The sequence below is a fragment of the Pimephales promelas genome, chromosome 21 (assembly GCF_988280905.1).
Source record: "Pimephales promelas chromosome 21, fPimPro1.hap1.1, whole genome shotgun sequence".
Classification (NCBI taxonomy): Eukaryota; Metazoa; Chordata; class Actinopteri; order Cypriniformes; family Leuciscidae; genus Pimephales; species Pimephales promelas.
In genome coordinates this window covers 17,926,538-18,043,639 of record NC_142789.1, presented here as the reverse complement: position 1 = coordinate 18,043,639, position 117,102 = coordinate 17,926,538, and the positions used below count along the sequence as shown (strand labels likewise).

The following is a 117,102-nucleotide window of genomic DNA, read 5'->3' as shown; positions in this document are numbered from 1 at the left end:
GTTTGGCCTTCTTCTTCTTGTTTTATTTTATTTTATTTTTTAACATTTACTTACAGAATACAAAAAAAAAGCCAGGGGTTCAGGGATATTACATCACATTTGAATTTTCTAATTATATCTATATCTATAGCTATCTATCTATCTATCTATCTATCTATCTATCTATCTATCTATCTATCTATCTATCTATCTATCTATCTATCTATCTATCTCTCTCTCTCTCTCTCTCTCTATATATATATATATATATATATATATATATATATATATAATTAAAAAATGAAGAACGTTGGAAAAATATATTCAAATAAATTTTAGGATTGTTGTATCTATGTGATCTGTTTAATCAATATTTCAATATTCCCACATGTATTACACATTAAAATAGCTTGTTCCACTCCCAAATGGCGCGAATGGTGTAGTGAGTTCAGGTCATAGAGGTTCAGGTATAGACCATTTCAAAAGATGTAAACAACACTGGCCCAGAAACACTTCCTGTTTCAGTTTGTAACTGTTTTCTTTATTTCACATGTAAAGAAAAGATCTTAAAGATGTTTGTTTAACTTTTTGATTCAATTTTAAATGTTCTGTTGGTTGTATTTTATCCCAGCTTTTATGTAGTGTTAAAAAACTGAAACAGGAAGTGCTTCTGGACCAGTGTTGTTTACATCTTTTGAAATGGTCTATAGGCATTTTCTCGTCCTGGTTCATCGGCCACAAGGGAGGCGCTCCTAAACACCTTTCTGAAAACCCAATGAAGTCCCCATGAAATCAAAATTGAAGTCATGTTAGCCTATATGTTTTCCTTTAATATTATTATCTACTTATCTATAAGCCAGTGTACTCCAAAACAAAAATTTGAAGATATAAACTAAACTCTATTGGCTATTTTTAAAAGGGGGAGGAGCTGTTCGATATGTCCTGCCCAGTCTTCCTGTTTCAGTGGAAATTACAACACATTAAATAATGCGCAGCACAGCATTTTAAGGTACTTCATTTGGCCTTTAACAAGAAACACAAGGCATGTCATATGTGAAAAGGAAATATTAGTATCACATTGATGCTAGAAGGCCAATAGGATGGACACTCTTTCTTATGTGATTCCCTCAAATGGACAATAGTAGCTATTGCTTCCATCTTCCATCATTCACAGTTACAAATAAGAGGATGGCTGGCCATTTTGCTTAAAACACAGTATCAGGAATTAGTTAATTAATTCATGAAGAATATTTAATTAAAACTAAATTTGGGCACTGTTTTATAGGCAAATTAATCAATACAGTCAAATTTAGAAAAATAATTTATAATAAATACTGCTATTTTTTTTTTTTTTAAAGAAAGAAAGAAAGAAAGAAAGAAAGAAAGAAAGAAAGAAAGAAAGAAAGAAAGAAAGAAAGAAAATCCTGCTTTTTCTCAGATATTCATAAGGTATTTCAATGCCTTTTGAGTTAACACTTGAGTCACACCTATAGTCAAGTGAGCTCTAAATACTGCACTATACAAGACATATTTTGACCTTTTATTGACATTCTTGATCTCCCTTTGGACAACACTCATTCAAAATCAGTCCTTTCTCACAAATACTGACAGACCTTTTCGGGTCCCCTATTCTTATGATGACTCTTCACTCTGAGACATTCTTAAAGATTGACAGCCCCTGTCAGTGACTGCAAACCAACCCCCACTTTCACATACTATGAAATTATTTAGCAGGTATTCTGATGGAATAGCCAACATATTCAGATGACGGGTCTATGCCTGAATGATATTATCTATGATTGCTGAATCTCTACTTGCATGTTTGAACAAATATATATAGGATATAGGCCAATGTTTTTTTGTTTTTGTAAGTTTGATCAGGAATACCTTGAGCTGTCTTTGGCAGGCCTCATCGTTGTTGCGCAATTGTAGATCTCATCTTTAATGGGGATTAATCATTTTGCGAAATGTGAAAATACTTTTGGTGAATACTTTTAGCCAACCACAGCCTACTGTTACACACACTCGCTGTTTATCCAGCACCGGCTTTGGAATGAACGACGTCCACAGACAAGGTAGAGTATGTTACATGATTTCATGAAAGTATGATGTATTCCTACATCAGAAACAAAGACAAACTAAATAATGACAATTGTAACGCTTGACGTAAAGCACGTCAAATTTGTAGTTTTCTTATGTCTCATTAGAACTACAGAAACGCGACCCGATCGGCAATCTTAAAGGAGCAATGTGTGATTTTTAGCGACATCTAGTGGTTCGGTTGCGAGTTTGCACCAAGGGCTCCGCCCACTGCTCACCCCTCCCTTTCGAAGAAGCTACGGTTGCTAAAACGGGACAAACATCTCGTCGGCTGAGACAGCAGAGAATAGCCAGAGTAAGCCAAGAGTGTGTAACATTGTCACTGTTTCTGTACCACAGTCCATTATAAACCACATCATGGATACTGTTTACAAAGCCAGTCAGGTGAGGATCAAGGGTTTTAATATATAATTTAATATAATAATATTAATCAGCTGATTGTCTCACAAACGTAACCAGCAGCACATTTCTCCACACATACTGTAGCAAACCCATAATACAGCGAGGGAGCAGCTATATATTTTTTCTAACAGGGTAGTAATAGTTTAGCTGGCTAATATGAGCTGTTACTGTGGCTGAGCTGGGACGCGTCTGCATGAGTCCGAAGGTCGGAAGTGCGCGCGCTGTTACAATCATGTCATCTCCGCATCCCATAGATACTATTTACTACACACAATAGGCTTTTTTCTCTGATTTTGAAAACTCTTCGCGATCGACTTTAGTGATAAAAGACTTTAGTAAAAGTCTCTATCGACAGGTTAGTGATTCCTGTAACGTACTGTTTTACGGTCAATGACATGAATACTAATCATCAGCTGTCTCACGAACGTAACACAGCACATCTATCCCCAACATAACAAACCCATAACACAGCGAGGGAGAACTAAGTTACATGAAACAATCCTAACTACATATTTTACACCACTCACAAGGGAAAAAACACTACTCACGGAGTGTAAGGCTAGCTTCCAGCTTTCCGCTACTTCTCTTTCAAGGTAGTGATGAAACGCGTTCTGTAGCGCTGTTTGTTCGCGTTCGGCTACGGTAGGAATATGACGTCACAACATGGCGACCTTCATAGAAGGGGATTCCCTCGGTTATGGAGCTATTAATGTCTCATTCTAAGGTAATATAAACATTACGGTTAATTAAGTAAGTTCTTTATACACCACTGAAAACATAGTTATGGATGTCATATTGCATTTCTGTTAATAGATAATAAACTTATTTACACATTGCACCTTTAAATAGCATGGTTATAGGAGATATTGGACGTAAAGCGAATCCAGAAGTGCCTTTCAATCTGTTACGAATTAATGAACCACTGAAACGATTTTGAAAACATTATTTTAAAGTTGGCATTTAGATGTATTTATTTATTTTGAGGAATACTGAATGTTTTCTTGCAAGTGAGATGAGTAAATGCATGCTCACAGTTAGTCTAGACAGAACTACAATACAAAGCACACGATGCTCGCCACCTTCTCTCAACATGGGCACAGGAGAGGTGTCAATCAACAAATGTGAAAAAGTAACGTGTAACGTGTTCAATGTGTTCAGGCTGAAGGCAAACATTTAGGACCATTGAAGATTGTTAAAGGTGTTCCTCAAGGATCTGTGTTGTGGCCTCTTTTATTTATTTACAGAAATAGTCTTGATTATGATATTCAAGATGTTAATTTTCACTTATATCCAAATGTTTTGTGGTGCTCCCTCTAAACAGCAAGCCTTGCTTAAGCTTCAAGTGGCTTCATACACTAAAACTCATTCTGAATGTTGATAAAACAAAAATTATGTTATTTTCAGGCTCGAAAAAGGTAGACAATCTTATTCCTCTCCAGACTTTACGAGGTAATGTGATTGAGTTAGTGTATAAATATCTTGGCATCATTATTGATGATACATTATCTTTTGGCTCTCATATAACTCATTTGAAAAAAGTTTTTTGAAAAAGTAACTTATTCAAAAGGTATTTTAATGTAATTTTAAAAGTAATGCTTTACTTTACTAGTTACTTGAAAAAAAAAAACCATTAAAAGATACCCCAAACACTGCTCACCGCTGACACGGGAATTCATTTGGCGTGACTGTCACAGTGCATTATGGGTATTCTCTAGCTGTTGAGCACATATCGGCATAGATAGGCATATCGGCCCTTCCAACAAGTCTGTTAGTGAAGGGAACGTCACTTCAAGGAAGTAATTTAATAATTTATGGTCATGTTCTGGCATGGAGATGCTCACTTACAACTGGAATTTGCCCATCTTGTTATTGCGGTGCAATGTGGGATTCAATGGGTGCACTTGAAAATATCCTCAATGGCTGAAGCCCACACTTTTGCACCCTCCACACAAGTAACCTACCCAAGAATCAATGCAAACACCCAATCAAATAAATAAGAGGAGGAGTTTTATGGCTGTTGGACTTTTGGTGGCATGATGTCATCAAGCCTGTCCCAACACTCTAAACACACAGTTTCTGGTCTCATTGACTTCCATAGTATATATATTTTTTCCTACTATGGAAGTCAGTGAGACCAGAAACTGTCTGGTTACTGATATTCTTCTATATCAGAAAATCGGCTGAATGGATTCGAAAACGGTAAAACTCAACTCTTGGTTGAGTTTTCCAAAAAAAAAAGTGGAGTATCCCTTTAAGTGTATAAGGGGTGATTTCAGAGAGCCATTGTGTTGGACACTATACAGCAAAGTTTCATTTATTGTAGTGTGTTGCCTCCACTGAAATGTTTAATTCACAGTAAATTCAGCACACAAGCCAGTATTGTGTTTGACAGCATGTGATTTTAACCATTAAGAGGTGAATGCGGCAGGACAAAACATTTTGTGTGGCATCATAATGTCGCTCAATATATTATTTCAAAATATTAACATCAATGCTCTCAATTGGGTTTGTCAGGAGATGGGTTTGTTGCTCTAGAAAGAGCAGTTGGATTAGGGATTTTTGACAGATGAATTAGCATTTTGCAGTTGAATTACTGAGGTGTGGAGGTGTGATTATAAAGACAAAGGCTGATTTGTTAGATGGGCCTCAAATACTGAAAAGTGTTGTTCAGGCGCAGATATATATATATCCAAACAGTTATTATCTATCACAGCCATTAAGTCAGCATTTTTCCAGAGAAAAATTAGTTTATTCGCAAGTGGAAAATGACTTAAATGAGGGCCGTGGTTGTGGGTCGCTGAAATAGTTTGCGTTTGATTCTAAGAATCATTAAAAGACAGTCCCACATCTTCCTTTTATGGGCAATCATATTTGCTCATTTAAGAGCATGGATTTTAGCCTGGTATGCTGGGATACAAATCAAATATGTCAATGTTTCAAAAACATAAAACCAATATGATGTTTACACTCTTTACGAAAACTAACGCCACCTTTTATTTTTGTTGCATTTATTTGTTTTTAAACCTTTAGATTTGATGGAGAATGTCTGTGAACTGCAATGTGAACTTTATCTCATGCTGTGAACTTCATCTCATACAGGTTTTTATTTGGATTAAAATCTGGGTCATTCCAGCCTTGTTTATTCAAATGATTTTTTTTTCATAGTTGATGCTTTGTGTCATAGTTCTGCTGGGAATTTAATCATTGTCCTGCATGCACATCTGTGGTTTAATGTTAATGTTCTCCTCCATAATTTGACTGTTTTGCTACCATCTGTATCCTTCATGGCAAAAAAATGTCCCAGTTCTTTCAGCTGCAAAACCAAGACCATGATAAAGGTGTTCTCTGAATGCTCAGATGTATTTTGTTGCCTTCTCTGGATGAGTAAATTGTGGGTGTTACTAGGCTTTTCCTTCTCCTGTCTGGTGCACTTTCACAGAGTTGAAAAATATTGAAGAGATTGCTTCAAAGTTTATGCTATTTCAATAAAATAGTTCTGCATGTGTGTCAGCACTGTAGTGTTTTTGCACTTCTCTGACAATTGCTTTTCTTGTCTGGTTGCCCAGTTGGTTGGGACAGGGTGTTCCTTGAGCACCAAAGGAACATTTTGCTTTTTAAAGGATCATGTGACACTGAAGACTGGAGCAATGATGCTGTATATATATATATATATATCCATATTCATTTTTTTTTAATTTTCAAATATCTTTCACATTTTAATATAAGAAACAGATTTAAATTGTAATCATATTTCACAATATTACAATATTTATCCTCAAATAAACCGCCTAGTGAGCATAAGAGACTTTAACCCCCAAACTTTAGTTTTTAAATCGGTGTTTTGATCTGACGTGCAATGGACAAATACTCATGACAGTTTTGAACTTTGGTGAATCAAGGAAATACACAGGTATCCACATTAAAAAGTTTAATATCAAGACATTCAGCATACAAAACAGCCCAAAGTTTAACCCAACAACATATTGTCAATGCAGATCAAAAGTATACAAACATTTTTTTTCTTTTCTCATCCTCAAACGGCACAAATTAAATCATGTCAGTATAAATACAGTATATCGGTATAGTCTGTTAATAAATACATTCAAAACATCGATAACTTAAAGTCAAATAAATCCTCTGTTAATAATAAGTTAAAAAAAACAAAACATATTTTTTCATCATTTCATTTTGGTCATAAATGCATACTAAAGATCGCTTCAAGGCATAAAAGAGCCAACCCCTAAAAATGCTACACCTGAAAGCTATCACAATAGTGGTTGTTTATTCATTTAGCTGAAATGCAACCTTCAATACAACATGACATAAAATGTTGCACTAAGACGTTTACAGTGGGCATATTAGCCTTCATATTGGACTGGAAAATCTGTATTATTACACAGTGAAATGGTAAAAAGGATTGTGAAATAACTGCTACTGAATGACAACATGCCAAAACAAATGGAAGAGGATGCTAAATTGCTGTTATCTCCATGGGGGAACAAATCAGGAAGCTTAAAATAATTTGTCTAGTATGTCACACAGTGTCATACAGAATTTTGTCAACAATTATTAAGCAAAGATTTTTTTTTTCTGTCACTTCTCATGATTGCCCTAGTGATAAACAATGAAACATAAGTACAGAAAGTACAGATTTTGAACTAATAAAAAAAAATACTAATCATGAAATTGAAAATGAAACCGCATAAATTGAAACCAGTGTGCCAAGCAAAGTACCATAGTATGCCATAAAAATGACATTTGCTAAAATGCCAAATGTCACTGAGCTGAAAACTATCAACTACTTAAAGCTGCCAAGTCATTTTGTGCCACTTCAATTTAAATGTCAAAGCTGTGTAAATAAAAAAAAAATAAAAAAATCTTCAATAAAATAATTACATGAAAGACAGTACTATGCAGGGATGACCCTTGTTTAGAATAAATATACCAATTACGCCAACTGATATCCATCTTGAGGTGACTATATGTGAAATTCAACTCAAATGTTAAACCATTAAAACATGGTAAATGTCAGTCAATTTCTTCCTATCTATCTATCTATCTATCTATCTATCTATCTATCTATCTATCTATCTATCTATCTATCTATCTATCTATCTATCTATCTATCTATCTATCTATCTATCTATCTATCTATCTATCTATCTATCTATCTATCTAGTTTTAGTTGCCACCCAACAATCTGCAATAGCAACACCAGTATTAACACCTCAAGTAATACTGCTGCAAATCTGTTTAAACCGTCTGAAAAATATGTGAATTCTCTATAAAGACACAAGGCTAACATCATAAATCTTAAAGTCCAGTCATCACGTACTGTGCTACTGTGACCATAAAGCAAAGAAAACAGAAACATGTTTCTTTGGTAGTGGCACGTTGAAATACTCAAACTAATCTTAGAAGAGATGCTAAAAGAAAATAGCAAAAGAATGCATATGAATCAAGCTATGATAAAGAGCTTTTTGAACTTTTGCCTTTTCCCAGTCAGCTAAAGACAAGACAATGTGCTTTAAACGGAGATCTGTGCGAGTGAAAGCAAAGTAGTTCGCTACCGTCAGAGTCTACTTCCTTTGGCCATGTGCGTTTCTATCTGAGGTACTCTTCTTCTGAGAAACTCTCCAGGCTCTCATCGTCGCTGTCCTCCAGTTCTGGTAGATCACCCCACAGCAGAAGGTTCTGCCCTGTGAAAGAAACAGACGCATTTATTAACATTATGTCTAAAATATGTTCTTTACACTACCGTTCATATGCCTGGGGTCTGTAAGCCTTTGAGCCAGATTTAATAACAGTTTACACCAGCGCAAACCCTCTTTTAACGTTACATGAAAATTTTGCTCTGAAAAGGCTTGGATAAGGTTTGCGGCTGACCTTATTATTATGCATTTGTAGGAATTTCCCTTTCACATGCTAAATTTATGGGAGGATATTTCAATGAATCATGCAAGGTGATTTAATAAGGTTTGCGTAGTCAATTTACAGCTATTTGCACCATTATTTACTGCCCGAAAAAAACATGATACAAATCTGCGCTGCCCTTGGTAGATTGCGTTGGTCATTATGGAATTGATCCGGCTGCGTCTGTGTTTTTTAATTTGTGCGTCGTCAGTAGATCACGCGCAGAACTTTTCACTCCCATCAGCACTTTTTTTGGAATTGGACTCTCATGCTAATTTGCCCCGTTAAGTCAATCTGGTAAGCATAAGCGACTTTTAAAAACATAAATTTATTTGATCAAAACTAAAGAATAAAATTGTGAAATATTATAACTATTTAAAATAACGGTTGATATATTTTAAATATGCAATTAATTCTTGTGATGAAATTCTGAATATTCACCGTTGTCAGTGTCACATGATCATTCAGAAAGTATTTTAATACAATAATTTCTTATTATCAATTTTGAAAACAGTAAAATATGTTTGTGGAAACGTTTAAAAGAATCGCAATTAACACTATAAATGTGACATTATAAATGTATTTACTGTCACTTTTGATCAATTTAATGCATCCTTGCTGAATAAAAGTATTAATTACTTCATTTAAAAAAAACACGTTGGTGTGTACGTGCAGTTAAGCTTAATTTCATCTTAAGTGCTCATGAAATGAACCATAGCAACTTTTTATCTTGCCTAATAGTGATGCACAGGTCAGCTCACACTCGCTGCCTAACTTAAACCACAGGATAATTGAAAGTTTATTTGAAATATCGGTTGGCAGCATTTTTTTTTTTTTGTAAAAAAACAAAAAACAGAAGGTGCTTCAATCAGTTATGATAACATTATAGTACAAGTCACATCTTCTGAAACAAAGTCAAAAGACTAGCCTGGCACACTATTTAAGACTTCCTCAAAGGGTGCAATGAAGGGGAAAGGCTCAGCATCAATTACTAAAATTCATTATTGTGCCATTCTAGATTTATAACTCTTAAAATTACCTTTTGTTGCATACCAAAAAAAAACCTTTCAACATTTTGTATCAGAAGATTTGGCTTGAACAAATTTTTAGGATTTATTTGACAACCATTTATACAATTTTTTCATTGGGTAATATTTCAACCCACATCCTGTTATACATGCTTCACCTGCATATAAAAATCTTAGCCAGTGTGAGTCAATCCATGTATAATCATCACTGTCTATTATTGAGTGTTAAAGCAGAACTAAGTAACTTTTTTTACCTTAACTGAACAGCTTTGGAGTCATTGTAATGTTAATATTACTGATTTCGTGTTGAATGGTGATCGTCTCGCACCCCCCTGGTGCCTGTGAGCCGCAAAACCACCCTTGCAACTTTGGGCCGGCGGCTCGCCGGCCTCAGTGTTAGGAAGTATCGTGAGATTTCAGGTCTCGCGAGGTAACGAATTGCTTTACGGCACTATACGCGCACACGCATGCGTACACGCCCCCGGCCATCCAGGAGCCGACTAGCTATAAGAAAAAGGTAACGCTAGATATTGAATTCTTCAAGTTTTCGTGATGGCTGATGTAAAAGAAGAAGAAGACAGCTCGGAAGTGTTTATCAGAGAAACAAAGAAGAGAAAACGGACCGGCTTTTTCAGAATAGAGAGAACCGAAAGAAAGCGAAGCCTGCAAAACCGATGCTGACCTGGACTTCTTGCTGTTGCACTTGTAAGTATCTTTATAATAAACTGTGTTTAATGTTTGTATTTCTTGTAATTGTGACCTCGGGAGTCGGGATGTTTGCTATTGTCTGTTTTTTTTTTATTATATTATGCTCGCTGTCTGTTACCGGCTTACTAGTACGTTAGATAGCCAGCTACTGTAACTTAGATGTTAGCATTTTCATTAGCAAACAAACTTGCTTGTTTTCTGTAAGTAAGTGTTTTGTCCGTTCCTCTATCAGGGTTTATTTGTGTTTCTCAGATCGCCTATAAATCGATATGAAATACTACAAATTATGCATTAGTTTAGCTTGTCGTCAGCCTCAGAATTAGTAACGTTATACTGTGCTGCTGACTTGATAATGCATAAACCGACACGAGAGCTGCTAGCTAATAATGCAACTTTTTTATATTTATTTACCCACATTTACACAAACAGAACTATAAGTAAACGATAAATTGCATTGCAACTTCACACATGCAACTCCATCTGTGCTATTTTGACCTTGTCTATAAATGATATGTTGATAAAAGATTGATACATTTTCTTTTTCCTTTTTAGCTACAAGCGTTGGCAAGTGTTATCAACTCCGAGGCACCCCAGACCACCAGTACCACCGGTCTCAAGCTTCAATAATAAAATAAACAAACTTGTAATAAACAAATTAAACGTGTTTGACTTTCTTTGGTCAATCGTTACGATAGACAACTCGGATCACCAGAAAAATGATGAATGTAACGTAACATGTATTTTGATAATGCATAATCAAAGTAGCTATAGCTGTAGGCTAAACTAAAAATAAATAAATAGCGGAAATATTTCTTATAGTATTATTGATTTTTAACCATAATGTTACTGATAACGTTCGGTAACACAATAAAAATATACACTATCTCAACATTTGAATAATATTGTTCTGAGAATCATACCGCAGTGGATATGGCTCGGGCGTCAGTTTGGTTTGAAATGTGCTAGGGACAGAGACGCATTCGGAAGGGCATTTTCAAAAGTGCTGGGTAACGCATTCATTCTTTTTTTCTCTTTCGAGTAGGTAATGTTTTGAACGACGATGTCCATAGCTTCCTGATGCACATAAATAAAAATGAGCACAATACAGTGATGGTCCGGCCAGAGGTTCCGCACTCGAATAGTTTTTATTTCCCCCTCATCAAAACCAATAATGTTTATCAGTGGTTGAATTGATATAATGTTTATCAGTGGTTTTATATGTTTTGATGAGTGGGGGAAAATATACGAGACAGGAATTAGAACCCATGAGAAAAAGGGACACGTTTGTGTGCATTTTTATTTGTGATTTCACCGGAAAGAATCTCCGCAACGGATTGAAGCGCGTTTCTGAGAGAAGCCAACACATTTCAGTGCTAGATCGCCTGTTATTTAACAAACAAATGAAACGACTGCTGTTAACTGGAGATGTTTTATTTGCATTGGTACATCTGTGCCGCGAGATGTTTCAAAGGTGGTGGGGAAAAAATCCGTTTGTTCGCCGGCTTCTCTGAAAACAAATTCACATGGCCTGTCTGAACGAGATGGGAGGGGGAGTTGACAACGAGTTTACGACAGTTTTCTCATATATATATACTCCGAAACTGTAGGGGGAGCTCGAGAGAGAAACCTGCGAGAAAACAGCAAAGAAGTTTCCAGTCTTACTGAGCGCTGCTTTAAACAGCCGAATCACAAGCAACCAGGCAAGTGAGAAGCAAGAACATAGTTCTTTCATAGTTGAATGTTCTTCAAGTGTACTTTTCAATAATAATAATAACAATTTTATTTATAATGTGCTTTTCTAAAACCTTTTTCTAAAAAAAGTACAGGAGTAATACAAAATAATCACTACAGTACAACACAGTAGAATACTAATCATTACAGTCAATTGTGTAAGCAATTTTAAAAAGATGTGTTAACAACTTCTTGAAAATATCTCTAACAGTAAGAAGAAGTGCATTCCATAACCTGAGTGCTGCGACAGAGAAAGCTCTCTCCCCCATCCATTTTAATCTACAGGGAGGTTGCTGAAGAGTAAGAGAATCCGTAGACCGAAGGGAAAGACTGACTAACTAACAGATATAAGAAGGAGCAACTTTGTGCACAGCTTTACATGTTAGTGTGAGTTTTAAAAGCAATGCGTGACTGGACAGGTAGCCAATGCAAACTATAAAGCACACCTGCTGATGTGGTAAAGTGCATGTCAGCACGCGTGCTGCTGAATTCTGGATGTACTGCAGGGGTTTTATAGATTTATCAGGTATACCAACAAAACATGCATTATACACTAATCAATCCTAAAAGTAACAAATGCATGAATAAGCCTTTCAGCGTCAGTTAGAGTAAGATAGGGCCTAATTCTTGCAATGTTTCGTAAATGATGGAATGCAGATTTCATAATACTCTTTATGTGAGAGTCTAGTTTTAGGTGGGCGTCAAAGGTTGACGCCAAGGTTACGAGCACAAGAAGATAAAACACTATCATCCATGATCAAATTAAAATGTCTCCCTTTGAGAGTAGCCGCACATTGAAAAAAACTTCAATGTTTGAAGTTTGTCAAAGTCTGTTACAAACCTTTTTTTGCATTTACATAGGATCTTTGATGGATATGAGTAGATAATCAATGGTAGGCAAAATCTGTCTGACCATAAGCAGAGAGCAAATACAGTGTTTTTGCACCAGATGTCTCAAACCTGTTGCATCCAGTCTATTGATGGTGGACACAGCTTCACTGTTGAACATCCAGAAGTGACCATTGTTGCAGGAGAGCAAACAGGGCTTGCATGGGGCCACCACATGATATCCCACAACATTCCCACTGAATGTGCAGAAAGAGCCAGAGAGACAGACAAAAACACCAGATTCAAATGCTTTGTGAGACACAATGAAACAGAACAGCAAATGGCTCCGTGTAAACAAAGGACTAGCCTAAATGTTAAAGCTAAAAGAGCAAAACAACATGTTTGAAGCCAAATGGCGAATCAATAAATATTAGGCTTGTAATATTACGAACAGTGTAAATAAATATTAGGCAAATATACTTCTGTTCAAAGGTTTAGGCTTGGTAATATTTTTATAACGCTTGAAAGAAGTCTCACCAAGGCCTCATTTATTTAATCAGACAATACAGAAAGAAAGAAAAAAAAACAGTAATATTGTGAAAATAATAATTTTCTATTTTAATGTTTTTAAATGCTTAATTTTCAGCAGCCATTACTTCAGTCTTCAGTGTCACATGGTGCTTCAGAATTCATTCTAATATTGATTTGGTTCTCAAGAAACATTTATAATTATAATCACCAATGTTGACGAAACAACTTGGGCTAATATTTTTGTGGAAATTCTGAAACATTTTTCAGAATTCTATGAGTATAGAAAAAGTTCAAAAGCATTTATTTGAATATAAATCTTTAATAAAAGTAAACACGCATTTGCTGTAACTTCGTCAATTTAATACATCCTTAATAACAGAATAAAGAAAAATCTTACTGACCTCAAACGTTTCAATGATATAGAACCAAATTTGTTATTAATAAACATCATGATTTCAAACACTAGTTATGCTAAACACTATTAGACACTTTATAAATAAAAACAAAGTGATAGTTATAAAGACCTCTTTACCATTTCAAGCAAGCAATGTCTCTTAACTTGCATTTGCAGCTTTCAGTGGAATAGCAGCTTGCCACAAAATCAACAGTCCTAAATGAGGAAAACAACACAGACTTGTTTATAATAAGCATTAAACAAACAGAATATGATTATCATGTTTATATATGTTCTGACAGGTTTATGTGATGGGAAGCCTTACCTATTTGGGGGTATGTCGGTTGAGAATAACTCTATTTCCGTATCAGCCAAAAGTACTGCTTTCATGCCCCTCATACACAGCAGACTGTCACAGTATACACAGTTGACTTGCGTAACACACTTATTCTTGAAATTTGAAGTAGACATCGTTGAGTTGAGATATTCTCAAGAAATGCTCCAAACCAAACGAGGGTCCTGTTGATTTAAAATGATAACAGGGAGTCAGCACCTAAACTGAAGTCTACAGTAGATGTTTTAACAGTCTGACTGAGACAACCTGCACCTGTTTAGCCAGCTAGCTAGCCCGTTTTCCTTGTATCACGTTACCATGTCTCCAAGTCAGTCTTTTGATCACAAAAACGAAGCCCTTCAAATTAACGTTACGGGTGAAAATCACATTGGTCATTTATCGCTTCTGTTAGAATACAGAGAAGCTGTACCAACCTCTCTTGTTATTAAAGAGCTAACTTAGCTTGCTAAGTTAACTAAAATATGAATTTGTTTTTTAAGAAGCATGCCATAAAACCAGTCTTACCTGTTATCGGATATCAGATCGTTCTAGATCTAGGCGGCAGAGAAATACATTGTACTACTGTACAATCTCTTCGTCGTTACAACAGTGAATAGATTGTCAAGCTACGTTTGTTTACGTCCGCGTCAAAGCGGATATTCACTTCCTGAACCATTTTCAAACAGCCTGATTTCTAACGCTGATTGGTTCTAAATTACCATATCTAACAGATGATTGGTGGGCTCAAATTCCTTAGGTGATTGGTTGCAGTGCCTTTCCGCAAACCACAAATCCGCTTGTGAGGGGAAGTCCGACTCATTTCCGCAAATAAGTTCTTTTGAGCCAGTTGGTAAAGAATTGGTTCAAAAACGAGTCGGTGAATCTTTTATCATCACGTGGCTCCATTAAAGGCATATGTGGGCACATATATTGCTGTTTATTACATTTATTTCGATTCAGTCTTATTAAGGATGTTTATTGTTCTAGTTTCCAGTGTTGTTCAGACTGGTTTTGTGAATCGAAGATTCATTGAAAAGATCCGACTCAGAAGAAGGATTTGTTCACGAATCAGACATCGCTACAAATAGATAAATGTAAAAAAACAAAAAACAAAAAAACAAAAAACAAATGTGAGTGTGAGGCATCGACCAAAATAAATTCTGATATATATATATATATATATATATATATATATATATATTTACTATGAACTCAAGGACGACATAGGCTAAATTAACGAAAATAAAATAAACCAATAGTAAAAAAATAAGAAAAAAATAAGAAGGACTTAAGTAAACTTTTTTTAATTATATCATTCACTCAAACCTTTTTATTATGTGGCATGTAAGATGGATGAAAGAGATAAAACAATATTAACGCCGCAGAAATGTGTACTTTGGCAAACGGATAGGTTATGTCGTGTTCTTTTGTTGTAACCAATGACAATAGAGGGGGGTTGTTCTTTCGCTTCCATGAAAAGAGGCGGGGTTTGAGTTTGGGAAAATTCAGAGAACAGCGTAACAGTTAGTCTTAAGGGAGAAATCTGGTGAATGAAACTCGAATTTAGACATGGAAATCGCCGTTTAAGGTAAGTGGTTTAACTAATCAATTCAGCAGTATATGATGCGAGCGCTTCAGGCGCGAGAAAACTCCGCAATTCTCCGGATGAAATGCAGGGATCTCCTTAAGGAAAGCCCAGAACTATTCAGAGTCACTAGGGGCCTCTGCTTTTCACATCACGTTACTCCCTCTTGTTGCACATGGCCTCTTTCATTTTTAAGGACTAAATCATTTAAAGTCATTTACACTCCTGGAGTCTTCACGATTGTCAGCCTCTATTAAGTATCGAATGACCTGAGCATGTTAAACTTTCAAAACTTGCAGTATACTGGACAGATTGGTTTTAGGGTTTCCTATGACATCAGTATGATGTTGTCAGGATTGGTCATTTGCATTGTATTTGATCATGTTGGATTTAAATTCCTGAATGGCAGATGCATGTTAGAATGATTCCCCACACCTATGACACTGGGTGAAAATGATGTTATGTCAAATATTTTTTGCACATTTACCTTTGGAGAATGTTACTGATGAAATGTGAACAAAAAAAGAAAAAGAATTTGCTCAGATTTATTTACTTCTTACTCAAGCAAATTACAAATAATTATTACAAAAGACTGGGCTATTTTTTATTTATTTTTTATTATTATTATTTTTTTATCATGCAGGAAAATAAACAGTCATATATCAGAATAATATTTAATTTCAAGTTCGCATTTAGCTATTTAATGCGTCAGTTTACATTTTTCATAATAGCTTGTTTGTAAACTGAGGAGCTTTGATGAGGGCGTCTGTTTTTAAACAAAATGAAACAAAGCGAAATTATTTTGAGGAAGTTTACTGGAAGGAACTAGTTTTAGAAATCTGATCCAGTGAACTTTTCTCTGCCCTGTGTGTATACAGTGTGATGCTGGGAAATCTAATCCATGCCTTCATCCTGCTTTGAGAAGACTGTATCGCCTCACTCACACGTCTGACCGCTGGAGGAAGAAGGCTGAAACTTTTGAAGGCTCTGCGTCAAGTCGCGCGGATCCAGTGGGATGAAATTCTTCTGTTTTTTTTTTCTTCATTCCTCGCGTGCACATTCACGGACACATTCCACCTTGGAAACCAACGGCAGCTTCAACTAATAATGCGGCGTGATTGATCATCGACAGGAGACAATACCCATCCACTGCTTTCCATTCCTACATACTCCCTGGATATCTGTAGACGAAGTGCGGGAGACGAGGCTTTTGTTCTGCGGTGTTGCTCGCTTTTGTGACAGGACTTATTCATTTTATCTCAATATGACGTCTCCGGCTAAATTCCGAAAGGACAAGGAAATTATAGCCGAATATGAAACGCAAGTTAAAGGTAAGTGAATGTCTCAGAAAAATGTTCAGGCTTACAAAGCTGCGTTACCATTGTGCTTCGAATGCTGTTTGTTACATTGTATGATCACAATTGTCGTGAATGGGAACAATACGCAGTCGTATTACCGCATAAATATGCTTTTTGTTTGACTTTGAGAAACAATGCTAGCTTTTCTCCACATGTGTCAATGTGTCCAAACGGAATGATAGATGTGCGAGTCTGTCAGTCGTTCACTGCGTGCGAAGAGAAAATTTTCTATAAGATAACTCTAACCTTTTTAACAGGGTTTTTACTATTCAAAGGGATGTTATGTTATTTATTTTTTTTGGCGTTTGTGCTGTTCTGTATTGTTTTCCTCAGTCAGCTTGTGTAGGTTGTACGTAGCCTATATGACAAGGCAGGGCGTTTTCTTTTGCCCTGCGACTCTCTATGTGAGCTGGTGTGGAGCTGTTCAACATTGATTTTTTAAATATGCTAGTGTGGCTGTCATTGATGTTTTACAGTAGATAAGTGAATAAGCAACACGTTTAAAAGCCGTTTTGAGTTTTATCGGGCAGAAAACACAGTTGTATCTTGGCAGCATTGAGCGCGAATGAAGCAAAGGTGTGATGCGTGGTGACAGTTCAGTTATTATGGTTTATGGTACTGTTATTCATTAATGTTAACGCTGTAGTGACAGTTTAAAGTGTTAGTTTGAATGCAGAGGGATTTTTTTGTTGTTGTTTTTGATAAGTAATGTAGTATTTCGTAAATTTATTGTAACAATTAACCGCGCATATTTCTTCAGGTACGCACAGGTAGCCTACGCGTCGCGTGTTTTGTCTCAGGCCGCAGGCGAGGGGTTCCGTTCCCATAGAAACAACTGTCTCGTGAAGTAAAACGAAGCTGTTTTTAATTGAAAGACGAATTGAATGATTCACTTCATAAGCTCCCTATCATGTTATTCACGCTGTTATGTGTGCCTGTTCTTTTGTGTATTGGCCCGGTTTGAATAGAGCAATTGAGCAGCCCTGCCTGTTGCTGCTGAGTGTGGGGAAAATCTCCTTTAATGAGAGTCAGTGAGTTTCTCATCCTAAAAAGTTTTATTCAAGTAGGTCATTGCGACATAAATATCGCTAAACAGAACATGAGCCTGGTTAAGGGTGTCTAAATGCTAGTTTTGCATGGACCTTTAGGCTTTTATTCACATTTAAATATTTCATCAACTCACATCAGCTGTAGTAAAAGGTTTGTTCTAGCACACCAAGCAGGTTTATTGAGCTTCTGTTTGTTCGCTTAACGATGGCTGAATCAAAAATCGTCCCCTACCCTCAAATGGGGTGTTTGTAGTGGTGTCCGAAGCCATAGTGGATGTTGAGTGTATTATTCAAACCCACATTGGACTGCAATAACAAGTGAACAAGTGAAACTCAGCATAGGCTACTTGCTTCGCAGACATGAGAAATATATAGAACGCTTGAAAAATGTCTACTTTTAAACAAACCAATTCAAACTGTAATATGTATGAAAGGTCTATTTCTCTCTATAGACGCGCTTGCCCAGTGCTTTGCGGCAAGCTATGTGTGCTCTTGAGTAGTGCTCCCAGTAACTAAATTAAAATAAACTTGCGATTAGTCAATTAATGGCTTAAATGAACGTCTAGGCTACTAGTTGACTAAAGTCGGGGGCAGCCTGACAATATGTGAATAAAAGCCTAAATTCAATCTGTTCATCATTTAAGTGATTGAATCTCTTCAGAAAATTTGTAAAACCCCTTAATTCATATGGATTAGTTTTACGATCTCTTTATGAACTTTTTAAAGCGTCAAAGTGGGTAGCAGATGAACTGCATTTTAAAGTTTCATTCTCATCCTCAAGAAGCATTATGTCCAACACATTGATCTGTTCTCATGCAAGAAGAGAATGTGTTTCAGTTTATAAAAATAAATGTGAATCTATAAACCTGCCTGAAATTAATTTGACACTTTTGTTCCTCCTCCAGCTCCTCTCTCTGGATGCTGTGTCATATCACTTTCACATGCCAATTTCAACCCACCAGCAAATCCCCATTAGTCTACCATGCCAGTAGATCTTTTTGCTCAATAATCTTGAGCTGACAGGATCTGGAAAGAAACAATAATAAGCATGATTTCTTCTCTCAGGAATTGCATGGGCTCTCGCTGAAAAATGGCCTAGATTTTCAAAGGCAACCATCTAGTAAAACATTGCTGATTTGGCTAAATAATCTGTCATGAATTAGCGGCAGAAAGAGGAAGCGGTAATTGCTTGGTGATCCATTTCTGTACTGAGACAACCAGATATGAGGAGAAAAACTGAAACTGGATCAAAACGGTGTACAGTTCTAACTGGATTATCATTGATTAACATCAGCTTGATGCGAAACATACAGTTTTTCCATCAAAATCGTGTTCTTATTCCCAAAGCTTTGGAGTTGGTGCTTGTTTCTTAAAGGGACAGTTCACCCACAAATGAAAATTCTGTCATCATTTAACTACTCACCATCAAGTTGTGCCAAACCTGTCTGAATTTCTTTCTTTGGACACAAAAGAAGACAAAAGAAGATTCTTCAAAATATCTTATTTTGTGTTCTGCAGAAGAAATAAATTCATACAGGTTTGGAACACCTTGAAGGTGAGTAAATGGTGACAGAATATTCATTTTGGTTGAACTATCCCTTTAAGCTAAAATCCATAGGCTACAGGCAAGCAGAATTTCAACAGTCTGACGCTAGTCTGCAAATCTCAATATCTTTGGTTCTCCATTCAAATGTTTTAAAAAGAAAGAAATGAAAGTTAACTCAAAGACTCACTGATGGCTCAGGTATAAGCTCCTCTTACTGAAAGGGATGGATTCACTGGGCTTGAATTCCCGAGGACTGGCAGGAAATGTACAGCTGTGCTTTTTCACCGCAGCTGGATGGAAGGATTGGATAATGTAGCTATAATCCCTCAGACATAGGGATTGAGCTCTCCGAAGCTGTGGGAAACAACATGATTGTCTGCTCTAATTAGCATTGGTAATAAAAAAGAAAACCCTGGAAGATGCTTTACCCCTCTTTACACTCTGTGCCTGATGCATTTTTAACCATAAACAACTAGAAGCGTTTGAGATATTGTTATAATGATGATATTAGACATTTCTTTTGTTCATATGGCGTTAGTTCCTGTAATTTATCTTGTTTGCGCAAGAGAAACCATATTGTGTAAAACGTTGATTGATTTTAATAGTGACTTGATGCGCATATATGTAGGTCACTGTTGAATTCTGTTTGAAGTGCTGATGTTGGTGTTTTGGGGGAGGGTGTGAAAGCCTGCTAAAATTTTCCCTCTCAATGCATTTCCTCACGTTTCCCTGTCTGAATGTCAGTTACAACTGACCCAAAAAAGGCCCAAAACAGAGTCCATTGCTTTTGATCAGGTTCATACTATATTCTGGATGGCATTCTCTGTATTCTCGATCTCACTCTTTGACTGCTCATTTTTCATTCTGTTCATGTGTTTCTGCCGACAAAACGAAATAGTCTTTACAACCCAAGCAGCTGACTTTATCTGGCAAAAAAAGGAATGTATTGAAAACCACCACCTGGTTTCATTAGCAATGGTTTTGTTTTCACACACAGTTGTTTGGAGCTTTGAGCAGACAGGCTGATTGGTTGAGGAGACTGAAATATGCAAAGACTGATGAGAGACATCATGAAAGATGATTTGAGTGTGATATATAGACCAAAGTGATTAATTGTTTGATATTTGAGATTTTCTTAAAATAAACTATTTTAGCAGTAAACTATTTAAATGCACGAACTTAGTGGAGGCAAAGAACCACCCGACGCGAAGTAGAGGAGTGCATTCAATGCACAGCTATAGCTGTGGATCATCCTGCTTGTCTTTTGCCTGCATGGATAAGTTAAAGCTGCATTGATGTTTGCAGCGCAATATTTGTCTGGAAGGGTAAAAATGTGTTATTTTCGTCAGTTAGGCCTACGGCTCATTAAATTTAGCATTCTGCCCGCTTTGAATCAGAAATAGAGATAAAGTGGTGCTTAAGTTAACATTGAGAAGGAGAGAGTAGGGGTGTAAATATTAATCGATTCGTATTGATTGATCCATCGATTATACCGCCGATGCATCGATTCGATGCATCCACAAGAGTATCGATTAATTATGTTTAGACTGCAGCCTGTCTGTTCGCCTGTCTATTTTCAGCATCCGCTCCGACATATGCGTACAACCAACCCGATCTCACGAGAATTCGTACGAATTTTACGAGGTGGCTAATTCGTAACAATTCGTGCCACCTCACTCGTACGAATTAGTAAAATTTTTGCTAAATGCTACATATTTTACGAATTGGCCAATTCGTTTGAATTCGTACGAGTAACCTACCCCTGACCACGCCCCTAAACCTGCCCATCAAGGGGGTTTGGACAAATCGTACGAATTCGTACGAGTGAGGTCGTATGAATTAGTACGAATTAGCCACTTTTTAATCACTCGTACGAATTCGTACAAATTGGTCGTGAGATAACATAGGTACAACCTACTCCTAAGCTGTGGGCTAACCTTCACACTGCTTCACATGCATTACTTACGTTTCACACATTGTTGAGTCTGACTTTCAAGAGCGATGTAACCGTCAGAGCGAGCTGGCATTGAAAGTGAAATGTTACACACTCCTTACATAGAGGAACTTAGATATCATGTAAAAATATCTAGTATTGAATCATACCGAATCGCATCCCGGGAAATTCTGAAGTATCAAAAGTAATCGAATCGTTGGATTAAGAAATCGGTATCATATCAAATCGTCATTAAGGCTCCGATTTACACCCCTTAGAGAGAGAGAGAGAGAGAGAAGAAATGCATGTGCGAATTACCTGTGTCTGTTCAGCGTTTTCTTCTATTAACAATTAAGCTGTGAGTTTAATTACTTCAAAACCAGTCATGTTACCCCCTCGTTGCAGAGAAATATATAGTAATTAAGTAGCAAAGCTATTTTATTAATAAAAGTCACTGGACAACAAGTTTCTGTGCTTTTGAATGTTCCTGTGTGGGCACAGCGTGATCTCCAAGTGATGTATGAGTGTGTGTGTGCTTCAATGAAAACTGACTTCAATAAAAATGCTACCTGTGCATTAAATGATTTTATTGCACACCTTAAACACTTTTTTTAATATCAGATTCCTCTCATATATATTTTAGAATAAATAAATACATTTTAAATACATTTTTGGTAGACAGATAGATTTTTATAAACAGGAAAAAGTAAAGCCAAATCTTAAGCTGCGAGGTCAATGAGCAAGTCATTTAGGTTTACGGCTCCGCATCAGCCTTTGTTTACCCACGCCGCAGTGGCAACAAATCATTACGTGTCCACTAATCTCTTCATGTCCTTTTTAATACCCTTTCCATAACGAGTGTGCCTCAATTAGAACAGGTCAGCATTGATCCGTGACTACCGCTCCGGCCAAGACGCTCCACTTTAGTGCTTAATGAGTCAGAGGAATGGATGGTGTGCCCGCTGCGGCGCTTGCATGCAGTATGTAGCCTATGTAAATGTACTTCATGTAGACTTGCTGACTTGATCTGAAATAATCTTCCCCAGGAAGGATGTTGGTTTAAGGAAGAAGAGGAGAAGAAGGAGGGGGAGACAGTGCACAACACACACGTATTGTTGCTATTGTGTGCCTCTGAATTGGAAACTCACCCCCGATTTTTGGACTTCCTGTCCGAGGACCAGTCCTGAGGGAGTTGACCTAGATCAGGGTAATCAGGACACCCTGTTGCTTGGTGCTGATCTAAGTTTTCATTTATAGAATTGAATAACTAATACTGGAGGCTTAATTATCTGTTTAACAGAATTCACTCACTCTTGTTGGAAGTTCTCTTTGCAGCTTTTGTTAGTAGTTTTCACACTTGCAGTCACCTTAGGGAGGGATTTAAGCTCTTCGACCAATTAATCAGCTTTGTTTACAACAGCTATAGCCTATAATGTACCAAAATACCTATTTCCCTTCAGATGCAGGGGACATTTTTGGTTCCCTCATTCAACCAATGGACAAACACAGTATAATGTTTGTGGACGCAACAGAAAGGCAATAATGGAGAACAGATGCCTGATCCCGCTGGATGCACATGGTTAGATGCCCAAACTGTTACCTGACACAGTATAAGAAGGAAAGGGACTGAAATGACACCCCTCAAAACTCCATTATGCTGTTTGTACTGCATCAGCATAATTTTCTGTGGAAGTGAAATTGGCTGTATCGACTTTCTGTTCTCTCTAATTAATCTTCCGCCCTGCTCCCTAACAAATGAACACCAGGAGATTCCCAATCCGAATGGAAATGCTCTGCCATGCTGGATCAGAAACTATACAGATGAAGATGCTCACTCCATCGTGAACCTGGTTCCACTTGCAGCTCATGCATATATGCAATTTTCATGGCTCATCTCTCTAATGGGTAACGCTGGACTAAATAATGTGATTTCTCTGTCAGTCCATGCTAAAATGTCCTGAAGTCCAGCAGACCTTCAAACAGGCACGGTAAAGTCATCAAGCACTTTTCCCGGTGTTCAGCCAAGGGAAGGTGTGGGGGAGGGTTGGAGAGAGCCTGCAAAGTGAAAAACCATTTACATTCTGTCTTCCGTCTACTTCTATGTCAGACTGAAATCAGCAGTCTTGGTTTTTAGTGCGTTATGCATGGCAGGGGAACACGTGCCAGTTGGCGGCATGAAAACGGACTGTGATGTTAACTCCAAGACCCGAAGCATTTTAAATTTAAAGAGTGGATAAACTGAAGGAGGTCAGAGTGCACAAGTGCCTTATGTTTCGGTCGTCCTGATTGGAGGATGCCAGACAGGAAGTTTAAGAAGTGCTAATTATGGATTGCTTGTCACAGATGTGGCTGTTTTTCATTAGGCCTAGTTCTTCCTTTGAAGATGTCTGATTGGGGTAATCCATTAATGTTAGAATTAAAATGATTTAAGAATTCTTGCTCAATCTTAACTCTGTGCAACATCATGTCTATCTGAACAGTTGCGTATTGAAGCTATTTGGAATATAGTGAATGAATCATACAGGCAACTTTATTTAAAAAAACAATTTGAGCTGGTCCCCTTCTACTTTCCATTTACAAAAGAGAGAACATTCTTTACGACAACTCCTTTTGGGTTCCATGGAAGAAAGAAATTCAAGTGTGTAAATAATGACAAAATTTTCTTTTTTTTTTTTTGGAAAACTGTCCTTTTAAGATGTCTGTCTTTTGTCTCTTTGTTAGTTTGAACAGTGACTCGGTTTGAATGAATCTAGTGGTATTTGTGCTGATATTTGCATACAGCCAACGGACACATTCCACAATCCACTAAATGCAAAATCAGAATGCCAGCTCATTGCATCGAGTTTCGTCAACATCATCTTTTTGACTCCGTGGAGTGTCTCTGAGACAAGAAGACGTTATTAAAATGAGGAAGTATATTCTACTTGGTCTTGCCCAAAGAACATTTCAGTTCCTCCACTCATTTAAACCCGGCCACTGTGAGAACGGAGTCCACGTCTCGCACAGCAACAGACCTGAGATCTGTAGGAATGTGCAACGTGAGTCAGGATCACAGTCTTTGGAGAGGGCTGGTGTCTTTTCTTTCTCCTTCTCCTTTCTTTCCAGATCTGCTGTGGTTCTGGACTAACAATAAGAGCATTGTGTAGACCTGCAGGACCAAAGCGGTTTCTGTTATTCTATTGTTCTTTTCTGCTTGGCCTGCTCACTCCTACTTTTCTCGCAACCCCTGAAATGATGTTTGTCAGTCAGGATGAAATATGACGCATTGGTTTTTGGTGTTTTCCTCTCCCTCCCCCCTTAACCAGACATTTAATAATTGCAAACACATGATGTTTTAACACACGGTTGACCACACACTTTGGCATGTTGTTTTCTGCTTTACATCAATTTCCATATGGCATCCTTAAATGAGACCGTTTCATTAGAGACCACAGGCTATATTGCCTGTATAATAATTGTAATCTGTCTTGTATATCAACATTTTCTGGCTCTACATTGCCTGTAAATACAATCCAAAAATCTAGAAAGACTTGGGCTGAAGAGTTGTTTTCAACACAGAATGCAGATATAAGTGAGGAGCTATTATAAGCACTTGTACATCAACAAAAGTTTCTACAATTAGCTACAATTTAAAAGTCAATAAATAAAGAATAAAGGGCAGCAGTTCCTCTAAATAAACCCGGCCTAAATGAAAAACAATTGAAATTGAGATATTGGATGTCTGAGAAGTCCCTTGGGTCAAGAGAGGAAACAGATTTTTTCTTTGTGTTAAGGCCTGCTTTGTTTCCTGCCTCTGTTAGGCAGGTTCTTGATTACAGTTACTGACTGACCGCTACGTGGCTTTCTGGCTCACTTCCTTACTTGACATCCAGCTGGATACTGGTTTAATCCACCTTGGTTTATAGCTAACGATGGTTAGCTGTGGAGTTGAGATAGCAAATAATTGTAGGAAGAAGAATGATATAGCCTAGCATTTTCCATCCTCACTTGTTGACTATTGTATTGTGCGGTAGACTGGAAAAGTATTGGCTGCCAAAAATAAGATATCTACCTTCATCGTTTGTGAATTTATGGGCACAGGAATGATACTTAGGTGTGTCTCTATTCAGGATAATTAAACTTTCCCTTCATCGTAATACCACAGAGATTGTTTTCCTCCAAACCAAAACTTTTGTAGGCATCTATTTTCCCATCAACTCTGAGTCTGACAAGAAGAATGTCTTCTCCACAAGATTTAACGTTTGTCTCGCTGTTCACTACTCATTTCCACAATCACAATTCTCCCACGATTCTGAACAGACAACTAAACAAAACAACATAAATTACTGGAGGTTCTGACTAAATGTTAATTGCTGCAGTCTTTTTTTAAAAAAAAAAAAAAATTATTTGATATAATATAAATGTTTTTAAATCTGTTTGAATAAAGAATGATTTAATGACTCGCTCATAAATACTTTACTTGTTTCATTACTAGATGAATCTGCATTTTTTTGAGCGAATCACTTGAATAAATAGCTGCTTTTCAGCCATTGAGCTGATTGGTTCTGATTGCGTAATCCGATCCGGGCCAGCTGGTACAGTTACGATTTCATTTCCCACCTTGGGTATATATGATAACGGCCGCTTTTTGCAATGTAATTCAAAATTGTCAGTCGTTGCCTTGGTAACTCAAGCATTTATAGATGAGATGAGATGTATAGCGACCGCATAATGGAGGATGACAATTATTTCTTTTAATTTTATTATTAAAGGGTTAGTTCACCCAAAAATGAAAATTCTGTCAGTATTTACTCACCCTCATGTTGTTCCAACCCCGTAAGACCTTCGTTCATCTTCGGAACCCAAATTAAGATATTTAGGATATTAAAATCGCTCCTGCATACAGTCCATAGGCTTCTTGAGGGACTGGCTCTTGCTGTCCTCGAAAAGTAATTGAAGACATCGTTAAAATAGTCCAAGTGACTACAGGGGCTCAATCTTAAGTTTATCAAACGACGAGAACACTTTTGTGCGCAAAAAAACAACAAAAATAACGACTCTATTTCAACTATTCACTTCCTTCTCCATAAGCCTATAGTCCGTTAACGTAGTGTGATTGCGTAAAGCTACGTCACACGTAGGCTCACTATTGGCCGACGCTGGTCATGTGTGTGTGATGCGTGTGACGTACAATAACAGAAGCTTACGCTATTAAACTAGTAACCTGACTCGCGCAGAGGGAGAAATAAACGAATAGTTAAAATAAAGTCGTTATTTTTGTTGTTTTTTTGCGCACAAAAGTGTTCTCGTCGTTTGATAAACTTAAAATTGAGCCCCTGTAGTCACTTGGACTATTTTAACGATGTCTTTTATTACTTTTCGGGGACGGCAAGAGCCAGTCCCTCAAGAAGCCTATGGACTGTATGCAGGAGCGATCTAAATATCTTAAATATCTTAATTTGTGTTGCGAAGATGAACGAAGGTCTTACGGGGTTGGAACAACATGAGGGTGAGTAAATACTGACAGAATTTTCATTTTTGGGTGAACTAACCCTTTAATGTGTGTTTTGTCGCTCAAATAGACCTCTCCGCCAGCTACAGAGAAACTGGTAGCCAGACAACAGACAAGTGACCAATTCTGAGTTGAGACGTCACTTCATGGATTCTACCACCTCCGTTCGGCATGGTTAGCTAACCATGCTGAGAATTCCTGGCCGAGAACGGTTTGTAATCGTGCGTGCCCTAATGCCTCAAGTGGAAGCACAACTGGAACCATTCTGTACCATTCTAAAAACCGTTCGGACTGACGGTGGAAAATCGGCAACTGATTCAATGACAGATTTTTCAACAGTCACTTCTCCCAAACTGGTGGTGTAATGGTATAATCGATACAATCGTTATTTGAAGCGCCAATTCAAAATGTGATTTTTCTCTATTATCATCGCTTCCATAGACATTAGTGTTCTGTGACACCAGTTCTTCTGTGATGAGATATAAGATTGCGTGGGTGTTTGAATCGAGATCAGGATTTTTTTTTTTTTGATGGTCAATTGCACAGGTCTAACATAGCTTATAACCACAAGAGCTCTTCCTTTAAAGGGAAGTTTATTCTTTTTTTTTTTTCTGAGTGCTTCGTCCCAGAGATACATTTTAAATTTTGATGAAATCTGACATATTTATTCTTATTTGTCTCAGCCAGAATTGTAATATGATGAATACCTTCTGTGTTTACAGTAAACCTGCTAAAAGACAAGCTCTTTTTGGCTGTACATTTTCTAGAATACAGTCATCAGGTATCAGCAGGATTTTCAGCATCGACAGTGAGGTACAGCATTGCACTGTTGCCATGAGCCATGCACCAGGGACATTGCTTGTCTGACTGGGTCATACTTCTACTAATGCTTTTATAATGAAGCAATTCATCACTTCTCTTGGTTTTTTTCGTAATATGTGGTCTCTCTTTGTTCCCCCTCCATAAACATGTTCAGGTTTGCACTGATCTAATGTTGGTGTTGAGGAGACGAGCCAAGCTTATTCCTCATCTTTATTCTAATGTGCTGCTGCTGGCACAATTGACTTGGAGCCATTTTAGGTGTTCCAATTTATCAAAGAATTTATTTTTTATTTTTTACAGAGTTAAAGAGTTCCTCCTCATCAGCCCAGCTTTGCTTTGAAGTTACTTTAAGATAATGTAGCTATATGGTATGCCCACCATTACACACACACACACTTAAACTCTACCTTTGTAAATAAATTCCCAAGTTCCCATACAGCCTTAAGCGAAACACACACTACAAGACAAAGTGTCATCAGCTTGTGTATATTTAAAGACTTGATTTTTGGTGAATGGTTCACTTTACTCAACTGAATAGACTACTTGCAGTCAGAGAAGAGAATTATCTTGCAATTGATGCATGTAGGATAACCTAAAGATAAAGAAAAAAAAATGTATTACATTATAAAATATGTACCACACAATTGATATAACATTGAGCATCATCAACATCATCTCTTTGACTCAGTGGTTTATCTCAGAGACAAGTTATTAAAATTAAGAAGCATTTTCTAAATTGCAGACTTCAGTCTTGCAGTGTGCCTTTGGCAGGAATGGAAAATAAAAACACAGGATTCTCAAGTCTCATTTATTGGTCGTGAGACACACGCAATTGAACCAGTTCATACACTCACGCCACACTGTGTATTTCTCACGCTGAAAAGGCAATGTTAACTAAGTTGTCCTGCAAGTTTTATATATATTACGTTGTATACGAGGCGCAAGCACACAAAGTGAAATTTCCTGCGGCCAGCACGTATCTCGACCAGATTGTGTTTGTAACTAGGCATAGATGCACAAACAAACGCAAGTTGACAGAACAGTCTCGGCCACCGTACATTCGTTACTAGGTAACCAACAACATCGGGCCAACACACGTCGTGATGAAGAAGGCAAGTTGGAAGAAAGCTCGTCTAACATTTTTAGGCTAGAACATTTAATATATAGCCCATCGCATATAGGCCTACACTATTATTGATGCTGTCAAACTCTACAGCTACTTTGAAACCAGGCCAGAAGCTTAAGGGAAATGTTATTGGGTATTGAAAGGAATGCATATGTATTTCTTCATTTTATTTTAAATGATATATTATACTGTATTAATAGTCTTTCTAGTTACATTAAGGCTACATGTATTAAAGCAGACAACACAAAACACATTTCATAAGCTGGAGTGTGTACTCGTGTACACACACACACACACACACACACACACACACTCACACACACACACACACACACACACACACACACACACACAAACACACACACCTTAATACTCTAATCCATTTGTTCACAATGCACCACCACACAATAAATCATTATACCATCTTGACTAGATGCATTCAAAATGCAAAAAGATTGTGTTTCCAAACTATTTTGAGCAATTGTCTATATTTTTGTAATAATTGTTATAATTTGTTATCATTTTGAAATCTAACATTAAAAAGGAAATTTGATGTGATGAATTGCTCTGTCATTTAATTATTAACAATGGGTAAAATTGGGGGGGCGTGGCTTCATTATGGCTTCTCCCCTAACCACATGTGATCTCACTTCAAGCTTTTGATAAAACTTGTGAACTCTGCATATTAGCTTCAGTCAACTAAATGTCCACATACTGCGGACTGAATCGTTGATTGGGCACATACACTGAAACCAGCATTGTGTGCTTTGGATTACTCGCAGACCCTTGATGAGCAACCCTTGGAGGTTCCTGTGATTTGGGGACAGGCGGATCTCAGCCCGCCGTGGGCTTTATAGGCTCTGACTTTGTTTTACTCAAACCAGATGTCCGTTCACCCTGCACATGACTCCATAATGAGAGCCAAACCTGAGACTCTCATTCCTTTTCTTCATGCACGGCCTGTTTTTCACAATATTCCCCCTTACATAATAATTTAGGGGCTTATTTTAAAGGCCTAAGGAGGTTGTGCTCCTTTGAAGTCTTCGCACAGCCCCAGTGTGTGCTGGGACTTGCTTGTGTTGTGCCCGTTCATCCAGCTCATACTTTGACTGCACATCTTTTTAGGTTAATTAATGTACACCCAGAGATGATAATTAAAAACTGAGATAATGTCTTTAAAACTACAAGTTACACTCATTTTGTTACTGCATAACTTTGTTGCCCAGAGTTACACTGTGTCTTCTTGAAATATTCTTGAAATATTCCTATGTAGCACAAAGTTTGAATTGTGTAACTGTTAAGTGTACAGTTACAAGAAAATTATGGGTTATGCAACTATACGTGTATAAACACGTCCTGCTGCAAACAAGCAGTGAAATACCTTACAGGAAACGCAACAGTTCATTGTCAGGTGACATATAATGAACAAAAGAAGCACATATGGGTTCTTCAGCTGTACTGCTGTAATTTATCTGTAACAGGAAGGACCATAATTGTTCAACACGAGCATAGTTCATTAGGAGCATTTGATTTAAAATCTGTTGCGTTTTTTTTCTCTTAAGTAAGTCTCTTATGCTCACACATGTTGGTTTGTTTGGTCAGAGGAGAACTAGTCACCCGACTGAGCTTGGTTCTCCCAAGGTTTTTTTTTCTGTCACTGATGGAATTTGGGGTCCTGCACTGTCACCTCTGGCTTGCTTAGTTGGGGACTTGTAATATTCAGCAATATTGGTAAGATACTGACACTATGAACTGACCTGAGCTTGATGATGATATCACAGTTTTCTACAGAGCTGCTTAATAGTTGAATTGAACCCTTTTATATATTTTTGACAATCTTTACATGGTTATTAAACGAAATTTGAATCAACACCAAACTAAACTCAGCTGAACAATGACACGATTTTCTTTTGAGCTGCTTTATAGCATAATTGAACTGTATTGAACCAACTTAATGTGTGCTGAAGAAACATTTATTATTTATAATGATAAAAACAGTTTACTGGTTAATATTTTTGTGCAAACTATGATTTTTTTTTTTTTTTTTGTCAAAATATATCATGGTTTCCACAGTTCAGAGTTCAAAAGAACATTTATGGAAACACTCTGACTTTTTGGGACTTATTTACCATATCCCCCAGAGTTAGAGAAGTCCATACATACCTTTTTCAACCTTTGTCTGACGCACCCACCACTAGCCTAGCTTAGCACAAAGACTGTATGTAAATGGATACAGCTAGCATACTAATCCCAATAAGAGACAAAATTATGCAAACATTTTCCTATTTACATGGATGGACTTATCTAATTCTGGGGGATATGGTGAATAAGCTCCTATAAAGTCCCAAAAAGTCTTGAGTGTTCCTTTAAAAAAACATCTTTTGTAACATTATACATGGCTTTGCTGTCACTTTTGGTCAATTTAATGCATCTTTGCTAAATAAAAGTATTAATTTCTTCCAAAATAATATCTTACTGACCCCAAACTTTTGAACGTGACAGTGCACAAAAACAAATGTAAATGGTCGTGTTGATTTCCAGTGAATTCTGTCATGGCACCTCTGGCCATTGCGCTCAACATATATGATCATGATTGGCTAAAGTGCTCAACGCTCGTAAAAACTGGTTGTAAATAGAAACCATTGACGCACAGAGAGCACTCAAACATGAAAGAGTTTAAAAACAGCTCCTCTCAGCGGGTACTGAATAAAACGGTACCCTACATTACCCGTACTGCAGAAATGCTGCATGGTAAAAAAAAAAAATTGGACCTTTAATTAAGCCTGTCTTCCAAACAAGTAGTATTATTGCAGGCTACCTATTTCTCCTCTTTTCTGAAGTTTTTCCTTTTTCTATAGCTAAAGTGTTCTGCTTCTGTCTTTTTAGATATCTATAAGAAAAATGCCAACAGCGAAGTTATTTATTAAATCTCCAGAGTTTCCCTGGGCTTTCAGATGCACTCAAATACATTAATCTGAATTATCGACATTATGACATGTAAGTTGTTGTTGCTGCTGTTTTACTAGGCAGAATAGTTCACAGTTAAGCAGTCCGTAAATACAGCACTCCCTGACCACAGCACTCTCACCATGAAACAGTCACAAATGCCAATGTGGTCAGTGATCAAATGTAAATCCATTGGCAAGCTGGCGGTCTATAGAGTTTTTCCTCTAAGTGGCAGTTTAGTGAGATGTTTTCAGCCTCTCATCTTTATATGCTGGTTTCCCATGGATGCTTTTTGGTACTTTGAGTGCCAGCTGACATCCTTTATCCACAATGTGATCAAATTTGATCATCCCAACATGACTTGAAGGCATCATTAAACATAGAAAGTCTTCAAAGGTGATACTTGATACTCAGTCGTTATTCACTCTTTTCCTGATGTCCAATGCTTCCTGATTATCTTTACAGATCATGAGTGTGTGCTTCCCTTTGTATCTTTTTTTTTTTCTATAAATGTTTCACACCTCTCGAAACATTATTGGCATGCACTGGTGCTCAGACATAAACTTTATAAGCTCATGTGCTTATGTTAAGCCTGTTCCACATCAACTCAAAGACACCCAAAATCTTACATGTGCTTACACGGCCTCTCCACAGATGTAAACATGTGCTCCATCTATGTCTTTGCCTCTGTTTCTTTCCCTCTCCATGGGATTGTTTTACCCCCGTCACTTTACAAAGGCCCCATTGGAGTGGGAGGTAATTATTCTTGACACTAAGGGGGCCCCGGCCATCTGACCCCACACAGGAATGCTGAAAGGACAGAAATCTCTCAAAGCGATATATGATTAAGTCACACAATAACTGTAAGGTATTTCTCAGGAGCTCACTGTATAATTTGTCTCCCTCAAGCCCAAGTCTCTGAATCCGTCAGTGTAATTTAATCACGGGAAGAAACACAGAGCTCTTTTGTTGGATGGAAGGATTAATAGCCATAAACATGCTTAATATGAAGTGGTTAGCATGATGTTATTTCATCTTAGCTCTTTGTACTTTGTAGTAGTTTTCAGTAAAAAGCCCCTCTGTAAAAATTCAGATTAGGGTGGTTGAACAAAATGTATTCTAACAAAAAGTATAATCATACGAAACAGATACATTTTATTGTATTTTTATGCTTTTTTTTTTGCTTATTTTTCTTTTAGTTCTTTTTTATTTTACATAAAATCTACCTTTTTTGTAAGCATGGTTTGCAAGGTCTGTATAGAAGCTTGTTCCTTCCACAAAAATAAATAAATAAATAAATAAATGTAAATAAATTGACTTTTTATCTCACAATTCGGACTTTATTAATCAAATTTGCGAGATGTGAACTGACTCGCAGTTGCACTAAAGTCGTAATTGTAAGAGGAAAAAGTTGCAAATACCTTTTAATTTTTTTTTTTAATTCTAGGGTGGAAACAAACTTCCATAAATCCATGTTTGAATCCAATGTTTGTATTTTAGGATAATTTAAGGACTGAAAACCTCTCTGAAAATCTATAAATTGACATTTAGATGATGTTTGCACTGTTTCCAAAATAGAGAGAGGGAGAGGATTGCTGACTGTAGCTCTGAAGTTCAAATGCAGTTGTAGCGTTTGAGCTCTGCGACATCAAACAGCTTCAGTTGGATGAGATTCCAGCCTCCCTTTAATGTTCTTCAGATAAAATGAGCATTTAACTTGGTCCAAAAAGAAATTAATACATGCTGAGATCGCTGTGTTCTTCCTTCTCAGCCTGCCATTTTGAAGCAAACATTATTTTGTCAGGAAATTGCAGACATGTTACAGTTCAGCAGCTTGTATCTTCATAGGGGTCAATGTATATGGAGTTGTATCCAGGAGGCAGTGACTGTTTTTTTAAAGCCCACCTAAAAAAAACCCAAAAGTCTACTCCAATGGAGTGATTTGTGATATGCAGGTGCACATACATTCTCAGAAAAAAAGATACAAAGTTGTCACTGGGGTGGTACCCTTTCAAATGCAGAGATGGCAAAATTACTCACTTCCCGTACTCCAGGAGAAGTACAGATACTTGAGTTAAAAATACTCTGGTAAAAGTAGAAGTACTGATTTAACTTCTTTACTCAAGAAGAAGTAACAGTAAGTTCAGGCTTGGAAATTTACTTGAAGTATAAAAGTAAAAGTATCCTTGCGGATGAAAAAACATTTTTAAACAAAGCTACCTGGACCACACAAATGTTACTAGAGTGCAAGCTGAGAAACGTGGATATGGAAAAAAAGGGTCTTTATATGACATTGCTTACATTTTAAATGGATGTCTGCCAACATCACATCACATGTAATATTTTGATAACAACAAAAATATACATTTACCTCTGTGTTTTTTCAAATTGATGAATTTACTATCTCTCTCAGACAAGGGCACATCTCTACATCTCTCTCAGACAAGGCCAAGGATGATTGGGAATGTCTTGCTGCTTGTCTGCCGAATCTCTGGCATCTTTGTTTTCTTCATTTTCAATAATGTCGCCGTCCTTACAACTATGTGCTAACGTTATCACCATTGAGCGGCAATGATTTACCATGAATGAATGCCGCCAAATCGGAGTCGTCTTGTAGTGGTGCATCAAGTGCAACGTAGATTTCCTTCCAATTAGATTGAATTCGGTATTGATGACTAGAAAAATAAGAAATCCACAAGATCATTTTGTAAAATGTAAGGAGTAGAAAGTACTGATATTTGTGTTAAAATGTAAGGAGTAAAAGTAAAAACGGGCACAGAAATAAATAGTAATGTAAAGTAAAAATATCTGAAAAATCTACAGTAACAAAGTATTTGTACCACGTTACTTCCCATCTCTGTTCAAAAGGTACGCCTTTGTACCTAACGAGTGCATACTAGTACCTTAATATTGGTACCAACAATTTACATATTAGTAAATGGCACGTTAGAACCTTTTTTTACCATCTTAGTGACCGATTTTGTACAATTTTTTTCTGAGAGTGTAGCTGCCACCATCAATTCAGATTCAATATGAGAAAGCATTCTGATTCGTCTTTCATTCATTCTGCAGGTAGACAAGCCGCAGTCACACTTGACTTTCTCAGAACACGGCTATGCTCTTGATATGACGTCACTCTCTGCAGTGTCTTTGACTTTATATGACTTTCACTGCCTTTGGCAGTGCCATGAATTTATAACAAATAGTAGTACATTAAAGCTCCAGTCCGTAACTTTTTGGGGTTAAAAATGATCCAAAATACATATTTGAGGAAATACACAACCTGCCAGTGTTCAAAACTATCTGCTTGCCTTAGCTCTATTCAAAGCGGTAAACTTGTAATCATGTTTTTAATTTCAGTGGTACTGGTGGATTTCCACGGGAGATTCGAGCATGTCCTTGCTTCATTACGTCACATCTGTACACATAAAGAAGAGTCTCGGCTAGTAGGCTATATTGCGTGTGGGGATGCTGGAGGTGGAGATTTATAGCCTTTTCTCACAGCACTTGGTAAAATTAAACTTATCAATTTGATGGCGGATCCAAAAATGTTAGGTAAATGTTGTTTTTTATCTTTTCAGACAATTAGTCCTATGCAGTGTTTACTCTCTCAGTGTGGCTTACTTTTTACATGACTTCTGTTATTGCTGCGTAAGGGTTGGAGTTGCTGGTCCGTGGAGGTTATGCTCTGTTTATCAGTCATTAGATTGGACTCAATAGACTGTAAAATTGTTTTGTCAGTGCTTTATCAATTGACTTCTATATGTATTGAAGCCTAATACATATTTTACATATATTTCACTTATGCAAGTAACTTTTTATTTCATACATTTACAATATAAATTTATTTGTAATGTATATTACATTTTACTTTTTATAATGCATAGGTAATTGTACTTATTTAGCCTACTTTTTGCGTGAAGGCTGTCTGCTTTAGTGTTTTCGTTTTCTTTGTATGAACATGCAGTAATGTTTTGGGGTCATTTAGAGGTGACTAACTGTAAAACGTCATCAGTTGTTGAAGAAAGCTCAATATTGTGTTTGTGTTTGGACACTTTTACTCACTGGGAGAACATTTTTCTCTCGCCCTTAGCAGTGTGACAAGTACATCAATAATTAAGCAGCTGATGAAGAGAACACAAAGCAGGCGCCAAACATTTCCTTTCACTTTCTCTCATCCTCCTCTCTGTTCTCTGAACATTACAGGGAAATCCTAACCCAGCATTTATTAGGTGAGCCTATATGCCCTTGGCTTCAATAACAAACAGAGTGGCCTTATCCCACGAGCACTGGAGATCCATGAAGATAGGTGTGTGGGAAGAGACAGGGGAGTTTCGTGGTGGAAGAGGGAGAGGTTAGCTTATGCTTTGTTTGTATTGGCCACCGCTGCCCTGTTCAAGGCTTCTTTGATAACACGACCCCTCTACTGCAGGAATATCCGTCATGCGGCCCAATCTTATTTGTTCAGCTCGGAAGAGCCAGATGCTTCGTTCTCCCGGTTTCTCAAGCGACACGAAGGAAAGGGTGTGGCTGCGAACAACACAGAGACCAGCTATTGTCTTCCTACAATATCTTACATTGGAACAGATATAGTGTTTTTTACAAATGCAGTAGCTGAACGCATACAGTGCATCAATGCAGGCCTTTCTCTTGGAGCTCCAGACTCATGCTGTGTCCACTTTGCATTGTTTAATGACGCCTGTTGGGGGGATACTGGCATCCCGCCACTGACCTCTGCTCTCAGCGGCCCCCGAGCCCGTCAGCACCGTTTCCATGGCAACAGGAGACACCCAACCACAATGGCTAGACACAAACTAATGCATCATGTTGCTGTAGAACACACAATGGTGATCAGAGCTCGGTCCCAAACGTCTGTCATCAGCCTACATCTGAGCTGTATTTGCTTTGTCATAGCTAATGTGCAGTTGACTGTGAATATGAATGTGATATGAATGTCTGTTCTCCTTCCCCCACCAGCTTCACAAGCTTTGCCTCATTTAGCAGTCTGATTCCATTGCTCTGGAATGGGCTCGTATGTATTTGTCTAGCAACAATAAGTTGTTTAATAAAAAACAAATCAACTGATCTTTCTTTTAAAGTGATGCCATCTTCAATTTGATTCTGGCTCTATAGTTTCAGTGCGTTTGAGAGAAGTACCATCACACGTTTGCAGTCTCTTAGCTAGTAAGTTAGTATAAAGGAAAACGGATTCAGTCCCTTTTTTTTTTTCAACTGGCCCACCTCAGACGGTCTCACAAGACCCTTCCTGTGGATTCAATATCCTGCTTCTGCAACACAGGGGTCCTCCATAATCCTCTCCCACCACTCCCATCTTCCTAAACCGCATAAACCATCTTGAAATGCATGAACGCAGAGTCTATTGATGCTCGAGTGACCGTTTTAGGTTTCATTATAGCATTTGACCTTAAAAATCTACACAGACACATGCTGATTCTCCAATGCAAAACTCAAGCTCTCATTGCCAATCACTGGGAAGTAAAGCTAAGCTGTCTGGCTCCCAGGCGCTGTGGAGTGAGTGTTTCTAAGCTCTTGCACAGGGAGCTTTGGAAGTCAAACACATCTCAAGGGATCTTTTATGCAACTTTATACTCAGCCGGGTTGCTGCCTCTGCAAACTTATTGCTATGGACAAATACTTTTAAAATTTAGTTCTTATTCAGCTCAAATAGTTGATTCTGGCCAGCCCGTTCTCATCCTTTAACGTCATATAGAACGCTATATGACAAAACGGCGCTATACTACGCACATGGCACCCTTTATCGTTAATATAACACGCGAACTCAAGACGTTATAAATCCTTTAGCGTGAATATGACACGCACACCCTACCCCACACCTAAACTTAGCCCTCACAGCACGTGTTATATTAACGATAACGGGTGCCATGTGCGTAGTATAGCGCCGTTTTGTCATATAGCGTTCTATATGACGTTAAAGGATGAGAATGCGTTGTTCTGGCTGGCTTCAGCAAAGGCTAACGACGCAGCCTCTCTACAATATGTCCAAAATGTTGAATGTCCTGATTAACATAGTGGTTATCCACAAGTAAATATTTCAGCATTACCATAATCACCATAATCACAGCAGGCTAATCAGGTTTTGTAGTACTCCAAATTGCCTTTTGCCATCATGTGCACAATCTGGAGATATTTAGCATTTGTAAATCCGATTATACATGTTGATAATATGCAGTGCCAAATGCCTCAGTGTTTTAATGAAACTTTCTCCTCAGCGTTGAAGGATGATCTTGCACTATTGTGCAGAAACAGAAAAAAAGACTATTGATCAAATTACTTTTACAGAATTGCTTGATTTAAAGATGGTTGTTCAGAAGCATTTCAGTTCATAGCTTTTTACTTTTAGATTCTATCAACAGCCACTGCTGTGTTTTCTAGTTGAATTAAGTAAAATTTTGCCATTCAAGTCTACTTCTGAAATGATATTCTGTTTGGGGAACAATGTTGATTACTGGACCTGGGTGTTAATTAATAAGCTCACCAATAATATGTTAGCAAAATGTGAAGTGTTTTTATATCATAATTACAATTTAAAAAAAACCCTCTCAGTTCAATGAGATTGTCAGCTGTGAACTGTGGCTTTGAGTGATTAGAATATAGTCATTAACTTAGTTTGGTTCAGTGAAGGATTAGTGAACAGTTGCGACCCGGATGTAATGACTCTCGTGAAACTTTTTCACTGACTTATTAATAATACATGTAGGAAACACTGGTAAAAACTCTAAATAGATAGCATCTGACAAAAATTTACATGGACGCACACAAAGCTTTCTTGAATAGATTTACAAAATGGACATTTTTCATTTTTTTGCTGCTTTTGAGACCATTTTAGTCAGTCTTAAGCACTGAGTAACATTAGGAAGTGGTCTATGCCTAGTGTGGTTCTCATCATCTGTGTTATTGCCAGATTGATTCTCTCAGTCTGTCAAATATAATCATGCCTCCTGCTGCAGGCACAAATGGCTGTTCAGTTTGCGCTAGCACATAGCCGACCCACCCCTGATTAAACCCAAGGGGAATTTAATTTCTCCTCAAACTGCTCAGTGTGCTTGAACTACAGTTGACATCTTTCATTTTTGCAAATGGTTATTTGCCTGATTCTTGCACTAAGAAATGTTGCATTTATGATGGCCTCTGTCAGCATCTGTGTTGTTGCAACATGAAATCTGGCATCTCTCTTTATACATCATTCAATGTGTTATTATAGAGCACCTGCAGTCACCTTATGGTACCGACCAATTCATTAAACTCACAGGAACAGGCGGTGTGTTTTCTAGAACAACGTGTCCTGATTGCTCCCTCCTGCATTGCAGCTTTTTGTGCCTGGGGGCTGCAGGAACTAGAACAGCACCAGACATTCCCCAGCAAGCAAGAAAAAAAGAAGCTTGTGATGATAGGAATTGCAGTGGATCTTAGAAGTGTATAAAATCATTTGCAAAGGATTGCAGAATTGCATGCATGATTAAAAAACAGGTCAAGATCTAACACAGATGTCGCTTCTGACATTTATTCCTCAGAACTGCACACAAATATAAATGATGTGCTGTATAAGTATGCTTTTTGTAATTGTCCAGGGTTTTTTTCTCAAACAGTAAAATATCAATGAATAAAACAGCTTAAACTAATTGATCTGAAGATAAAAGTCTTGTCGTTTTTTTTTATCTAAAGGTCTGCTTGCCTTTTTTATTTCTTAATGTTTTGAAAGCTTGAAAACCCATTGAAGCAAATTACTGCTGCTTTACTCAATGTGTTTTTATAATAGAATAGAATAGAATAGAATATGCCAATCAAACACTTGCATCCCTAATATTGGAAATGCAGTATCAGACATGAAATATTTAGGCTACACTTTGGTTAAAATTGATTTTTTAAAAGATTTAAAAGATTTTTTGAAAGCTTTTCCAGGAGGTGTTTTGTTTTGCAGAGGAATTATTCAGCATGGCAGAGTGTATTTCTGCTGAGGTGTCATAAGCCTCCCTCCCTTGCTCTCCTTCAGTCTGCATTGGCCTACTTCCTGTGTGTTTGTGCATTTGCGGCAGAAGGTGAGGGCAAGCATCACCTTGTGTAAAGTGGCATTGTGAAAACCCCACAATCCATCTTACATGAACAGGTCACAGGCTTATAATACCAACAAGTTAGGGATAGTTTTTCAACTGTATAATTTTCCAGGGACCCTTTTATGGTCTCTTTGTTTCGTTAGTCTGTGACAATTGCAGTTGCCGCATCCTCCGTGTTTGCGGTGGAGCTGTGTGTTTTCCCAGCACACCATTTCTCCTGGTGATTGCAGGCTTTCCTCCATCTCTAAATGGCTGTTGTATTTCACCTTGCATGCGGTGTCGCAGCCGCCGCCCATCCCTGAAAAACCTGCCGCTCTCCGAGTCATTACAGCGACACATTGCTGTTTCCCAGTCGAGTGGCTAAATCACTCTCACACGCTGCAGGCTGCTGGGATGAGTTATACCACCCAAGAGTGAAGGGCAATGGGGAGAGGAAGCTGCTGGATGATTAAGAGATTGCAGTCATTGGAACAACTAATTCTGATTCAGCTCTTTCTTTCATGCCCCCTCTGTTCTCCTTGAGTGTAGATGAGGCTGTATAACATCATGTCAGCGCTACTCATCTAATGAGATTGTCGGAGATAAGTTTTCCTCTCTATAAAAACCAGATTATTTAGTTCTATCACCACTTGCACTTCATGTTGGTTGCAAGTGTGATGTGTAAAGGGTGGGGCACGGAGAACGGATTCTCATTCGGTTTTCTTTTCTTTCTTTTTTTAAATACAGGAAAAACGAATTATTTTTATGATTTGAGTACTGTCCAAAGTATAAACCTGATTTGATATATATATATATATATATATACACTCACCGGCCACTTTATTAGGTACACCTGTCCAACTGCTCGTTAACACTTAATTTCTAAGCAGCCAATCACATGGCAGCAACTCAGTGCATTTAGGCATGTAGACATAGTCAAGACAATCTCCTGCAGTTCAAACCGAGCATCAGTATGGGGAAGAAAGGTGATTTGAGTGACTTTGAACGTGGCATGATTGTTGGTGCCAGAAGGGCTGGTCTGAGTATTTCAGAAACTGCTAATCTACTGGGATTTTCACGCACAACCATCTCTAGGGTTTACAGAGAATGGTCCGAAAAAGAAAAAACATCCAGTGAGCGGCAGTTCTGTGGGCGGAAATGCCTTGTTGATGCCAGAGTACAGAGGAGAATGGCCAGACTGGTTCGAGCTGATAGAAGGGCAACAGTGACTCAAATAACCACCCGTTACAACCAAGGTGGGCAGAAGAGCATCTCTGAACGCACAGTACGTCGAACTTTGAGGCAGATGGGCTACAGCAGCAGAAGACCACACCGGGTGCCACTCCTTTCAGCTAAGAACAGGAAACTGAGGCTACAATTTGCACAAGCTCATCGAAATTGGACAATAGAAGATTGGAAAAACGTTGCCTGGTCTGATGAGTCTCGATTTCTGCTGCGACATTCGGATGGTAGGGTCAGAATTTGGCGTCTACAACATGAAAGCATGGATCCATCCTGCCTTGTATCAACGGTTCAGGCTGGTGGTGGTGGTGTCATGGTGTGGGGAATATTTTCTTGGCACTCTTTGGGCCCCTTGGTACCAATTGAGCATCGTTGCAACGCCACAGCCTACCTGAGTATTGTTGCTGACCATGTCCATCCCTTTATGACCACAATGTACCCAACTTCTGATGGCTACTTTCAGCAGGATAATGCGCCATGTCATAAAGCTGGAATCATCTCAGACTGGTTTCTTGAACATGACAATGAGTTCGCTGTACTCAAATGGCCTCCACAGTCACCAGATCTCAATCCAATAGAGCATCTTTGGGATGTGGTGGAACGGGAGATTCGCATCATGGATGTGCAGCCGACAAATCTGCGGCAACTGTGTGATGCCATCATGTCAATATGGACCAAACTCCCTGAGGAATGCTTCCAGCACCTTGTTGAATCTATGCCACGAAGAATTGAGGCAGTTCTGAAGGCAAAAGGGGGTCCAACCCGTTACTAGCATGGGGTACCTAATAAAGTGGCCGGTGAGTGTATATATATATATACAGTATATATATATAAAAAAACACGTATAACAAAAAAATATAAAACATACATTATTGCTATATATTTTGTATTAAATAGAAACAAATATTTTCAAATAAAAAATAGCAATGGAATGCCATGATATCTGACCAAATGAAACGATAATACTTGGAAAAAAAAATGGGGGAAAAATGAAAAATGAAAATTAAGTCATTAATTACTCACCCCCATGCTGTACCAACTCCATAAGACCATCGTTCGTCTTCGGAACACAAATGAAGATATTTTTGATTAAATTTGAGAGGTGGATCACTGCTACATAGGCTGCCTAAGGGATCGAAACTTGACCGCCCAGAAAGTCATTGAAGAAAATGTTTAAATATTCCATGTGACTACAGTGGCTCAACTATAAGTTTATCAAGCGACGAGAATACTTTTTGTGCGAAAAACAAACAAAAATAACAACTTTATTTGACCATTCCTTTTCTTCCGAGAGTTCAAGAGATTTCCAGAATTGCGATCTTCTTCAACTCTACTTCAGTTCAGTTCTCGCGCATGCGTCATGGAAATCTCTCATATTCATTTGTGTTACGAATTTTAGTTTATTTACGAATTCTGTATTTTTATTAGTTATTTTCTTTGGTGTAATGACACTCCCTCAATGAATCAATCGAAGAGGTTAATTTAAAAGTGGCAGAATAATCAATAAGTAAGTAGTTCAGAATCGTTCAGTTGAATCTGTACTAGAATCGTTAAACCTCTTACTATTCCCATCCCGCCACCAGGGATGTGAATTAATGAGCTGCAGGAAGCAAACATCCATGAACCTTATTAAGATGAGAAATGATACACTGGTTCAACTGGTTTGAAGTACCTGCCCTAAATCTTCACAGGAGAGCAGAACAGCTCTGGAATGTCGTCTCTGGATTTTGCTTATTCAAAAGCAAATGTTTTGCTGAGGATTTTGGCAAGTCAGCGGCTCTAAAACTCTCTGGGTCAGGGAATAGAATGGCAGTTGCTGAAAAGGCTCCACATGTTCTTGGCAGTTCGGGCACTTCAGAATGGCCGCTCCACTCCAGGCCCGGCCCGCTAGCACAATGCAGGTCTGTGTGTGAAGTCAGGAAGGGGGTTTGAAGTTTTACAGGAGTTATAATGTTGGCCTTGTCTGAGCCGAGGAAATGCCGTTCCATTCTGAATGAGTTATGACACGGAAGGCCAGACCTCGACAACGTTCTCTGCTCGATCCAAAGACGGGGTTTGTGAGCTACTGTCACAGCTAATTAACATGTAATTTTTGACACAAAATACTTTTGACACATCCATGAATGTTATTATAATGTAAATGTTATATTATACTTTATGCCACACAAATTAGACTGAACCTTTGTTTGCGAAAACCTCAGGCACAATTGTTTGTTTTTGTCGATGTACCCCAGGACCTTGTGCATTTATCATTATATCAGATTGTGCTGATGGGGTCTCAGAGCTCATCCTGAGATCAAATTGCATTTTGCACCACCTGGGTTAAGAAACCAGAAATGAATGTTTTATTGACCACTAGCTATCAGGTTACCCTGCTCACTGGCGATCACTTAAATACAAACAAGAAGCCAAAGTGAGTTTTTATTGATCGGACAGAGAGCTGGTTAATCTGTTTGTGGTTGGATTGTGGGTAGGGATGCACCGATACCGATACCGGTATCTGGTATCGGCCTCGATACCACATTTTCTAAAGTACTCGTACTCGTTAAAAGTCCCCCGATACCGGGGACCGATACCATGTTCTGAGAAATGGGTTAATCACAGGCGCCGAGTGCCCACCCCCAGGCTCCGGCTGCAGCTCAGAGCGGGGAGATGGGGAGACATGTCAGCCGTGTGGAACAGTGATGCGCGGGTCAATGTAAACAACCCGCACACTACCAACGTTTTCAACTACCCGCCCGCTACTCGGACCGCAAAAAAAAGTAAGAAAATATTGTACCCGACCCTCTTCCTGACCGTATTTTTTAAAAGTAGTACATGCTCATCGTAGCGTCATTGGGCCATAAACGTGTAACAACACAGCATCGCAAGAAGACGTAGCCTACATATAACAAAGGCAGCACTTTGGTCATCATCTTTCATTATTTCGGTAAATGTCTCCCACACTTACTCTTTCTATTTGTGTATTTGCGGAGCTTCCACTCCCCAGTCTTCACCTTTTCTCTTGCCGCCTCCATCTCTGCAGACTAGTGATCATAGACATGGCCGGTTCGTGAACGAATCGGTTCTTTTTAATGAACCGGTCGAACCAGTACGCTAAATCGAACTGAATCATTCGCATCAGTTCACGTCTTGCGTCAGTGCTGATCCACAAGTTACTACAGTTACTCACTTTCAGACATGCCTGACAGTCCCTCCGAGTTGAAATAAACCAATATCCCGAATTATATTTTCCTCCAGTAACTCTAACAGTTCACTGAACTGAGACATGTTGTTGATACTGCTGATACTGCGCATCCGCGTATAGTAACGAACGCAGAGGTACAGCGGTTCTCGGATCACACCAGTACAGAACTGAGAACTGTTTAGACTGAGCTTGTGTGTCATCTCGTGCCAGTTATTCAGCCAATAAATAAATTCGGCCTATATATTTCATAGAAAATTCTATCTAGTACTATATAAATACAATGGTTTAATTGGCATTTTTTTCCAAACGACCTGACCGACCACGACCCGAATATCATTAAAAATATTTTTGGATAACCCGTAACTGCGGGTAACCGCGGGTGACCGCGGCGCAGGCACCCGCTCATTTTGGATCAACCCGTGCATCACTGGTGTGGAACAATTTCAAAGTGAATGACTTTGGATTAGGAGAATAAGTTTACTTGCAGTCGCCAAGTTACTTATAGTCAGTTGAATGTCTGTTGGGGGACCAAATAAATAAAGTGTTATCAGATATTAAGCTGATCGTACTAATACTCTAGTCTACTAATACTCTAATGACAGTTAGTTGACATGTAATTGAAAAGTTACTTATAGTTAGTAAAGTGGACTATCGAAATAAAGTGTTACCCAAGTAATTTAATCAAGGACCTAAAAACCCGTAGGCCTATATAAAAATATTTAAATCATGTTTTTTTGTTTTCTTATTAAGTACTCGGTATCGGTATCGGCGAGTACTGAAATGCAAGTACTCGTACTCGTACTCGTTTTCCAAAAAAGTGGTATCGGTGCATCCCTAATTGTGGGTAATATAGTACTGTAAATGTATTGGACATCTTTTATGCTGCCCACGTTATTTTTAAGGTCGTCAGATTAGGATCTGTCAGATATTACGATGATACCTTGATTTTCTCATGCTTCTCACTTCGCTGGACATATGAGCAGCTGGTCCACAGGTTGTAAATGGGATACTTCTTTTTGTGAATCTGGTTTTATCATTTGACTTGGAAAACTGATGCCGGCTGATATGCTGCACACCTCGATGGTGCTCGGATGTTGTATTGTGCACAATACTTGACCGGATCAGATTGAAATATCACACAAAAGCTTTCTCGCTGGTTGTGGAGATTAGTCTGTGGTATGTTCAAAAATGGTATTTTAGGCTGTGCTGTTTGTGTGGTGCAGTGCTGTCTCTCACTGAAGGAGAATCATTCACATACTCAAAATGCTACCTGACATTTGTAGAGAACAGGGAGCGCTGTCATGCCACTGCGAAATAAATTGAAATAGGACATACATTTTTACTCTTGGAACATTTTGAAGGTTCTTTTGTTAAGATGTTTCTTGAAACTGTCTACAGTTTTGCTTGTCTATTCTTTTCTGTGAGTCTCAGGAATACTTATTATTATGATTATGGTCCTCTATCAGTGTTTCTTCAATTTCACTCTTGTTTATGTCCTGGGTTGGAAAAACTGTTTTGAAAACTTTTAACCAGGCCTTCATCATTTTATTTTGCTTCTTGTAAAGATTTCTTTTTTTATTTCTTTTTATTATTTTTTTTACCCTAATTTCTTTAAAATTTTTATTGATGTATCTTTAAATTTTTATTATATTGTATTTAATAAATATAAATAATTTGATTATATTTCCGATTATGCAGTATTTAATATTTATATATTTATTGTCTGAAAATGATTTCAAGATCAATTTTTACAAATTTTTTGACTGTCACTTTTGACGTTGTGATGATATTTACAACCAACAGATAAAAAAAATAAAAAAATATCCACTTGATTGTCAAGGAGACAGTCAGTAAAATAGGAAACTTGTAAAGAAAACCAAGTTAAAAATGGTTTGTGAGCATTATATTTTTGTCAAGTTATACAAAAATATTGTTTAACTGTGTATTTAGGATACATAAAATGCTATGAAAATAGAATTAAAGGAGTAGTTCACTTTTTTTTTAAAAACAAGGTTTTTGAAAATAAGGTTTTTGGTGAAAAAACATTTCAGGATTTTTCTCTGTATAATGCACTTTACTGTTAAACAAACGGTTCATGGTCCAAAAAACTGCTCAAAGGGCTTTAAACGATTCCAGACGATGAATAAGGGTCTTATCAAGTGAAACGATCACTCATTCAAAAAAAACAAAAACAAAAAAAAAAAACAGTTTGCGTTTTATAAGCTGAAATGGTCGCCTTGCTCTGTAGCTGTGATGCGGGTTCGTGACTCTCCTGTTTGAACTCGTTTATCAAAATGAACAAATCTTTTTTCGTGTCATTTGGTTCATTCAATGAACGAATTGACTCGGGAAAAGATTTGTTCATTTTTTTTTTCTAGCCCTTTTTTTTAAATGAGTGATCGTTTCGCTTGATAAGACCCTTATTCATCGTCTGGAATCGTTTAAAGCCCTTTGAATAGTTTGCAGTTTGCACTGAAACTGTATTTTGGACCCTGAACCGTTTGGTTACCAGTAAAGTGCATTATATGGAGAAAAATCCTGGAATGTTTTCATCAAAAACCTTAATTTCTTTCGACTGAAGAAAGAATGACATGGACATCTTGAATGACATGGGGTGAGTAAATTATCAGCAAAAGTTTTTTTTTAAAAGTGAACTACTCCTTTAACAATATATTGGAGTCGGGTATTTTACTCCAAGTTTTCAATGTCATTTCCATCTAATTATTATACACAACACATTATTTAAGATGTGGTGGATATGACACTGTAAAGCATTTAAAGGACAAAATATGCTAGATTAAATGATCTCATAAGAGTTTGGAAGTGTGTTTAATGAGTTTTTTATTTTCTAGAATCCCATGGTTGAAGAGACAGACACTCATATTCATGTAGTATGCAAGATCTTTGCAACATGCCTGATTAATTTCATAGCCTCTCTTCCCATCATGAGATCAGCCATGAAACCGATAACATCTTGCTGTCTCTCTTCCCTGCTGTCTATCTGCTTCTGTGTTGACACATGGCTTATGTTTGCTCAGATGTGAGTCTCGGTTAATGCACAGTGGGACTGTGTTCTAGTGCATGTAAGCACACACAACATAATGTGCGCACTTTTCTAACCGTTTCCTTTGGTCTGGAGGAATGTCTCTCTGGATATGAAGTGTTGAGCGCAGGTAAACCGCCGTTCACCGACACAATTCAATACTGTTCCCTCATACAAATACAGCATCTTGCTGGAATTCATTTCAGTGTATGCCACAGCTTTACTGTGTGTGTGGTGTCCGCTTGGAGAACAGTAATTTAATAACCTCTTTATTTATGCAGCATTAAAAGGATGTGTGAATCTGAAGCCTTCTCGCCCCAGCTATAAATAATCATTACACCGACATTGTGCTTTGAAATCATAATGCGCTTTTCGACCGTGACTGAGGGACCATCTAATACCCTCCTCAGCATTGTGACACTTCAGGTTAGAGAAATAACACTCCAAACCCACAAAGTTTCATATTACTCAGCCTCTGGCATACACATATGTGGCCACAATTAAGATGTTCACATATCGCTGATGTGTGCGGGTTTGCTGGTGCTTGAGTACCTGCAAGTATAGAGAATGGTTCGATTTATCTTCAGCTTTCAGACAGGTCCAGAAGCCTACGTGTTTTCCTTCTTTTTTTTTCTTTCTTTTTTTTTAGCACTGCCCCTGGTAAAAAACTGCTGGGTAAGCGAAGTGTGCAGCTCAATCTTGGAATAGATGTCAGATTTTTTTTTTTTTTTTTTTTTGTGAGAACACAAAATGCCTTTGAAATTGAAATTGAAAAGTGTGTTTACCCTCCTGTGTGTAGAATGTTTTAGTGAAATGGGTATTATAAAGTAGGAATGCAAATAAAATCACCCACATATTGGTCCCATTGGTCCATATCTTATTAATGGTGTGTTTTAGTCTGTATGTCTGTCTATCTATCTGTCTGTCTGTTCATTTATCTCTCCATCCATGTATAGCTTATTGGTTATAAGTATAACATGAAAATAATTTTTGGCTTATCATATTCTCTGAATGTCAATATCCTCATCTGTATAATACACTTTACGTGTATTACCTTGCCAAGCAGAATGTGAAATATCCCTTATATAGTATATTTAGAAAACTAAATCTGACAAAATCTCCTTGCAGGGACTTCATGAAGAGTAAAATTATTCATAAATAAAGTAAAATATGTTTTTTGGGTTGTTAGTATTCATCTGTAGTAGTTACAATTCACTTTATATAAAACAATAGAAGTATAGTATGTCTTAATCTGTGTTTGTTAGCTCACTCTGTTAGCTCATTACGGAAAAGAGACGCACCATCTCTGGACTCGTACCTGGCACACAAAGGCCCAGCATACGTCAGCAGAACGGCGGCTAACCGTGGGCCCGTCAACACCCTGAGTGGGTGCGATAATACAGCTATACAATGGGCAGACAATGGGCACCAGGCCGTTCTGTGCCCCGCTAATCTCTTTTCTGCTTTCTAAGCAGCCAGTGCTATGGTCTCCTCCGAGGGAGGAGGGAGAGGAGGGGGGAGGAGGGAGGAGGTGGGGAGAGATCTGCCTGTCAGCTTACCTCACACACCCGTAAACATCATCCCAAAGCTATGAGGACGTCAGCTCAGCCTGACTGCAGGTTGTCACCAGCCAGAATGTCTGGTTTTGTTCATTTGTTCAAGTTTGATTTTGAAGACGACATGTGGAGGAGATAGATGTTGTATTTGTCCACTGGCAGCCTTTAATATGGCAAATTGAAACACATCAAGCTCTATAATGTTGTTTTTCATTATTAATTAATGCATATTAGAGGCATTGTTGGCCTGTTCATAGAGACATTAAAGTGTTTCCACAGAGAGTTTTATGATGCCTTTTCATTATGAAAGCCTTGCAGCTATTTTATCTTTAATCAGTATAGACATCTGAAAAGAGATTTGTGGAATGGAGAAATTTGCCTGTGCATGTGAAATGTTTTCATGGCAGTTCAGCCCTGCAATGTCTTTGTTTGAGACAGATGAAGGTATGTTAGATATTTATTTCCGTTTTATATTACTGTATTATCCAAAATCATAATGCTTGTCTTCAAACATTCTTAAATATGCTGTATATGCATGTGTGTGTGTGTATATATATATATATATATATATATATATATACATATACTGTATATATATATATATATATATACAGTATATATTAGAGCCAGACCGATATATTGCATTTTAGGCATTTTAGGATATTAGGCATTTTCCAAAATATCGGTATCGGCAGTTATAATGGCCGATAAATGAATATTTAAAAATTGACGAAACACGCTTCAATCATCTCTCCTTGGCCTGTTATATTGAAAATGTATGTTTTACAATTTGCAGTATGACGTTATCTATTGCTAAATTATGGCTCATCATAGACTAGCTAACCACAAAGCTAGCTAATGCCACTATCATCAGTGGAAGACTGCTAACGTTAACATTAATGAGCTTGGAAACCACAATGAACTTTTTCTGCCTAAATAAAGTAATGATTACTGTATTTATAACTAGCATATCTCTAGTTACAGTCCCTGCATTGAAAAATCCAGTTATACTTGCGAGGAGTGAACATTTAGACAGAGAAAAAGTATCAAACGTATCTTGTGAAGAAAAGTTAGCTTTTCTTTTACACGTGTGTGAAATCCAACAATATTTAATGAAAAAAATATTGGCCGATATATCGGAATATCGGATTTTAAAACCCAAAAATATTTGTATCGGTATCGGCCTTCAAAATCCTTTATCGGTTGGGCTCTAATTAGGGGTGTAACGGTACATGTATTCGTATTGAACCGTTTCGGTTCGAGGCTTCCGGTTCGGTACGCATACAAACCGAACGATTGCTTGGACCATTTTTCCTGCCGGCAAAATTCGTGCTGACGCGGCCAACACAACGTTGCGCAACATCAATGGCAAGCGTAATGAAAGCAGAACGAAACTGCGCTACTCGTTATGTGCTTCACGGATCGTTTATCAGTTCGGACCAGCAACATCTGTGCAGCGCGAGCCGATCTCGATCAAGCAAAACTGTTACCACACCGCGCTAAGAGATCCAAGGTAATAACATCGCTGCGAGATCTAGTGAGAAGCATTCACATGTCTTCGTTATTGACCGTAGATCTCTATTAGATCAAACAGCGCTGTCATGGAAACCAGGAGAAACATTGTGCCGTGAATGAACTAATACTTTCGTCCACAGACCAGCAACATTCACCATGGATTTAATATAGTAAGACTAACTGTAACCAGTTTGGCTGGAATGGTGAAATGCTTTCAAGTACTTCACACATCTTTTTCCAGCACTTCAAAATTCAAATATTATATAAATAAATATATATTTAAATGTTATTTTTAATGCACTCTCAGAAAAAAAGGTACAAAAGCAGTCACCGGGGCTGTACCTTTTCAAAAGGTACACTTTTGTACCCAAAGGCTGCATATTGGTACCTTAGTGGTACATATTAGCACCTAAAATGGACATATTACCACCTGAAAAGGACATATTAGCTCATGACATTGACATATTACCACCTAAAATGTACATATTAACACTTAAAATGTACATATTAGTACCTAAAATGTACATATTACCACCTAAAATGAACATATTAGCTCATGAAATTGACATATTACCTCCTGAAATGGACATATTAGCACCTAAAATGTACATATTAACACTTAAATGTACATATTAACACTTACAATGTACATATTAGCACCCAAAATGTACATATTAACACCTAAATGTACTTATTAGCTCATGAAATGGACAAAAGTTTACCTTTTGAAAAGGTACAGCCCCAGTGACAACTTTTGTTCCTTTTTTTCTGAGTCTGTGATGACCAAAACATTATTTGTTCATCCTTCAAAGATGACCCCCATTTATAAACCTGAAAGTTTCAAGATCTAGGAAAACTCACACTCATTTAAAAATATTTTTTCTTTAAACAAATAGGAAATTTCTCTGGCATTTCTTTCTTTTTGCTGTATCGAAAACGTACCGAACCGTGACTTTAAAACCGAGGTACGTACCGAACCGTGATTTTTGTGTACCGTTACACCCCTAGCTCTAATATATATATATATATATATATATATATATTATATATACAGACAGACAAATATTTTTTATTTAATATAATTTTAATGTATATAAAGTATGTTATATATCTTGCTTACTTTCTCTTTCTCACTCACTTTCTGTTCTGATGATATTGTTGTGTAGATGTTTATGATTGGAGGACAGGTGATGGTATCAGTGTCCCACCGCACACTGTTGGTACGAAGCGGCTCCAGTGCCAGCTGTTATCTCCAGCATGGGAATGTGACATTCTGATAAGCTCCCCTCGTGTCCCTGCACCCTGTCTCCACACTCATTTATTTATCCATGCTCTCCGATCTGTATCGTTCTCTTCTTTCCTTTACCATCTCATTCTTTTTACGCAGTCATAGGACTGGATAAGATGAAAATCTGCTGCATGCAAACATGGAACTGTAGAATGTCAATCAATGTATGCCACTCTTGAATACTTAACACATTGTGGTTCCACATAGGGATGCAAAAACTATACGAATATACAGTAGAACATGAAAATAATTGGCTTATTGTTATCGGCCAGAACACGTTTGTGATGTTTGTACCAACCTTAACATGTTCTTATTTCCAATATAAAGACTAATGTTTCAAGGTGTGTGAGACTGGAGATGTGACATTATAATTGGTTAGTTTGGTGATATTGTCTCTCTTTTTAGTCAGAACGATGCAGACATGCGCTGAACATACTCTTCAGGTTGTCTGTAGGAAGTGACACCCACAGAGGATTTAATGAGGTTGGCTGTCTGTTGAGAAGAGCAAGATGTGCCCATCCTGTATCAATCCTTTGCCGCCTTTTCTTAATTTCTCTCTTTTAATTTTTCCCATTTGTAGCTGAATTGAGAAATGCAACAAAGCATGTGGAAAGCCTCACAATACAGCCATATGCATTTTGTATCTATATGTTATGCATCTGATCTGAACATCAGCTGACAGCTGTGTTCAATTTTGCCAGCAGCAGATTTGTTTGCTGGCTCAGTTTTCTCTTTAACTCTTTCCCCGCCAAACACGGAATTTTCCGTGTTTAATGAAAAAACGCATCTGCGCCAAACACGGAATTTTCCGGGTATCCGTGTTTTAGGTGGTATACGGTAAGGAAGACCTGCGCGCATGTCCTGAATGATTGCGCAACTCTTTGTTTAGAGAAACAGATTGCAATCGTCTCAAACAGTGGAGTAGTGAGAATGTATCAGACAGACAATGCAGAGGTATATGGCTGAAGTACTGGTGGTTAATGGACTCGGAGTCCGATCACTCTTTATTTGATAATTCTGAATCTGATCGGGACGAAGTAGTCAGTGAGAGAGATGCACATGTTCATGCTGCCAGTATGGACGTGCCGCAGATAGATCGTATAATATTATGACACTATAATATGTATGTGTGTGTGCAGGCATTTATGTGTGGCTGTCTAAATATGAAGGTGTAATTGTCAAATTATTTCTCTCTTTGTGCACATTTACCACATTGTAATATGTATTTGTGTGTGTGTGTGTGTGTGTGTGTGTGTGTGTCTAGGCCTGTTTATTGTAATTCCAATTATTCATTATTCACAGGTAGAACACAGAGAGGCAGAGGCAGAAGTTTTATTGCAAAAGTTACATTTCCCTTACATCCTGGGAAATTTGATATATTTTACATTTATTTTATGTTTTTAATTTATTTTGGAAAGTTTTATATATGAAGGAAACAACATCTGAATGTATTCTGCTTTTAAATGCACTTGTTTGATAAAAACACCTTTTTCTCAGTTTTTTGTCCAAAATGTTGTGTTTTTGACAAAACCTACCTCTGTTCAAGAGGCAATAAAAAAAGAACAGATGAAGATAAAATAAAAACGTTTTTTTTGCCTAAAAGCAGAGGCTCAGATCTTTATTTTTATATATATCATCTTCATATATTCATGGAAGAAAATATTCAGCGGGGGCATTCAAATTTAGCGAAAATCGTCAAAAACCCTGGCGGTGGCTGGCAACTTTTTTTTAAAACGCTGGCGGGGAAAGAGTTAAGTGACAGTGAACCCTGAAAATCCTTAGCCTTGTGTATTCATTATTTATTGTGGATGTGCCACCCACTGTTTGTCTAAGTCAAGCGTAAAGCCTTGCTTTATTTTTACTGGATGACACATTTCTTTCTGAAGTATATCCATGAAGGAACCTTAGTCAAATTACACATTTCACACTGAGAATTTTGTTTCAATTACTACGTTTCACTTAGAAAAATAACTTTGATTTGTTATTTTTAGCAACAGAAACTTCCTGTCAAAGCTTGCTGGATTAATGCAGGGCGCAAAATCTCCAAAATCCCTGGACTGGCAGCAAAGCTGATTATTATGCGTTGGCTATTTGAAAAACAGACTGTGACGGTGTCTTAAGTTCGTCGAGCCTCCTGGTGGAGTTTTGCAAATGCGTGTGTGTGTTTGTGAACTGAAGTGTCTGTACTGACGGTGGGAGTGAGAACTGTGTGGCTGTCCAATGCTCGGAGTGTTTTGTGTGAAAAGCTTGTGTTTTTCCTCCAGATCAATGACTTTTTTCATGCTTCAATCTGTTAGCGTCTTACCTGAGTACTTGAGTGACGTTTTCCTGTACTGCTGAGGGGTTCAATAGAGCAATCTATCCATTAGTCCCACAGAGAAACAGTTTTTCTTGCAGATAATCACTGTATGTGAAATTTCAGCTCTTCAGGCAGCTGTCATTGCAGACAAAGATTGGCTGAGGGTTTATTTTTATTCCCCTAGCCAATAGAGAATAAAGTTCAACTAGTTTTTTTGTTTTTTTTGGATGAAAATATGAGTGGTGCTTGCTTGCACATGCAAAAAATGCAAATGTATTGTGGGTGATTTCCAGGACTTTGCTTTGCAAGTAAAAATATATAAAAAAAGCAGACCTTTAAGTTATATTCATTCATTTTTCAGCGATAAGAGGAATTTGACTAGCATACTGACTAGGACCTCTGCTCTGATAGGCCATTGACTTCACAAGTTCAACAGATATGATTGTGATTGGCTACAATGCTCAAAGCTTGTAAAAACATTGTAAATAGAAACCTTTGATGGTCAGAGGGCGTTCAAACAAACACAAACTAGAAAGCAGAGTCTATCAGCGGGTACCCGGTACACTGTAATACCGGCATTGGAGTATCGACTGGTACCAGTAGACAAACCTGAATCAGAAGTTAGCCTATTAAAATATATAATTCATTTATATATCATGCATATATTTATCCCTCTTTTTTGAGGTCAGTGCTGACCCAATTTTTTTTGGCAAATGTTAGCTTTTTCATCTTTTCTTCCCTCTCACTTCTTAATAAAACACTTTTTTTGTCTATAGACATTCAAACTTTGAAACCCTCTTAGCAGTCTTTATGAGCAACCCCCCAGTAATATCAATGCTTGTCTCTGCAATAATCCCCCCTGTACAGTCAGGTACTCTCTAAGGATTTTAATCAGTTCATTATTAGATTTTCCGGCACCTTTTCTGTGCTAACCTGGCTATGGTATATTAGTCTGAGGGAGTCTCAGTATGCCATCCCGTAATTCCTGGCCCACGGTATCTGTCTTGCCAGATGGCTGGTTGGTTTTAGACTGAGCGACGCAGTACATGGCACGCTGGAGAAAGGAGCAGGGGACCAGACTGCAGCACAGATGGCCGTGTCCGCTCATGGCACTGGGTCTGTGGAGGGCTGGTGAAGCTGGGTGAGGTAAGGAAGTGGCACCACTGAAACAAGCCCTAAAGACTGACAGAAGGTCAACTTATTATTACAACCAAAAGCAGATTAACAGCTCATGTTTGCTCTTTAAGAACAATTCTGTATGCATGTAGTATGAAACAGTCTGCTGGCTGTGTTCAGATTGGCAAACCATCATACTACAACATACTATTACTATTTTACTACATTTACATATTCTATTTATTTACATATATATTTACATATTACATACTATTTTTTTTGTTGAGCAATTGACCAATAATATTTTTTATATTTTAAATATTTTATTTAATATATTTTATAAAAGCAAAACACTTCTATTTTTAGCTATATAAACGTTCTGTCAGAAATGTAGTATTTTGTTCTTAACATTTACACTGTTTCAATAAGAGGAACATTCTGTTTTCTCATTGGTTGATTGTCAGAAATGTGGAGCTGGTAAATTTGAACGTTTATTCTCATGGCAGGGGGAGATGGAAGGATAGAAGCATTTCCTTTAATGATTTGATTGAAGATGGCCAGGGCTCACATGTGATCTCAGCCCTAATTGTTCTAAATGGAAAGTAAAAATACCATTAGTGTTTTAAAGGTAGGATGGGAATGGGGAAAAGACGTAGTTAACCAGTTAACCAGACACTTTGATGCAACCTCCATCAAACCACCATTCTTCCTGCTATCCTTAAATGAGTATATGTCACAGGAATCACTTTTTTCCCCATTCTATACCATCAAATGAAAAAAAAATCCTACAGACTACAATGACATTCATCACATTCATTTTTTCCATTAAATAAGAATATTCTAATGAAATACAACGAGGGAAAGAAATCTTGTATAATTCTTATCTTATGTTCAATGGCACACTTTTCTCCCCTCTCGTTCTTTGTCTATTGAGCAACCCATCATCTGCTCAGCTAATTGGCTCTGCTTCTCTTCCGTCGATGTCACTGATAGGAAAATGAATTTAATGAGAACTTGTGTAAGAAAATGTGGTTTAGTATGCTGATGTCACTCATCCTGCTGTGCTGTGATCTCAAAGCCTGTTTGGCTGTTGGCACAGCAGAAATGTTCAAATTAGATGCACAAACTTGACTGAAACTTGGGTTTTAAGTGTTTTTGCTGCTGTTCGGGAGTCTATGATGCTTCCTTTGGTTATTTCATAATATGAATGTTTAAAAGGTTTGGGTCAAAGTCAGATTTAAAAACAAACAAACAAACAAATGAAACATTGTATTCATAAAAATGCATTGCACTTTATCAAAAATGGCAGTAAAGAAGTATTAAGTAAATATAGAAAAAAATCAATGTCTTCATTATATTTAATCAAAATGTGATATCTTGCTCCAACTCTGATTTGACGTTTAGTGTCAGTGTATACCAAAAACCAAACTGCTATTTTCCATTGTTTTCTGCTGCTGCTGTAGGTATGCAACCTTCCTAAAAGTATAGCACTAGTTAATGCAATATTTTAGTGAAGGTCAACATTAATGTAACCAAAGTTTCAGAAGCAATAGCAAATAATGATAGATTTTGAAAAGCAGTTTAAGCATTTCAATTGGTCAAAATATACCTGAGGATGAGCTTGACCAAAAGCCTTTACATTATGAACAAAAGGCTCCTCTAATGTGGATACAAGTTGGATTTAGGATGGAACACCCAATTTTACATTCTAATCAATTTCAATAGCACTGAATCCAATAGTCTCAGAGGCTCACTATTACCCATTTTCCAACTAAAAATAACTGTTTCGGAACTGGTGCTGGTTCAAATTTGGTTCGGATTTGGTTCAACTTGCGAACCCTTTTCAGAACCTGTTTGTTTTTCCACTGACTTGAGCGCCCTGGAAACGACGTCGTTACGTCACTCTGTACGTCGCCATACGTCTTAGCTAGAAACGCTTGCAAGTACAACATTACTTTGGGATTATCTCTAACTCGTGTACCAATAAGGCTTTAAAAACAATTGAAATACTGTAATACTGAGTTGGTGCTGCTTTGGAACCAGTGTTCCTGTCCGAGAACTGGTTCTTTGGCTGTTGAAAACACAAAGAACTGGTTCGCTCGCTAGCAGCTGCTCCGAACCGGCTTTCAAAATGCTTTGGAAAAGGGGTATATTTTGTCTTTGTTTGAGTATCCTGTTTCACGGATTGCAAATGCTGTTTGCAATTGGTTTTAACTTTGAAAGCAGTCTCAAGGAGCCAGATGAGCACATGAGCTGTTAAACGACCCTGATGACTGCTCAATAGTTTGTTGTTCTTCAGCAGCCGATGTTTGTAAATGGATTGCTGAAAATGGTAACCAAACCATGTGTCATTTCGCTAATTGGAGAAGTTCGGCCACAGTCCCTGGCATTAGATCATAAAAGCCAATGTTGCATGAATAAAGAAAGCAAGACTGAAGGAATTTCAACCTTGAGAAAATTTTGTGGCAGGCATCGTCGCTGGCTCTGCACCGGCTTGTAGTTGGAGTAACGGTTGACTCCTGTTTTTCTAACAGCCAAAGAATTTCCCCTCCACTCATGCCCAGAGCAAGTCTGGCGTGAGGCCTCAGTAAACAAGACTAGACTAGGAAATGGAATCTGCTAGTTTTGATAACAAAGTTCTTCTTTTTAGCCATCTTTGTCTGTTTCACTCACTCACTTCCTCTTTCTTCATGTGGTATAACATTACGATTCTGAGATGGACCGTACAATCCTGATGTAGGTTAACATCCCAGTATAGTTCTAAAGCGGAGCTGGGCTTTACTGGAGGAATTCCACCCCGCTGGGCGTACTCCCCTTTGGTCCATTCCTGACAAAACTTACTGGGCTAGAAGAACCACCCTCTGTCCCCCAGATGTTTTCAATGGAGCTTTTGTGGAATGCCCTGAACCTGTGCCATCAAATAATGAACTGATCTCTTTAGGTACTCTGCAGACTGGCAGCTTAAAATGATAATTCACCCAAAAATGTCATTATTTACTTCTTAATTACTCATTTCTTTCCCTAGTGGAACACTATTTGTAGAAAATCAAGTTATTTTCAAAACAGTGAAAGTGAATAGTGACGTCAAGCTTTAAAAGGAGAAAACGTACCATATAGCATATTTCATTATATAGAGTAATAGCAAATTTGTATTGCTGAGTTAATCATTACTTTCCAACTTTTCAGTAAATTATTTCTTCTAGATCATGAAACCAGAATGATTGGTTCCCAAATTAGACTGTTCTGGTTCCAACTCAGTTACTTATTAAATTGGTTGCAGAAGTTAACATAACCAGAAAGTAAAGATCATCAGTGCATAACGACCTAAATTTAATCTTCAATATGGAGCAATTTTATGGAGTTTGATATGTTGTTCAAGGGCATGGGTGTCCAATCCTGCTCCTGGAGGGCCACTATCCTGCAGAGTGTTGCTCCAACCTGCCCCAACACACATTTCTGTAAGTTTATAGTATTCCTAAATATCTTGATCACCAGGTTCAGGGAATTTAATTAGGAATAGAGATGAGTGCTTTCAAGTCTTCTTGGAAAGTTTGTGTTTCAGAGTTAGTGATCAGCGAAACGTTTTTTCCTTGAAAAAAATAATAAAAATGGTCGTCGTGCCATAAAATAGCTTGAATGTATTTAGTAAATGCGGTTATAGGAATAAGCAAATTAGCCCGTCCCCACTCACTCACGACAGTTGAGAGATCAAGTCGTTGATGTGATGGTTTCAAAACGCTGGTGTTTCTAATGTCACAAACTACCTTGTAAACAGTGTTTTTGAGACTGTCTTTGGTTCACTGCAGTTTTAAGGAGAAAATACTCAGCAATGGTGTTGACATGAATCTACACGGTTTGTCTTAAAGCAAAAGCTTGATTTTTACAACAGGGGGTCTTTAACTCTACTTCTACAGAATGATGAATAAAGGATGTGCAACAGGTTTGTTGTTTTGTTGTTGCTTTTTTATGTTTGTATTTCATTTATGAAGGTTCTGAATCAATATTTTCTCTCTATAGTAATTGTGCAATGTCATTTGTACAATGTCACTAGTTTGATTGTAAATGGAAAACAAATGAAATTGTCATTCATTTAAAAAACAATTACTGTCAGAACAGATGCTGCATCCATTGTGTCCACCATCTTGTTTATGGTTTCCATTATTCCTGTTCTGAAGGTGTTAAAAGAGACAGAGAGACATCCTGTTAAATATGTGTACATGTGTGAACTCTCCTTGTTTTGTACAGTCGAGTAGGTGACAACATTTTTTCCACCCCGTCGGCTCTCATGGAGTAACGTCAGCTGTGTAGATGGAGCCTTTTCCCAATAGTCTATCCTCAAGGAAAACCCACGCTGTGTTTCCTGATCCACACTGAAATAGTCTAGCCGGGGAGCAGGAAATATGGGTCACCATCATAAAGCAATTATCTCCTTTTAATGTTTTAATGATTAATCAAGGGAGTTCAGTGAGAGGTTTTGATTTTCAATCGCCCATCCCTTACCATTTATATACTACGTGGTTTCCACAGTAACGGGTTTGATTATGGAAATTGGGCAGAATGAAGGCTATGATAATGGTCTGTCAGCTTGAGTTTATTTTTGAACCACACACACACACACACACACGCAATCACACCCTTTATCCTTCTTTTGTTCTACCAAGGAGATGTTTATTTAGTCCTGACAGCTGCTCTCTAATGGAATCATGTCCATTTTTATCTATTCATTCTGATGTTCATTGGTATAGTCTGTGCTGGTGTGTCAATGTGATGTCATTCATGTGCCTTTTTCTCTTTTTCCACTTCTCCTGTCTCCTTGCACACAATTAGAGTTATAGAACAAGCTCCTTGAAATGGTCCTTACAAAGCAACTAATCATACATTAATCTCTCCTTCATCAGTATGAAAGCATATAATGGTCCCATACTGCTCTAGAAGTAGCATTCAGTCATTGAATTTAATAATTTGAAGCTAACCAGAGTCATTTCCTCCTCCTCCTCCTACTTTCTATTTCCTGATTTTGTGTCATCATCACACTGATGTATCCAATCATTATGTCTCTTCAAGTATTTATAGGCCCCATGAATTGGCTTAACAAGCGCTATTTTTTTTTACACCTTTGTTAATATATTTCCTATTTAAACAGAAAGTAGGTGTAGGACATAAAAGCTTTAGTTTGCATCACTGCCGCAAAGATACTAGTCAAAAGTTGTTGGTATTAAGGGTAGGAATGGGTTTCGTTACAGATTTCTTATTTTGATTTGGTTTTAATTTACAAGATTCATTTTGATTTTGATTCATTTAATTTCAGTTAATGTTCATTTTAACATTAGCAAAATTTTGTGGGCAAAAAAAAAGGTCAATTTATCTGTTGTCAATAGTGTAACTATTAGTGTCTAGTGTTTGAAGCACAATTCCTGCAAGTCACTTTGAAACCAAGCAGCTTTCTATTGGTCAGTGTGGAGAATCCGTGTGACCAACTTAAACTTGTTGCAAAATCCTCAGGAGGAAATCTTTCACCCTTACAAGAAAGAAAGAATTCTAATAAAGAGATTGCGAAATCAGGTAAACTCTTATTTATTTATTTATTTATTTATTTTTAGGAAAAAAAATCCAAAAAACTAAAATTTTCATGTCAATGTGCTTTAAAGGGTGGGGAAATTCAGCATCAAATGAGGGAAATGCTGAAGCAAAAAAATGTTGGCTATTTTTTTTCTCTTTCAATTCTTATCATTCTCTCCACCTCTCCTGAAACTGTAACCCCCCTATCCCCCCATTTCCTGTTCTCCCCTTCAATGAAGAATGCATCTTTCATTTGAGAATTAGGTTTGGCATGTCTGGAACTATTAGAGTCCACCCCTCTGAAATGTGTTATAAATTGATGGATGTACCAAAATGGGGACCCAAGGCACTCTACCACATCAGACTGGAAGTGCTTTTCCTCAATGTTTACTGTAGTTTCTGGCTCTCAATAGGCCTCAAACTTTAGCTCAGGTGCTCAGGTGCAGGCCCTTATCCCAGCCAGCTGTTCTTCCCATTCTCCCAAGAGTTTTAGACCAATTCCTCTTGCATTGTGGAGCTGGATCCAAATTCTCTCGTCCTTTATAGCAGGCTGCACGAAGTGACTTCCTGTCATCCCCCTTCTGCTTCCTGTTTGTTCTGATGAATGGATGGTTTCCTTTAAGCTGCCTTCAGTGACGCAAGTAGTGTACACTATCCAACCCGCCTCCTGGAAACAACTGGTCCCTTTCATATTTGCCTTTTTTTCTATCCCATAAAAGTTACAGAGACAATAGCACTGCTCTGAGCAACATAATGCTCCTTTTCAGTTAAGCACAAATGTGTGTATCTTCTCACATCTCAGCTGTGATACAAGTGCTAATATAATTTGTTGGCCAAATCCTAGCTTACTTGTTTTATAGGAAAATGATCTATCTAATGAAATGAAAATTGATTAATTTTACATTCATTTTAATGTAGAGTAAGTCTAAATACTTATGTAAGGTTTGGGTGAGATTACAACATCCTGTGCCTAACATTTCTTCATTATTAGAGCTTGATCTACATGCTTTTATTGGACTTTTCCAAAGGAATATCCACCTAGGGGGTTTGTTAGAGAAGGCTGGTATGACATCAAACTCTACGAATGCAGTTTGATTTTTTTTTTTCTGTCTTTCCAATATCATTCCAAGTGATTTCATTTTCCGTTTCTGGAAAATCACCCACAAAATAAGAGTCTGTCATAGTTTTCTCAACCTTATGTTGTTCCAAACCTGTGTGATTTTTCTTTTGTAGAACAGAAAAAAGATATTTTGCAAAAAAAAATAAAAAATAAATAAATAAAATGTCCATACAATTGAAAGTCAATGAAATTGGCCATTGGCAATGAAATGATTAATGATGACACATTTTAAAAGTTTGGATGAACTAACCAAAAAAACAGATTGAAACTTGTTGATGTTTTTTGTCTGCAGTGATATGAACTGCGGAAGGGCGAACACAGGAGAATGAGTGTAGATGACTTTAATTTATGATTTTCTGAATGTGTCATAGTGTTTGCCTGGCGGTGAATCCCTAAGACATCTACTTACCAACTGTGTGAGGATGACTAATGGCAAAACTACAGACTACCTGGGCTGTTTGTGTGTTTATCACATGCACAACACTTTTAACCCCTCTTTTGCTCCCTGTTAGTGTTGTCCTCAAGCTCTTTGAGGTTTCGGAGTGGCACTATAAACACTAATCTCATCTGCTTAGTCACCATGGCACCCCAGCGTTCACAAACTTCAAGCGTGGCCTCTGTTTTTGAGGACAGCAGTCTTACCGTCTACCTCCTGGTGATTTCTATCTCTTTGCCTTTAAAGCTCTGGCAACAAGCCTGGAGTTTGGAGCCCTTAGCCAGGGCTTGTAATGAGATACGACAGATTTGGGGTGGGGTTTTTAGGGGAGCCGGCTGAGATGCTCTCAGGGAAATGAGCAAAGTGACAGCTGGGATGAGGATGGGAGGAGGATTGATTTGGCCTTGAAGAGACAGCACCATTAGATTGCAGACCCCTGATGTGCATGGCCACTCTGGACATCAAACCGTAGTATTTAGAAGTTCTGTTAATTTGTATAGCATTTTTCATAATATATTGGTCAGTGACATGTAGTGTTTTGTCCAGATCTGTAACTTTTATGTTAAGTTATGCTTGCAGTGACTTGAATAATTGCTTCTGTTATGAAAATGTTTTTATTTCTTAATTAAAATTCATTTTGATAATTTTTGGGAGGCATATAAGTTCAGAAATGTGACCACTGTCCTGATATCAAAATATTAAAAAACGAATTCGATTTTGTTATTATTGTTATTTTTTATAATTATTGATATAATTCCAATTTGATGGACAAAAGTTTTCCAAGGAATAGAAGAAAAATAAATAAATAAAAAAACAGGAAATGACGGATTTTTTGAACCTTATATTTTGACCTTTTATGGCAAGATAATTGTCATGTGGTGTGACTCTCCAAAAACTTAATGACATTTGTGAATTAATTCATGATTTCTGTAAAACAAAACAAATTAAAATAATGAATGATGTTAGAAAATAAATATATTATATATTTTTTAAAGATTTTTCCTCTTCTTTATTGCATTCTCTCTTATTTTCATTGACCCATGTGTCATCAACGTGCAGTATTTGTCTTCCCATGATTATCTTTCAGTCCTTTATCCAGTGCCAGCTTCGGTCAATCTGTTTTGCTCATTCCCGCCCTTCCTATTAGTTAGAGGCAGTATAATCAATAATGCATGGCTGTGTAATACCCTGACTGAGCAGATATCTCAGCAGGTAGCTGTGATTGTTGTTCGGGGACCAGCAGGTATTACTCAACACTGTGTTTGGTCCTGTCTTATAATGAAGGTCCCAGACAGAGCTTTGCTGCCCTCTCACCAACAGCTGTCTCAAAGACCGCCATGTAGCCATGAAATTAGATCATTATATAATGCTTGTTAAGCAAATGCTCACTCAAAGAGGCAGGGCTCATTGCTGTCTGATTACTCTTAGATCATTTAATCTTTTGTCTCTTTAATATTTATGACATGCTCACCTAACTTCTCAAGGAAACAGGTCATTTGAATCAAGGTCAATTGTCCTTGTTTGTTGATTCAGGGCGAAAAAGATCCATCCAACCATCCAATCATTGCAATTTCTAAATGCTAAATCCATTTGAAATGTATATGTTTCTGGCCCAAGAAGTAAGGGGACTATTTGAGGGGCATTCTGTACTTGGAACGTTCTTTTTATTTAATTAATAATTTATAGTGTGCAACAAAAAGTGTTCGGTCAGCCTGTGGGACGTGCATATGGAGATAAAGTACGTTTTTGAGTGCAATATTTTTAGATTTTCAAGGATTTCTGTTTGTTTTCTCGCCAGGCATTTTAGTTTTCCTAGTATAGATGCAGAAAAGCAGGATGGCCAAAGAAATGTTAATAGTGTTTCTCAGACTTAGGAAACATTTTATGAGCCCCAGAGACAAATGTAGAACATCTGACTTGAGTTTTCTTGTGAGTATGGTTAGATTATACTCTTCCTGCTGTTGATGATGGCGTTTACTGCTTCTCCTACATCTCTTTGCAAAGAGGAGTGTATATCACTTCAACTGATCCTGAGTTAATTAGTCGTTGTGCTTGTTCTAGCTTGTATCGCATTTTGCAAAAACCGTTCAGATTATACTTTTAGATTATTGTTTTACTTTTCCAGTGGAGTCTTGCTTAATGCGCTGTCATTAGATCAGGCCACGACACAGCCCTGTTGACTTCATGTCATTCTCCTAACAAGTCACCTAAGGGCTGAAAGCCTTGCCAGCTGAGGGTTTGGTTTACACATAGACATGAATGAACACATATACAGCCACAAGAACATCAGTATCACTCCACCAGTGTGATCTAGACACTTAAATCAACTTTTTAAATGTAGATAAATTGTAGTTATCGTACTCTTCTCCATCATTTGGTTATCATTTGTTTATCATTGAGTTACTGCTACCATGATCAATATAAAATGTCAAATAATTGTGATATAATCCTATGATTGCTGAAACAGTATTTAGAAACCCCATGGTTATTGTGTCTACATCTTAATAAAAAAGCAAAAATGAGCTCTTAATTGAAATATTCATGAAGGCCTGACTTGTATATTGTGCATGTTTGGAGACAGTCTGCCTCTGCTAGATTACAGGGCTCCTTTTGAGAGCTGAGGCGTTACAATGTGGCACTGACTCATTTCACATCATCTTAAATTATACAGAGGGCAGAAAATTACACGTGTCAGTGGTATTGACACATGTCGGCATTTCAGATTAGGGTTTGTCTTATGATACGGTCATGTACTAAAAATCATCACAGTGAGAAGTAGGAAAAGCCCAGTTTGTTGAACTTTGTTGTGTTTGACTTGACTGAGACACAGAGGCTGTGGAAATCCCACTTCTGTGTGATGTCAGAGTGAAAGTGTGCTCTCAGCGCAAAAGCACAATAGAGTCGGGACAGTAGCCCTGGGACTGTCACACCCCACTGGTCTCCTCTCTTCTCCGGGCTGGAAAATTTAGAGCATATGGAGGCAAAAGTCATCCGATTTCTCTACAGCAGGAAATGCAAAGGTACTGTTGATTCTCTGACCTTTTCAGTGTGTTTTCTTGTCACTTGAAACACTGGTTTGACAGCTGACGCAAGACTTGGCATCTACATCAAATGAAATGTGATCCTGCAGCTGTAAACAATGCAATATATGTGCTAGTTTATAGTCTTCCCTGTTTGGATAAAGGATCCTGCTTTGAATAGTTTACCTGCTGTATGGCGAAACGAGCAATGGCATTGTTGTTTTTAATCGGAGCTTTGGTATGCAGGACAAGTATCCATAGTTCCAGAGTTCCCAAGAGGTCATGTAAACATCATAATTCAATATTTCATTAGGCTGTCGGGATTGAGCTGGGTAAATTAATTTGGAGCCATGCTTGAGTGCTCGGCGGATGTTGGACATGGTGAAAGAGAGACAGAGTAAGAGAGGCAGTGGAAATGAAAAGTGATAAGCTTGGATAAACTATCTGAAGGTGTGTGTGTGTGTGTGTGTGCATGATGGACCTCTGTAAATCTCTTGATCCCATATATTATTCTCCAGTCTCTTGAAGTGTTTTAGTGTTAAAGTTTAGAATTTACTTGAATTTACTTAATCTTCACAAGGTTCGTCCTTTTAGGGTTTGCATAGAAGGTTGAAATGTCTCTTCACCAGCTATTTTTGACTTTGTTTTAAAGAACTAGGTTAGAGCAGCATAGACTAGATTGTGAAATGTGGGTAAAGGATTTTTTTTCTGCCTGAATCAGAATATGATCATGTTTTAGATGATGTAGTAAGCAGTCCCAGATGAAATATCCACATGCTTTTTGCATTTCAATTGAGTTTCCATTGCATAGTCATGGTAAAAAACAAAGTTTAGAATTTGCAGAGTGTCCAAAATGAACTTGTATCCATCCATAGAGGGTGAATTTCTTTTTCTTTTTTTTTTTTTTGTGAGTGTGCATTTTATAAAGAAATGCATGTTCTCTATTACAAAGATTAAGTAAATTACAGCAAAAACACAATTTTGTTTGTGCATTGTTGAGTATCATTTTGTTTGCCTAATGCGAGGAATATTCCACATGTGTTTCCACATGGAGTTTTAAAGAAAAACTAAACAACGTGAGACATCCTTTTTGACACTGTTTGCAAATATTTGAGCTTGAATACAATACCATTCAAAAGCCTGGGGTCAGTAATATTTTTAAAAGAAATGTACACTTTTATTTGGCAGTTGATCAAAAGTGATGTAACACAAATATTACAGTTTTTCTCAATTGCTTAAACACATCTCGTATTTCTCAAAACAGTTAACACAAATCCATAACATCTGACCCAATTCCCCAAACATTCTAATTTCAGGTCAAAATGAAGCTATACGCTGATTTCACGCAGCCGCCATTTTGAAATGGCTCCGGTGGGAAGAAAACCGGAAGTGTCACCTTTAATCATAGGAGAGTCGCGAATGCGATGGCGTATTGTTGTGTTTAATGTAGAAATTAGTTATTCTAAAAATGTACGTACATTTCATATATAATTCAGAACGTAAAAAAAAGAAGCAGGAACGATTTTGTATATAGATAAAATCCAGCTTTCAATGGATTAAATTACTTTTAAAAGATTTGAGAACAGATAACAGTTGTTGTCAATTGTAAAAATATTTCACAATATTATTGTTTAAAAAGAAAACCAGCCTTGGTGAACATAAAATACTAAAAACACTAAAACAATTTTTTTTTTTTTACATAATGAACAAATAATACTAAGCACCTTTATGCATAACGAGAGTATGAAGTACTGCAATAAATCTGCATCTTCTTCTTCTTCTTCTCTGATTGGCAGAGATCCGAGCCCAGTTGGTGGAGCAGCTTAAGTGTTTGGACCAGCAATGTGAGATCCGTGTGCAACTCCTGCAGGACCTGCAGGACTTCTTCCGCAAGAAGGCAGAGATCGAGATGGACTATTCCCGCAACCTAGAGAAACTAGCTGAGAGGTTCCTGGCCAAGACACGCTACACAAAGGACCCTCAATTTAAGTAAGTTTTTGCTGATAAATTTTAGTCTGGTGATCCATGGCGTTACCTGTGTGCAGTTTAAAGTCAATATGTTTATGCAGGCTTTTTTTCCTCTCTCTCTCACACACTTCTGATTACACAAGAGCTGTTTTGCAGTGAAAGTCGAGACTGTTGAGTAAACTCTCACCAGGGCCATGTGATATTCAGTCAACACTTCATTTTGTGCTTTTTCAAGATAAATTCATTAAAATCTTCCGTAACCACTCACATTTTAGTGTGTAGGCTTAAACAGAGTCTCCTTGTTTGTCAGGGTGATGATGAACCAGCTTCAGACCATGTAAATACAGTAAGTCTTTTGAGGCTTTCACAAGACCCTGCTGTTAAATAAGAGGCTTGTCTCACATCTCATGGTTAGATGGCAGTGGGGATTTTGATCGTGGAATAAAGTCAAGTATTTTCTTGGAGGTCCTTGGTTTTGTTCCAGTGACCCATATTTGATCCTCATACTGTAGTGGTTAGAGTTAGTATGCCGTATTACGAAGAAACAGCTGGTGTAACGTTAAGAAAACCAAGTAAAGTGGATCATTAATGTTTTTACTTAAGATATAAATGTTTATATTATATTGTCTGATTGAAAACATTAGCTTATAATCTAATTTTGTTGTTTTGTGTGGAACAAAACAGTATTTTAAGTGGCCTTGATATTATTTTCATATTTTGATATCATATCTTGAGTTTTTATTGGTTACGTAGAAAGGCAAGTGGCAATTATGCTGAAGACCTGGCATTAAATGAATGAAGGTTTCCTGATACCAGCTAGCAAGCTATGAGAATGATGCAGTCTCGCAGCAGTCATTATCACAGGATATGCTGCGGGAGAGCCTATTAATCAGTGTTATATACTGTATAAATGGATCTCTGTGTTCAGAACCTTTATACGCTAACCATATTGTCTTTCCCTTGTCTACAACAAACGTCCTGGCCATTATAAAGCAAAATATTTGCTTACATTAACATTTATCAAGGTGCTTTTACTCCCAATGCTTTTTGGTAACATATTGTCATCCTTTTAAGCTTGCTGTGTAGGGTTGGACTGGATTTGACTTGTTTTCCAGGGCCTATGCGTACCTCGACAGGTTTCTTTCTGGCGGTTTTGCCCCTGGCAATGTTTTGACATGGGGGATATCTAGTGCTTGAATTTTTTTCTTTCTTTCATTGTTTCTTTCGTTTTCCACCTTGTCATGTGCTCGTCATTGCTCCTTCCCTTTTTCCCTTTCTGTCTTTCACGTTATTTTGCTCTTTGTATTTTCACTTGACTCCTCCTCGGCTCCCAATGATGGTTTGGAGTGCTCGAGGCTTCAAGTCTGGGAAAGTCAACATGCGGACAGCTACTAGAAATGATCAATAGTTAGCACACATGTTTTTTTTTTTTTTTGAGAGAGAGGTTTCATGTGATAGCTCTGTGCCCTATCAGGCTATGGTGCTGATGACACCCCGGCGTAGAGATCCTGAGGGAGGTTCAGTTTCAAATGGAGGCATACTATAGTGTGAGAGGTGGATGCATATCACAAAAAATTCTTCATTTTCGGTTAACAACAATATATGTTACAATATAGACATTTTAATGGGAAAAATATTCCGAAATGACAGAAAAAATAATGTAATAATTGTAAATAATGAAATAATTATTAATAATAAATGGTAAGTACATAATATTTATTAATCATTGTAAATATTTGTATTTAAGCCATTATCAACAAAACAAATTTATCAAAAATAAATAAACAGTTTTATGGGAAATTCTTAAGAAAAATATCAGGATATAATTTAACTAGAAGTAACAATAATAATTTTAATTCAAAATAATATTTTATTTAACAATGACAACAATAATAATATATTGTTAAATAATACAATATTTTTTTATATATTATTTACATTTATAATAAAATTCGGAATTTAGAATCAATATATTATTAATACAAATTATTTATTGGAGTGACAGATGGATGGACAGACAGACAGAAACTAATAATAATAATAATGATGATGAAAATATATTATAATATAGTTTTGTATTCTTAAGCATCATGCATTTTTTCTATATTTTGCTTGCATTTCTGAGAACACATTTTTAACATAATTTCTTTTGCTTATTTCCTGATTTCCTCATATCTTCCTCATTTTTCTTTCACATTGGGCCTGTATTACGCCATCTCTCTCATTGAATTCCCCTCACTACACAAAGTCTACAATAACCCCTTCATGGTCGCCCTAATACCATTGACCCCCGCTGGGATAGATTTTCGAAGCTAAATACCATTCCCTGCCCTCCGTGGCTCCCAAGCTCCAACATCTGCATGTTTAACAGACGAAGGCAACATCTGGGACGATGATGCCACGATGGAATGTGAGGCATTTTCCGGCCCGCTCCTCCAGAAGAGCGTAGCTGTCAGTGAGGCCCTGACCTACAAACTAAGGGGCATCTATGGGGATCGTTTGGAGATCCCTGACATACCGCTCGTGTTCTTAAAGGGAGATTTCAGCTCAGTGCCCTCTGTTTTACCAGTTAAGGGTCAAAAGGCTCCTCTATGTGTGATATGACAGTGTGTGTCATTTGTTCAGCAAGCAAGCGGGAGGCCTGGTGACGAGTCGCCCGGCATTGAAAGGACAGAATGGTTAAGAAACACGCGGTCTGGAATGAAAACACGCCATGGCACTGACCTAATTTCTAGCATGCCTGATTTTCTACAAATGGTCTGAGTTGATACAAAGAAGCAGCTGAAACTGACCACAACATCTGGACTCATGACAAATAAGAAGGGTGGTGATTCGACTGGTGCCATAGATGAGCGGTGATGTGTCATATGCTTAGACCATTACTCTGCTTATCCAAGATTACACTACGAACCAATTCTCAACTTTTCTCTTCCCCCTCAAGAGGTCAAGAAGACAGCATAACAGTGATTTCATAATTTCAAAGTTTTTAAAACATAGTTACCTTACTTCCTAATGTCATAGTGTTATTGTGCTTTTCCAGAGTCCCTTAGGTGTGCCCAGTACTGCACCTGGAAGGCCACCTTCCTGATCCAACCAGATCCAAAAAACATCCCTGGATGTTTCAAGGAATTTATCCAAAATCACCCCTAAACCCTTATTCACTATTCCTCACATTACATTTACATTTAGTGATTTAGCAGACACTTTTATCCAAAGTGACTTACAACTGAGGACTAAACCAAAGGCAAAAACAATGCAAGAAGTGCTCAAAACACAAAGTTCAGACATTGCTCGGAGTAGCACAAGCCAAACAAGCAAGGATTTAAAGGAAAAGGAAAGATTTTTTTTTTAATTATTATTATTTAGTACACACAGAAGAGATGAGTATTCAGTTTTCTTTCATTCCAGATTAGGGTGGGCAGATCATTCCACCAGCATGGTACCGTGAATGAGAATGTTCTGGAAAATGTACCAGAATGTACCAGAAACCTTTTGACCGATCGTGAAGCTCATTGACCGATCGGAGGCTTCTGGTAGGGATGTTGACTTGTAGAAGTGAGTGGAAGTAGGAGGGAGCTGATCCTGTGGTCAATCTGTAAGCAAGTGTCAACACCTTGAACTTGATGCAAGCAGCAAGTGGTAGCCAGTGCAGAGAGATGAGGAGAGGAGTGATGTGGACCCTTTTGGTCCCTCTTGTTGAAGACCAGACAAGCTGCAGCATTCTGGATCATTTGTAGAGGTTTAGTTGCATATGATGGAAGTACAGCCAGAAGATGATTGAAGTAACCAAGCTTAGAAATGACCAGGGTCTTGGCGAGAAGTTGTATTGCATGCTCATTTAGGAAAGGACAGAAGGATCTGATGGTTCACAATGTCGAAGGCAGCAGACAGATCCAGGAGAATGAGAGCTGTTGATTTGGAAGCAGCTTTTGCGATCCGCAGGCCTTCTGTGACCGACAGGGCTTCTCGGTTGAATGCCCTTTCTTGAAGCCAGATTGGTTGACATCCAGCTGGTTGTTCATAGACAGGAAAGATGATACTTGGTTGAAAGCAACTCATTTAAGTGTTTTCACAATGAATGGTAGAAGAGAGACAGGTCTGTAATTCACTAAAAGTGATGTGTTTAACATTGTTTTTTTTAAGCAGTGGAGTTACCCGAGCCTGCTTAAATGCTGTAGGGAAAATGCCAATGTGGAGGGATGACTTGATGATGTGTGTGAGAGTTGGTAGAAGTGTGGGAGAGTTTGCTTGTAGAAGGTGTGAGGGGATGGGGTCTAGAGGGCAGGTGGTAGGATGACTGGAGAGGAGAAAATTAGATACTTCTTCCTTGGTTAGTGGAGTGAAGGAGGAGGGAAGTGTTGTTGGCTGCAGGAGAGGTTGGTCTGGGTTCCTGTGTGTGTGAAGCTGAGAACTGATTGTTGATAGTTGTAGATTTGTTAGTGAAGAAGTTAGCAAAATCATCAGCAGTTAGTGTGGTGGTGGAGGTGGACAGAGGAGAGTAGAGCCCGACCGATAAAGGATTTTGAAGGCCGATACCGATACAAATATTTTTGGGTTTTAAAATCCGATATTCCGATATATCGGCTGATATATATATATATATATATATATATATATATATATATATATTTTTTTTTTTTTTTTCAGAAACGCGCAACAAAACATTAACAGATTTCCCTAACATAGTTATTTGTAGTTATTTATAACTTTTACCTAAAATAATAATAAAGCATTTTAAAAAGAAACTTGTTTCTTTTATTGTCACAACAGAAAAGAGGAACATATATTAAAGTTCTGATAAATAAAATAATAATTAGTCCCTACATTGCCTTATAAGCTACCTTATAATGTCAGCTTGCTTATCCCTTTACCTGCACTTTTTAAATTCTTTCCATCAAGCTACATCAAACCATTTTCAATCATCAGTTGCTGCCTGCCTTCTAAAACCTACTATTTAGCGATTCTAAATCCATTACAGAACAACAGTCTGCAACACACACTTGGCGTTATTGGATTTCACACAAAAGAAAAGCTAACTTTTATGCACAAGATACGTTTGATGCTTTTTCTCTATGTCTAAATGTTTACTCCTCGCAAGTCTAACTTACATTTTACAATGCAGGGACGGTAACTAGAGATATGCTAGTTATAAATATAGTAATCATTACTTTATTTAGGCAGAAAAAGTTCATTGTGGTTTCCAAGCTCATTAATGTTAACGTTAGCGGTCTTCCACTGATGATAGTGGTATTAGCTAGCTTTGTGGTTAGCTAGTCTATGATGAGCCATAATTTAGCAATAGATGACGTCATACTGCAAATTGTAAAACATACATTTTCAATATAACAGGCCAAGGAGAGATGATTGAAGCGTGTTTCGTCTATTTTTATTTTATTTTTGAAATATCCATTTATCGGCCATTATAACTGCCGATACCGATATTTTGGAAAATGCCTAATATCGGCCGATAATATCAGCCGGCCGATATATCGGTCTGACTCTAGAGGAGAGAGTTAAATGTCTTGAACAGTGAACGTGTGTTAGAGGCGCTGTTGATCTTGTTGTGGAAATATAAAGATTTTACGGCGTGAACATCAGTAGAAAAGGCCGCAAGCAGAGATTGATACCTACTGAGTTTCAGATGTGTCTTGATTTGTGCCATTTCCTCTCCGCTGCCCTGAGTTCGGTCCGGTGTTCACGAAGAACCTCAGATAACCAGGGGTTAGAGCGAGTAGCGTGTGCTGGCCTAGAGGAGAGCGGGCAGATATTGAAGAGTTTAGAGGAGCATAAAGAATTCACATCCAGAGATGAGAAATGCGAGGATGAGGGAAGAGAAAGATGACACAGCTGAGGAAAAATGGGACGGAGAAAGTGAGTGCAGGTTTCGTCTGAAAGTAACTGGTAGGACTATATTACCCCACTAATATAGTCCACTCATTGGGCTTAGAATGAGAATCAGTTGTACACTCGTTATTGCGGTTGCCAATGAAATTTGACCACATTAGACTCCCATATACAAGTGTCAAAATGTTGCCTTTTCTGCAGTATCCAGTGTCACGATACCTCCCAGCCCATTTTTGAGGAGCTCGTGATTAGTTTGACTAGAGGAAGTGAGTCTGTCTGGTCTGGTGTGTTTGCCTGAACTTTATAAATGTGACGGTAAGCGAAAGCATGCTGGGCAAGTTTCATTTCCTCTCCATTCTGACTAACTTGACTGATGTCTTCCCAGTGTCATGTCTTGACAGAAGCCAAGGCCTTGTAAAACACTTCTCACCAGAGTGAAGAATTCCCCTCAACACCTTCTCATGTACTTTCCAAACGAGACTGAGTGAATGAATCAGACACTGTTCACAGTTTACAGTGGGGAAAAAAATAGAGGAAAACACTCTAACATTCTGAAATATTCCCATTTAAAAAACAAAACAAAACATTTTTTAGGATTATTTGATGAATAGAAAGTAAAAAAATATATAAATAATTAGAAATAACTTTTGTATGTGTCTTTACTATCACTTTTAATCAATTTAATGCATCATGGCTACATAAGTATTAATTTCTTTAAAAAATCTTACTGACCTCAAACTTTTGAACAGTATAATAAAACAGTCTTTATACAATTATTATTAGTATTATTGTATTTATTTAGATGTTTTTCCTTCAATTATTGTCTTTAATAGTCCATCCATGCGTACATTCAGCACTGTTTTGTGTACTGATATCATCACTCCCATATGTCCAAATGTCAAGAATTCCTTCATAATCTTCGTCACTTAAAATTCTCTACATGCTCCCATTTCACTTCCCTCGTGTATGTCACCTAGGAATTAGTCCCTCATGGCTTTACGAAGTGTTCCTTTGGTGAAAGACCGGCTCTGTTTGCGATGGCCTTGCTGTTAATTGGGCAATTCCTTCACTCATGTGACCTCAGCTTTTTCATGGCCTTCCAGAAATGACCCGGAGCTCCCTCGTCTGAATGCCCATTTAACCACTTAACTGTCACCGTCCCACAGGTGGGACGTTTGCCACTATATTTTTAAAACAATAATATCTTAGTAAATACCTTAAATATTATTGACAAACTATATATCATTTGAAAGCTTACAATCTCTAGTTTCCATATTTGGTGACTGATTTTAAAAATATATTACAGAGGAGCCATAATTTATCAATATAAAACAAGAATATTTTCATACTCATAAGGCATGTTCAGACCTTTATTTTAAAATAACAGTAAACATGAAAAATCATGAAAAAATGGTAGATACCTCAGTTTGTTTTCATGCCAAAAGTTCAAAAGATAGAATCCATTCAATTATTTTGGAAAAAAAAGGTCTGAAAAGTTTGAAATATCAAGAAAAAAATATTATAATTCACCATTTGTGACGTGGCAGCTAGCTATGACTTACATGCGTGTTCTTTGTATGTGTTTCTTAGAGGTTCAATTCATATCAAAATCTGCCAAACTTCCCATGCTACTTCTGAATAGGATCTCTACTTCAGAAATTGTATGAAAATTGTGAAAATAATGGTTCATATCACTCAAAACACGAATGGAAATGCAGACGCCCTTATATGGGCAGTAATGGAGTCTGATTGTGCCCTAGTGAAAAAGTTGGGTACTGCGCTCAAACAAAATCTTACTGAAAGCTCATTTTTTGAGATATCAACCTAAAATTTGAAACACAACTTGTTCAGATTTTTGGCTTTGATTTGTCTGCCATTTTAGAGTAGCCCAGGTTTTGAAAATATACATTTTATGTAAAATATGAATAATTAATATTTTTGCATTGTACATTTCCATAAACTCAAACCTCTATAACTTTTTTTCTGTTTCACTTTCTTAATTTATTTCACTTCTACAAAAATCTGCCAAATGTCTTCTTTAAAACAAGACCAATCATATGTCTATATTCCAAAGCATTCTTGAATTACAACCATTTAAGTTCGAAATGTGCATTTTCATGTCTATTCAAAAAAGGGGGGGTGACAGTTAACAGGTTAAGAACCCTTTCCATCAGCCAAGAGACCATGCTAATCTCATCAACATCCCTTTTGTACATTTCTCAAGAGGAATTGTATTTCTCCTAGGACTCCATCTTATGTGGTTATGCATGTGTTTTGCTTCTTTGCATATGAAAAAGTAAATTAGTGTGTTTAGGAGATTTTAGGATGTTTCTCAGGGCTATCAATGGTTTCAGTCATTGAACAATCATCAGATTGTTGGTCTCAATTCTGTATTCTTCATTTTTACACATTTCAGAACTGCAGAGATTTAAAGGATTTGTTTTGCTTGTACATTCTTGTGTACTCATGTTCGTGTGTCAATTACTGGAGATGTTCACACTGCATTTTGGCACACATCTCAGTGGTTTACCATCAGGGACTTACCTTCTTTGAACCCTTATTGTGCAAGACCTTCCTCTAATCTTTGCTTCACATTTTGCTGCATGCTCGAACCAGTTTCATTCGTCCGTTTCCCAAGTGTTGCTTTATACCTACAGTACATGTTGTGCGATTGTTGGCAGAGCAACATCAAGATCTCATTCCACACTTTACCTCAGCCGTAGCCTCCAAACATCCAAATGCAATTATTTCTGCTACAGTTCTTAACCGCATTTTTTTGGATGGGGGAAATGGGTGTCTGGGAAAGTTTGTGAAAAGTAAAGTTATTGGTGAGAGTGGTGTGCACTGAGCACACCTAGAATTGTTTAGTTGAATTGTTACCTGTGTACCGCTTTCTATTAATAAGTAGGTCTATTCTAAAGCTAAAGCTACACTGATATCTGCTCTCTATGTAGCAAGCTACTTCTGCGGCACCATCTCAGCAAAATAAAAACTTTAAGTGACTGAAGAATTTTGGGCAGAATCTCCAATAATGGTCAAAGTGGTATTTCAATAAAGTTAGCATGTTGCTAAGCTAATGACTTGTGCAGCGGTTAGCATTTGTTTTTGTGACGCCCCACTTTAAAAGTAGAAAATGTTGAATAAGGAGTCAATGAATGATTTTAATTTAGTTGATACTCACAAATGAGTTAAATGGGACACTATTACAAGGTTGTATTGAAAATATTGTGTGTGTGTATATATATATATATATATATATATATACAGTATATATATATATATATATATATATATATATATATATACTGTATATATATATAGTGCTTAGCATAATACACCCATGCTAAAGTTGACTAAAAAGAGGAAATTGATCCTTTGGAAATTGATCTTAGTGCCTTCATTAAAAAAAATAAAATAATAAAAAGCATAAAAGCATAAAAATAAAAAAATCCAACCTTTAAGAATTTTCTAAGAATAATGTATTGTAAATAAATACATGTTCTTCCTAAAAATACAGGGGGCGTAAGCCAGGACACCCCTATGTTAAATTCCCATAGAGGTAGGTATATTTTTATTTTTAAAGGCCAGTTATTTCATGGATCCAGGATAATATGCATCCCGATAAAATTCCCTTGGCCTTTGGAATTAAAATGGTGCCACATCATCACACACCCTTCACCATATCTAGAGATTGGGATGGTTTTATTTCACTTAGCCTAATAGCTGGTTTGATTTGCATTGAGAGATGATCTTATTGAAAGTACCCCATGCCAATCTCTATCTATGGTGAAGGGAATGTGTGGGGCTATTTTAATACAATATACATAATATATAATACATATAAAAAGACATAATCTATATAATAACATAAAATACAAACAGCAATGTTTTGATCAGAGCTAATGTAAAGCCTTCCTGTAGAAATACATTGGCTGTCTGATGACAACAGTTTTTTTTTCTGATCCTATCATCAAACAAGTTGCATAGGCATGGATGAAATGAGATGAGATGTGTCCAGTCCTTTCCACAACACTGATGAATGTTGAGCAGGAGAACAGGCTGTGATGTACCCTGTAGATCCCCCTGCTGAGCTTTGAATGCTGGCTGTTTTCCCTTTTCTTTGAACTAAGTGGGAGGAGTGTCTGTCTGAAGTCTTGTCAGCAGGCAAACCAGAGGGAATGTCCTGTAGAGTGAGACAGGGACCACGTCGAGTGATATGATTAGTCCAACGTGTTCTTCAACAAGGAGGACTGTGTCAGAAAAGTGGTAATACATCTGTACATCACTCGAGTTTTATTACCCAGACTAATTTAGGACGTCAGTAGTGCCGGTTTTCAGCCCAGCATATGTAGGTATTGATGACATGAACAGGTTCAGATGATGCTTAGCTGTGAACTGTATGTAATATGATTTGTGTATTTGAGCATATTTTGCATTTTGGAATTGAACTTTTGGAAATAACGTTGATGTTGTTACCAACAAGATTTTGGTAAGAGTTTGTAATGTTTTTGAAATCTAATGCTCACCAAGATTTGTTATTTGTTATTATAATGTATAAAAGTGTATTTCAATGTGTAATGTAATTTCTTACAAAATAAAAATGAAAATCTTTTGGTTTAATTAATCAACCCAGATGAAGTGTTTTTTGTTTTTTTTAAATGCAGTGTTTAGTTCCTCAACACTTTTGCCCTTGCAGGTCACAAATTGTTAGCCCTTAAAATCTACACGGTTGCATAATGCTGATGGACAAAGTTGCTAGTTGTTTAGGTTGATCGTTTTAGTTGTCACAGATGCTCAGCGCTTGAGTTAACAGCAGGACCAAGGTCATGTGTTAGCTGTTCCTTTGTAAACAGACAGTCTGTAAAACATTAACAGCCAGCCGGATGCTTTCTGCAAGCTCTTTAGATCTCGTTTCATCTCTCTCTTCAGACTGTCTGGTCTGAAGCAACTTCAGGTTTTGCCCCACCCATTCAGTGGCATTTTGGCAGCAGGGAACGGGCCCCACCTCATGGGCTTCTACGGGACAATAAGCATCAGCTGTCTCCTCTGGCATGAACAGACCGCTGGGTCCATCCCTCCAGCATATGCCTGGACTGGAGTAACCCAGGGCTTAGCAGAATTCCTCTTTGACATGGCATCCTTTGGTGTATTAGTCCACGAGTTACCTCCACACAGATGGCAAACAGGTTTATCAGGACAGATCTTTACGCATATGTCCCCTTCTTAACCGTAGTAGGACTGCATGTGTTAGAGTAACCTTTAACATCAAGGGCGCATTCCTGATTAGAGAACGTTCACAGGGTTTTTTGACCAGATTTATCTGTAATGATGATGTGTAAGTCTCAAGGTCTGTGACCAGTGACAAAGTGAGCTGTAGTTATTCATTTTCAAAATCTGTTATCAGTTTGAATAAGAGATCCAAGTGCAACTTTATACAAATAAGCAGTGTATATATACAGTACTATATATGATGTTTTGGCCATTAAGTTTCCTGTGGAAACTTTCCAGTTTCCTCCTGTTTAAATAGATATTTTAATAGTGTCTCTCATGTAAATTATTGGAGCAAAACATTTGGGTCTAAGTTTGATTATTTTCCATGTTTTTTGTTTTTGTTTTGGACTGTCCATTTTAGTTCTTCATTTAAACTTGATTTAGCTTTTCATTATCAAAAATGTTTACAGAAGTCATCATTTTAATATTAAAATGTGTTGGTAGACATGCCTTGGTTGCTTGCTTATATTAAAAATGTTAAATCTTATTTGCCTGAATTATTTGATTATGTTTAAATGATGGTTTCTTTGATGCCCGTTTGATTGTGTGTCATAAATGAATTGTCAGAGAAAATATTTGCAACTAGTACATAAAATAATAAATTTATTTATTTAATAACAGCTTGTCTCAGCTGATCCTGCTGCTCTCTGTACTCTGATGAATGATAATAAACGTGTTGTTGTTGTTTTTTGCTCTTCTCTCCAGGAAAGAGCAGAATGTCTTGTCTCCGGTCAACTGCTGGAACCTTCTCTTGACTCAGGTGAAAAGAGAGAGTCGAGACCATGCCACTCTCAGTGATCTATACCTCAACAACATCATCCCACGCTTCGCCCAAATCAGTGAGGACTCAGGACGCCTCTTCAAAAAGGTGACATTTGTCTTCTTTCGATTCCTCTATTAGAGCCACTGTTGGTTACTGAGCTTGATGCTTCATTTTTTTTATTTCTTTCAATTCAATCAATTATCTCTTTCTTCTCGCTGACGTTTTTCTCCTTTAAAAAGGTGCACTAAGTGGGATTAAGGGGTGCATATTCATAAATAGCATGAGCGTTTAACCAGAAGGTCTCTTACTATACTATTAGGGCTTTATAACCATATAGTTCATAACAATTTGCTGTGGATTCTTGAGTTCTTTGCATGCTCCTTCCATAGCAAAGGCTGTGTCATTTCAGTTTAAAATTGGTTTTAAATCCTCAGAAAACAAAGTTCATGGTCTTTTCAAAAGCTCGCCTACAGTTGCTTGATGATTTTAGCATTTTTATGTCTGATGGTAAATCCATTGAAAGGGAACCCACATACACGTACTTGGGTATATGGATACGGCAAACTTTTTTTTTTTTTATGTTGCGCTTTATTACAAATACAAAGTCCCTCACTCACCATTACATTCTTTATGATCTGGTGGGCTGGACAGCACTGGCCATCCGCAGAAAACAGCACTGGTATATTTTTATATATAAAAGCAATGCTAGGTAAACTTCCAGCTTACCTCTGTACCCTCCTCTGTCTCAAGTCTGCTAGTTATCAGCTACGCTCTTGAGTGGTTGCTTTTTAATGTACCCAGGGTTTTGACAGATCTGGGGAAAACTGCATTTTCATACTATGCACCCTGGGAATGGAATAATTTGCAAAAAGAATGATTTGCACAAAGATCTTAAACTAGAAACGGGTATATCAATTGATCAATTTAAGAGCATCATAAAGCATAGAGCATTTTTAAACTGCATGGTGTGTTTATGTATGGCTACTACCTTTTATGTAGCATTTTAATATGTTGTGTTTATGGGTGGCTGCTACCTTGGCCAGGTCTGTCTTGTAAAATAGATTTTTGATCTCAATGAGACTTCCTGGTAAAATAAAGGTGAAAAAAAGTGAACTTCTGCTCTTTAAAACGAATATTGAGATGATTATAGTCTAAAATCTCAAGCTAAAATTCTGTATCCTGTCAGGCAGGTGAAGTTATTAATGTGAGTGTCTCATGAAGAATGAAGTCTCATAGACTGGTTAGACAGGCAAGAATGTTCACTATCTAGACCAAGAGTTGTGAAAGAGATGCCTTCTGATCCACACATTTCGTTTCTCCATTGGTTGTCCAGGTGAATCCGTTTCACAGTTTATGGTAGCTTTATTTAGTGAGAAGATGAGGGAACCTCCACAGGTAATCTCCTTAAAACAAGCATAGTTTAGACTAGAGATGTCTTATCAGCCCTTCTGTTGAGCAGGGAATTTTGATACTTTATCAAAAGGGGTTGAGAAGCTCATGTCTATTTGATAAGACCTCTAGGTCTCAGCTATGTGTAATACAAGTTTGTGCTCTAAACCTTTATAAAACTTTCAAATCAAGAGGGAGAAAAGACTTGCTTCATTTTTTAATAATTCCCCCCCCCCCCCACCCAATATAACTAGTGGCAAGAGTCTCTCAGACCCCAATCAGCACTTCTTTCTTCCCCGCTGCTTCTCTGTCTGTTCCTCAGTTCCCATGAGAGAGAGATGAGCCTCCCTATCAACATTCATCTCATCTCTCTCTTTCCTGTAGTTTAGCTTGCCCAGCCCTCCATACTGCAGGAATAACAGGTATTTAATTGAACGCTCCCAGCCGGCCTCTCTCTGGAGGCTTCCTGGGAATCGCTGAAGTGCGATTGGACTTGCCCTACGTCCTAGTGCTGCACACTTCCCACCTGTCTTAAAAGCTCTATGACATGCTGGAGAAATTCTGCACTCTAAATGCAAATGCTGTCAAGGGAGCCGTGTCTGGAGGAGGTTTATGACTTTATTGAACCACAAGAGCAGACACACAATAAAGGAAAAAACTCTTAGAGGTGTAGAAAGAGAAGTATGGCAGTCAAGTTTTGGATGAATCCTGTCCTCGTTCTGTCCATCAGAAACGTAGCGCAATTTGATTCGACCACTTTTAGCTTCGATAATATAATGTGATGTCTCATTGGTAAAGTTAGTAATCTGGTGGCAAATAATGGAGATGCACAATTTATCGGTACCATAATGGTAGTATTAGACTTTAAAAATCCATCCGTCTAAATTCACTTCTAACATTTAAAATACTTGACTTAAATTCTAAGTCTTTTATTTTTTATTTTTTTGCCAAAACTGTATAGAATTCTAATACTGACCATCAATTGGTTTAATGGTCAAATAATGAATGGCTTATATATGCCAGCCAGAAGTTTAATACTGGTGCATAAGCGTTTGGTAAAGTTCTTTGGAAACTAGTTTAATGCCATTAGTGTTACCATTACAAATTGTACTGCTAATGAAACTATGACAAAAATGCACATGAATATATGTATAAATGCATATATGTATTTATTAAAAACCTATATCTTATCCTAATTTCATATGTTCTCATTTACTTTGTGAATATATTGTCTTTGTGCATGAAAGTTGAGTTATTTGTCTTTATTGGGAAATCACTGAACTGTATAATATTGGCTTTTCTGTAGACTCCAATAACCAACATTATTCATGGCATGGACATATTTTTAATGCATTTTTCTGCTGAAGTAGGTCCGATCTCTAAATACAAGAATAATGTTTTATTTTTTACATAGCACTTTGAATTAAGACAGAGAAGTTTTTTTTCAATTGAACCACAGGCTCTTATTTTTGGGGGTAAATTAGAAGTAGAGGCACTGTTGATAGGAACAATCCTTTGACATGTGACTGATGTCGAGTGCCAGTAAACCAATCCCCTCACAAACACCCCGAATTGATGTTTCTGTGACAGATTTGTGCAGAACCAAAACCAATCTCCTGCCAGGCTTATGGACAGATGTGTGATCTTTTTCATTTAACAAGTGCACCCCGTCATTAAGGCTCATAAATCCATGTCCTCCCGTTCCAGAGTCTCTCCCCTGTTGCCCAATAGATTTATAGAGCTCTTCATGGAAAATCAATAGTTTACTCCCATTTTTCGGGTTCTTTTTTGTGTTTTCTTTGGAGTGTGTCTCCGAGCAGATGGAGGAAGGCAGCTCTGCCTGGTCCGACCGCACTCCTGAAGATTCATTTCACTACAGGGGTGTTATGCTGCTTAGAGGGGAAGTGTTATGTGTGTCTGTGAGCAACGGAGCAAGAGAGAGGAAGGGAAAATGGAGAGGAGTATAGCCTAGCCCTAGACCCAATAATCCTAATAGAAAGAGCAGTACTGAATAAATCCATTAAATGCTCCTTATTAAACTGATTTGAATAGGCATCTGTCACGGGATGTGTGACTAGTCACCAACAACCAACAGGACAGACAGGAGCCAGTAACCCCAATGCATGTGTTTCCCCCTGCAGGTCTGTAAAAACAAATTAGCTTATAGACGTCAACTGGGGAGACCATATGCTTCTAAACTATCTCCCACACCCTCAGTTTAAACACTTACACATGATAGGAAAATGTAATGGGACAACATTCTCATAAATAAAGAATTTAAGAGTTATTTTTAGGTCTGTTCACCGGAGAAATCCACTGTTATCCCCTGAGTTTGTTTCCAATTATGTTATTACACCAGCCATCAACGGCTTGGACTGGGTTTATGAATAAACCGGATACCCGCTTGTATGTCTGTGTGTGTTTGCCCATTGAGATTATGGTTGCTAATTATGTGTACTTGTAAATATATTAAAGAAAAGATTAACAAAATGTTTTTTTTTTCTCCCTCTGTCTTCAATCCCCACTGACGAATAGCTTAACTTTTTAGTTAAGGCAATGAAATATTGTCCCAAACTTTTAAAATGTGCTTTAGTCATGGGCCATCACATGCCAGAAATAATCTAGATTTATCATTTGCTCTTTTTATACCTTAAAGGGATACTCCACTTTTTTGAAAATAGGCTCATTTTACAACTCCCCTTAGAGTTAAAAAGTTGAGTTTTACCGTTTTCGAATCCATTCAGCTGATTTTCTGATATTTAGAAGAATGTCAGTAACCAGATAGTTTCTGGTCTCATTGACTTCCATACACTGTTAGACCTTACCAGGTTTTTTTACAGTAAAATACTGGCAACACTGTTGCCAGTTATTTACTGTAGAAATGCACTAAAACTAGAGTTAACTAAAAAAAAAAATAAAACTTATTAGCTTTAGTGCATTTTTACAGTAAATAACTGGCAACAGTGTTGCCAGTTACTTACTGTAAAAATGGACTAAAACTCGAGTTAACTAATTTCTCTTGCAGAAACCAACTTAAAAGAATCAACTAAATTTATAATGCATTAATAATGTGAGCAAGGTATTATTGTGAACTTATTTAATTAGAAACAACAAGAATTAACTTTTGTAAATAAAGAGATTTTTACCAGATTCTGCAACTAACACAGTCAGTGCCTTTTAAATAAAGCAACATGCAGCGTATCATCAATGTTTGTAGATCTTCTCCTGGACTGAAGCACAGGCTCTACTCTTCAGCACAACGGTGACCCAAAAAACAAGATTTTACAGTAAACTACTGGCAACAGTGTTGCCAGTATAAACCTGTTTTATAACTTACAGTTTATTACTGTTAAAATACATTTTGTGGGAGTGTCTTTTTATCTTACACTGTTAACCCTTTCAACCCCACAGGAAAATCCACACTACAAAGACTAAAAATTAACATTGATGCAGTGTTGCAGTGAGATAATTAGGGGAATATGTAAGTGATTGTTGAGCATGAACACCTGCTGTTAACAAGCAGAATCACTGAAGAGAAGAGGAACAACAAGAACGGAAAATAGAGAAACACAAGAACTACAACTGACTTCAGCCATTACACATTATTACACTTATTATTAACCAGTATGGCTTTATTTCTGTCATACATCTATAGAAGATGTTGTTGAGATGTTTAATTAAAAATGTTTGGCTTGAAGTTACCATCATAGAGATCAGTGTTTGCTTTAGTTGGTCTGCTGATGCTGTAACATGAGATTTTCTTTAGACGCTGTGAGCTGTGTTTTGTGCAAGGCACACTTGTGCAGACACACAGTTTAGTAATGATTTGTCAAAATATGACAATCATCATATGGTCTTGTTCATTTACTAAATAATTCATTCTTACTCATTCAGAGTTTCAATCTCAACCAAAAGTGTTACATTACCACCACCGTGAAACCACAGCAATTAATTATGACTATTTGTTTTTAACATATCATACATAAACCAAAACAGCGCTACAGTGTTGTTGAAACACCAAGATATCATAATTTAGCACATTAATCTCAGTAATGGTGACAATTTTTTTTATTCATGCAGCAGTGCATGCTGGGAGTTTTATACAATCCTGGAACCCAGCATGCACTGCTGCATGGAACTTTTGAATGTTACCGTTGTTGAGATGAATATTATAATTGTTGATGTCTGTGTGTGTCTGACTTTAGCAGGATATTATTTAAATGTTTTATGTGATTACAATAGTATTCAGAAGACATGATTAACCAACATATTGATTTCGTGTTGTAGATTCTCAGATTTATTTTATAATCATTACTTAATGTAAATTTCATATTAAGCACCCATTTATTCTAAGAATACAAACTGTATAATCAGACATATCCAGAATGATCATGACATCATCACAAAAGCCAATAACACCAGATCAACTTCCTCTTGACTTTTCTTGTTACAACAAATGTGTTTTAAAACTCACTGTTAAAGCAGTCAGAATGAGATTAATGTCACAAGTCCAGGGATAAGAGACCTACTAAAGCAAATACTGATCTCCATTATGGTGACAAAAACTTTATTATTAATTAAATATCTGTTAATTCTCAACAAGAACTTTTGTACATGTATGAAATAAATAATGTTAAACTGGTTTGTAAACTGTTTTCACACTCAGTGTTGCTGGAAGTCAGTTGTAGAGCTTGTGTTTCTCTTTCTCAGTTCTTGTTTCTCTGTGCTTCAGTGATTCTGTTTATCAGGTGTTCATCAGTGTCTCAATTCACTCACTTCTTTTCATTCAAGTGGACTATATTAGTGAACTAATGTAGGGAATAGACAGTGAATGAGGGTATAGGGTGTGATTAGGAACACAGTCTCTGAGTGTTGACTTTGAGAGCTGTTAATTCACAGTATATTCCTGTAGGCTAGTTTTGTTTTCTACGGTATATAACTGTTTTAATGGAAAATGGTATGATAGTGTCAGAATTTGGCCTGTTGCCAGTATTTTACTGTAAAAAACCTGGTAAGGTCTAACAGTGTAGTAGGAAAAAAAAATTATACTATGTTATACTATTATTCACTAATGTTTTATACTATGGAAGTCAATGAGACCAGAAACTATCTCTGTTGAACTGTTTAACTCTGGGGGAGTTGTAAAATGAGCCTATATATATATATATATATATATATATATATATATATATATATATATATATATATATATATATATATAATACAGTTTGTATATTTGATTTTGATATTTTCTTGCCATTATTCATTATTTTACGTTTGATAGACTTCCTCAAAGATGCTTAGAGAGGTGTGGTGATCTTCTCCAGACAGTCACTTCAATCACTGTTCTGAATCTGGGTGTTCCTGTTCATTCACATTACTCAGTCCACTGCTTCCAAATACAACACATCAGACCTTCATTATAAACGACTACCCAAAGGGGATCTCCTGTGGGACGCCTTCCCACAGTTTACTCATCCATCTCAGTTTTCAAAGGGTTAAAATGAACTCCAGTCTGTCCATCAACAGAAAGGAGTTGTGTGACTGCACAATCACTGTTTGTGAAAAGTGGCAGATTGACTGTGTGTGAATACTTTCTCAAATCCCTTTCACCCTTTACTTCCCCCTTCTGTCTTTTATGGTGATGCAAACACGTCATCTCCTTTCAGTCACATATTTCCTTTCTCTTCCATCGATTCCGCCACTTCTCATCCTCAAGAGCTGATTGACATCTGTCCAAAAACACCCATAAACCACCGTTCAGACCTTCAAAAACAAGAGAATCCCTCAAAATTGCCAATGTAGGGAAAAGGGAAGGAGTGACTGAGTAAAAGCCCTCAATAAATGCTAGACGTATTCTTGGCCGGCTTTCGAGTTATCAGCCCACAGCGATTGAAATTTGGACTTGAACTTGCAAGCTCTTAATTTTCATGTCATGCTGTGCCTTCGTTTCCTAACTTCCTCTTACAAGACACAGCATCCGCCAGAACCAGACACAGACACAGCAAACCACCATTTCCATCTCTCACAGAGTTTACCAGGCCTTTTTATTCTACAGTCTCTGAGAGGAAGTCTCACCAAATTCACGAGTAATGTAAATTGATTGATATTTAACTGAAATGAAATGCTTTTGCATTGTCTATACACTTAACAACAGTATAACATTTAGATGCGAGCGCTCAAGTGGGAGTGTAACTGTAAGTAGTGACACTTCTAACTTACAGGGATAGTTCACCCAAAAATAAAATAATAATTGACTTACTCATTCTCATGTTGTTATGAAACCTAATTGACATTAATTCTTCTGTGGAATACAAAAGATAATATTTTGAAGAATGGTTCCATCCATAAAATAAAAGTCAATGGGATTCGACATGACTTTGGACCCCACTGACTTTCATTGTATGGACAAAAATGAAAATCTTTTCTGATCCAAAAAAAAAAAAAATCATAATGGTTTGGAACTACTTGAGGGTGAGTAAATGATTACAACTTTTAAAGACAATGTACTTTTATTTGGTGTTTGCAACTTTTGTGTTCAAAATCCATAATATGATGTAATTCCAATTAAAAGCTTTGGATGTTCCCATTTACCCATAAGATTAATCTGGCCCTGTATGCAGTGGTCCTGTATAATCTAATGGGTTGGGCAGGGCTGTATTGAACTAGATGTGTTTGGGCTAAACTGGTGCTGACCTCCATTACTGAGAGGGCAGATAGGCGTCTCATCAGTCCGTCTAACAGTGACAGCCTCGGGGCTCAAGGCCCAAGAAGGATTGCCAGTTGTAATAGAGAACAGGGCACTACTGTTAATCATGATCTGCACCATTATCTCCCTCTATTTGTCTTTCACTAATGTTTTATTTTTCTTCTCTTACAGAGTAAAGAGGTGGGCCTCCAGCTGCAGGAGGATTTGATGAAGGTCCTTAACGAGTTGTACACGGTAAGATACAAACAGAGCATAGTTGAGCGTAATTTCAGTCTGAGGCGATCATCTTTCTATAGCATTACCATTTTCTGTTTGTATCACTTTCTACCTTAAACTTCAAACGGTGTGTCGGTACATTATGTCCTCCTTTGTCTCTCTCTCTCAAAATCTCTGGTTGTTTCTATCAGCCTGCTGCAGCTATGAGGCATTGAGTCTCTGCTTCAGTCGAGTGCTTAATTTGGTCTCTTGTGGTTATATTTCAGTCAGTGTTTTTGAGGCGAGGGGTTGGCTATAGTTACATTTTCTTCTTGTTGAAAACATTTTGAGAGCATTTAGTCACTGTGTACCCCCTGTGTGTGGTTGTCCAATTTGTAGTTTTATGCCTTGAAATGGATGTTTAATGAACAAAACAATGTTTTTTCCAGATAGTCACTGAAATTCATTAGTAAGACAGAAGGACATGAACAAGTAGTGAATGATAGTAATTATAGTGTGTCAGCGAGCAATGAATAATCTGCTGGCACGTGGGTTGACTGCTTGCAGCCTACCTGAGACTCTAAAGCAGATCTATTGCTTTTGCATTGCCAAAGAGGAGCACTGCAAGTATGAGAGCTCTCCAAATGGTGATGATGCTCTCAAGACGGTAATGAACAGCAACAGTTGTGGGTCAGGAGTCTGGAATCCAGTCTCACCCTTTACTGATTGTAGTCCTTGAAGATTTTATGATATTCCAGCTATGCTGTATGTTTTATACTCCTCAACTATCAGTTGTAATAGTAAACTTTTATTTAGTCTTACTTAGTTACCACTTAATTATTTATATCATATTATAATATAAAGAGTTGTTTATAATGAACTTTTTCAGTGTTTACAAACCCTTTAATGGCAGTTAACCTTTTGTTTTAACCCTTTGTGGCAGTAAATTACTGTTTTATAGACTTGGTACTACCACAGAGACCCATGTTCCCTGGCAGAGCTGAAATTAACAGATGTGCATGGAAAATTCAGGGAAGATTCAGTTGATTTCGAAATAATGTTGCAATATGTGAATGCATCAGGGCTGCTCTCTGATGCAAAGTGTGGTGTTGCATGGGGGTTCCACACATACATGTACATGTCTTTAATTAGCGGCATAGCTAAATAATCCTAATGATTTCAGGGTTTTATTTTTACTGAAAGAAGAAATTAAGTTATAAATGCCCTTTGCACATATCTCTGTATTCCTTATTTTTGTGGGGGAGGAAGGAGTAGTTTGGGGTTTTTAGGGTGGGGTGTTCGGAGCTCAAATGTGGTAGGAGGAGAACCCATGATATTGGCTTACTTTGAATGGTGACTGGATTCCCCCCACATACAAATCCACACATGGTCTCCCGGGAAATGACTGTAACCCATTTCAATACTCTATAAAAAGTTAGCAAATCCTTTAATTAAAGAGTTAAGGATGATGAAAATAAACCTGGCACCATTTTTAGTGACATCTGTGCTTTATATGAAGAAAGGGAGGAATGAATGGAAAAGCTGATGATGATTATCTCAGCCTTTTGAACCTAAGAGGAACCTTATAGGGCCTCCAATAGTGAAAAACATGATGAAATGTGTTTCTTCACTTTTTTAACAGTGGCTAGTTCAGTTTTTCACCCAAAAATTCAATTATGTCATAATTTGTGTCTTTCCAAACTCGTATGACTCTCTTTCCTCGGTGGAGCATTTTTGGGTGACCTATTCCTTCAAGAATGGGAAAAGAGCCTGACGCTTTTTTTTGTACTTTACAAGAGCAAGCAAAGGCCATTGAGACCCACCCACATCTATGTTTGCCAAATTCCTCTTGTAAGTGTTTCCTATTAATGATGACACTGCAAAGAGCTTCCTAAATTTATTATGCCCATCATGAAGGCTGACACCCTCTTGAAAGCCAGTGAAAATGGAGGGAAATGGAGTCCATTAACTTTCTCTCTTTTAGACAATGAGTGATGGCTTGGTATCATCTCTCCAGTCTTGGCAGAGTGTTTGACTGCAAGCACAAGAATGGCGTCACTCTTTGACATTCCTCTCAAAGGCGCAGAAGTTTGGAATGAGATCCTCCCTTCAATCCCATTCCTAAATTTAGCATCTGCTGAATATACTAGCTATCAAGCTTGGTGGCATCTTCCAATCCTAGCAACAGATGACAGAGCCAAGAATCATTCAGTCTCGCTTTAAACTTAGATGTTAACTGTTCATTATAGGGGTCATATCATTTTATCTGCAATTTGCTGTATTTTTTATTTTATTTAATAAAATATGAATAAATAGTCATTTATTTGTATATGACCCCTTCAAAGTGCCGTATGGTTTGCAGTTCACCTACTGTGTTTTCCTCGTAGCAGTTTATTTGAGTCGGTTGTGTTGCGAATAACTGTGTGCTGTTAAAGGTGAGAGGTCACCAGTTCAGATGTCTTCCTATTTCAATCGGATTTTTCTCTGTAATCTCTTTTTAAGCTGCCTTCATGAGCATGACCACCTGTAAGGAACCCTTATTTAAACAAACCACCAGTCTGACAAATATGTATACTTATTTTACCATCATATTTATTTGCAAAATACAGCTAATCACTTTTAAAACTACATCTCAGCACACGTTTCATGGTTTGTTCAATGTAGGAAGGAAATGGGCTTGAGATATGGGGCCTGAATGGATTTGTCCATGGGCCCATACCGACATGTAAATTAGCCCATGCCTCAACTCCAAATCGTGCCTAGATTGGCCCCACCATGAAAGAGTCTATGCTAAAACTTTATGCACATTTAATGTACGTTTCCTCTTCCTCGCTGCAAAGGTGATGAAGACCTATCACATGTACAACATGGACAGCATCAACGCCGAGAGCAAGCTGAAGGATGCGGAGAAGCAAGAAGAGAAGCAGATGAGCCGCAACGTCCGACACGAGGACAGGCAGACCCCGCGCTCACCGGACTCCCTCACCAGCATCAAGATCGAGGAGAAACATGTACGCCGCAGCTCCGTCAAGAAGATTGAGAAGATGAAGGAGAAGGTGAGCAGCGGGATCAGAGAGTTCAAATGTGAAGGGGTTAATGGAAGGAGATATCAGAGTCTTCTTGAACAGTTTAGGCAGAGAATGTGGAGGAAAGGTGAACGTGGGCAGAAGAAGAATGAACAGATGAAGGGGGGTTTCAGAGAAATGGGAAAGGTGATGGAGTGGGAGTTGAGAGAGAGAGGAAAGGAGCTTTAACCACTGCCAGATGGTGTTGAGGGTCCTAAACCTGATCTTAGATAGCTTTAATGACCTGTTGATAGTGGTTTATCCAATGTATACACGCATCAGATATGTAATCCATGCTTATCATGGCTAAATAATACTATGCTTATGAATTGCATGATTTTGAATGGTCAATCACAGCATTCTACAGTCAAATAAAATGTGATCAATAGTGGTCTTTTCATGTCAATGAAATATAATAACATTTAAAATGAATGAATGAATTAATTAATTAAACCAGAAATTGGTTTATTTATATATTTATTTTGTACTGTAAGTAGCAGCGTAACACACAGTATAGACATACAAAATAAACATTTTTAGGGTAAGACAAGGCTTAATTGGTTTGAATGTTGATATAGTGATCTTGCACTCCCGTATTTCTGAGATTCCTGGCTGCGAATTCCAGAAATTTCTAATTCGATATGGTAGTCCTTAGCACTAAACGGGAGCTCAATTCATCCAAATGAATGGCTCCACCATGACTGTATACACTGTGTTGTAGAATGTCATTTGATGATGTAATGAGATGACATGCGGTCAGGGGTCAAGCATTAGCATGTCTGGGACAGATATTGTTGTCAATCCATGTCTTTGTTCTTCTGGAGTCCTCTGGTTACCATCTCTGTCCAGTACCACCAGCTTACAGAATGAATGATGGGATCATCACTGGGTTGTTCCAGGGCCACCTCTGTTTCCACAAGACCAACAGCAACTCCTCTATGTGGATCCCACTAGAGAGAGTCTGTGGTCATTCCAGCAGCATTTGCAGATGGAAATAGAGTGTAGTTTGTGGTGGCAGCTCTAACATTACTATATTCAGGCCAGGGAGAGCTAGTAGAAGCTAAACAAGGTGCCATCCATCATGATCTTATGTTTGATTTTAGCTTTAAAGGTTTTGTTTACTCAAAAATAAGAGGTCTGTCATAATTTACATACAATCTGGCTGTTCCAAACCGCTTATGCTTTTATTTTTTTACACAAAAAACTTTAATTAGATGTTTTTCACATATTCACATGACATGGGTTTGACTTTGTAATCTTTGATTGCGCAACAGTAGCGAACCAATGACGTTTATAAGTGTTTACATACTAGTTTTATGATGATTTTGGTACTTGTTTTGGAGCCTGACAGCCTGTAATCACATTGAATATGTCCCTTTCTGTTGTTGTCTCATTCTCCTGTTTTTACCTTTTATACTCAGCGGCAAGCAAAATACACCGAGAACAAGCTGAAAGCCATCAAGGCCAGGAATGAGTACCTTCTTGCTCTGGAGGCCACCAACAGCTGTGTCTTCAAATACTACATCCATGACCTGTCTGACCTCATCGATGTAAGTCCACCTTTATATCGCACCTAGCTTTAATATAGCCTTCACTATAGCCAGTTTGTGAAACTTTGTATTTTGTACACTTGTACATACAAGTGTTCTTGTGTGTTGTTATAAAGAAATGTATACAAAAAACACTTTTGTATTCCTCCTTAACCCTGTTGATATTTGACATTATGATGCATTTAAGCTCTTGGTGTAATTTTAGCACTATTATTTATGTGCTATTCTAGTTTATATTAATATTTTAAATTAGCTTTTTTATATTTACAATTTTAATTTTAAATTTAGTCATTTTATAATGTGCTTTTGTCTAAGGGATAATAATACTTCAACTTAAAGGGATTTTTCACCCAAAAATGAAAATTCTGTCATCATTTACTCACCCTCATGTTGCCCCAAACTTGTACAGTATGAGTTTCTCTTTTCTTCATTTTTGGTTGAACTATCCCTTTAAACTTATTTCAGTTAGTTGCCAAGATAACTTTTCTAATTTTTTATTTGAGTTTAAGTTTGTCCATCTAATATTTATATTTTATTTATTTAAGCTTTATTTCATAATAATTTTAATAAAGTTCAATTAGAATTACTGTTCAAACAGTAATAACACTGGTTTGAACTAGTTTGTTGAGAGTAATTAAAAACTTATGCTAAACAAATACCTGAAAAATATTATAAATTAACAAGCTTTGAGCAGATGAATGACACATTCTGTTCTGTCTTGTTCTTGTTCTGCTGCGTTCCAGGCAGGTTTTTGAGCACGTAAATAACGATTTCAAACCACGACTCACGACTTTGTAGCATTCCAGGCCAGTCACGCCAAACTACCTGAGCGTAAGGAATTGTGGTAGCTAGATGTAAACAAACCAGTATGGCGGACCTTACAGGGCTTATGTGCATGTGTAATAATTTCTGTCGCTAAAGGTGAAACTGAGGAGGAAAAACACCGCATAAGGAAAGATAAGCTGTTTTACGTTTTATTTTACTATATTTGTAAATGTTGGTATTAATTTATCCTTGCACTCAATGGACTGAAAACTAGTTAACGTTATATTGTCCTAAAGTGTTTTCTCACCGTGCCATTGTTGTTTTGTATGGTTTCGCGGGCTATGTGACGTCAGAGCTCGTAACTGGGAGTACATCGATCTAGTACGAATTCACGGGTGGGAAGTCACGGGTTTGACTGCCGTTACAGTGCCTTTTCACGGGTATAAGGTTGGAAAAACACGGGTTACAGGTTGCATTTGTTAACCTTCATCCACCAGTGTCTAGTTAGTTCCCACGTTTACCCTGTGTATATATATTCTCCCCGTTCAGTTCAGTCCCTTGTTGGTTATTGTTCGTGTGTGCATGTTTCATGCTTCACGCTGTTACATGAAACCTTCTCTTCGTTTGGAATTACCCTCGTCTGTCTGTTCCTTTTGCTAAGCCGTGACAATAATGCAATGAAACTCACACAAATTGTATTTTTAACTGCATAAGAATGCATAAGAAATGATTACACTAAACTCAATGTAAATCTGCTATAATTAAATAATAATTTCATACATTTTTTTTTTGCAAAAATGATTTAATTATTTATTAAGTAATCAAATTGCACAATTTAGAAAGTGTAAATAACTTGATGTATAGAAAATGTACAAAAATGAAACATGTTAACGTGATAATGTCAAATGCAATAAAGCATAGAGACCTTCCGGTCATGTGAGAGCCAACCGGTTACCCTGGTACTTTTTTATAATCTGTGCAACCCTTAAAGGACGTTTAAATGTAATGCCCTGAATATGCCCATTTATAAAGTGTCCCACAATGTAGTAATTCCCTCTGACAGTGTTCTGCCTCATCGGGCTTCTTTCTTCGTGTGTGACCCTGAAAGTAGACCTACTGTACAGCAGCCCCTTGTGTGAGCACCGCAAGAGGGCCCACTTGTCCCACCCTGTCAGCATCAGACTCCTAACAAGGCACCTAGAAAGTGGTGAAATCTCCTCCTCATATTACCCTCAATTGCGGGATACAGGGGCCCACATTACATGACGTCCTCTTCTCTGAATGAGGATGATGGATTTAGTCTGAGCAGTCTTTCATTTGAAGCATTCAGAGCGTGGAAGTTGTAACCTAAAGTGTTTTTCTTAGCGAGTTTTCAGGTCAGACTAATATTATTAATCACATTAGTAATAATATTCATATTTTTATTTAGCACTAATAAAAAAGCACTTGAATGTACCTTGTTGCTTTGGATGAAAGTCTTGTGGATGAAATGTTGTGCTTTACTCTTGATTTAACTGCCTTTCTCAACATAAAATTTCCATTTGCAGCTTGAAATACCAACCAAGTGCCCTTTTTTTCTTCCCCTCTCTCAGTGCTGTGACCTAGGCTACCATGCCAGCCTGAGCCGTGCACTGCGTACCTACCTCTCGGCTGAATTTAACGTTGAGACTTCTAAGCACAGTGGTCTGGAGACCATCGAAAATGCTGCAGAGAACCTAGAGGCCAACGCAGACAAACAAAGGCTCATGGAGACCTACAACAACGTCTTTTGCCCTCCGATGCGCTTCGATTTCCAGTCTCACATGGGTGATATGGTCAGTTGGTGTGATTATTATTCGTTAAGACATGACACTGCTGAAATGAAGTAATGGAATATGCACAGGTGGTAATTGTTTTCATGCCCAAAGCAATATACCAACAGCGGAGTCACACTGTGTGTAAACAATGACACAGACATTCTTAAGCAATTGAGTGCAGCTTTGCTGTTGCCAAATGCTTTTGCTCCAATATACTGTATTAAAAATCTTGATGATATCAGGAAATCAGCTCGGAGAGGATGTGTCCTGCTGTTACATGAGACTCTTGCAAGACTGTTTTGCATGTCCAAACATACCCAGACACTTCTAGAGGAACTAAGCATTTCTCAATCAGGTGTTGCACAGTGACAGACATGCCTGGTGAGAGACCTCAGTTGCTTCAGCCCTGTGTTATTATATGCTGTCATTAGACTTGTCAGGGTTGGTTGAACATTAAACATGTGAAAATTAAACTGGGATAAGAGGAAGAATTTTTAACATTGAAAAAATTACTCGCTACAGCTCTCCTAAAAGTTAACGTTTTTAATTGGATTAGATATTTCCTCATTAAATCAATCAACAGTTGATTCAACGATTGCTGTGTTGAGCTTTAAGATGCTGTTTGTGTTTAGCTGACCTTGCATCAGGGTCCTGGATATTAACAGAGCAGCTGGTTTTCCCCAGTGCACATGCACCCTATCTTGTGTTCAACCCTTAGGAATAGGGTGGACCAAAGGGAGCAAGATGTTCCCCTGCTGATAGGGGGGAGAGAGAGAGATCATGAAAGAGAGCGAACGAGATGTCACTCTGGGACATTAGTTGTATGATCACTGCTGGATGATATGGTTTTGCTTCAGTTCCCCTTCATTCTGTGTTTCTCAAACTCTTTCTTCTCTCTTTCTCCATCAGGTGGGACATATGTGTGCCCAGCCGCCTGTGCAGGTTGAGCTTATCCAGAGATGCCAGCAGCTACTGTCCCGCCTGTCCACACTGAAGATAGAGAATGAAGAGGTGATGTACATATGGCCGAATAAATACAAGAAACATACTCATATACATACTGTCACTAAAATATAGGCACTGAAAAACACATGCCTACATACATAACGTCTGCAAACATACAAGACCTGTACGTTTGTACTCTTTGAGATTCGACTACAATCATCTCTTCAAGAGTTGTGTACACGTACCTTTACCTAAAACAAACCCATGACCTTGGCGTTACATTCATAAAATTCAGTTTTAATTCGGTTTTAAACACATTCCCTTGTCTAATTTGATAAAATGTAAAGTCTACCAATAGGAGTGTTGCTCTGTTGCAAAATTATCTTTAAACATGTATGTTGAAATCCAACAACTGAAAATGTAAAGGAAGTCTGCTGATTCTGTCTGGACTTCCACATAAGTCACTTTAATGCGTTTTAAATGGGATTGCTTGGGAGGTAGTGTAACATAGTCATTGGATTTATGTTAGTGTTTCGATTATGTAACTTTCTCCAAGCTCTGTTTATTTTAATTTTTATTTAATGTATCTTGTACACAGACTTTTGTGATATTTAAGAAACCGAACATTAGTTTCTCTCACTGGAAAAAAAATCATTTACTTAATCAACATTTTGGAATTGTCTTCCATTAAAAATATTTATACATTATACATTAAAAACACATTTACTTAAAATTGTATTATTTTATTTTTTTATTAGTCTCATTCTAAATTATTTATTTCTTGTTTTAAAATATTAATCTACCAAAATGTAGTGAGATTTATGCTCATAAATAATACAATAACAAATTAGCCAGTGGGGTAAAACGTCTCAATATCTTATGAAATTTTGCTCCTGAAGTACATATTTCTTGTTGCTGAAAAACTAAACAAAAATACTAATAAAAAAGGATTTAATGCAGTGCACTATTGTGTGGGAAATGAAATGTCTTGATTACAGCAGGAGAAATTGCTGTTTTGCTCACATATTCTGTTTGAAATAGGTGAAGAAGACTATGGAGGCCACTCTACAGACCATCCAGGACATGGTGACCATTGAGGACTATGATGTGACTGACTGTTTTCACCATAGTAACTCAATGGAGTCAGTCAAGTCCACTGTGTCTGAGTCTTTCATGAGCAAACCCAGCCTTGCCAAGAGACGAGCCAACCAGCAGGAGACAGAACAGTTCTACTTCACGGTAAATGAGATGGAGAGGGAGAGAAACCAGTTAAATATGAGGTCACACGGTTTAAGAAAGGGTATGGTGGATTGGATGGTGGGAAATCTGTTGCTGGGAGCATGGAAGGACTTGAAGAGAAATGGGAAGAGACGGGTGATGAGAAGAGAGATAAGAAATTAAATGTTTGAGATACAGCTTAATGTCCTCTCTTCTCTATCAGAGTCTTTTAAGAAGCCTTTGATACAGAAGACAACAATTAGAGAAGACTGCTGCAGTTGACTGCTCTTCATTGATCTGTCCTTGTTTGTAGACCACTGAAACAATGTTGCATTGAAATTCTCAACAAATAACATTACAGAGGTATTTGTTCTTTAGAAAGATTTGACAAAATACCCAGAACGCTTTTTTAGTCACATAACAATGCCCTGGGAATCACAAAAAACACATTGGGTGAGTTTATAGGGAAGAATGTGGTAACACGTTGTCAACATGAATGTGTCTCAGTAACTATGAGATTTAAAAAAAAAATATATATATATATACTAAATTAATTCTTGTTTTCCCGGTTTTTTTCTAACTGAACAAAAATGATTGTGTCTTTACATAAATTGTTTTTTTCTGAAATAAACCTGCTTTGAAAAAATCTAAACAAAATTCATACAGTAACAAAAGGACAGTGATTTTCCATTCACTCTGGTCTAATATGACAATCATTGAATATTATCAATATGACCAATGAAGGCACACAATTAGCAAGCAGAGGTTTTGTCACTTGATGTTGTACAGGCTGTTTTAGCAAATCTGCTTCATCAGGTCATAACCTTGATGTTTTCCTCCTCTATACATCTCCTTTTCTCTTCTTTCTCTTTAATTCCCTATGTACATTCAGTTTTTCTCTTTCTCTGCCAAAAGCACTAGTGCATGGCTCTATGTCTTGGCTATCCTTCCTGTGTCTGCATGAGTGTTATGCTGGTATGGCTGTGATATATGATGGATGAAATTGTAAGCATCTGTCCACCCACCCATTCGCTCTGCAGTTCGGGTTTCTCTTCATCAGTCTCCTGAACCCTCTATCTGTCTCTCTGCTGTCAGGTTTCCATCAGGTCAGGGTTCTTGCCCCCAAAGAGCCATAAGCTATTAGAGCACATAGATCCAGTGTCTCCCTGTGCTCCAGTGGATATGAAATGAATGTTTACGCCAACAAGATGTATAGTCTCAACACTGCACAGCAAATTGAAATGGGTGGAGGAAGGATCCTTTGCCAGAAAGTGGAGAAAAGGAATGATGATTGATTGTACTGCTCACTTAATAGCTATCCAAATGAAATTTCTGTGAGATGTGTTGAGATGATCTTGCAGTTGTGCTCGAGTTTAAATGCTTTATATTTTCTGTTTCAGAAACTGAAGGAGTTTCTGGAGGGCAGGAACCTCATCACCAAACTACAGGCTAAACATGAACTGATCCAAAAGACTCTGGGAGAAAGTGAGTAATCTTTATCGAGTGATGTGTGCATGTGTTTTTGGGGACTCAATTGGAAAAAAAAATCTTGTGGGTGTAATATTGCTTTTATACAGCAGTTCAATAAGCAAAATAGTCATATTGAGTAACTTGCATTCAAAATGAGGTCAAAGCAGAATCATCCATTGTACTTCTCAAAGCAACACATAGTAGAGTTGTTTTCTTCCTTAATAAATCAGTATTTTGAATAAACTGGTTTTGAAAATGATTCAGTGTGACTCATTCATAAAGACCGTAGATATATTTACATGCAGTCAAATAATCAGTTAGTAATCAGGTTGATGACTCAATCAGACTGAAAATATTTCATGTAAACGGCTCAACCGAATCTGAAATTGGATTGGAGTGCATGTAAACATATCTAGTCACTTTTAAAGCAGTGTTTTTGAATAAATCAGTTGAGTGAATGATTCAACTGACTCAGTCACTGTGTTTAGTTCCTGAATGAGTACGTTTGTTTTTGAATGAATCATTTGAGTGAATGATGGGATCTTGAACTAATACCGTAGGACTGTTCTAACAATTCTCAACAATCAAATTATTTTTTTTTAATTATCATTATTTTTTTAACGGGTTGGATAGGGTGATGCACGTGTGGGATGTTGCAGTGTCAGGCAGAGAGGGTACTGAGCTGACCGTGTGTGTTAGCTTGAGAATGGTACAGATGTCATCAGTCTCATATGAGCCTGAAGCTTTAACAGCACAGTGCGGCTCAGTACTGTCCTCTGGGCCATAGGCATGATCTTATCCACTTGCTTATTGGCAGGCCTTGATGGTGGAGGTCAAAGGTCATGTGCCATGCTACAAGACAGACAAAATAAATCTGAAGAGAGAAGAGCACAGCGGGGATTTCCTGGAGTGTTTTTCACTCTGATGTACCTCCCACGTTCATTCCTCAAGACTGAACAGAACTGTCAGTTAGGACAGCCAGTGAACAGGAAATGAAACTGAGAGAATCAGACTGATGGAACAGATGATAACGAAGCGATAATTATGCATGATGAGGAGAGTAATGGTGTTGATTACTCTATCGAGGAATAACCAGCGCCATCTGAGACTAGTGCAGTCAGAAACATGATTTAAAAATTTTGATATGAAGTAATCATTTTGTACATATTAACTTTCTCCCTCAATTGGAACTTGCACTGTTCTAATAATGTGATAATAGCCAGTGATAATATTAACATTTTGGCCTGATAATAGCACTACTGGTCAAAAGTTGTTGTTTTTTTTTCTCTGAAATACAGAAAAATCATAATATAGTGAAACAATTTGTATTACAATTTAAAAGAACCGTTTCTATTTTCTATTTTCAGCAGCCATTACTCTAGTCTTCAGTGTCACATGATCATTCAGAGATCTTCTTAAGATGCTATATTATTATAATGTACAATAAGAAAAAAATAAAGATTTCTAAAGATTTTAACTGTGGCATTTAACTGTGTTTGTTGTGTTTTTAGCAAGCATTAGATGCAAATGTAAACTATATGTAACATTTTGTAGAAAATAGCATGTAGAATTTAATATACAAAACCGGTATTAAAGGGATACTCCACTTTTTTTGGAAATAGGCTCATTTGACAGCTCCCTCAGAGTTAAACAGTTGGGTTTCACCATTTTCGAATCCATTCAGTCGATTTTCTGATATTTAGAAGAATATCAGTAACCAGACAGTTTCTGGTCTCATTGACTTCCATAGTAGGAAAAAATATATACTATGGTAGTCAGTGAGACCAGAAACTGTCTGGTTATTGATATTCTTCTAAATATCAGAAAATCGGCTGAGTGGATTCGAAAGCGGTAAAATGTAACTGTTTAACTCTGAGGGAGTTGTAAAATGAGCCTATTTCCGAAAAAAGTGGAGTATCCCTTTAAAGGGTATTATACTCCGCCCAAAAATGAAAAGTCTGTCATCATTTACTCATCCTCAAGTTGTTGCAAACCTGAATGAGTTTCTTACTTCTGCTGAACACAACGGAAGATATGTTGAAGAACGATTGGAACCAACAGTTGCTTCGTTGGCACCACTGACTTCCGTAGTAGAAAAGAAATACTATGGAAGTCAATGGTGCCAAAGTTCCAATCGTTCTTCAAAATATCATGCTTTGTGTTCAGCAGAAGTAAGAAACTCAAACAGGTTTGCAACAACTTGGGGGTGAGTAAATGATGACAGAATTTTCATTTGTGGGTGTATTATCTCTTTAATCATTACTGATAATCAACTCCAGCATTATAGGAATGAGTTCTGCAGTGACAAACACCACTCATTTTTTCTTCAGAGCATCAGGATCTTCATCCACTGGGGGATTTCAAGTGATGTAATCATTTATTGAATTTGTTGATTACATTTAAAACATATTAGTTATTCACAGGCTGTCTTAGTCATTTTTTCCACTAAAAATGCCTCAGTAAATCCGGCCTTACAGTGCGGGTACAGTGTGTGCATCCCCAGCTGTTACTTTAGCACAGATTGAGGGGAACAAAGTGGTTTAGACGATTAGCTCATTGATGTCTGTTACACGTTTGTCATTTGCTGAGTCAAACTACATGCTGTGATGTCGCTGAATGTGTTTGGAGGGGAATATGTGGATATAGGGTCACGTCCCACAGGAAGCACAGACAAGAAGCGGGACGAGTTTTATATTCCCATAGGAAACCATTTCCAGCTGTGGCCTCTTCCTCACACATTCAGCTTCCTTCTAACAGTTTCCCTCTCTCTTTTCCTTGTTTTTCCTTCTTGTATCTCTACCTTTAGGTCAGAAGACCGACTACTGCCTCGCCAGGTGAGTGCTTTGGGAAACCCACAAACAAGACGAAAACCATTTACACGCAAAAAAATAATTTAGCACACATGCAGATGTTTCAAGGCCATTTATAGATGAATATCTTGTCCAGACATAATCATCTTTTATTCACATCTGCTGATTTATTTATTGAGGCCAGGGGAAGGTGATTTACTCTCCAGTTATAATTGAGTACGGAAATGGGAACGGACCTTTAAACAAGAGTTCACAGAAGAGACACAAAACAAGCGCTTTCACAACAAATATTAATGAATGTTAGTACTGTGTGTGTGTTTGTTTAAATCCAGTGTATTAAAATAGGATCTTTCTCAGGAGGGTCATTTCTACTGGTCTATTGGCCACAGACAGATTGTGAAGTGAAAATTAGAGCATTTTGAGGGAAAATGATCCTGACAGAGCTTCTCTTTCTTTCTCTCTATCTCTCTCTCTCTCTCTCTCTCTCCTGCTTTCTCAGTGGACGGAGGAACTCCACTCTGCGGAAACAGGTATTTATCATCACTGGCTGGTAAAATTGATGAACTGACATTGAGATTCTTATTCAAACAATGCTGGATTTATGCACAGAAATGTATAATGTATCTTTTTTTTTATTAATTAATTAATAATAGTTATTGTTATTGAAATGCAAATTCTGTGCGAGACTACTTAGTGTATCTGTATAATTATCTATACACTTCCATGTGCATGTATTAAAGGCAAGTAATATAACCGTAATATGCCTAACCGAACAAAAGGACCCACTGCATCCCCTCATTTGACCAACCTAATGTCCATGTCGCCCTCTAGTGAAGGATAATGATATAAGAGCAATGTTCTGTGTTTAGAAGTCAAATGATTTTTGAGAAACATAAGATTTATAGGTAAAAATGAATACAAAAAAAGCTTTATATTCATGTAAGCATGTATTTGAGAGTGATCTCCGAGGAGTAGTTCAGGCCAGACGTGGCCCAAATTCCGCTTCGCTTAGCCGTTTCCTGTTCACCCAAATAAACAAAAGGAAGCTGTGGCGAGAAGCTGTCTCCTAGCAACCGTTGCCCCATTCCCCCATGACTCAAACTGTGCTGCTTTTCCATCCCTTCTAAATTCTGTTTGATGCTTGCCTCCTTTTGCAAATATTTATTATTATTTGAGTCCCGTGCCGAGTAACAGAGACCCTTGTTCAGAAAGGTCCCCCCCCTCATATCCACCCTTCCCCCAGAATCATCTGAACAGACCTGCATATTTTCTCCTTCATATTTTACTTTCTATTTTTTTTTTCTTCTTTCCTTCTCTTAGGAGTCCAGCCAAATCATTCCCCTGATGGTGGAGAGTTGTATTCGCTTCATCAGTCGACACGGTGAGCTTGCTCTCTCTTTCCTTTTCTTGCCAAAAGCACTATTGCTATGTCGCTCTCTGGACTTTAACTCATGAAATAAACAAAGTGTTCTGTTCCGCTTCATTTATTTGCAGTATATACCACTTCCATTCCTTTTGCACTATCCATTTTCCCCCTCTTTTTAGCATCAGAGGATTCATCGTTATTTCGTCCGAATTAAAACTAAACAAGATAATGCTATTTTTTTTTTTTTACATATTTTGGAAAATAAATAAATCTTATATTATTTTTTACCAGGGTTCCCAATGTCATTACCTAATGTCATGGAAATATCAAGGCAATTTTAAAACTGATTTGCAGACCTGGAAAAGTAATTGAAGTGAATAAATACTTGGAAAAGTCTCTAGTGAATATACATTTTTCTGGTTATGGTCTGCTTAAAATATTTAACTGGTTAGAAATTACTTCTGATTTAATAAAATGGTATTTAAAAAAATATTTGAATGACTGGAAAATCTCATGAATACTCAGTCTTTAAGTATCTTTAAGTTGTCATATACACAAATTAGTCAGATACTTCAGTAACCATGTTAATTCATCATAAAAAATTACTTAAGTCTCTAAAAGTGATAATTTTTAAGTTTTAGTTTGTGAATTGGGCTACTTTTGTCATGATGTGTTTTATTATTTTAAAACACAATAAAATGATTAATAATAATCATTGGTTTGTAATCATTTAAATCAATTAAAATTACTAATTACTATATATTATTATTATCATTATTTTTTTTATCCAATCAAGTTCTCGTAAACTCTCAGCTCGACACTTTTTTTTCTTCTTGCCATTGTGCTGTAGGGTCAGCTTCAATTTTAAGATTATATCAGTGTCTACTATGAAGAACAAACACGTCAGGTTGAGTGAAGAAACACAGGACTTCCTGTCTATTCTGTGTCCATAACGTCATGCCTGTGTCTGTACAGGTCTCCATCACGAGGGGATATTCAGGGTGTCTGGCTCCCAGGTGGAAGTCAATGACATTAAGAACGCCTTTGAAAGAGGTGAGTCTATCCAGCCTGTCACATGCTGAGCCTACGTTTGTCTATTTCAAATCAAACTTGTATTATTAATGGGTCACTGTCTTCTCCATCATTGTGTCTCAGGTGAAGATCCGCTGGCTGGGGACCAGAATGATCATGACATGGACTCCATCGCTGGAGTGTTAAAGCTCTACTTCAGAGGCCTGGATAACGCCCTCTTTCCTAAGGAAGTCTTCCATGACCTAATGTCCTGTGTCTGTGAGTGTCCGCTTTATTTCCTACACCCACAGTACACGTGTGTACCGCAGTCCAGGCTTACCAGATTAGACAATGGACGAGCTTTTGTCCTAAATGAACTCATGTCTTGTTGATGTTGTTTTTTTCCAGCCATGGAGAACCTCCAGGACAGAGCTGTCCACATCCACAAAGTCCTGCTGTCAATACCCAGCAACACCCTGCTTATCATGAGATACCTGTTCGCTTTCCTCAACCAGTGAGTTCCACAGATCAAAGCTCTTTCCGCATGTTTCCCCTAAAGTCATTTTGTTCTTTTGGTTGTCTGTGATTTCAACTCAAGACAAGGGCTATGACAATCATTAACTCCCACTCACGTCCTTTCGACTTTCTTAAAGCCAGGAAAACAAACTTTCTTACAGCCCAGATGCTCTTTTCCATATAAATATATAATATATAGAGAGAAAAGAGTAAGTTTTTCCCTTTATCCTCATGCTAAAATCAACTGTAAATCCACATTTTAGGGGGATTTCTGATTAGTTTGAATCCCTGAAGATATGAGCTTTTCATTGAATAAAAGAATAAATAGAAAATTTACGGTTTGGAAGAACATGAGGGTGAGTAAATGATGACAGAATTATTTTGGGGAACGTTTCCTTTAACCCAGTGCCATTTTCCAGTGATTTATTACATCTAACTTTACCTCAACGTACAAAGAGCTTATATGCAATCTAGACTTACCATTTTACTAGACCGTTTTACTACAAATGTAAATATTCTCTTCCCAAAAAGAGAAAATTGGCCCATACCCAACCTCATCCAAGGACTACAGCACTCAAGCCTCTTGGAACCATCCCTCCATATCCCTGCCTCTCATTCTTACACTCCTTTCCACCCTGTGGTCCTTTTGAAAGACCCTCCAGACCACAACACGATCTTAGCTTCTACTCCAGACCGCTGTAATGCACGCAGGCGTGTCTGATTTTCTTAAAGCATCTGAACCCTTTCCAGCCCTCGTATCACAGCGAGTGTGTGTTGAGGTATGGTGTCGCTATCAAGCCCCTATTAGTGCTCCCATGCTGGATGTCTGTAGTCCTCAGTGAATGGGTTCTCTGTTTGCGCTACGGCCGATAGATCTTTCCTCCCCTGTAAAAGTCAATGGAGGTGCCAGAAGTGGTCTCTAAAGAACTCCTGCTCTCTCTAATGTGCTCTGGCCTGCAAAACAGCCAAATTATGTGCTCGTCCAAAGGTTTGCATGGTATACACTCACAAATACACATCAAGAGGGATGGTATAGACGTTTGCAGGACAAGGCAGGGTAATTGGTGATGCCTGTGCAGTTGTAACTCTCTGGAAAGGACAGTGCTCATAAATTTGGTTTGGAGCCTCTCCATGAGGATGTTTATGTGACACTACTGCTTTTATCCCAACCCCCCTCGCCCCAAACACACATACAAATAAGGATACATTTCCCCACTTTATTGACACATTTGAGTTTTCAGTAATTAAATGGGCATCCCATTAAGTTAGAAGGGGGACAATTAAAAGTGTTACAATTCAGAGCAGTCTCACAGACACACATAAATGGGAGGAAGCTGGCTTAGGCTCATGATAAATGAGCTGTCGTAAGGAAGTGTAGATAGAGTCTCATCTGGAACTCAGTCTGTTTTTCTCATTAGTCCAGCAGGAACTGGTCTCTCCATGAGAATGGTTATGTAATCAGGGATCAGTTTAACGTGGTTATGGATAGCATGACTAGTATTTGTTTAAAGGTTTTGATATTTGTTATATTGCAAACTATCAAATCTTAATTGTATTTTTTTTTTAATTATTCAAATGTAATTAAAGAAATGCATTTCATGTATCTATTTTCAGTTTTATTCGATCCATTTATTTTTTTTTTTTATTTTTAGGGCTTAATTATTATGAAATTTTCTAACCTTTGGAACAATGCAAAGAGTTTTGTGCAGTATCCCTCATCTTAAGTAATTTTAGGTTAATTAAAATCACGGACATAAGAAGATTGTATTTTTTTTAGTTTGAAAATTACTTTGGAACTTGATAGCATCAGAAAAATGCAAAAAATAATTGCAAAAATACAGGATTTTCTTAGCAAATAGTGATTTACCATCAGTGTTTCCCAAACTGGGGTTCACAAACCCCTAGGGATGGAAAGCTAATTATATATATATATATATATATATATATATATATATATATATATATATATATATATATATATATATATATTTACTGAAATAATTATTCATTAAATAAAAACAAACAAAAGCACTTACTAAAAAGGATATACACATTTTTGTTGTTTTATTTTTTATGTTGTCGTTGTTATTAAAATATGAATTCAAGTAACGTTATAATTAACAATTAACATTCCTATATTTTGGTTAATTCTTTTTACATTTTTCTCTCTTTTAACTAGTCTGTCCCAGTATAGTGACGACAACATGATGGACCCCTACAACCTGGCTATCTGCTTCGGCCCCACACTCATGTCTGTGCCCGAGGGCCATGACCAAGTCTCCTGCCAGGCACATGTAAACGAGCTCATCAAAACCATTATTATCCATCACGAGAGCATCTTTCCAGGGCCTCGTGAGCTGGAAGGGCCCATTTATGACCGTGGAGGAGCCACTGAGGAATACTGGTGAGTCTAAAATCAGTGTGAGTGAATTCGGTTACAGAGAAGAAAAAAAGGATGGAAATGAAGCACATAATCTTGGCAAAATTCATTGGCAGTGAATTTTGGCCCCACGTTTTATTAGAGCAGCTGCTCAGCCGAACCACATAACCAGAAATGAGTTGGTCAGACGCGCTTGATTTAATACAGGACAGGTTTGAAATGATGCACTGAGCATTATAAAGATAAAGAGACATTATAAAGACCAACAGAGCCCTACAGGGAGCCAGAGTTTACATCCTACATATATTCTGCCCATTTAAGCTGTCAGTTCAATGGTTGAAGACACAGATAGATTTCTGACCCCCAGAAATGTCAGCACACGACCTAGACTCCCAAAAGATGTCACAATGAAGGCAACCAGAACTGCGAAATGCAGCCAGACTTATAAAGCGTCTTCAGGAAAAGTCTGATTTTAAATTAAAAATGAGGTTATCCTCCCTGCTCAAGGCCAAGCGCTAATGAAATGCCTCCTGTAGCTTTTTAATAACTGTTTTGGATGTCAAAGAGGAAATGACTTCAGATCGCCGTGTCACCGTGAGAAGAAAGCAACATATCCAGATCAGGTTTGTTTGTGAGATGCAGGCATAAATACGTGGCTCTTTTCATGTGGTTCTCATGCATGCTATTGTTTGGATTGCATGGGCGGTGTAATTAAGACTTTGAGCTGGTGAGATGATGTGTTTTTAGCTCAGGGTTTAGTCAGAGTCTCGTTTCAGTTTCCTGAGGCTTTAGTCACGTGAAATCGAGACACGTTGACAACATACTGTAGTTAACACGTTGCAAACTCAGTTCCTGACCTGATATGAAGTTCATTCTGTATTTTAACTTCGATCACAAATGAACTTAAGAACTTGACTTTTTGAACTTAGATCAGAATTTTAGATTCACCATTCATGTGAAAATTATTTTAACGTACAGTGTAATGTAAAAGTAAACAATTGTTCTATTTTGCCAGACAGGGTGCATTATTTAACTAAACTTTTGGGTGAATATCAGAAAGAAATGTTCAGAATATCAGAAAGAAATGTGTCATATTACACCCCAAAATTAGAAGAAACATATTTCACATAAAGAAAATGTAGGCTATTCTAATACACAAAATGATATTATTTTCATTAAATTTAGGACATTTTATTCCCAAATTCTCATTTCTGTATTATGAAACTTCTGTAAAATTCAATACAGGCGTAAAATATTGGTTATATATAGATATTTAGATAGATAGCAGAGCAATTGGGGGAAATGCGTACAGACGTGACCTCGGCCACGCCTGTACCATAGTGTCCAACCCCAGAGGGGCTGGATGACTTTGAGAGAACCACAGTGGACAGTTTGATGTGTCCATGGATGCAAAAAGGTCTACCTCGGCACGACCGAAATGATTCCAGAGGAACTCCACATGCCTCGGGGTGGAGTCTACATTCCTTGGGCCTCGGCCCCTGCCTGAACAGGGTGTCTGCCCCCTGGTTTAGATACCCTGGGATAGAAATCGGCCTCAATGAAAGAAGCTTCCCCTGGGACCATAGAAGGTTCTGGCTAGCCAGCTTGGACAAAAACAGGTTTGGGAGGAAGTGTTTCAGAGCCTGAAACACTGCCAACATTTCTAGACAATGTATGTGCCATGAGAGATGAAGGCCCTGCCCCAGACCCTGAGCTGGGCGACCACTCATGATTGCCCCCCAGCCCGTGAGGAAAGCATCCGATGACCTGATGACAAGGAGCTCCCAGCACGGGTCCATGGGATGGGAACCAAGGTTCTTTCCACATGGCCAGGTCACGAAGACAATGTCGCGTGACCCTGATCATGCGGAGTAACCCTTTTGCAACCCACCACTGCAACGGTCTCAGGTACAGCAGGCCACAAGGTATATCGTTGTCTCTGAAACTGTTTGACAGTGAGTGACTGGCCCAGTTTTGCTTGTTTGACAGCCGTAAGGATCTAAGCGATATGAGCAGGAGATAGGCGTGCCTGAATCGTCGTCGAATCCCAAATTACACCCAGAAAAGTGGTCCTCTGAAGTGGAGATAGCACACTCTTCTTGGCATTGAGCCTCAACAACAGTAACTTGATATGAGCAAGAACGACATCTCGATGCCGAGCCGCCTGATGCTCCGATTGAGCTAAAATCAACCAATCATCGAGATATTTCAAAATGCGGATGCTCTGGAGTCACAGCAGAGCCAGAGCCGCATCCATACATTTCGGGAGAGAACGCTAGGCTGAACAGAAGTACCCAATATTGGTACGCTAACGATATTGGTAAGCGAACCTCTGGAACTTCCTGTGTTGTGGAAGGATAGACACATGGAAGTAAGCATCCTTTAGATCTATCATGACAAACCAGTCCTCGGATCTGATTGGTGACACGATCTGTTTGAGAGTGAGCATCATGAATTTGAGCCTTCCTACTGTACGATTTAACAGCCGCTGATCTAAAAATCGGACGCAACCCCAATTTTTTAAATACTTAAGCATTCATTTTGGTGATGAGAATTAGGATTGCTAGGATTGTGCTTTAATTGTCTGAAATTCACTTGAAATTCACTTGTCTTTTGCACCGTGATCATCACTGACCTTGCACATGCAAAAGTAAAAATAAGTGTCAAGGTTTTGTCCGAGACTGATGCTGAGAGCAGAATGAGACATGCAGTGTCTCTGGGGAAGACATTAAGAATCAGAGCAGCTTCTGACCTCCCTGAACACAAACTCATGTGCTCATGGGTGAAGAAGCCATGAGGATCATTCATTTTACCTTAAGAGCCCAGATCAAAGCTTACACACACTCTCTCAGATGGAGTGACAGGAGGATCACAGGGTCTTCTTCCCCAACTGACTGCTCAGTGAGACCAATCTGTCATTTTAAAGATTCACTGAAACACTGATAGATGTGTGCTTTGCCAAACCTGCCTGACAATGTCAGCCTACACACACACACACCAGGCAAAGATTAGCATTATATAGTCATTATCCTTAAGTTCCTTCTGTCTAAAGCTGCTCTCTAATGAAACTAAGCTTTTCATTAGCCAAGACTTCATGCTTGCCAACTGTATGTAATAAAGCAGGATGGTCTTAGTGAGATATATTCCAGCTGGGTGGAGTACTGCATTTTCACTCTACGGAGCTTGAATTTCCTCCAACGCATGATACGAGAGAGCAGCTTTTATTGGTACAGTGATGACAGTAAATTAGTCAGTGTTTTTGCTTGAGTGCTCAATGGGAGATCAGATGGGTTTTATACTAAGGATATTAGAGGGTTTCTTGGCCTGTGAATGGCATAACAGAGCTGTTATCAGCATTGAAGCCTGCATGACCTTGGAAACTAGCCATTTTCCTGTGCGTTAGTACAGTGTATTCTGGTCTCATTAGATTCCCCAAAGGAGTTGAGTGAGGGCCGGTTCAGTTTGGAGTCAAGAGGCCACAGGAAGGTCCAGCTTTGATCCTTGTATCTGTGTTCTGCTTCCTGTTTTGCTTCAAAGAAGCATATACACACTGTTTCAGGAATGAAGAGAGAGACGTAGAGAGACCTAAAGGCATAACTGGTTCTCAGAATATCCACATTCATTTTGCTTCTGCTTTTTCCCTCTCAGTCCAGTATTAATAATTACATTTGATAGAATTGAAACGTTTGACCGCACCTATACTCATTTTAGATTATTACTATTTTCCTAATTTTTAAATAAGTTGTCAAAAACAATAAAAATATATGGGAATTATGCAGTAAAAAAAAAATACACAAAACTGGTGGGTTTTGACCCAATAAGGGGTCATGATTGGGTCATTAGGTTTTGGTCATTATTTGCATGTTAAATGAAAATAATAAAATGCAACTAAACCTATAGTATTATAAAAATATGAATATTATAAATCAGCTTATCAGCTTACTTAAAAATGCTTCCATACTTGTGTGGTTGGTGGCAAAACTTGGTATTTTGGTGCATTTTTTAATATTTTTTTATTTATACAATTGTTTAAAAGTTTGTAGTCAATGTTTGTTTGTTTTTTTAAGAAAGAAATACTTTTATTCAGCAAAGATGCATTAAATAGATCAAAAGTAACAGTAAATGCACTTATAATGTTACAAAATGTTTCTATTTTAAATAAAATGTTTTTTTTTAACATTGATAATAGTAAAAATGTCTCTTTTGGTCAAATAAATGCAGCCTTGGTGAGCATAAGAGATGTCTTTCAAAAACATTTAAACTTTTGAATCGTATTTTTTTTTTGTTTTTCTTTTATTTATTTGCTGAACGATTTCACTTAAAATGGAAATTCACACCTTCACACAATTTATATTTATCTACAAACAAAAAATATAATTATATAATTTAAGCAGAAGCCTGTGCATCACAAGGTCTTTAAGATAATGAGAAACATACATTTTAATTTCAGCAACTTTTAATTTGTTAATGGATATGCGAGTATGTATTGAATGTAAATTGAATGTAAAAACGTTTGTGTTGTTGTCATTTCTAATGCTCTGAAGTCTGTAATGGAGGTTTCCACTGATTCATCTTTCTTGCTGTCAATTCTACAGTGATAGTCCACACATTGAGCCCCCCCTAGTGGATGAACCCGCACCTGACACCACCTCTGAAATCCACAACAGCGATGATGGTGAGCCTAGACACCATAGAAGACCATACTAACATGCACACAAATCTTCCAAAAGCCACTGCACCAAAAGTCTGCTCCTTTGTCACACTCCTCTGTCTGTGCTCCCACTCTTCAGCTCCAAAGCCGTTTTTGATGAGTGTGCTCTAACTTGCCTGGCTTCCCACGCAATAACCTTCCCATGCTCTCTCTCTTCCCTCTCGCTCTCTCCCCTTCCTGTCTTTCTCTGTCTCTCATGTCTCTAAATAGTAAAGTCAGGGTCCTTGAACGTTTCAGAGTCTGACCCCATCGAGGCCATCGCACGTTTCGACTACACTGGACGCACCAACCGCGAGCTTTCCTTTAAGAAGGGGGCGTCTTTGCTGCTGTACCACCGTGCATCTGAGGACTGGTGGGAGGGTCGCCACAACGGCGCAGAGGGACTCATTCCACACCAGTACATAGTAGTGCAGGACATGTAAGCTGTCCAGTTTATTGATTTTAACTAATGATATTGGCCAGAACTGCTTTTCTAATGAGTTAGTGAGCTGGTAGAAGTTAATCATCTATGATCTTAACTAATAATAAGACCACATAGTGTGTTAATTCTTGAGGTGTCTGTGATTTCGTGTAATAGGCCAGATGGATATGCAGGCAGAGGAAGTCCCAAAGCTGACTTAGAGGCATCCCATGATTCTGTGGAAGAGAAGGTGTCCGCCAGAGCCAGTGCCAGTTCACCCATTGGAGGTCATGTGGCTGATATATACCTAGCTAACCTCAACAAGTAAGTTGATTAAAAATTGTGAAACTAAAATGAAAGCATTTATATTATATATATTAGGAGCTGTAAAAATTAACGCATTAATGCATGCAAATAATTTTTTTTCATTTTAAAGTTTTACAAATATTTAGCGCATTCAACGCAGCATTTGGCTAGCATTAGATTAAATGATCAATCTTTTATTCATGCAAATGCTTTTAAAAATTAAAAGTTGTTATTTTTTAAAAACCTAATAAATAAATAGCTTTCAATTATTCTTTGATGCAAAAATTTTGAAAAAAAAAAATCAATATAATAGACACAGTATTGTATCTGTGATACTGACCTTCTTTCAAAAAAAGATGCCATTAAACAAAATATAGGCTATTGTCTGTATGTTGTCTCTACATTAATCTGGAAATTAAATGTGAAATTATTTCGATATAAAAATATATTAAAAACTTTAACGTTAGGTGAGATTATTCACGATTAATTACAGAAAAATATGTGATTTATTTGGTGATTTTTTTTTTTTATCGTTTGACAGCACTATATATATATATATATATTATATATATATATATATATATATATATATATATATAATCGTTAGAAATATTAATTTAATATATTAAAAAAAGGATATAAGACATATTTACAATATTTTGTAATGTATATTTAAATTATTTGAAATAATTTAAAATTTAGTCCCTTAAAATGTCTTAATAACCATTCAATTCTGCTCATATCATTCAAATAAATTCTTTTCATAATATTGATATTTTGCCTACACTTTATCCACCTCAGGTTGAGGAAACGTCCAGAATCTACCAGCATCCGGAGAACAATCCGGACAGTGGAGGGTCTTGGTGAGGGCTCATCTGGAGCCTCAGGGGGGTTGAAGACCTCCTCCATGCCTGCAGGTGGACTGGCCAAGGAGGGGACAGACAAGCGACCAGTCAGCGCTCACAGCGTCCTGAACTCCATCACTCGCCACTCATCTCTGAAGACTAAGGTGGAAGGTCCTCAGCTCCGAAAGTCTACTCCTGCAGGACGATCCAAGAGTTTCAGCAACCACAGACCACTGGAGCCGGAGGTCATCGCTCAGGTGGAGCACAGCTCACAGGTACAACAAATCAGTTCTTCACTGCTGCACGTGATTCATTCAAAAGTATTATTTCGATTCAGCAACATTCAAACCCTGTCAGCTTTCATTCAAACTTATACTGAATAAAAATGTCATGCAGGTAAACTGAAAGTCTATTTTCCTCTTTGTAAAAAGTGCTGAGCTCTCCAGAGTGTCTGTGTATTAAAGCATCCCATTTATCTTTCTTTGAACTGTAATTTCACGGCTGGATAGAGGTCCAGGATCGATCCCCACTGTGGTTGTAATTGAGTTGGAATTCCTGCGGTCAAGTCATCCTTTGTTGTTGAACTGCCTGTACAACAGATATCAGAACGGACTGACCTTGGCTAAAACTAAAGCTACAAATGTTGTTCATTTGAAAAGGAGCGAAGTACTAAAAAAATGACACTAAACACACCATCAATATGTGGTTACCATACAGGGTCCAAAATAAAAACGTCAAAAACCATTTCATAAAACAGACTTTAAAAAGTTAGTTGGTCAATACTGTAATACTTTTGTAGATAATATTTTGTTTGCCCAAAAAAATATTATATGTTAACTAAGCCTTCATAAGAGATACATTCATTTAGTTATGCATGACATTTTTTGAAGTTTGTTTCAATTTTGGTTTTATATATGAGACCACAAACGTGTGTGAATTCAAGTCTTTTATTAAATTAAATTACATTACATTACATTACAATAAATTCAATCCATTAAAAAAATGCATTTTAAAATGTAAAAATAATAATAAAATAAGAAGAGCAGCATAAGAAGTGTTGTTTGTTTCAAATATATAAAATATAAAATAATCACATACATCAAATTAAAATTTGTCTTCTTTTACTTCTCTTCTCTCTCAGGACATTGAGGCCACTATGAACACGGCTCTGAGCGAGCTGCGGGAGCTGGAGCGGCAGAGCAGTGTCAAACACGCTCCTGATGTTGTGCTGGACACCCTAGAGCAGCTAAAAAGCGGCGGGGCGTCTGAACCCTCCAGCCCGCTCCATTCCCGCCTGCTCCGCGAGGCCGACTCCTCCCAGCATCCTCTGCAGCGCAGCGCCAGTTCGGCGAGCGACATGCCCTCCACCTTCCGGCCCGGCAAGAGCGCCGGTCCCAAGAGCCCTCTTTCGTCAATGTCTTCCACAGGTCTGTCTGCTTCCGGCTCCAGCTTCAGAGATAGCAGACCCCCAGCCACTAAACCCAAGCCTGTTGTGTTCCCAAAAAGCAGTTCGGCTGGGGGCAGTCCAGCGATGGGATCCCCGACCACCACCATACCACCAACACCACCGCCACCCCCTCCGCCACCCAACGACAAGTCCTGTCCGGTCTGAGGCTTTACAGCGTCTATTCTTAGTAATTCCCTCTGACACAGACTGAAACAGAAAACTGCGGACAACTTAACAAACTCAAACTGATATTGGAAGCTTGCGTGAGTGTGTGTGAGTGTGGAATTAATAAACTATGGAGTGATTTTACAGCACTGTTTTAATTTGGATTGAGACATGGATATCAGCAATCCCTCTTTTCTAATCCCAAATGAGTGGTTTGGAGTTTTTCTGCCTGATTTTATGGGAAAGGGGTCAGACTTTGAAGACAAACAAGCAATGGATAGACTTTTTTCCTACCAAACTCGGGTGCTGACGCAACTCGAAGCAGGTTACAGACGGCACAGCATCGCAGGGAATCGAATAAAAAAAAAAAACACCTCCGACATAACTCGTCTTTTTCTACAGATTCTACAAATCTGTTATACAATTATCACTAGTTACAGTGCATTTATCACCATATAATCCACATCGGCGCAGTTTCTGCTTCTCTTTTAGCGAATCCAACCATAGACGTGCACCTAAACATGACAAAGGTGAAGGAACATCTTTGCATGAGGATTCACAAGATATTTGCATGGCGAACGGACACGGCTTCCCTAACAAACGGATTCTTTTCCACACCGTTCGAAAGCACTTCTGAAATTATTATAGCAGTCTAACGTTTCATTTTATTGTAATATTATCTCTATCAGTGGGCACATTTGTTTTGTAGAAGTTTAATAATTATGATTATAACTGGAAAAAAAAGTGTCTAAAAATGAGGAATGTCATGCAAGCACATTATTTCTTCATCACCTGTGTATAAAAAAAAAGCAAAAACAGATAAAAGAAAAAGAATTTTATTTAATTTTCCCTATAGTTTATTAATCACCTCTGGGTCTGTATCATGGTATCTATGTATTAGTATGTGTGTTTACGTACAGTATATGTATATTCAGAATATTCAGCAGTTGTTTTTTTTTTTTACAGTTTTATGGCTTTACGATGCAAAAAGGGAAAGACTTTTAATTCAAACTGACTAAAGAAGGGACACACATGTAAAAACATGGCTCGCTTTCCTCAGATTTTCAGACTCAGAAGGATAAAATGTGCAAAAAGGTCTGACAATCTTCCTGTCCAAATAGCTAAATGTCCCTCACACAGCCTGATTATGCCTTCGAGGACAGAATGGATCAGACAAGTCTGTATTTTCCTAAGCGAGGCCTTATTATTTGAGAAAATGAGTGGTTGGCGAAAGTAGCTTGCTTCACTTTGAAGCATTACGAGCCTTGAACAGTCTTGCACGGCTGACCGTGACTCTTGGAAAATATCTATGGACAGATGTTTATGACCGAAGAATTTTCCCCCCCGAGTAATGTTTTTTTTTTTTTGAGGACGAGCCTTTTTCTAACGCGTTATTTTCTGAATGTGCTGTCGTGTTCTGAAAACATCACAGGTGGTGACATTTGTTCATGTGTAAATGATTGGAAGTGTGTTCTGTGTGTGTTGTTCCCGATACCTCAAAAAGGCAACTGGAAAAACTGTCTTATTGGAGTTGTTTTGTGGGTGGGACTTTTACATGCAAATGACAGCAGGTAATTCATGATGTGTGTTAAATGTGTAATGTTAATGGTATGCTGTTGGCCGAGGCCTCTGTTTACACACAAAATGTTGTCTTTCATTGAGTCAATTTGAAATCAATCATTATACACTTGAATCTGCATTGTATGTTTGTGAACAAATTAAGTGAGGGTGATTTTCTTTCTCTTTTTTGTAATCATAACTATTGTTAAAACGTAATTCCTGTCCAGTCGAAGCAAGACTGTAAAATGAATTGTCTTGTCAGATATATTTATAGTTGTCCATTCAGATATCTGTTACCAGAGAAACCTGTGTTCAGATGTACTTTGTATATACAATTGTGTACATTACAGAGGTACATTCTTTTTTTTCCTATTTTGTTTGTGGGGTTTTTTTTTTCTTTTTGGTACAATATTGTACAGTTACAGCAATAGTAGGTGCCACTCAAATATACATGATATAATTCCACGTGTAGTCCATGTAGTAAACATTTTTAAATAAAAAAAAATTGCTTGCTAAATGTGTATTTGATTTTTTTAATAAAAAGATGCAAAATGTGAAAAAATATATTTTTTTCCGCAATTTTACCAGCCCTTTCAAAAAGAAATACCTGCTAAAAATGTCTTTGTTTCAATAAAAAAGTGTAAAAATATGAAAATGTTCTTTTTTCCCAATGTTCCCAGCCACTTTTTTTTTTAGTTTTTCATTTTAAATAAAAAATACTTCCTATAGGCCTACCTGTCTTACCTGATTAAATGCTATAGTAAAATGTGTAACGTTTGTATTTTTTTAATCAATATCTTTCTTTCTTTCTTTAATTTTAAATATAAATGTGGATCTTTTTCTGATCCATTTTCCATCTGGCATTTTACCTGCCATTACACAAAAAGCATTCAAATCAAACATTTGTTATTTGTCTTTTATAAAGTTTATAAGAGTGATTCACATCACCTGTATGTGTTCCTATGGAACTAGAAAGGGACTATCCCACTAAAGCTCCTATTTCCCATGAAGTCTGATTCGGTTTGTTCACTGGACTAAAAAAATAAAATAAATAAAAATCAACATAGCAAGGAATTTAATTAGGAAACTAAAGAAATGTGTCCACATTTCTTGCTAATTTCCACATTTCTTGTTTGATATATATATATATATATATATATATATATATATATATATAAATTATAATAGCCTAATATAATAATAAAATTAATGTATTCGTAACACAAATTGTACGCAAGTCTTTCAGAATACTGTCAGAATGTTATGAAGAACCTGAAAGTGCTTATTTTGTTCTAGAGGAAATTAAGTGGCAAAATGATGAAAAATTATTTAGCCTTAGCAGGAAATATGGAATTTTTCTTCCGCAATCTACTTAAGGTA

At 37.6% G+C, this 117,102-nt stretch overlaps 2 protein-coding genes across 5 annotated transcripts; one reads left to right on the top strand and one right to left on the bottom strand.

Annotated features, from left to right (window-relative positions):
* Positions 1–6,394: 6,394 nt before the first annotated feature.
* LOC120480848 (protein FAM72A) lies at positions 6,395–14,635 on the bottom strand. Of its 2 annotated transcripts, none has more exons than XM_039674285.2 (5): positions 14,474–14,635; positions 13,940–14,133; positions 13,753–13,830; positions 12,822–12,946; positions 6,395–8,180 (listed from the first exon to the last, which is right to left on the bottom strand). In XM_039674285.2, exons 2-5 carry the CDS (start codon positions 14,083–14,085, stop codon positions 8,086–8,088), a joined length of 444 nt encoding a protein of 147 aa, XP_039530219.1. In that variant the 5' UTR covers positions 14,086–14,133; positions 14,474–14,635; the 3' UTR covers positions 6,395–8,085. The 2 variants fall into 2 exon arrangements, with proteins under 2 accessions (XP_039530219.1, XP_039530220.1); XM_039674286.2 differs by lacking the exon at positions 14,474–14,635 and adding an exon at positions 14,222–14,369.
* A 795-nt stretch (positions 14,636–15,430) lies between these two features.
* On the top strand, positions 15,431–114,862 carry srgap2 (SLIT-ROBO Rho GTPase activating protein 2). Of its 3 annotated transcripts, none has more exons than XM_039673546.2 (23): positions 15,431–15,536; positions 16,412–16,864; positions 67,054–67,246; positions 79,046–79,208; positions 87,373–87,435; positions 90,237–90,452; positions 91,883–92,011; positions 94,369–94,590; positions 95,482–95,583; positions 96,559–96,756; positions 98,136–98,220; positions 101,012–101,039; positions 101,515–101,545; positions 102,336–102,396; positions 103,357–103,434; positions 103,537–103,671; positions 103,801–103,906; positions 106,088–106,312; positions 110,884–110,963; positions 111,237–111,417; positions 111,577–111,723; positions 112,507–112,825; positions 113,692–114,862. In XM_039673546.2, the coding sequence occupies exons 2-23, from the start codon at positions 16,798–16,800 to the stop codon at positions 114,160–114,162; spliced, it is 3,300 nt and encodes a 1,099-aa protein (XP_039529480.1). In that variant the 5' UTR covers positions 15,431–15,536; positions 16,412–16,797; the 3' UTR covers positions 114,163–114,862. The 3 variants fall into 3 exon arrangements, with proteins under 3 accessions (XP_039529480.1, XP_039529478.1, XP_039529479.1); XM_039673544.2 differs by having other exon boundaries at positions 111,210–111,417; XM_039673545.2 differs by lacking the exons at positions 15,431–15,536; positions 16,412–16,864 and adding an exon at positions 65,148–65,257 and having other exon boundaries at positions 111,210–111,417.
* The last annotated feature ends 2,240 nt before the right edge of the window (positions 114,863–117,102 follow it).

Coding starts and splice junctions, on each gene's coding strand:
- LOC120480848 (XM_039674285.2), bottom strand. CDS start 14,085: ATGTCTACTTCAAATTTCAAGAATAAGTGTGTTACGCAAGTCAACTGT. Junction 13,831..13,939: donor ACCGACATACCCCCAAATAG/GTAAGGCTTCCC, acceptor TTCCTCATTTAG/GACTGTTGATTTTGTGGCAA. Junction 12,947..13,752: donor GACATTGCTTGCTTGAAATG/GTAAAGAGGTCT, acceptor CTGCACATTCAG/TGGGAATGTTGTGGGATATC.
- srgap2 (XM_039673544.2), top strand. CDS start 16,798: ATGACGTCTCCGGCTAAATTCCGAAAGGACAAGGAAATTATAGCCGAA. Junction 103,672..103,800: donor TGACCTAATGTCCTGTGTCT/GTGAGTGTCCGC, acceptor GTTTTTTTCCAG/CCATGGAGAACCTCCAGGAC. Junction 112,826..113,691: donor AGGTGGAGCACAGCTCACAG/GTACAACAAATC, acceptor CTTCTCTCTCAG/GACATTGAGGCCACTATGAA.